The 144,179-nt window shown below is 43.3% G+C and overlaps 4 protein-coding genes across 61 annotated transcripts in view; 2 read left to right on the top strand and 2 right to left on the bottom strand.

Moving 5' to 3' along the window:
* LOC132447561 (protein unc-13 homolog B-like) overlaps positions 1–16,477 on the top strand; it is an 85,732-nt gene extending 69,255 nt beyond the window's left edge. For 3 of the 7 annotated variants that reach the window (XM_060038395.1, XM_060038394.1, XM_060038393.1), the window contains 22 exons: positions 496–581; positions 974–1,103; positions 1,480–1,576; positions 2,181–2,324; positions 2,879–2,956; positions 3,409–3,486; positions 3,771–3,791; positions 4,158–4,196; positions 4,956–5,012; positions 6,084–6,110; positions 6,252–6,278; positions 6,772–6,792; positions 7,103–7,191; positions 7,973–8,113; positions 8,213–8,336; positions 8,951–9,004; positions 10,015–10,092; positions 10,590–10,737; positions 11,123–11,179; positions 11,695–11,787; positions 12,342–12,501; positions 13,474–16,477. In XM_060038395.1, the coding sequence (XP_059894378.1) occupies positions 496–581; positions 974–1,103; positions 1,480–1,576; positions 2,181–2,324; positions 2,879–2,956; positions 3,409–3,486; positions 3,771–3,791; positions 4,158–4,196; positions 4,956–5,012; positions 6,084–6,110; positions 6,252–6,278; positions 6,772–6,792; positions 7,103–7,191; positions 7,973–8,113; positions 8,213–8,336; positions 8,951–9,004; positions 10,015–10,092; positions 10,590–10,737; positions 11,123–11,179; positions 11,695–11,787; positions 12,342–12,501; positions 13,474–13,759 (2,035 nt within the window). In that variant the 3' untranslated portion in view covers positions 13,760–16,477. The remainder of the gene's footprint in view (positions 1–495; positions 582–973; positions 1,104–1,479; positions 1,577–2,180; positions 2,325–2,878; positions 2,957–3,408; positions 3,487–3,770; positions 3,792–4,157; positions 4,197–4,955; positions 5,013–6,083; positions 6,111–6,251; positions 6,279–6,771; positions 6,793–7,102; positions 7,192–7,972; positions 8,114–8,212; positions 8,337–8,950; positions 9,005–10,014; positions 10,093–10,589; positions 10,738–11,122; positions 11,180–11,694; positions 11,788–12,341; positions 12,502–13,473) is intronic. The other 4 variants (XM_060038391.1, XM_060038396.1, XM_060038397.1 and 1 more) reach the window with 2 other exon arrangements.
* A 1,240-nt stretch (positions 16,478–17,717) lies between these two features.
* Positions 17,718–41,447, top strand: atp8b5b (ATPase phospholipid transporting 8B5b). Its single transcript, XM_060038070.1, has 28 exons — positions 17,718–18,097; positions 20,397–20,478; positions 20,719–20,777; positions 21,278–21,391; positions 21,557–21,655; positions 21,984–22,045; positions 22,251–22,323; positions 22,759–22,829; positions 23,781–23,863; positions 24,038–24,196; positions 24,857–24,945; positions 25,338–25,531; positions 28,178–28,386; positions 28,899–28,942; positions 29,077–29,242; positions 29,927–30,115; positions 30,712–30,827; positions 31,497–31,661; positions 31,995–32,106; positions 32,307–32,412; positions 32,516–32,666; positions 33,246–33,429; positions 33,935–34,158; positions 34,560–34,643; positions 34,765–35,010; positions 36,110–36,248; positions 36,627–36,757; positions 38,322–41,447. Exons 2-28 carry the CDS (start codon positions 20,424–20,426, stop codon positions 38,607–38,609), a joined length of 3,612 nt encoding a protein of 1,203 aa, XP_059894053.1. The 5' UTR covers positions 17,718–18,097; positions 20,397–20,423; the 3' UTR covers positions 38,610–41,447.
* An 879-nt stretch (positions 41,448–42,326) lies between these two features.
* LOC132447372 (uncharacterized) lies at positions 42,327–48,039 on the bottom strand. 3 transcript variants are annotated; one of them, XM_060038069.1, is made up of 4 exons: positions 47,651–48,039; positions 47,359–47,459; positions 43,507–46,557; positions 42,327–43,038 (listed from the first exon to the last, which is right to left on the bottom strand). In XM_060038069.1, exons 1-4 carry the CDS (start codon positions 47,883–47,885, stop codon positions 42,784–42,786), a joined length of 3,642 nt encoding a protein of 1,213 aa, XP_059894052.1. In that variant the 5' UTR covers positions 47,886–48,039; the 3' UTR covers positions 42,327–42,783. The 3 variants fall into 3 exon arrangements, with proteins under 3 accessions (XP_059894052.1, XP_059894050.1, XP_059894051.1); XM_060038067.1 differs by having other exon boundaries at positions 42,327–46,557; XM_060038068.1 differs by lacking the exon at positions 47,359–47,459 and having other exon boundaries at positions 42,327–46,557; positions 47,651–47,791.
* Positions 48,040–61,186: 13,147 nt separating this feature from the next.
* LOC132447368 (NACHT, LRR and PYD domains-containing protein 3-like) lies at positions 61,187–121,386 on the bottom strand. 50 transcript variants are annotated; one of them, XM_060038019.1, is made up of 24 exons: positions 121,283–121,386; positions 119,401–119,500; positions 112,771–112,887; positions 112,652–112,696; positions 111,708–111,824; positions 111,517–111,633; positions 111,326–111,442; positions 111,207–111,251; positions 79,748–79,864; positions 77,668–77,784; positions 77,549–77,593; positions 76,579–76,695; positions 76,460–76,504; positions 75,298–75,370; positions 69,939–71,728; positions 69,486–69,659; positions 68,897–69,070; positions 67,636–67,809; positions 67,376–67,549; positions 67,145–67,191; positions 65,273–66,107; positions 63,576–63,687; positions 63,113–63,144; positions 61,187–63,080 (listed from the first exon to the last, which is right to left on the bottom strand). In XM_060038019.1, the coding sequence occupies exons 2-21, from the start codon at positions 119,484–119,486 to the stop codon at positions 65,584–65,586; spliced, it is 4,215 nt and encodes a 1,404-aa protein (XP_059894002.1). In that variant the 5' UTR covers positions 119,487–119,500; positions 121,283–121,386; the 3' UTR covers positions 61,187–63,080; positions 63,113–63,144; positions 63,576–63,687; positions 65,273–65,583. The 50 variants fall into 50 exon arrangements, with proteins under 50 accessions (XP_059894002.1, XP_059894003.1, XP_059894004.1 ...); XM_060038020.1 differs by having other exon boundaries at positions 63,608–63,687; XM_060038021.1 differs by having other exon boundaries at positions 61,187–62,221; positions 62,253–63,687.
* Positions 121,387–144,179: the final 22,793 nt, after the last annotated feature.

Here is a 144,179-nt window from a genome sequence, read left to right as displayed (position 1 = left end):
CCCAATAACCAAAACCAGTATCTAGCTCTTTATACATTAAAATTCCACCAGTATGTACCACTTTATCCCATTGAAGACTTACCAGTATGTAGCTCTTTAATCCCAGTAAACCAACCAGTATGTAGCTGCTGGTAACAAATGCTTTGTTACCTTAGAAACCTTATGTACAGATTTTGTAATGTTTATTGTATTCACTGAATGACTGACCCTAAGAAATTTCGCCTTGTTCTCCACACTGAAAACAAGATGTATAGAACATTACAGAAGTGTGGTTGAGTGTATGTGTGTTTTAAAGCATAGACTACTAAAAATGGAGAGATTTACAATTCGTCCTTGGAATATCTTGATTCCAAGAATCCAACCAACCCATATTCTAACTCTGTCTCAGTTTCCCCAGGATCTGAGCATGGTTATGATTAGATGTTAGGGGTAAGGGTTAAACAGGGGTTAGGAATTGGGTGTTGGGTGTTGACTCTGATCACTGGGGGCTTCTAGGTTCCCCCAGGAGCTCAACGTGGGGAAGGTCTCCGCTGAGGTCATGTGGACGCTGTTCGCACAGGACATGAAGTACGGCATGGAAGGTAGGGCCACCCTAAGTTTGTATTCTTTATTGAGTGTGTGGGCGTGTGTTAACGTGCACGTGATCCGCCCCCTCCAACCCCTTAAATAAAGTAATTAGTTGTTTAGCATCTTATCCGAGCTATCTTTTTTGTTCACGGGGATGGGTTAACCTAGCACTTATTGGCGCTTGCCACTTGGTTCTATTTCTATGAACATCCTTACCGTACCGACAGCGATATATTGTTTCTTCTTCTTCAGTACTTATTGTAAGTTGCTTTGGATAAAAGCGTCTGCTAAAGGCCCTAAATGTATGACGAAACATAATTTTCTGGAAAAGATTGAGTTAGTTTGTTGTACACCTCGTGTCCACACACCGTACCCGCCCCCCAACTCGTTATGTGTTCCTCCCCAGACCATGAGAAGCACCGTCTGTGTAAGAGCGCAGACTACATGAACCTGCACTTCAAGGTCAAGTGGCTGTACAACGAGTACGTGAAGGAGCTGCCCAGCGCCGTGCCGGCGGACGTGCCCGAGTACCCATCGTAAGGCCCCCCCCCCCCCCCCCCCCCCCCCCCGGCCACTGAAACCACCGCGCTTCCCTTATGAGTCACCCATTGTCAAAAGGTTTCAGAATTTCCAAGTGACACCGAAACCACACTTTGCTCACACCACCAGCTCTGGTGAAACACTGCTCTCTGATTGGTTCCTGTACCAGTTTGGTCGGTTGATGTTCTGACCCAGTCTTCTGATACTTCTAAATCAGTCGTTCTACTTCCGAAAAGACAAATAACACAATAAACATACAACTTAATCTCTTTTTCTTCTGCTTTATCTAGTTAGTGTCCAGCTTCCTTTTGGATTTTTTTGGAGAAACTGTCCAAGAAAGGTCCTGAGCTGTGCGTGTCCTCCCCTGTGCAGGTGGTTCCTGCAGTTTGTGTTGCAGTGGCTGGAGGAGAATGAAGACGTGTCCATGGAGTTCATGCACGGAGCGCTCGAGAGAGACAAGAAGGACGGAGTGAGTTCCCCTCCCTGTTCCTCTCCTCCTGTTTCCTCTCCTCCTCCTGTTCCTCTCCTTCTGTTTCCTCTCCTGTTTCCTCTCCTCCTTCTGTTTCCTCTCCTCCTCTTCTTCTGTTTCCTCATCTTCTTCCGTCTCCTCTCCTCCTTCTATTCCCTCTCCTTGTGTTTCCTCTTCTCCTTCTGTTTCCTCTTCTCCTCTTCTTCTGTTTCCTCATCTTCTTCTGTTTCCTCATCTTCTTCTGTTTCCTCACCTTCTGTCTCCTCTCCTCCTTCTGTTTCCTCTTCTCCTTCTGTTTCCTCTTCTCCTCTTCTTCTGTTTCCTCATCTTCTTCTGCTTCCTGTCCTTCAGTTTCCTCTTCTCCTGTTTCCTCTCCTCCTTCTGTTTCCTCTCCTTCTGTTTCCTCTCCTTCAGTTTCTTCACCTCCTTCTGTTTCCTTACCACCTTGTTTGTTGTTTGGTATTTAATTTGCGAACGGGCCCCGAGCAGCAAACAATACGGCATTGACGGGACGGCGATGGCGACGTGATGGGGCCTTCTCCCTGGACCCCTAGTGCTCCATTGGAGCTGCTCCTAACCTCCTCCTCCTCCTTCTCCTCCTCAGTTCCAGCAGACTTCGGAGCACGCGCTCTTCTCCTGCTCCGTGGTGGACATCTTTACGCAGCTCAACCAGAGCTTCGAGATCATCAAGAAGCTGGAGTGTCCGGACCCCGGCGTCATGGCCCAGTACAGCCTGCGCTTCTCCAAGGTAGCGCATCCCCGCCGCAAACTGCCACTCGCTTCCGCGTATCTTAAGGCATCCATTCACAACCCCTGGTCCCAGGACCAGAACCGGTCCGTGGACCCCTTAGTACCGGGCCTTGAAATGTTTCCAGAAAAAGCTTAATTTTTAACTTAGGCTATACGAGTCGTGTTATTTCCTCCAACACATAGACATAAAATCGATCATTATGAAACTAAACCACTGTAAATGCACTGTGCAGTGCTTCTGTCTTTATTGAAGTCCTGGGTGACTTTTCTTGTGTTTCTCTTATAAATTGTAATTTTTATAGTATTGCATTGTTGACGGGAGCCTGAGGCTCAATCATTTCATTGCTGTTGCTTTAATTGTTGTGAATATGAAAAATAATCAATAAATAAGCGGTCCTCAGAACCTTTCATCTAGGAGCCCCTACATTATCCCGCCCGATATTTTAGGGATTTAACCCGTGGCACGGAAAACATTTCATGCTTTTTCATAATGCTATGTATTCTGCTTGAATTTGTAACACGGTTGTTGCTGTTTTTTTCCAACGTACACAGACGATTGCCAAAGTTCTCCTGCAGTACAGTGCCATTCTGACCAAGAGCTTCCCCTCATACATAGACCAAGAGAAGATAGTAAGTTGTTCATATGTCATATTTTATTTATACATCCATTTATTTACACTCTAGTTTACACATAATCTGAATGTCTTCCTTTCTCCTACCTCAGTAGTATTTAAATGGTAAATGGGCTCTATTTAGAGAGCACTTTTCTAACCAGTGGCCAGACAAAGAGCTTTACAACATTGCCAATAAGGCCAGCTCGACTGGAACAGTGAGGATCAGGTGTCTTGCTCAGGGACACCTCGACACTCAGCTAGGAGGAGCCGGGGATCGAACTAGCTCAGGGACACCTCGACACTCAGCTAGGAGGAGCCGGGGATCGAACTAGCAACCTTCTGGTTACCAGCCAACCCGCTCTACCTCCTGAGCCACATGCCGCTCTGAGCCATATGTAACGCCGCTGCATTCAGGACGATGTGAGCCTTGCTTTTGAGGGCCTGATGAGGATGTTGTTGTGTGTGCAGCCCTGCGTCCTCCTGAACAACGTTCAGCAGCTGAGGATCCTGCTGGAGAGGATGTTTGAGTCCATGGGCGCCAAACAGGTGTGTAGAAGCTACTGGTACTACCAGACACATCTACCAGTTCTACCAGTACAGGCTACCAGGGGAACCCGACTCAGGATCTTTACCTGGTGATCGGATACATGATGTAATTGAATGGATACTTTTATCAGCTTGAGCACAGACATGAACTGTTTGAACATCGAGGTAGTGCACGTGACAATATTGCTGAAAGTGTGTTTCATCCGGTCTCAAACGTGAGACGTTGACTCTGAGGATGTTATGTTCTTGTTGTGTTGATGATGATGTTGTGTTCCCTGTGGCAGAATGCTAACGCGGAAGCCCTGGTACGTAGCTGCTCTGGTTGTTCAAATGATACCTGTGTTAGAATAGGCCTATTCTATTCCCATCCATCCACCACATGGTGATGTCATGCTTAAACATTAGCATGTGGCTAACCTCCTGGGCCTCATTGAGATTAGCAATAGTTACCTCATTGCTATCAATGGCTGCTGTATAGTAACATGAGTCAAGTCATAATCAAAACACCCTAGCACAATTGACATATGCATTATGCATTTAGAGTTTTCTTTGCTTGTCCCTTCAACATCACTTTGGTTAAATATAGAAATGGATAATCTAGATCAGTTTTAGAGTTGTAGAGATGAGTGTTGCTCCAGGCGTAACCGATGTGTTTACTTCATGGTCAAAAGTGCAATGCCCACGTGGAGGAGGAGGAGGTGGAAGAGGAGGTGGAAGAGGAGGTGGGTTCTCCACGGTCATACCCTTATTCCCAGAATTAGATGTAGACTTTTAGATTTAAAAGTCATTTTCCCTATCCTTTGACTAGACTAGAACCCTGGTAGCCTCACACATACAACGTGTTTGGTGAACAGGTTGGGACGTGTTTGACTGTATTGATCGCTTCGGGAGCTGGATCTGGAAGGAGATCTCCCTCCAGATCCAGCTCCCAGATCCGGAGCGATCTCCCAGATCCAGACGGAGCTCGCTCCATATCCGGAAGGAGCTCGCTCTGGATCAGGATCTCGCTACCCGGTCCTGGTTTGCAGCGGCTGGAGTCACGTTGTGTGGCTTGGGTGTCATGTGTTTTGGTCGGATAACAAAGTGTGTTGTGTTGTTGGAGTGTACAGATGGTTTCTAGCTGGTTTCTAGAAGTAACCAGGTAAGTTATTCAAAAAAGTGTTTGTATTTCATTATTTTTTAGGAATATATAGTACCTTCACAAAGAAACACAGTATCACTATCATATTTGATCAAAATGGCAGCTAAATATAACAAAGAATGAAAGTGTGGAAAGGAACTGGGTACTGGGTACTACTCAAAGTTATTTTAGCACTCCCATTTATTTATAGATGATGAATAACGTTTTCCTGTTATATCATGTTTTAATAACTTCCGGCCGTGGGAAGTAGGGAATCATGCATGAGCTGGAATTCCCGTCTTATATTTAAGCTTGTGTGTGTGTGTGTGTTTTCCCACTCACTCCTTAGCTTGGGGAATTGAAGGAAGAGGAGGATGAAAATGTAGGAGAGGAAGTAGAGGTTGAGGTTTGTCATCTCAGAGTTCTTTATTACCCTCGGCCCCCCAAGAACTTTCCCTGGTCCACTTCCCTCTGGGTCGCCCCCCCGTATACCACAGTGTAGAACCCTGCGTCTGGTGGATGTTGTTCTTTGGTTCCCCTCCCAGCCATGTTCCTTGTGGAGGTTCTGGCCCGGTCTATCCCGTGTGGTTATTTATGGGTTAAACGGTTGATCCCTGTCTCAGTCCTACTGGTTTGCCCTGCCTGTCCTCAAAACCATACCTATCTCTCATTTAACACGCCAACAATCCTTTTATTTCCTCCATTTCTATTACTTTGTGCCTTTTTCCCTTTTCTAAAGTTGTTGTTTGCCTCTAACATATATTTTTTTCATTTTGCTGGTTTAGCTTTTTCTGCATACGGTATATTTTGGAATTTGCCTTTTCTATCCGGAATTAAATAAACATTTATTTATTGTAGTTTAGATTCCTAACCTACGGAAGAGGATTAGGGCCACTCATAAAAACAAATTAAGCAGTAGGAGGAAGAAGAAGAAGAAGCAATTTTGTTCATGGAAGACCAAAGGTTGAGTGAAACTGGAACATGTGTTGTTTTGGTGCCAGTTTCGCTACCTTTTGGTCTTCCATTAACGAATTGGCTTCTTCTTCTTCCTCCTACTGCATAAAGCAAAGTATCTCTCCCACGGAGGTTGGTCCTTACAGGTACTCGTAGTTCTGACTTTAAAGTCGGAATTCTGACTTTTTGTGTGTCCCTAATCCTCTTCCGTACTAGCCTTATTGTCTTTCTGATAAATGTAGTTTATAATAAAGGTATTGCAAAAGGTAGTTCAATTTGCAATGAAGTTAGTCTATTCTTTTTTCCCCCTTAAAGAAGTTCAGTTTTGTTCATGATAAAGGTTGTTCCATCTTATTTCCAATGCAGGTATACAGCTCTCTTGTTTATTCTGGAAGTATATCAGTTACGTTGTTCTGTTCGCTCATGATAAAGGCCTGTCCATCTTGTTGATGTAAAGGTTGTTCGGTCTTGATTAACAAGTGTACAATCTCATATTTCCTCCTTTAAAAACCAAAACCTAAAGATGGACACACCAGTGCCAGTAGAAACGGTAGGTGATGTAGTCAGTTTCACTTGACCAAAGAGTACCATATTCATGACACATCTGTTGTATAAGAACACAACATGAATGGAGGACAGCTTGTTATGCTGCCATTCTAACTTATTGTGTGACCTTGTCTCCAAAACTCAGCCTGAGGTTGATTGTGAGGTTAAAAAGGTGAGTGAAGGGGATTAGACATAAACCAACACTCACACACACACACACACTGACACACCGGCATGCACGCACACACACACACACACACACACACACACACACAGATAGATGTACAGACTGATACACATGAACAGAAACGCAGACAAAAAAACACATGTAAACATGCACGCAAATACAGACTAAGCAATATTTTGAGGAAGTCCAAGTTCTGTCCGTCTGTGTCCCAGTCTGTGCCTCGAAGCTTTCCATTCCCAGTCATTCCTAAATCTTCCTGGGCTTTATCCATACCTCTGTGATGTTAGCATCCCAGTGGATTCCAAACCTAATGACCGTAAACCATCCCAACCTTCCCTGGCAGTGAAACCTTCTCTCTCCCTCTGGTCCTGTCCCTCGCCCCCGCCTGGCCCTGTACGACTCACTCAACACTGAGAAGCCAAGCCTGTGTCCGTATTTAACGCCTGTTGTTTCTGTTCACCATCCACCCACTCACAAGGTGGAGGTCTCTGAGAGGAAGGTGGGTGGGTCTGACAAACTGTGTGTTGTTGCGTTGTCAACAACTCAGCAGTTTATATTGTCAGTATTCATACTTGTTTTAATGCTTTGCCCTGAAAAGTAGTGTTGATTATTTCTCCTTGGACTATTTTCTTATGATGAAACGGCAACACTGTTGACCGTTCTCTTACACTATATATCCTCTGTTGATAATGAAACGATGAGGGATTAGTCGATTCTGAACGGTGTATGTTGAAGCTCATGAGAAGCTTGTGTGTGTGTTTAAGCTCATGAGATGTGTGTGTGTGTGTGTGGCTGTGTTTGTCCTGCAGATGGACTCAGAGGCCAGCGCCCTCCTAAACGAACTGCAGGTGAAGCTCAACAATGTCCTGGATGAACTCAGCACTACATTTGGAAACAGGTACACACACACACACACACACACACACACACACACACACACACACACACACACACACACACACACACACACACACACACACACACACACACACACACACACACACACACTCTCTCTCTTAAGAGGAAAAATAAGAAGATGGAAGAACAAAAACACAGAAAAACAGTAGGGTGCTTGCAGTTCAGGGAAAGTATGGAATTATGAATGACGTATGGACATTTGGGTTAAAGTCTTCAAAAGGTCTTGAAAATCTGCTGATAGTAATATCCATCCATAACGAAACATAAAATCTGAAAGGAATTTTTGTTTGTTTGTTGGGATAACTGCTTGGATGTCTGCTTCCAATCTGGGCTACAGTTCTCAGTCAAATAAAGAGCTCCACATTATAAATATTTAATTTAGTGAATTTATGCAGTAGTTCGATTCAGGGATGTTGACCGTTAATCGATGATCGAGTCATTCATGGTTGTGAAGAATTTGATCGATCCATCTGACGTTGGAATCAGATAAAAAGATGTCACAACTGTAGGGACGTCTTGAATTGTATCAATTAGAGCCAATATGAACTGTGATATAAAACACAGCATTATGTTTAACACACACATACATATGATGATATGAGCCCACAAATATTGTAAGGCACCTGACACACGCACACACGCACGCACACACACACACAAAAATACACATCGAGAGTCATACTGAATTGAACTTGTTACAATATGTGTATGAGATATAAGTCTATATAAACAAAAAGATAACCCCAACCTATCCCACACAGTTTCCAGGTGCGCATCAACGACTGCATGCGTCAGATGGCGACCCTGCTGTACCAGATCAAGGGCCCGGTCAGCAGTAAGAACCAGGCGGAGGCCGACCTGGACAACATGCTCAGACCCCTCATGGACTTCCTGGACGGAAAGTGAGTGGACTCACCGCGGGGGGGGCAGCCTGGGGACTTGTGGGCACTTCTGTGGATACGTATATGTACTTACTAGTTTGTGTTTGTGTGTGTCTCCAGGCTGACCCTGTTTGCCACGGTGTGTGAGAAGACGGTGCTGAAGCGCGTGCTAAAGGAGCTCTGGAGGATCGTGATGAGCAGCCTGGAGAAGACCATCGTCCTTCCCAAGGGCCACGACACCTTCGTAAGAACCAGGAACACACTGGAGAACACACTATAGAATCAGGAGAGAACATACTGTAGAACCATGAGAACACACTGTAGAACCAGGAGATCACACTGTAGAACACACTGTAGCACCAGGAGATCACACTGTAGAACACACTGTAGAACACACTGTAGAACCAGGAGAACACACTGTAGAACCAGGAACACACTGGAGAACTCACTGTAGAACCAGGAGAACACACTGTAGAACACACTGTAGAACACACTGTAGAACACACTGTAGAACCAGGAGAACACACTGTAGAACCAGGAACACACTGGAGAACTCACTGTAGAACCAGGAGAACACACTGTAGAACCAGGAGAACACACTGTAGAACCAGGAGAACACACTGTAGAACCAGGAGAACACACTGTAGAACCAGGAGAACACACTGTAGAACCAGGAGAACACACTGTAGAACCAGAGGAGAACACACTGTGGAACCAGGAGAACACACTGTAGAACCAAGAGAACACACTCTGGAACCAGCAGTTCTCAGTTTGAATCTATATTCATATCCACCATTCAATTAACTCTTTATGCGTCCACGATTTGATGAAATGTCGTTCATCTTTAAATATCCGCAGGGAGCACAGATCCTGTTTGCGGCCAAGGAGCTGGGTACCCTGTCCAAACTGAAGGTACAGTGATGTCAGGAGTAGACCACACCTTGGTGTACTGTCATGTCTGGAACAGACTTAGGCCCAATCCCATTTCTACCCCTTACCCCTTCCCCTTACCCCTTCAAAACAAGGGGAAGGGGTAAGGGGAAGGGGTAAGGGGTAGAAATGGGATTGGGCCTTAACCTTAACTCACAGTAATGTCTGGAACAGACTTAACCGTAACTTACTGTATAGACAGAAAATACTTAAAGTCAACTATAATAATAACGTATGACATTGAAATAACTTTGTATTACTTCCTGGAACTTATTGTGTGTTGTAAGTCCTGTCACTTAGCATTCAGCAAACAGTACTTTGTGTATTGTGTAGCGTCTTATCTTAGCTATCTTTGTTGTGTAAGTGCTTGGCACTTGGTTCTATGAATACATTTACTTTACCGACAGCGATATATTGTTGTTTCTCTTTCTTCTGACAAATGTATTTATTGCAAGTCTCTTTGGAAAAAGCGTCTGCTAAATGCCCTAAATGTATTACCTCAACATAATTTCGAGAAAACATTGTTCCTTAACGTACTGAGATATCCTGACTTCACCTTAACTGCCCCTTCATTCGGTCATCGGTTAGACTTTTGTCGCTTTAGTCTGACCAATACATCACTCATCCATCTTATACCAGAACTCATTAGTACTCACGGGTCAGTGAATGCTCGGCGAGTACTAGAGTCGTGGGTTGCTTGAGTCTCTACTCCTGAGCTATTGTCTCCCGGTCGGTCTCTCCTAGAGACCGACCGGGAGACAATAGCTCAGGAGTAGAGCGGGTCGACTGGTTCAAACCCCGGCTTCTCCTAGCTGAGTGTCGAGGTGTCCCTGAGCAAGGCACCTAACCCTGACCGCTCCTGACGAGCTGGCTGTCGCCCTGCGTGGTTTACTCCGCCGTCGGTGTGGGAATGTGTGAAAGAATGGTTGTAAGTCGCTTTGGTTAAAAGTGTCAGCAAAATTCCCTGAATGTAAATGTGAATGCCTCTGCAGGACCACATGGCCGGAGAGGCCAAGAGCCTGTCTCCCAAGCAGTGCGCCGTCATGGACATGGCCCTGGACACCATAAAGGTCAGTTGGTGTGGGGCTGCGGTGTCATGTGGACCTGTCTGGGGGGGGAGGTTCAAGTTCAGTTTCATTCACTATTCATCGAGGTGTCGCAGACAAGACAGATTGGAGCAGCAGCAGTGGAAGACTGTTGTTCTTTAGAACCAAACCAAAATGTAATATGTAATAATCCATACGCTTCAAAATGGCGTTTACAAGTTTGTAATGTGACGGAAATACTTCCACTTGCCTAAACCATAATGTAATGTGTAGGAAACACTTCACCTTTTGCTGCAAATACTATTGCCTGAAATTGGTATCAATATGTTGCTGTCCATCTCACGATTAGGAAGTAGGGGCCAGGAATTTTAAGAAGTTTTCCTAATTAAGAGTTCACAGGCCAAATAAAGGTCAAACACCACTCTTTCCGTTAACAAGTTGAAGACTGAACTTTAAAGTGTCAAATGAGAAGTTGGGGCCGACAGAAATGGTCAGATGACGTTAGCCTTGCTTCTCCTCAGCAATACTTCCATGCGGGCGGTAACGGGCTGAAGAAGGCCTTCCTGGAGAAGAGTGCCGAGCTCTCGTCGCTACGCCACGCCCTGTCGCTCTACACTCAGTCCACGGACACGCTCATCCAGACCTTTGTCACAAGCCAACGCGTTCAAGGTAGGCTAGGTCAGCTATTTTAGCAGTCAGATAGCAAATATGCCGACGACAGGTTAGCTTAGCATTGGGATAGCCAACATGCCCAAGGAACACTAGGTATGCTTAGCATACCTATGATGGGTAGGGATGAGGTAAAAGGTTAAAGAGGAACCTCAACACTGACCTCAAACCTAAGAATTACCTCACACATGGTTACTGCAATAGGCTGAAATTGTGTGATGTTACTTCAAAACATGTCTTTCTTCTCTTGACCAATAGAATTCCCTTTGGGAGCTTTTTAATGCATTGAGGAAATCTGATAATAATCATATGTTGTGTGTTTCAATGTCAGATTGTGTTGATTTGACTCTGTGTGTTCTGTGTTGTCTCTTGTGCCGGCCGCCAGTACACAATGGAAAGGGTATTAGGTTAACTCCCAACGAAAAAATACAGCCGAGCAGGGGTACGTTACCACCGAGGGCGGCGCCCGGACGGACGTTTTCTGGCACTCGTTACCCATGATGCATTAGCAATGAATAGACTAAGTGAGCCCTGAGGTTATACAGGTCCAACGTTAAAGGTTGGGCTTCATGTATTCGGCTCGGTTTAGGTTAAGATCAGTGTACGGTTTGTGGGGGAAAGAAATGCATCATGGGATATGCTTGCCAGAAAATACTGTTGCGTTTGCGCCCGAAACTGAAGTGATCTGCTAGCTACCCTACCTTGTCTCCCCCCTCTTTGCCCTCCCCCACCTCCCTCACAACCCATTCTCAACACTGTATATGCTACATATTCAGAGGTGGACATACCATGGTACACGTCACAATATAAACTTAGAAGTAATATATTGAAAAGAACAAACATATTACTAATCCTATCCCTCGTTTCTTTTTCGTGGTGAATCAAACAAACCTATTCTAGTCCCTGGACCTTTATCCTTCCTGACGAAGTATTTTTCGGTTTGTGTGCGTGGTTTAGGGTCCGGCGTGGACAAGCCCATCGGGGAGGTCTCGGCCCAGATCGAGCTCCACACCCACCCGGGCAACGGGGAGCGCAAGATCACCGTCAAAGGTCAGTAGGGGTCCAAACATTCAGTATTCAAGCATCTGGGTACTGTGGCTTGACAGAGAGAGATGTTGCAGAAAATATGCAACTGTGAACCCTGGTGTTAAAGGGGACTTATTATACCACCAGGTGTGAGTGTGATTAGCCTTACAAGCCGTTTCGAAAATCTGCCTAATATGACATCACTAGTGGGTGTGTCCACCTAGATCTGTGCTGGATAGATCTATCTACCAGCCTACCCAGTGGACTGAAGTAAACATTGCTCATCTATCCAGCACAGATCTAGGTGGACACACCCACTAGGGATGTCATATTAGGCCGATTTTCGAAACGGCTTGTAAGGCTAATCACACTCACACCTGGTGGTATAATAAGTCCCCTTTAACTTTATGATGGGTAACACAGCACGGTGTAACACCGTGTTCACAGGACCGGTCCATGGCGTAAGAAAGGTTGGGGACCGAGACAATCCTGCCTCCTTGTTCTTTAGTGCATGACTTATTATATAACGTGTGTGGGTGTGGGTGTGCGTGTGTGTGTGTGTGTGTGTGATCCTTTAGTCTTGGGAGCCAATGATCTCAAGTGGCAGACTCCTGGGATGTTCCGGCCCTTTGTGGAGGTGTCTCTCATAGGTCCTCATCTCAGCGACAAGAAACGCAAGTTCCAGACCAAGTCCAAGAACAACTGCTGGTCGCCCAAGTTCAACGAGACCTTTAACTTGTAAGTAAAACAACTCGGTCTTATTCAATATAGACTGTCGTTATGTTATTCAAATTCTGTTCTTTTCGATGTTACTATTTTAAATATATGTTACTATATAGTCTGTAGATGAGGAATAGCTTTCCATACTTTATTTCTGACTGACTTTACTGAAGTTCTTAGTTCTTCTTTCTTTAGTTTACCTTATACTTTCCTTACATTCTTATTGTATGTTATACTTCCTGGCACTTAAAAATAGTATGCAACATTGGGTTTAGCTTATTCTACCTATCTTTGTTGGATACGGGTAATGTGTTAACCTAGCGATTGTAAGTGCTTGGCCCCTGTTTCTATGAACATGCTTACTGTACTGACAGCGATATATTGCTTCTCCTTCTTCTGACAAATGTACTTTTGTAAATGTATTCGAAGTTGCTCTGCATAAAAGCGTCTGCTAAATTCGTCTGCTAAATGCCCTAAATGTAAATGTCCTTAGACACAGTGAGGGCCTGTTCCCGCTGTATCATCCATGGCTGAGCAGCTCTAGCCCACTTCATTAGTGGCGTCTTACAGTGAACTCAGTGACGGGGCGGCATGTGGCTCGGGTTGGCTGGTAACCGGAAGGTTGCTAGATCGATCCCCAGCTCCTCCTAGCTGAGTGTCGAGGTCTTCCTGAGCAAGACACCTCACCATGACAGTCAGGGTGAGGTGTGTTGCTCAGGAAGCCGGTAGGGCCTAACGGCTCCCGACAAGCTGATGTCGGTGTGTGAACGTGTGCATGAATGGGTGATTGTTAGGCGATATTGTAAAGCACTTTGAGTGCTGAGTCCATTTACCATTTAACTCGGATCCAAACCCTAAACAAGCGGGAAGGGAAACGGGGAGCCTGGCGCATAGCGCACTGGGCTCCCTCAAAGGTCGGAGACCACAGACATCGGGGGGTCCAGTCCCACCTAACCACCACTGTCCCCCCCCCCCCCCCTCTCCCCCTAGCGTGCTGGGCGGCAAGGAGGGCTGGGAGAGCTACGAGCTGCAGTTGTGCGTGAAGGACTACTGCTTCGGCCGGGCGGACCGCGTGGTGGGCCTGGCGGTGATGCAGCTCCGGGACCTCGGCGAGAAGACGGGCGGCGCCTGCTGGCTGCCGCTGGGCCAGGGCGTGCGCATGGACGACACGGGGCAGACCGCCATGCGCATCCTGTCCCAGCGCGCCGGCGACGAGGTCGCCAAGGAGTTTGTGCGCCTCAAGTCGGAGACTCGCTCGGCCGAGGAGGGCCGGTGAGGAGGAAGGGGAAGGGAAAGGATGGAAGGGAATGACGAAGGAAAGGAAATGACAGCCAGAGAGGTAGACTCGACGGAGGAGGACGGAGGGGAAAGCGAATGCTCCCCTTCCACGCCGGTAAAGATGGCTGACGCAAACCGACTCTGGAGCAGGAGAGGGTCGACTAGGTGAAACGAGTGGTCCGTCTCCAAGACGCTTTGGTTTGAATCATGGCTAACACACTCGTAACCTTGGTTTCCCTCGACGCCGGTTGGTCCGCACCTCCACACGCTCCATCCCTCTCCTCACTTCTCACAGACACAACACACCTGAGCCCCCATCCTAGAGCGACCTCAGCCTTTCCAGTCGTTCACAGACTCTTCCTCACCCTTCTTTGGCTTTGGATTCGGTTGTGGGCGCCTCCTGTCCTGTGTTTGCCACGCCCTAATCACAAGTTCTGCAATACCCCCCCCCACCCTCGTCCCATCATCCCCTCCCCCCACCAACCTCACTCCCCCCACTGTTTACCTGACCTCAGACCTCGTCACCCTCCATCACCTCTAACCCAATCCCTTGATCATCTGGTCACCTCCACGCACGCCACCATCACCTTAATCTTCCCCTGATAAATGCCTCCATCAGTTTCACCCACACCCATTCAATTCCACCGTGATACCCGGGATCGTCTCCATCTCTACAAACCATGCCCGTCACCTTCACCCCAGGACCGTGACTCTCCCCCCAATCATCATAGCCTCCATCCCCACTCCCACTCCAAACTCCTGTGTTTGATGCCTTACATGCTAGAAACTGTGAAAGAGAATTAGACACGCTCTTGTGTTTGAAACTCTATCCACTCTATTTAGCTCCACCGGTTTAGAGGGAGGTTGATTTTTGATTTATTTTTTCCAAGATTAACTAATTGTGAATACTGCTTCATAAACAGGGGAATGCTGAAGGGGGACCGGCCGCTTGTCTCAGTATGATTGCATGGAGAGCAGGCGGCCCTAGTTTCTGTAGCGTTGAGTTCTAAAATCGGTCAATCACACTGTCTCTAAGCAACCGAAGGGGTGCCACTGAAGAAGACATAGATAGTTATTCACCAGCTATTTGGGTTGGTACGAAAGCAAACTGTTGAATCAAAGTAATAATCAAAGAGTGATAATGTGTGCCTTGATGTGTGAGGTTTCTATTTCCACTCAGAGAACCGTCATTCCAGTTTCCCGTTGCCCTGATGTTAACTAGCAAGGACAATCACAGTGCTGATGTCGTAGTTTCCATGGTGACCACAAACCTTAGCCTCTTATCCATGTCGGTAAAACCAAATCCTATAGAGACCACGAATCTAGACATTGTTTATATGGATTTATTAATAGCCGTACTCTTAACTTCGCTCATTGATTCTTATTTATTTATTTTATATGTGTATATTTATTTTGTCTGCAGTCGTCTAAATATGTTTAATGCCGGATTTGCCATGTTTACTTTTCCGATTGGTGTATTTATATGTTGGCCAAGTTGAACCTGCAGGATTCTAGAATTCTGCAACCAGAGTTCTAGAGCTGAGCTGAGTTCTTTGAACAAGCTGAGTTCCGGGTTCCACTGAAGTGTTCTCTCCTCTGACAAGCTTCCCTTCATTTAGAAAATCAAAATCAAAAGAACTAAAACATTCAGGGAAATGTTCAGTCACACTTAACACAAATTCACATCAAGTACCGTAATGTCCCTGAATGACGAAAGTGCTAACATATTAATAAAATATCGGCCTCTTTATATATTTTTTGTAAGATAAGTAACATTTTAATGTAACATTTCTGTTTTGTTTCACCCACATGTAAAAGTGGTGTGTGGGAGATTAGTATGTGTGTAGAAGGCTTGAAATTGCGGTTTACACAGCATTCTACTGCTGTCCTCTCCCTCTCAGTGGCCTTATTTTGGTAAGAGAGAAAATGTTGGCATCTTGTTAACCCTTTTTAATCTAGTATTCCTTTTCCGTCCCCGAAACTATGATGATAACATCCGCACATGATTATGAATCAATCATTCCCCCAAGTGATGCTCTTTGCCGTTATTTCATACTTGTTTTTTATTTTTATCATTGACTCGATTCTCTTTTTGAAGTCGGTTGATTCTTGTCGGGTCTTTTTCTTTCGGTTTCATTTTCTGAATGTTTTGATCCCTCGACCCTCGTGAGGACCTCACGACGTCCTCCACTGTGTTTGGAAGTGTGCGAGTGGTTGGTTTTGTGGACAGCTGATGATATACTGTGATACAAATGCTGGATGAACTCTTATCAATCAAAAAACTGGACAACCACTGAAACTGACACTGCTGTAACAAAAAACAACTGTTTCCGCACATTTGAGAATTTGTTTTTGCACCAAATGACAACTGCCAAAACACTACACATGACTTTTGTTTGTTATGTTACACTTATGGTTTATGAATGTTTGGAGCGGTTGTGTTTCTGGTATAAAGCCACTCTTTGTATTACATGTCCCTTGTGCCAAGTTGTACCAAGTTGTCGATTTACAGCCGATTTGTTGTTCTTACCTCTTTAGCCCCTCACACTTCCACTACGTTACTTCAGTAGTTTATCTGTCAAAGTATCTTCTTATTGTTAGCTTTCTTCTTGTTATTATTGTGACTTTGTTTTTCATCACTGTTATGAGGATGGTGGTGTTCATTAAAAAGTTAACATTCCTATTATTGAATTTTGTATAAAGTGTCGGAGAAGCATTTTTATTGTTTTGTCGTTTTTTTTAATCCAGGTTTTTTTTTTTAAGTTTTGATGTATTTTGTTGGATTGTTGGAATACTATTCAGCCCCAGGATCTCCTCAACACTAAGAAAAATACATAACATCTGGCTGTGAAGCGAATTTGGTTCTTAGAGTTTTTGTAACACAGATTTTAAAGGTCATCATAATTATTTTGCTAAGGGATAATCAATTATGACACTTTATTAGCAAGATTGTGGCAGAATTAAAGCTAGGGAAGGCAATTTGGAGACACTAGCCAGAGTAAGCTAGATTTTGAAAGAATCTAGCTGAAACAAATTCCACCCCTCCTTTCAGACCTGCCTCCAAAGCCACTCCCCAAAAACATGTGCCAACCAATAATTTCATTGGGGGCCGAATTAAACCATTTGAATTAATTATAGGCATGCCGCCTATAATTAAAATATTTTTTTTCTTTTTATTCTCAAAGCATTGGATTTATTGAATGCTTTCGGGTGTAAAGAGATTTTCCACGATTATGATAAATATATATATTTATGACGCATGCTTATAAATAAATTGCTAATTGCTTTGAAGGAGGTAACACACACACACACCTACACACACACACACACACACACACACACACACGGGTTTATGCGGACAATAAGTCATTCACCTGCTGGGTCAGCTGGAGGCCTGCCTCCTGAATCACACTGGGGCTCTTTGTGCTCGGGACAGCGTATTAAATTCCATTTCTGAAAGGTTGGGGATGTACATAAGCATCCACCCCGTCGACACCCAGAAGAGCTGGGAAATGATTGATGAATTATTGATTTGTGAAACATGTGACCAAAGGAGTAGAGTAAGTGTAGGATCGAACCTGTGGTCGAGAGGACCTGGTGACCTGGCTCCAGGTATTTCCTGGTGCTGGACACGCCCTTGGCATTGGTGTGTGTGTGTGTGTGTGTGCGCACACACACACACACACACACACACACACACACACACACACACACACACACACACGGCCAGGCTCTCTGGTTGGCTGGAGTCCTTCACCTTCCTCCTCCCCCTATCGTATTGTTGTTAAACTGCCCCCCCTCTCTCCAACCATCCAGTTGGAGAGTCCAAAGATCGCTTGTTCTGTTTGCTCAGGCGCTGATTGGATGCATGAGGAGAAATAGCCCGCGCTCCACCGGTGGTACGGTGGTGGACACGCACACACACACACACACACACACACACTCCTCTCTGTCTCTGTCTTTCTCATTCAGTCTCTCACTCTCTATATATACTCCCCCCTCCCCTTTCGTTCTCTCTCTCTCTCTGTAACCCACCTGTGGATCCCCTACCTGGGCGAGGGGGCGGGGTCAGTGTGTGAGCACCTGTTGTTGTAAAGAGAGAGAGAGAAAGACGTGCCTTCGCGCTCCTCGATCGCCCCTTATCCAAGAGGGAGGGAGGGAGCGGTTGTGCTTTACTTCCGTCGGTTCCTGCTTTTATGACGTTTGTGTGTGTGTGTGTTGGTGAGTGCGTCCGACTGGTGTGTTTGTAATTCCCCTTCCCTTGTGTCCTAAGCCTCCGTCCCAACGCTCCTCCACGGCTCCTGAAGGACTCCGGGAAACCAGAATTCCTCCCCAGGTACGTGTCTCGTCATTTACCCGACCGCACACCTCCACCTCCACTGGGGCACCTGACTGGAGGGACCGGGCACAGGGGTGGGATCACAGCACCACCAGGGTCTGGTCACTAGGTCGACTCCTACTGGACACATGAACTTGGAGCTGATCTGATGAGATAAGGAAGAGAGGGAAACCTGTGACTTGACTTGAGGAAATATGGCCATGGCTGTGGTTATGGTGGACCTCTGCAGTGATGTGATGTGGCTTGAGGATATGAATGGGTTTGTGGTGGAAACTGAATCGTTATTAAACTATAAATAACCTATTCATATCACTGGGCCAGGCATCATATGTGTGTGTGTGTGTGTGTGTGTGTGTGTGTGTATGTATATATATATATATATATATATATAGAATACATATATATATAGAATACAGCATTTAAGTGCAGATGTTTGGATACATTATAAGTTTCTCTCTGTTGTATTAGGAGCATCAATTTTTCACAGATAGTTCACTGAAACTTCAGCCTCAATCATTTAAGCTAAATTGTTTTCATATATAAAGTTCTGGAGGCTTTCAATCTTGTGGTTGTTTAAATAAGATGTGACCAACATGGGGGTGTCTTTCATGTATTTGGACATTCGGTGTGAACGATGAAGTGATTCCATCGAATGATTCTACCGATCCAGATTAAACTGACGTGAATGGCAGCATTTATCAAATGTTTACGTATATTATAAAATCTATACATTTTTGTGTTCAACCCAGTGAGAAAGAGTATGCAGACTGAAGTTTAGATCCGGTCAGATGATAGCTGTGACTCTGAGTTAGTAAAGAGTATGTAGACTGAAGTATATATCAGATCAGATCAGATGATAGCCGTGACTTTGAGTGTATGAAGCCATAGGAGCAGCTCTATGATTCTGGACGGATTCTTTCTCACCTTGGACGGCTGGCTTATCAACAGGCAGGTGCTCTGAAGGTAGTAAAGGTCGAAGAAGAGAGGGAGTGGCCGCCATCTCATGATAACCAAGCCATATAAGCTCTATATATTTATAAATGTACGAGGAAGTCATGGGTTCATTACGATTCAAACGTCGTTTAGATTCAACTTTTCTGGGATAGGTAGTACGAAGTTCTTCACTAAATATCTCTCTACTGATTCACATACTTCTATATTGAACCACCTACCTATCGATCTACCTACCTCACTATGTCTATATCTATCTATCATTCTATCTACCTACCTAGCTACCTCTATATCTATCTAACGATCTATCTACCTACCTAGCTACATCTATATCTATCGATCTATCTACCTACCTTGCTGTATGTCTCTCTGCAGCTCTTTATCTGTCTGTGTGTCAATCTATCTCGCTATTCATGCCTACCTACCCGCCATTTTGGTCCACCCATCTGTTGAAGTGAGGTGACATCTTGACGTCCCTGCTCTCTTGCCGCTTTCAAAACAGCTCGGAGGTTCGGAAGCTCTTGCGCGTCTTTACGTACACCTTCACTTCCGAAACAAAGTGTTCAGGAAACGCCTCTCAGAAGTTCTTAGGCTATGACATAAAACCGGTTTGTGAGTGAGACTAGACTTCATAGCAACAAGTATGGATGCCCGCAGGAACCTCTTTGCGCTTCTTTGCCGATTCAGATGAACAGTTATTAGAACTGCTTGCGATGGTTGAACATGAGCGAAAAATGTATCAGGTGATGTTTATAATTGTAAGCTATATCGTAACGCAAACGTTAGAATGGATGTTAAGTTCGCCTCTTAGTGCTTGCTGCAAGTTCACTTTAGTCTATCAATGAAATGGGCAGCAATTGTTGTGACGTGATCTCGGAGGATTTGGGTTGCTTTATTTCCACACAAAACTTTGAACTCAGACCCAACAGAGTGTTCAAAGCACTTTCCTCCGAGCTTATGCTCCGAACCTCCGAACCTCCCGGACATCACTGTTCTCTGTGTATGTGTAGTATGACATCACTGTTCTCTGTGTACGTGTAGTATGACATCACTTTTCTCTGTCTAGGTGTAGTATGACATCACTTTTCTCTGTCTAGGTGTAGTACGACATCACTTCTCTCTGTCTAGGTGTAGTATGACATCACTTCTCTCTGTCTAGGTGTAGTATGACATCACTTCTCTCTGTCTAGGTGTAGTAGGACATCACTGCTCTCTGTCTAAGTGTGGTATGACATCACTGCTCTCTGTCTAGGTGTAGTAGGACATCACTGCTCTCTGTCTAGGTGTAGTATGACATCACTGTTCTTTCTTTATGTGTAGTATGACATCACTGTTCACTTTATAGGTGTAGCATGACATCACTGATCTGACCATGGGTTCGTTGTTGACATACTTTGAGTCCCTGTGTGGGAAAAAAAGGGAAAAAGGTAAGAAGCTCCCTCCGTGTGTGTGTGTGTTTGTGTGTATATTATTAGCATAGTAGAATTATAGCATGTGATTATACTATTGCTGTTAATATATTTATTGTATTATTGGCCTAAGTATTAGTAGTAAAGTGTTCCTATTATTAACTGTATTATTATTATAATTAGAAGTATTAGCAGCTGTAGTCATTGATTTGTATCCTCACATTGTTTCCTTATTCATGATATCACTTCCTGTTCAAGAGGAAGAGCGGTACATCCATGCCAACAACCGACCTCTGAACCTCCCCTATCAGTACGCTGTGAGTGGACAATCTCTAACCAACCATAACCAATATAAACTTTTCTTTCTGAGATGAACCAACTGTCGCCTCCTCCCCCATCTCGCCTCCCCTCACTGGCCACTATCTCTACTTCCTGGTCCGTATTGCAATGATTCTTTATTAGTTGGCGCGATCAGCAAACCCTCATGGCACCACCGTGTGTCTTCAGTTATTGAACATTGTGTTGTGTATGCTCAGCTCATTCAGCTAAGGGTCTACATATACGGTTCATTTAGCCATCTTTCTCTCCGTCTGTTTATCTGGCCCATGTATATAGTTTGCTTGATACCAAACAGAAACATGAATCACTGCGCTGAATTGAATGGCCCATGTTCCATGTAGCACACATGTACGTGCACTACAGCGCGTGTACATGTATGTTTGTGCGTGCACTACAGCGCGTTCGCATGTATGTTTGTACGTGCACTACAGTGCATGCACATGTCTCTTTAAACATGCACTCTGTTCTTCTTTCCCAGGACAATGCCATCAGGACCTCTAAGTACAATGTCTTCAGCTTCCTACCGCTCAACCTCTTCGAACAGTTCCAGAGGCTGGCCAACGCCTACTTCCTGGTCTTGTTGATACTGCAGGTATGTTTCCACACCACCTAGCTACCTACCTAGAGACCTATCCATCAACCTGCCTGCCTACCTACGTGTGTGTGTGTGTGTGTGTGTGTGTGTGTGTGTGTGTGTGTGTGTGTGTGTGTGTGTGTGTGTGTGTGTGTGTGTGTGTGTGTGTGTATTGGTCCCCAGTTAATCCCTGAGATCTCGTCCCTCTCCTGGTTCACCACGGTGGTTCCTCTCCTTCTGGTTCTCACCATGACTGCCGTCAAAGACGCCAGCGATGACATCGTGAGAGACGGCAGATACTATTTATTATCGCCATCATGATGATCACGATGATAATAAACACTTGTTATGTTACTTGATGTATTCATAAATTGATGTATAAAATGTATCTTTTACTATTATTATTATTATGGTGATCCTATTCAATTAAGGTACAGATAAGGTAGATAACAGAAAGTACTGCTTGTATTTGTACTTGTAATTTCATTGACACCATCGCTTAGAGGCAAACTTCCGCTTTATTGATCAAAGCGAATAGTCTTTGGTTTATGGTTGAATTGGGTGAACGATGAATTCATGACTTCACCTGGTAATTTTCCCGACAAATCAGAACCGGCACAGAAGCGACAAGCAGGTGAACAACCGTTGTGTGGACGTCCTCATCGATGGAGAGTGAGTCCCCACTTTCAAAGTCTCCAAATCCCTGGAAGTCTAAAGTTCACTGGAGTGAAAATATTCAAAACATGCTGCTTGCGCATGTGTCTCTATGCGGTTGTTTGTGTGTGTGTGTGTGTGTGTGCGTGTGTGTGTGTGTGTGTGTGTGTGTGTTGTCTTTCTTCCTTTTTAAACATGCTTCTTGCATGTCTTCTCCTCCCAGACTACGGAGTGAGAAGTGGATGAATGTTCAGGTTGGAGACGTCATCAAACTGGAGAACAACCAGTTTGTTACGGTGAGTACGGATCTCTCTGTCTGTCTGTATGTCCGTGTGTCCATGTATTTGTCACTCTAAGTCTGTCTGTTTATCTGTCTGTCACTGTGCATCTGTCTGGCCGTCTGTGTGTCTATCTGGCCGTCTGTCTGGCCGTCTGTCTGTCTGTGTTTGTGTGTTTGTGTGTCTGTCTGTCTGTCTGTCTGTCTGTCTGTCTGTCTGTCTGTCTGTCTGTCTGTCTGTCTGTCTGTCTGTCTGTCTGTCTGTCTGTCTGTCTGTCGCTTTATGGCTGTCTGTCTGTCTTTCTGGGTCCATCTGTCTGGCTGTCTTTCGGGGTCCGTCCGTCTGGCTGTCTTTCGGGGTCCGTCCGTCTGGCTGTCGTTCTGGGTCTGTCTGTCTGTGGCTGTCTGTCTGTGGTTCTGTCTGACCATCAGTCTCTCTGACTGTCTATCCCAGGCTGATCTGCTGCTGTTGACCTCCAGCGAGCCTCTGAACCTGGTCTACATAGAAACGGCTGAGCTGGATGGGTATGGCATCACTTTTTATTCTACTTGATTATTCTAGTGGTTTTTGGGATGCTGGAGGACTTAAATGTGCAGTGGAAGGTCTACTCGTTTTGATATGGATGTATGACCCCCAGACATGTCGTCCCTGGTACTAAAATAAGACCATCCTTTAAAGCAGGGATACCCACACTTTTTGGGCTTGCAAGCTACTTTCAAAATGATCTACCTACATAAAGAAATGCTCAACATCTATTTATTTATATAAACTGAGTCCATACTCTGATGACTTGCGGTGAATGGAGTCAGCCAGGGTTGCATAGTCCGGACAGTAGCTGCTGGTAGTTGTTCTCAAGAAGGCTTTCAAATTACCATCAGTCATAGTTGAATGGTATTTGCACTTAGTCAAGTCAAGTCAAGTTTATTTGTATTGCACATTTCATATGGTATACACTGACTCACAGACTTAATAATCTTCATGTGGGAAAAGGCTGACTGGCATAAATAAGTGGAGCCAATAATGCTGTCAAGGAGGTAGCATTTGTCCTCATGGTTGGACACTTTTCCTTTGTGGTTAAGTTCCAAAATTATCCATGAGCCCTGCACTTAAGCTCAACATCAGCTTGCAAAAGCAAGTTTTTGTCAATCCAGTGGTAAATGCCTAACGGATGATACTTCATTTATATATACAAATTAAATTAAAAGAAGTATCACAATGCTTTTTTTTAAATCTCATAGTGTTCGAATTGGGGCTAAAACAGTGGGTTCAGTTACACTTTTATAGCAGGTAATATAATGCCGGGATCTGAACATTCTGTCTTGTGTCGTGTGTGGTGTGTGTGTGTGTGTGTGTGTGTGTGTGTGTGTGTGTGTGTGTGTGTGTGTGTGTGTGTGTGTGTGTGTGTGTGTGTGTGTGTGTGTGTGTGTGTGTGTGTGTGTGTGTGTGTGTGTGTGTGTGTGTGTGTGTGTGTCTAGGGAGACCAACCTGAAGGTGAAACAGGCCCTTACGGTGACAGGAGATATCGGCGACAGCATCCCCGGGCTTGGAAGCTTCAAAGGTGACACACACACACCAACTGTAAAGGGTCATTAAATAAAGTTTAAATAAAGTTGTTGCTACTAAGTGGTGTGTAATAAAGTGTGTACCATTTCCCTGCTTTAATATGAATAGATTTGTCAGTCAAATTTACTTTTTTGGAGGACTTTTAATTTGAAATGTGTGTTCCCCACAGGGGAGGTGCGCTGTGAGCCCCCCAACAACCGCCTGGACAAGTTCAAGGGCACGCTGACTGTGAACGAGCAGACGTACGCGCTGGACAACGACAAGGTGCTGCTGAGAGGCTGCACACTCAGGAACACCGAATGGTGCTTCGGCCTCGTCGTCTTCGGAGGTAAAACACTGACCCCTGCAGGGCGCTGATGGTACTGCGTATAAAATAACTGCTACTGATAACGGTAGGATAAGTAACATCTAAAAAGGATTATGTTTTGTATTTTGTTGAGTTGTGTACTTATAGTATTCCAAATGTTTCCGACAATGTTCAAACCCAGAGAAATCAGTAAATCTGTAGATTGAAGTTAGCGGTCTGTTATGTTTGAAGTGGTTGCATGTCAAAGGCTTACTCACTCACTAAACACGATCTCTACTGGTAAACATGCCAGTAGAGATCAAACTTATCGATATGATAATTAAATATCAGTCTATTTTACGTCAGTTTAACCTGACAGATCGCTAGCGGGAGAAATTACATATCATACATTTAACAAACTGTCACAGTTCTTATAAAATGTTATTATAACATCTTAGGTACTTTTAAAGGGGATCCCCCACACTGGCACACCCCTCAAATGAGAGAGTAGCTTCTGAACGTACGTGGGTTGTGAAAATACCCAGCATGCAACATCCCATCGGTTACTGCAAAACAATGGGAAACAGTTTGACCGATCTTTAACGACGTCAATGGTCCAACTTTTCCGGGATTTTGAACCCATAAATAATCCATTAAAATATCGAGAAGACTTCATTTTCTGTCCATGTTTCCTGTCCTCAGGTCCGGATACCAAGCTGATGCAGAACTCTGGGAAGACGGTGTTCAAACGGACCAGCATCGACGGCCTCATGAACGTGCTGGTTCTGTGTGTAGGTCACACACACACACACACACACACACACACACACACACACACACACACACACACACACACACACACACACACACACACACCCGCTGTTGTTACAGGCCGGCATGTGGCTCAGGAGGTAGAGCCGGTTGGCTGGTAACTGGAAGGGTTGCTAGTTCGAGCCGAGACACCTCACCCCGACTGCTCCTGATGAGCTGGCTGTTGCATGGTGGACTCCACCGTCTGTGCATGAATGGATGAATGTTAGGCAATGATTGTAAGGCGCTTTGATTGGCCACTGGTTAGCAAAGCGCTGTATAAATGCAGTCCATTGACAATTATCTTTTATTAAATAATGCACTGAGGGCTTTTGATGCATCAATAAAGTTGGAGTGCCCTTCTCCTCTCCAGATCTTTGGCTTTCTGGCCGTGATGTGCAGCATCCTGGCGGTGGGTAACGCTATCTGGGAGGTGAGAGAGGGCTCTGTGTTCACCGCCTTCCTCCCGCGCCCGAAAGGCGTCAACGCCGGATTCTCCGCCTTCCTGACCTTCTGGTCCTACGTCATCATCCTGAACACCGTGGTGCCCATCTCGCTCTACGTCAGGTTGGTTCAGAAGCCCCCTAGTGGTGGACAATATAATTACTTTATACTAATTAGTGTTTAACTTCGAGGAGGATTCCAATTTGAGTTCTTTCATGTTAATCTTGTCATTTGTGTGGTTCTTAGAATTGTAACTGGTCGTGAAATTTTCCATTAAACCGTTGATCGAAGGTTGAAAATATTTCACTCTGTGCTCATTAACAAGGTTGGGGTTGGACGCTCTCTACTTCATTTCTATCTTTCTTTTAATTTTGTATTTTTCTTTTCTCTATTTCTACTATCCGCTTAACAAAGTATTGGTTTGCAACAACCAGCATTGTTTTAGCTGAGGTTTTAGTTATTTTTTAGGGCAAAAACGATCACTGAGATAGCGTGTGACACGGACAACGATGGCAAAAGTCATGCCTCCTCACAAAGTTGCCTCTATTAGATGCTGGATCTGTGATCACTTTTACAGAAGATAACTTCTTGAAATCAGGTTTCTTCTATGGAGTTTAAAAGAGATGCTTTGGATGACACGACACTCTGGACTACACAGGAGTCCATTCATGCTAGTTAAATATTTGGTTCAGAGAGTATATTGTTGGACCTAAGTGTAGCACTAGACCCTGCCAACCACACCCAATAAGTGGCTTTGCTGGGCTCCTCTGACATGCAGAACAAAGGTAGACGTTGTAACACCAGTTGATTGCAAGTTGGCAAAAGGTAACCCGCAGAGCAGGGGGAACATGCTACATGCTGACATGACACAGATGAGAGGAGAACTCTCCTCTCATGTGTGTGTGCGTCTGTGTCTTGATTATCCAATGCACCACAGGTGTGCAGCCTCACTCAGCCCCAGAGTCTAATCAGCCTGACTCAGGCCAGGTGAGGCGGCTTCAACCCGTCAACGAACACACATCTGGGTCCCAAACGATTAAAATGCTGCCTGAATAGGCTGCATTGGGGAGAGGTTGACTCATGGCTCACTCTAATGTTTACAACATACGCTGCCTGCCGAGGTTCCTCCAACGAGGCAGGTTTTGAGGCAGAGTGAACATATCCTTGGTTTGTCAAGATGTCCCACAATCCCCTGCACTTGCTCAAACTAAGAAGAAAAAAAAAAAATCTAAGTTATATCAAATAAGAAGCTTGCTACGGCTTTTGCTACAATTGATTTTGACAGGACTTTCTGTATTTTTGCGACACCATGATGTAGTGACTCATTATGTTGCCTTTGAAGGCTGTCTCAATCCAGACTACTTTACTGCTAACTTCATACAAAAATACAGCCTCCACAAGAGGCTGTCTCGATAGACGGCATGGCAGCAGACAGACCGATGCTTCATTGAGACTGGGGAAGTGAGAGTGGAAGTAGACTTTGGGGAGGTGTCTGGAGAGTGGAAGTAGACCTTGGGGAGGTGTCTGGAGAGTGGAAGTAGACCCTGCCACACGCCATCTAATTGGCTTTGCTGGGCTCTTCCGACACAAAGCACAACAGGGAGATGATGTAACGCCATTATTGGCTAGTTGGCAAAAGGTAACCAGCAGAGCAGGTGGTCCGTGCTAACGTGTGTGTGGGTGTGTGTATTAGCCAATGCACCACAGGTGTGCAGCCTCACCCTGATTCTAATCAGCCTGACTTAGGTCAAGTGAGGCGGCCTCAACCAGCCAATCACCACAATCCGCACATGGCTTTGAATTGATTTAGAATTTTCAGTGAATTTTCTGACATAAAAAAATCACTGCATTTGTAATTGGTCACAGATAAAAATGTAACTTCACTTACTGCTCTTTGTGACGGCAGACTAAACCCTGACACTAATAAGGTCTGGTTCTGGTTCTCTTGGAGTTAAGTGCAGCATAAGACAGATTTATCACAAGTTCCTCATCGTCTTCCACTTTGAGTTGGTCTGTCTGACTGCGTCCTAAGGAATCATAATGTAATATATGTCCTTTAAATATATTACAGGGAGAACTTTCTCAGTCTGGAGAGCCTCATATATGTTTTGGTGTTGCACAAGGAAGTTGTCTTAGTCCTTTACTATTCTCAGTGAATAAGCTACTGCTTGGTTACATTATCACCACTGTAAACTAAAATAGCTATTGGGGTGATAATCCAAACATACATCTCTGTTTAACCAAATTATACTAATGCTACTGTCAATAAATGGATGAGCAATAACTTCATAAAGCTTAATGAGGATAACATTGAAATCATTGAAAACATTAAGTTGGGCCTCAAAACAATAGGGACTCCCTTGATTTCTTGGACTCAGATTTGATTTGGGTCCCACATTAGCAAGGTGACCAAAACAACCTCTTTTCATTTCGGTAAGATCGCCAAGGGACAGCCAGTTTTAACTCAGTTGTAGGCTCATGCTGAAGAACTGATCAAGCCTCCCTAACTGACTAACTGACAAACAGTACACCCTAAAGAGAACTATTACTATACTATTACCCGTTGCTGAATTTATGCATTGATCAACGTCTCGAGTCTACGGGTTTGTAGAGCACTTTCATGCTGATGAATGCAGCGGCATCCTCTGTATGAAAGATGCTACATAAAAAAGCTGATCTAAAGATATCATCCTCATTATTTTCCTTATTAATAATCATTTAATATAACGATTGATTTGTGTGTGTGTGTGTGTGGGTGTCCCACCTCAGTGTGGAGATCATCCGTCTGGGCAACAGCTTCTACATCGACTGGGACAGGAAGATGTACTACCCCAAGAGCGACACCCCGGCACAGGCCCGGACCACCACACTGAACGAGGAGCTGGGCCAGATCAAGTACATCTTCAGTGACAAGACCGGGACCCTCACCCAGAACATCATGACCTTCAACAAGTGCTCTATCAACGGGAAGTCCTACGGTAGGAGCATCGGGGAAGTCTCCCGCCTCATGCGGGAATAGGTCGGCAGTAGCTCAGGAGGTGGAGCGCGTTCACTTCTAACCGGAAGGTTGCAAGTTCGATCCCCAGCTCCTACTAGCTCAGTGTCGAGGGGACGCCTCACCCTGACTGCTCCCGACGAGCTGGCTGTCGCCCTGCGTGGTTGACTCTACCGTCGATGTGTGAATGAATCGTTGTAAGATGCTTTGGATAAAAGCATCAGCAATATCCCTAAAATGTAGATATAAATCAATATTGGGTTTTAAGGTAACCATTCAATCATATCAATATTTATAATTTTTTTGGGAGAATATACCAAAAATATTGTCCAATTTAGTTGAAAACACACATTTGGAGGTATAGGTAGAAACTTTATTAATTTTGTTGAAGATACAGCATATTTTGCACTTTTTTTTAAATTAGAAAGAAATATATACTTTTGGGTTGAAACTTAATGAATTGATGTTTAAATCGTTTTTTTTCTATTTCCCCAGGGGAAGTGGTTGACTTTACGGGACAACGAGTTGAAATTACGGACGTAAGCTGTACAATTCTTCGCCATTCATTCCAACATCGTGAACTGCAGTTGCAGTGTTAGTGTTAAAGTATAGTTAAAACTTGCGGGAAAAATAAAGTACTGAACTGAACTGAGTTGTCTTCTGGTGACTACAGAAAACCCAGACGGTGGACTTCACCTGGAACGAGCTGGCCGACCCCAAGTTTGTGTTCCACGACCCCAGCCTGGTGGAGCTGGTGAGGGAGGGGGACCTCGCCGGCCAGCACTTCTTCCGCCTGCTGGCGCTCTGCCACACCGTCATGCCCGAGGAGAAGACCGAGGGTGAGGACCCTCTCTGGTGCCCCCCCCCCCCCCCCCCCGGGATTGCTCCAGAGAGGGCTGCCGTTAGCATTAGCATTGTATATACAGTCTGCTGCTGTTTGGTCTGCTGTGTTGATCATTAGCGTGTTTCAAGAATGAAAAGGAGAAAACTTTATTGATTTGATGGGTCCTGAGACCAAAGTAAATCAGATGCCCTCATCAACATACGTGCACGAGGTGACCGTGCCAGGGCTTTCTCCTAAAGGTGCAAAGTGCCATGTCAATTAATTAATAATTACATTTGACATGATGGACATGATATCCTATACAATTAAAACATAATACAGGTGCATCTCAATGAATTAGAATACTGTGGAAAAGCTTCATTTCAATATTTCAATTTAAAAAAAGTAATGCTGATATATTATATAGATTTATTACACCAAAAGTGATATATTTCAAGCCTTTATCGTTATTAAACTTGATGATTAATCAGCTCATGAAAACGGTTTTCATGAATGAATATACAGTATGAGTTTCACTTTTTAAATGGAGTTATTGAAATGAATGAACTTTTCTACAATACTCTAATTCATTGAGATGCACCTGTATATACCAGGATGCCCCCGTCTCTCCCCGACCACCAACAGCAGGAGGAGGAGGTTGTTGTCCCCCCTCCTCACCCACGGTGCGTGTGTGTTCCAGGGGAGCTGTACTACCAGGCCCAGTCCCCAGACGAGGGCGCCCTGGTCACGGCCGCCAGGAACTTCGGCTTCGTGTTCCGATCCCGAACCCCCGAGTCCATCCGCATCATGGAGATGGGCCAGGAGGTGACCTACGACCTCCTGGCCGTGCTGGACTTCAACAACGTCCGCAAGAGGATGTCCGTGATAGGTGAGACAGGACCACATGTTAGACAGGAGGAGGAGGGAGACAGGTGAGACAGAACCACATGTAAGACAGTACATACAATAGGTGAGACAGGACCACATGTAAGACAAGGACGAGGAGGGTCTATAGACCCTAGAGTCTAGGGTCTATAACATATAACCGCGTTGCCTGATTACAGTTTAATTCATTTTTCCCAATTTACGAGCTCTCCTTTTGAAGAATAATCACCACTCCATTCGTTTCAATGGGAATCGCGACGCTATGCTTTCAACATAAAGTGTACATATTTATAATTTGAAATTTGTCCCAGCCTTTATACCACAGACACTATAGGGTCTATAGCATATAACCGCGTTTTCTGATTACAGTTTAATGTAACAGTAAGCTGACAAAATCGCTAATTAACACCGCAACTGCAAATTTACCACACGGAGATAACCATGGCAACCGGTGAAACAAATTTTCCTTTTGCCATCATTCTGCTTGCGCATCCGCCGTGTTGATAAACAAATAATCCCCCTATACAGCTGATAGCATTATTATGAATGCTGTTCTAACCTCTATGTGTGTGTGTGTGTGTGTGTGTGTGTGGTCACCAGTGCGTAGCCCCAAGGGGAAGCTCATCCTGTTCTGTAAGGGGGCTGACACCATCGTGTACGAGAGGCTCCACCCTTCGTGTTTGAAGCTGAAGGACACCACCACCAGCCATCTCAATGTGAGTATGAGTACCATAGGATCGGTGAATTGGGCATTATTATGTACTGAGAGAATCCAAAGAAGGACTGCATGTGGGAGGACTTGTTCTCTACTTTGTCATTGCTTATCATTCAAATATTATAAGTAAAGTACAGTATGTTGTAGAAGTTCACGCTAAATAAAGCATTCTTATGTATATACTAAATATATAGAGAACTATATATCGATATATACATCTCTACATATATATTATAGATAATATTCTATTCCCTTCTGTGAATTAAAAAAATAATTATACACGCTTTAACATTATCAGAATCAATATTTACTGTGAATATTTACAGGTGCATCTCAATAAATTAGAATATTGGGGAAAGTTAATTAATTCAATAATTCAATTTAAAAAGTGAAACTCATATGTTGAACAGATTCTCAAAACCCAAAGTTTAATATTTCAGGCCTTTCATTGCATCAATCTTGTTGATTGTGGCTTACAGCTCATGAACACACAAAAAACACTTGGGAGTTTCACTTTTTAAATTTAATTATTGAAATTATCAACTTTTCCACAATATCCTAATCCATTGAGATGCACCTGTATACTGAATAACCAGCCTATTTACTGTGGAGGTACAAGATCTTCCCTGGGTTCAATGTCTCCTGAACACTGTCTTGTTTGTGTGTCCAGGAGTATGCGGGGGACGGCCTCCGCACACTGGCCCTGGCCTACAAGGACCTGGACGACGACTACATGGAGGACTGGAGGCGGCGCCACCATGAGGCCAACATCGCCATGGATGGCAAGGAGGAGCGGCTGGACGAGCTGTACGAGGAGATAGAGAAAGACCTCATGGTCCGCTCACTCACTTTGTTTTACTTCTGTTTGATTTCATCGTTATTAAGCAGGATAGCCTCGCCGTCGGTTAATGTATTTTGAAGCTGAAATGTTCTGGGTTCGAAACATAATTTTTTAAAACGTAATCTGGCAGAGAAGAAGAAAGACGGCTACTTTGTCCTGCAACCGTTTTGATTACAGCTTTAAGTTTAAAATGTATTCATAAAAAATATCTTTTTTTTGGGGGGTTTTGTGGAGCAATTGTACTGTGAAGTGGGTACACAGGCTTTAACAGTGTACACTTAAAGGTAGAGCAGTTGTTTCTGACTCCAGTGTGTGTTGTGGTTCCAGCTACTTGGAGCGACCGCGGTGGAGGACAAGCTCCAAGATGGCGTCCCACAGACCATCGAGCAGCTGGCTAAAGCCGACATCAAGATATGGGTGCTGACAGGGGACAAACAAGGTGGGGAAAAGAGAATGGCGATAATTCATTATGTACATTATTGGAATGTTTTAATCGCCAAACATGCCAACAGTCGCAGTTCCCAAGCAAACCCCGGCAAACTCCCTCAAACAGAAGGAGGCACCGGGCCATCTGGTAGGATTGAGGTTCTGAGAGGTTCCGGAAGGCTCTGGTCTCAGCATGTGTGTGTGTTGCCACAGAGACGGCGGAAAACATCGGCTACGCCTGCAACATGCTGCGGGAGGACATGACGGAGGTGTTCATCGTCGCGGCCAACACGGCGGAGGGTGTGCGAGAAGAGCTGGAGTAAGTAGGACCGAGGAGAGGAACCAGGATGGCAACCCAACAGGACTCCCTATGCTACTCGGCATGACTGACTGACTGACTCCCCTGTCCTCCTGTGTTGCAGGAAGGCCCGGAGGACGATGTGCCCAGACGCTCCTGATAAGCCCGTGGTGGTTGAGTCCCGGGCCGGCCTGTTCTGGCGCCAGAAGACCAGGAAGGTGGAGGATGAGGCTGTGAACGGAGAGTACGCGCTGGTCATCAACGGACACAGCCTGGTACGGGAGGCAACTGCTAGGAAGCTAAATTAACTATTCATGTGTTGTGTTCTACAATCTTTTGGCTAATCCTCTTTTGATCTTGGCATCTTTCTCTCATTCTTTTACACTCATCTTTAAACATCTGCCTATGCATCTCATCAAAGGCAATGCCATTTATTTTCTTAGGTCCATTTCAAAGAGTAACCCCATAGTGCACTAAAGCGAAAAGAAAATCCCTAAAGCAAAGCTATAAACTTTAACATAAAACACAATTGCGAACATAATGCTCTCAGTAGTCAGCCAACATGTCTAAATCAACCATTAAACTCTGGGAGAGGGAGTCCCTCAAACGGTTCCTGTAGTTGGTTTGTTCCCGGGTGTGTTGAGGTGAGGTGTCCCCTGACTTCAACTGCTCCTGGCATTTGGTTGTTGCCTCACACGGCTGACACCACTGTCGGTGTGAATGGGAGCATAAACGGGTGAATGTGGGGCACTAGTTGTAAACTGTTTCAGTGGGTGTAAATTCACTCAAAGCGCGACGTGACCACATTCCATTTCCTGTTTGCAAACTTCATTACCCACAATTCCCCTCCCAAGGCGTACGCCCTGGAGAAGGACCTGGAGCTGGAGCTGCTGCGGACGGCGTGCATGTGCCAGACGGTGATCTGCTGCCGGGTCACGCCGCTGCAGAAGGCCCAGGTGGTGGAGCTGGTGAAGCACTACAAGCAGGCCGTCACGCTGGCCATCGGCGACGGAGCCAACGACGTCAGCATGATCAAGGGTGAGACTGGGGGGAAGCCCGCCGCCTTATGTGATAGCATGAGGGAGGGTGTGGATACATTCTCCCAATGGAGGAGCCTTTTTATTTACATGTCGACCAAATTATGATAATTTCTTGTGCACCTTTTTTTAAAGTAAGAAAAAGTGTACGTTAAACATGTTAAATTCTAAACAAACCTTACTCTCCCTGACTCCGCCCCCAGCCCTCTTGTTTCCCCATCCTCTCTCTCTCCTCGCCCCACCCTCCTCTCTGTGCCATGTCCTCTCTCTTTAAATGCCCCGCCCCTACCTACACAACTGCCTGAGGACAGCTGAGGACATCACAATCTGTGACCTTTAAAGGAAACCCTCAAACATACCTATTTAATACAGTTTTTTCTGAATCCCTTTTATTAAAAAAAAATTATTTGCATTCTATTGTAAAGCACCTTGGATTGCAATTTTGTATGAAAGGCGCTATATAAATAGTTTGATTTGATTTGATACATATGCTCCGCCCCCTCTAGCGGCCCACATCGGGGTGGGGATCTCCGGCCAGGAGGGCATGCAGGCCGTGCTGTCCAGCGACTACTCCTTCGCCCAGTTCCGCTACCTGCAGCGCCTCCTGCTGGTGCACGGCCGCTGGTCCTACTTGCGCATGTGCAAGTTCCTCCGCTACTTCTTCTACAAGAACTTCACCTTCACCTTCGTCCACTTCTGGTACGCCTTCTTCTGCGGCTTCTCGGCACAGGTGAGTGTGAAGCGTGACGGAGTGGATTCAAAGGGGTTATCTGGTTGTGGTCCGACGTTTTTATTACCTGCTGTCATTCACACTTTGTCCAGTAGGTGGCAGCAGAGAACAGTCGGTTTTCCTGTGTAGCTAGCTTTAGCAGTAACTTGTGGAGGAGGAGGAGCCTACTTTGTGGCCTGCGCCTCTAATGATGAAGGATGACTTATTGAAACGAAGGACACGTTAAACAGTTAAATTCCCAATGAAGGCCCTTGTGAACCTGAACAAACATTCAGCCAATGAAATTAAGCCTTGCGTGTGTGTGTGTGTGTGTGTGTGTGTGTGTGTGTGTGTGTGTGTGTGTGTGTGTGTGTGTGTGTGTGTGTGTGTGTGTGTGTGTGGTTGTGTGTCCTCCCCTGCAGACTGTGTACGACGAGTGGTTCATCACTCTGTACAACCTGGTCTACACGGCTCTGCCAGTCCTCGGAATGAGCCTCTTCGACCAGGTACGTACGTCTTGTTGCTGCTATGTGTCTGTTGAGGAACCAAGCCAAATAATTGTAATCTTGTGTACAATAATGTAATAAATGTAATTCGGATTGTGATTGCGGTTCACGGTGCGTGCAGGACGTGAACGACCGCTGGAGCTCCCAGCACCCCCAGCTCTTCTCCCCGGGGCAGCTGAACCTCTACTTCAGCAAGAAGGCCTTCGTACGCTGCATGATGCACAGCTGCTACAGCTCCCTCATCCTCTTCTTCATCCCCTGGGCCGCCATGTACGACACGGTGCGCGACGACGGCAAGGACATCGTGGACTACCAGTCCTTCGCCCTGCTGGCGCAGACATGCCTGCTCATCGCCGTCACTATACAGGTGAGGGTTGGTTCATTTCAATAGTTGTTCCTATACAACTTGTTGAATCTGTTTATTTCAAGCCCTCCACATCATAACATTGCAGCATCGCCACCACCGCGGGGAAACTCCCGCCACACACAAAGAACTTTCTAAAACAGATAAATGGCTACCGTAAATAATAGAATAGAGGCACCACAAATGTAACTTAACAATGGTGAGAATGCACAGGGAGGTAAAGGCATAGGTGAGGTCGTACCAAGGTCATGTCATATTTGGGGGAGGTAATGAACAGTAAGGTCATATACAGGGGAGGTAATGAACAGTGAGGTCATATACAGGGGAGGTAATGAACAGTGAGGTTACATACAGGGGAGGTAATGAACAGTAAGGTCATATACAGGGGAGGTAATGAACAGTGAGGTTACATACAGGGGAGGTAATGAACAGTGAGGTTACATACAGGGGAGGTAATGAACAGGTTAGGTCAAATACAGGGGAGGTTATGAACAGGTTTGGTCAAATGCAGGGGAGGTAATGAGCAGGTGAGGTAATATACAGTGGAGGTAATGGGCAGGTGAGGTCATATACAGGGGAGGTAATGGGCAGGTGAGGTCATATACAGGGGAGATAATGGGCAGGTGGGGTCATATACAGGGGAGATAATGGGCAGGTGAGGTCATATACAGGGGAGATAATGGGCAGGTGAGGTCATATACAGGGGAGGTGATGTACAGGTGAGGTCATATACAGGGGAGGTGATGTACAGGTGAGGTCATATACAGGGGAGGTGAGGTCATATACAGGGGAGGTAATCGGCAGGTGTGGTCATATACAGGGGAGGTAATCGGCAGGTGTGGTCATATACAGGGGAGGTGATGTACAGGTGAGGTCATATACAGGGGAGGTAATGAACAGTGAGGTCTTATACAGGGTAGGTAAGCAACAGTGAGTTAATTTACAGGTTGATTTAATGAGCCGGTAGGGAATGTAAAGGGCAGATAATGTACAGGTGAGGTCTCATACAGGTTAGATCATATATTTGATGTGCTGGAATAGAAAGAGAAATGCGTGAAAGGTGTGAGCTGAGAGTGACCTGTTATCTGTGTGTTTGTCCAAGCTGTGTCTGGACACCCACTATTGGACAGCGGTGAATCAGTTCTTTGTGTGGGGCAGTCTGTCTGCCTACTTTGCCATCACCTTCACCATGTACAGCAACGGCATGTTTCTCATCTTCACCTCCACCTTTCCCTTCATTGGTGAGTGATGTGCCCTCTGCTGGTAACGGCCCTGAACAGCATCTCACAACCGCAAATACTATCATGTACCATATGAGCGGAGGAAAGGGGTGGTAATGTCAGCTAGTGTATGATGGAGATGATGTCAGAGCATGTGGGAGGAGTTGAGATGATGTCAGAGCATATGGGTGGAGTTGAGATGATGTCAGAGCATATGGGTGGAGTTGAGATGATGTCAGAGCATATGTGAGGAGTTTAAATGATGTCAGAGCATGTGGGAGGAGTTGAGATGATGTCAGAGCATGTGGGAGGGGTGGAGATGATGTCAGAGCATGTGGGAGGAGTTGAGATGATGTCAGAGCATGTGAGACGTGTTGGGATGACGCGGTTCCTCGACAGGCACGGCGAGGAACTCCCTGAACCAGCCCAACGTGTGGCTGACCATCCTGCTCACCTCCATCCTCTGTGCTCTGCCCGTGGTCGCATACCGCTTCACACTCATCCAGCTGTGGCCCACCATCAACGACAAGGTACAGGCTACAGAACCATACGATATGCAGTATGTGAACTATACTCTAGATATGTACTGTGTAATATACACTGGATATATACTAAACATACTATACTCTAGATATGTACTGTATGTACTATACACTAGTGATGTACCATGCTCTAGATTTATACTATATGTACTACTCTAGATATGTATGTACTATATACTAGATATGTACTGTATGTACTATACTCTAGATATGTACTATGCAATATACACAAGATAAATACTATTTTCTATACCGTAAATATGTTCTACGTTTATTATATACTTTAGATATGTGCTGTATGTCTATACACTAGCTATGTATGCAGCAAATGTCCATGCCACCCTCCATTTAGGTGACTTATTTTGGGCTCCTTCAGACAAAGGACGCAGGGTGGGGGTCTTAAAAATGGGTGTATTGCAAAGGTGTGATAATGAACATGGAAAGGATGATCCGCAGCCATCCGAGTGTGTGTGTGTGTGTGTGTGTGGTGTCTGGTTTAACCTGTGCACACTGATGCTCAATGTGCAACTGGTGTGCAGCCTCACCCAGCCCCAGAGTCCAATCAGACTCCGCCCGGTGAGGCTGCATAAACCAGCCATCATCCCCACAAACACTTGCACAATGTACTTTATATAAGATATGAATGCATGTACAATACAGGAGACCATACACTAGATAAGATGCTGGTAGGTGAACAAATGGCTGGGTTTATGTTTTAGCTGACTATAACAAAAGTGTGTAAAGACCCATCTGTTTTTATTATTTTCCTTCTCATCTTCTCCCACCTCCCTCTCTTTCCCTCCTCCCTCTCCCTCCTCCTCCTCTCTCGTCCCCTCCCTCTCCCTCCTCCTCTCTCCTCCCCTCCCTCTCCCTCCTCCTCCTCTCTCCTCCCCTCCGTCTCCCTCCTCCTCCTCCCCTCCCTCCTCCTTCTCTCTCCTCCCCTCCCTCTCCCTCCTCCTCCTCCCTCCTCCCCTCCGTCTCCCTCCTCCTCCTCTCTCCTCCCCTCCCTCTCCCTCCTCCTCCTCTCTCCTCCCCTCCCTCTCTCCTCCCCTCCCTCCTCCTCCTCTCTCCTCCCCTCCCTCCTCCCTCCTCCTCCTCTCTCGTCTCCTCCCTCTCCCTCCTCCTCCTCTCTCCTCCCCTCCCTCTCCCTCCTCCTCCCTCCTCCCCTCCGTCTCCCTCCTCCTCTCTCCTCCCCTTCCTCTCCCTCCTCCTCCTCTCTCCTCCCCTTCCTCTCCCTCCTCCTCCTCCCTCCTCCCCTCCGTCTCCCTCCTCCTCCTCCCTCCTCCCCTCCCTCTCCCTCCTCCTCCTCCCTCCTCCCCTCCGTCTCCCTCCTCCTCCTCCCTCCTCCCCTCCGTCTCCCTCCTCCTCCTCCCTCCTCCTCCCCCCTCCTCCCCTCCGTCTCCCTCCTCCTCCCCCCTCCTCCCCTCCGTCTCCCTCCTCCTCCTCCCTCCTCCCCTCCGTCTCCCTCCTCCTCCTCCCTCCTCCTCCCCCCTCCTCCCCTCCGTCTCCCTCCTCCTCCCCCCTCCTCCCCTCCCTCTCCCTCCTCCTCCAGGTGAGACACAAGGTGCGTAAGGAGGCGCTGCCGGCTCCTGCTCCTCGCCGGCCCCCGGCCCGACGTATCAGCACCCGGCGCTCCGGCTACGCCTTCTCCCACGCCCAGGGCTACGGCGAGCTGGTCACCTCCGGCCGCTTCCTCCTGAGGCGCCCGCAGAAGATCCGCACGGCCCTCCTCTTCCCCCAGTCCGACTCCCCCCTCTCCCAGGGCCAGCCCCAGCTGTACCGCCCCATCACAGCCCTCAACAGGGTCCCGGAGGAGGAGCAGCCCGCCCAGCACTCCTAGGGGACAGAGGAGGAGGTGGCACAGTGCTCCTAGGGGACAGAGGAGGAGGTGGCACAGTGCTCCTAGGGGACAGAGGAGGAGGTGGCACAGTGCTCCTAGGGGACAGAGGAGGAGGTGGCACAGTGCTCCTAGGGCATAGAGGAGGAGGTGGCACAGTGCTCCTAGGGGACAGAGGAGGAGGTGGCACAGTGCTCCTAGGGGACAGAGGAGGAGGTGGCACAGTGCTCCTAGGGGACAGAGGAGGAGGTGGCACAGTGCTCCTAGGGGACAGAGGAGGAGGTGGCACAGTGCTCCTAGGGCATAGAGGAGGAGGTGGCACAGTGCTCCTAGGGGACAGAGGAGGAGGTGGCACAGTGCTCCTAGGGGACAGAGGAGGAGGTGGCACAGTGCTCCTAGAGGACAGAGGAGGAGGTGGCACAGTGCTCCTAGGGGACAGAGGAGGAGGTGGCACAGTGCTCCTAGGGGACAGAGGAGGAGGTGGCACAGTGCTCCTAGGGGACAGAGGAGGAGGTGGCACAGTGCTCCTAGGGGACAGAGGAGGAGGTGGCACAGTGCTCCTAGGGGACAGAGGAGGAGGTGGCACAGTGCTCCTAGAGGACAGAGGAGGAGGTGGCACAGTGCTCCTAGGGGACAGAGTAGGAGGTGGCACAGTGCTCCTAGGGGACAGAGGAGGAGGTGGCACAGTGCTCCTAGGGGACAGAGGAGGAGGTGGAACAGTGCTCCTAGAGGACAGAGGAGGAGGTGGCACAGTGCTCCTAGAGGACAGAGGAGGAGGTGGCACAGTGCTCCTAGGGGACAGAGGAAGAGGAGGAGGAGAAGTAAGGAGGAAGCAGTCTGCTCCTAAAGTATGGATGAGAAGTAGGTGAATCTGGAGGTGGAGGTGGATGAGGAAATGGACTAGAAATCTTCCCTTATGGGGTCAGGGTTGTCTTTGCGGTTAATGTGTTTGTAAACTACGTCATTTCAATGGAAAAGGGGTATAGAAGACACATTCACAAAGGGTAGGATAGTGTATTAGTTAGGACGTTTGACTCCCAGCTGAAAAGGTTCTGGGTTCAAACCCCAATGTCTGCTGACTAAGTAGTCATCGTAGAGCTACCTGCTCCTTATTGGCGTCTTGAAAGAATTGGTTGGTGGGTTTCGCTCAAAGCAACTTTCTGCTTTTATGACCAAATAGATTTGAATGACTAACGCAAGAACATGTCTCCAGTGTGTCTCTTTGTTGACACCCCCCCTGTCCACAAATCCTTGTTTTAATTTCCTTGGCAGTATTGACTGATTGACGGCAGAGGAAAGATTTGACAGAGAATTTAGCTCAGAAAATGTGTGAGTTTAGGGGGGACCATTAACCAAATGATTACATTTCTTGTGCCTTTGTAACGTTAAACAGAAAGTATTTAAAAATTACTCTAAGCACCAGTAAGGTATCACATTCAAAATGACCTCACAGGATATTCTAGTGTGTCATGGTACTGGATTGATTTAATTCCAGCTAAACGGTATTGGGTTCCAACCCCGACCACACCAGCACCCCTTACCCCTAACCACTGACCCATCATCCTAGTGACAAGAATTTAACCATGTCACACTCAATTGACACCAATCCAGCCCAGAAAAAGTCCGGCCCAGCATTAGGGTTTCTGATTCCGTGTCAACTTCTGTTATTCGTGTGTCGTATGGAAGTACCGTCTTTTTGGAATAATTTCATATGTTTTTTAATGAGTGTTTGTGGTAAGTTTACAGTGAGTGCAAGGGGAGTGTAGGTTAAGCGGTAAGCTGCCTCGCTCAATGCAGTCACACAATCCAGCCTGACATTCCCAGATCAGTTAGCAAATGCCTAGTCCAGAACCCCTGAGACTTTTTTTTCTTCCATTGGTGTTATCAAGGCAGACGTAAAACCCTCTGGACACAATTGGATAGACAATCAGAGCAACCACACACCAGAAGCAGCCATCTTGGTTTTTATAAAAAATGCTCACATAGGGAACTCCTCTGTACTGTTATCGTATAAAGGCTGCACCATAATCTACCGACCCCGGACGTTGACTGGTGGAAATATGTCTGAGTGGGGAGGGAGGCAGACGCATACGCCAGGGCAAATGAAACATGAGCTTGCAGTTTGCTCTGGTTCCCAGGCTACTACAGATGGCCTGCGGAGGTCAGAGCTTGGCGTAACTCAAGCAATTGCTGGTCACTCTTTTCAATCTATTTCAATCAATCCTTTTTATCCCTGGTTTGGGAACCCCACGCGCAAGCTAGATGGTTACCGAGCCAGTTAGCTAGCCGGTTAGCTCCTCTGTCTCCCAATCTGTTAATATGGTTGGTGGGACTGGGAAGCTAAGCTAGTCCCACTCTCCCAAACTACGGAGAAGAGAATCTATAGCCAGGACCTCCATGGTACACTAGGGGGCAAGAGCCGTAGTTGGACTGACTCTGGATCCCTGAAGAACGTCATCATCGCTGACTCTAAGGGCTGCAGCGCTCGGGATTAGGAACTGACCTCTGCCCCAAGGGTTCGTGGGTAAAATGCAACCATGAGTGGAAGAAGATGTTGAGAGCCCAAACAATATTCCTTGTTCACGGTGTCTTCTACCTTCTATTTTCTTGTTCATATCCAATGTTTGTGGCAAATGTTTCTCAGAATTACCACAAAGTAATATTTGGCTGATTTTCTTGGTATTGTTAGAGATATTGTAAATTGAGGATGTTTAATTGCATTTTGCTAATTTGAATTTTTACGTTTTGCCTTGTTTCTATCTTTCAACAACTATTTTGTAATTCTTACTTGAAATGCCATTCTGCTGTGTCATGATGTCAAAGAATAAAAATACAAACATAGTTAAGGAAATCATTAACTTCAACTGTTCTTTGGTTTCTCATAGCTATAAGTGTGCACACATCAAATTCATTCTTATAAATAATACATATACATTATTAAATACATCTGTTCTTTATTACAAATTCATTTGACAAACAAAACAATGTTGCCCAAATACAAAAATAAACGACGATTACAGATTCTGGAGAATCTGAGTTGAACTGAGTCATCCAATATAAATAATACTAATCAGTATCTAAAATACATAAATAACACTGTTGGCTCCTGTAGGTCTCTATTTTAAACTGTGCATGCTTCTCATTTTACAGGCCTGTGCACTGACAGTGAAGGTCACACCATGAAGAATGGGGAGAGGCAGGCTTTATAAATAGTCTGGCTGCCTACAGGCCGGTCTGGCTGCCGTACCTCGGATCACATACATTAACATAAACGTCACATACACTCTACCTGCTGAGAGCCATGGCAACATGTCAACGTGTTAGACACATTTCTAAAACACTGGGACATCCATGAATGATCGCTTCTGGGGTTGTGTGTGCGTGTGTGTGTGTCTTCTCTTCTCCCAGTGGTTTGTTATATCCATCTAACTTTTGAGATTAGCAGATGGATGATACATCACAATATACAAGCCAGGCAAGTGAGAAAAAATGAAAACAAATGAAAACATCCTAAACAATTATTGATGAGACTTAAGTTTGCCCTATATATTGTCCAATTAGATCACTGTGTGGTGGCATTCCCTGTTGGAAGGCTACGCCAGAGGTCAAATCACTGCTTGGCGCTCATGTCTTCACAGCGATCCAACGTGAGCCCCTGTTGGGATTATCAGTCAGCGTGTCTAAGAGTTCCATGCCTGATGAACAGGAAGCATGTGGACGTGTGTGTGTGTGTGTGTGTGTGTGTGTGTGTGTGTGTGTGTGTGTGTGTGTGTGTGTGTGTGTGTGTGTGTGTGTGTGTGTGTGTGTGTGTGTGTGTGTGTGTGTGTGTGTGTGTGTGTGACTGACTGTGGTGTCATCTGTAAGCCCTGGATCTATATTAGGGCTTACCTCTAACCTTCCAAAGTCAGCTCACTTCACATCACGTTAGCATGTTAGCCTTAGCACCCTGCACTCAAAGCAAAGCTCTGAGATGTAACCGGAGCTTTGTACTCAAAAGTGCTTTTAACTCATCTACTGACTTAGAACCTGGAGAGAAGTTGTACTGAAAAAATGGTTTAGTAATATATTAACTGATGTTTGAGAGCAGAGAGAGGAACAGAATGCCCTCTACTGCGCATAAAGGCACCCTTTTGTAGAATGGTGTTCCCAAATTGAAAGGTGTTAACACCAGCCAGGGTTATGGGTTCAAGTCCCCAACCTCGTGCCTCACCCGGGTGGTGTCCGGGTTTTCATCTTCAAAAGTCTGGCTGCTTTCTGTCACTATATTAGGAGGAGTGGTCGTGTCTGTAGTTATGATTGGTATTTCATCTGGTTCCTCATCAAAGTCTATCTTATCTGTGACGTAAATCTCGTCATTGACCGGAGGTGGTTGGTTGACTTTATCTATTGCAGGAGCTACAGCACTATTAACCTCAGAGGAATCAGTTGTATACTCAACAACATCAGCAGACTGTACAGTTTTGTGGCCATTGATGTAATCATCTTCATCAGGCGTTTTATCTGTTACCTCAGCAGTATGCGTGTTGGTGTCTGGATGTTCTTCATCTTTAGTGATGAAACATTCGTCATAAGGTTCTGTAGGGGCCAGCGTCTCAGGGGGACTTTGGCTCTCGATACATACCGGCCCAGAAAGATTTTTCATGGTCGCCGCCATATCCAGCTCAATCTTCTTCCCACACTCTCCCATCTCCTCAGCTTGGATCTCAACGTTGTCCAAACCGCGTTCCTCCAAATTTCCCTCAGACAATCCAGTTCTACGTTCCACGGTTGGCTCCTCATCAAACATAGTCATTTCTGTAATGGGAATCTCCTCATTTTTCTTGGGTTGTTGCTGGAGTGTATCTGTATCAACTGCAGAAGCTACAGTACTATTACCATCAAAGGAATCAGTTTTGCATACGACAACATCAGCAGACTCTACAGTATTCTGGTCCATAATGGCATCGTTTTCAAGAACCTCTGGTACATCTTCAGAAGGACTGGCTATGTCTGAATCAATGGAACTGTCTCGATAATGTTCTTTAGATAGGTGCTGCTCAGGGGGACCTTGGTTATGCTCAATGTTTTCCATAGTCACCCCCCTATCTATCTCCCTCTTCTTAAAACCTTCCCCCATCTCCTCAGCCTTGGTCTCAACGTCGTCCAAACACACGTCTTCCACATTCCCCACAGCCAATCCAGTTTGAAGTTCCACAGTTGGATCCTCATGTGGTTCTGAATCAACGTTAATATTGTCAGTGATGTGAATCTCATCTCTGATTGAGGGTTGCTGTTTAACTGGTGCAATATCACTTGTGTAAATCCCAGTTCCATATCTGATAGCTTCAGAAATGTCACCGAGCTGGTTCTGAGTTTCTGTTGGGTTTAAAAGTTGGTGGACCGAATCAGAACCAGGAATCACGTTGGATTCTGCAGGACCAGAATCCTCCTGAGATGGACCAGGGGGCACAGGGCATCCAGGCAGGCTTTGAGTAGCAGACCCAACACTGGTGGTGCTTACTGATAGATTCCTGCTTTCTTCAAAACTCAGGCCTGGCCTGCTGTTGTTAGATGCAGACACAACCTGGTCGACAGTCTGTGGTAAATGACCACTGAGCAAGGGAGGTGTATCTGTATCCATGGCAACTGCTAGAGTACTACCGACATCAGACGAATCGGTTTTATACTCAAGGACATCAGCAGACTCTATACTGTTGTGGACATTGATGGAATCATCTTCATTATGTGTTTTATTTGCAACCTCAGCAGTATGAGTGTTGGTGTCTGGATGTTCTTCATCTTTAGTGATGAAACATTCGTCATAAGGTTCTGTAGGGGCCAGTGTCTCAGGGGGACTTTGGCTCTCGATACATACCGGCCCAGAAAGATTTTCAATGGTCTCTGCCGTATCCAGCTCCATCTTCATCCCCCACTTTCGCATCTCCTCAGCTTGGGACTCAACGTTGTCCAAACACAGTTCTTCCACATGCCCCTCAGACAATCCAGTTCTACGTTTCACGGTTGGCTCCTCATCAAACATGGTCGTTTCTGTAATTGGAATCTCCTCATTTATCTTGGGTTGTTGCTGGAGTGTGTCCGTATCAACTGCAGAAGCTACAGTACTATTACCATCAGAGGAATCTGTTTTGCATACGACAACATCAGCAGACTCTACAGTATTCTGGTCCATAATGGCATCGTTTTCAAGAACCTCTGGTACATCCTCAGAAGGACTGGCTATGTCTGAATCAATGGAACTGTCTTGATAATGTTCTTTAGATAGGTGCTGCTCAGGGGGACCTTGGTTATGCTCAATGTTTTCCATAGTCACCCCCCTATCTATCTCCCTCTTCTTAAAACCTTCCGCCATCTCCCCAGCCTTGGTCTCAACGTCGTCCAAACACACGTCTTCCACATTCCCCACAGCCAATCCAGTTTGAAGTTCCACAGTTGGATCCTCATGTGGTTCCGAATCAACGTTAATATTGTCAGTGATGTGAATTTCATCTCTGATTGAGGGTTGCTTGCTAACTGGTGCAATATCACTTGCGTAAATCCCAGTTCCATATCTGATAGCTTCAGAAATGTCACCGAGCTGGTTCTGAGTTTCTGTTGGGTTTAAAAGTTGGTGGACCGAATCAGAACCAGGAATCACGTTGGATTCTGCAGGACCAGAATCCTCCTGAGATGGACCAGGGGGCACAGGGCTTCCAGGCAGGCTTTGAGTAGCAGACCCCTCTCCAATGCTTCTTATGGATGGGTCCCAGCTGTCTTCTAAACCCAGGCCTGACCCGCTGTTTTCAGATGCTGACACAACTTCTTCTCTTTGGCCGACAGTCTGTGGTAGATCACCACTGAACAAGGGAGGTGAATCTGTATCCATGGCAACTGCGAGAGTACTACTGACATCAGAGGAATCTGTTTTATTCTCAACGACATCAGCAGACTCTACAGTGTTGTGGACATTGATTGAATCACCTTCATTCGTTTTTAGAACTGTTACCTCAGCAGTATGGTGTTGGTGGGGTAGGGTGTTGGTGTCTGGATTTGCTGCCTCTTTCGTGATGAAACATTCGTCATCAGGTTCTGTAGGGGCCAGCGTCTCAGGCAGACTTTTGCTCTCGACACACACTGGCCCAGAAAGGTTTTCCATGGTCACCATATCCAGCTCCATCTTCTTCTCACACTGTCCCATTTCTTCAGCTTGGATCTCAACGTTGCCAAAACTTAGTTTTCCCACATCCCCCTCAGGCAATCCAGTTGTACGTTCCACCGTTGATTCCTCATTTGGTTCCTCATCGAACTTAGCATTGTCTGTGATGTGAATCTCCTCATTTATCTTGGGTGGTTGATGGACTGGACCTGTATCCATGGCAGAAGCTACAGTAAAATACAAATCAGAGGAATCCATTTTGCATACGACGACATCTGCAGATACCATGTTCTGGTTTCTGCAGAGATAATCTTCAGGACCCTCTGGTACCTCCCGAGATGGACTGGTTATATCTGATGTGATTAAACAGTCTTGATCATGTTCTTGAGATGGGTTCTGCTCAGGGGGACTTTGATTCTGAAAACATGACAGAACAGAATGGTCTGTCCATTGAGGACATTTGTTATGCTCAAAGTTGTCCATAGCCAACCCCCTATATATCTCCCTCTTTTCACAACCTTCCCCCATCTCCTCATCTTGGGCCTCACCATTGTCCAAACACACTTCTTCCACGTTCCCCACAAACAGTCCCGTTGTAAGTTCCACAGTTGGTCCCTCATTTGGATCCCTGTCCAAGCTACTATTGTCTGTGATGTGAATCTCATTGACCTGTGGTTGTTGATGGAGTGTATATATTTCCCTGGCAGATGCGACAGCACTATGAACGTGCGAGGAATCAGTCTGGCACTCGACCAAACCAAGTGAGGCCACAGTGCTGTGGTCCCTAGCATCTTCATTGTGTGTTTTTTGGCTGAAGACCTGTGGGTTCAAATATACAAATGAGATTATTGGGTTAACTCAGTAGTAAAAACATTAATAAAAGGTTGTATGTGTTTTTGTTATGTCCCAGCCAACACCCTAGAAATGGGCAGAATTAGCCAATAGCATATTCCGGTAACATTTTATGTATACAACATGTCTGGCATCAGAAAAAAAAAAAATATATATATATATTCAATAGAAAATATGCTGTGGTAGTTAGGAAGTACATGGTTTCAATAAAACTGCCAACAAAATAAGCGTACAACATAACTCCCTGCACACCCATGGCAAGGGATGTGCAGGGAGTTATGGAATATATTCCTATTTTCTTTATTCAATGTAATTGTTTGTTTTGTGCTCATACTGTATAATAAGCACATGGTGGGGGATAAATGTGGAGACAATATATCTCTCAATGATGAAGCCTACTTGAGGTTGTTAATATGTTGTTAATGTATTGTTACTGTGGCAGAAATCCTGGATTGATGAATAGGCCTACTTGGTGTTGTTAATGTGTTGTTAATGTATTGTTACTGAGGCAGAAATCCTGCATTGGTGAATAGGCCTACTTTGGGTTGTTAATGTATTGTTAATGTACTGTCACTGGTGCAGAAACGTTACATTACTGAATAGGCCCACTTGGGGCTGTTTAAAGGTCAGAATCATTCTGAAAAGACATTACTGCACCTATCTTTATCTCGTGTGCCTCAAAGTCTGGGGTTCATATTATGTTTGACATTTTGACCCTCTTTTTATTTTGAGAACATAGTTCTCAAGACATTGCTGTTTACTACTCACTTCAATGCTGCTGTTAGGAATATAACCAGCCCTCTTCTCCGGCCCAGTGTCCCAAACAGGGTAAAACACCCGTGGGACCTGCGTGTCACTCTTGGGTAATTCTAAAGAACATGACATTTCGTTAGTAACTTAATCCTTTTTTGTTTCTTAACCAACATCTTTATTATAACAGGCTTGTCCTCTCGTGCTTCTGTACCACACAGGGACTGGCCTTCCATAAGGATGTTAGAAAAACGTGCATGAAAGGGACATTAAGGATGAATTAATGAACGTTACGGCGTTTACTCTGTACCTGTTTTCTCCACGACTGCATCCTTTTTCACCTGTTTACGATGCGCTTTTCTCCTTAAGTATCTGGTGAGGGCCAGCACCTTCTGGGAAACACTGAATAATCCCATCAGGAACAGAAGCAGGGCTATGAGAAGGGCCACGGCGGGGCCATGTCTCCCAAACATGCAGAACAAAAACGGCAGGTCATATCGGCCATCGTGCGCAACAATCTCCCCATTTTGCAGCAACGTCATCATGGTAGCCTTTATACTTCAACACACAGTCTATACTTTCACCAAGCAGGAGTCTGAGGAGACAAGGAACTCTCTCTCTTTCTCTGTTGGTTCCTCTCTCTCTCTCTCTCTCTCTCTCTCTCTCTCTCTCTCTCTCTCTCTCTCTCTCTCGTGTGTGCGTGCTTGTATTTGTGCATTTGTGACTTTGGCGGTGGCCAGAGACAGGTGCAGGGTTAGCCCCCCCCTCCCCCCACACTAAAGTTACAACCATCGACCAATAGGAAGTTATTGCATCTTCAGCTTGCTATGCCATGTGCACATTTCCATAACATCTGGACCCCAATGAAGAAGAATCGAATAAACTGTATAATAATTGCATTGGCACATGAAACAAATGTCGTACGAAATGTAGTTGATCTAAGATATTTGAATTGCAGATTGTAAATTTCTACTAATAAATTCAAAAAGGTTCAAACTTATCTCTAAGCATTCCTAGTGGTGATGTGCTCTTTGAAGACACGCTCGATGGTGTCCACTTGCTGCTCCACAGTGACACCTGCTGGAGAGACGACTGCGGCGCACTTCAGCTCGCCCAATCTGGCACCACTGTCCACCAGAGGAGGGGTTAGAGCTAGAAAAGAAAAAGAAAACCCTAATCGCATTCTTTACTTGTTTGGCTCATCGAGTTAAAACTTTATTTCTTATAGCAACTGACCAAGTGACATAACAAGTGACCTTAACAGTGCGTGCTGAAGATCTGACGACATCTGAGCCTTCTGAAGTCTTTCTCCCACAGTAAATTTGTTGTAGTAGTTACGACCTAGGATTATCCAAACCGGTATCACGCGATTGCGTGCTCCTGCGCACGAACGTTAATCTATTGAAGTGTGTTCCAGAGCACGATAGTCCGACTTTTTGCGTGTTACACAGAACGAAATGTAAACCAATGCATTCTGAATGGTAGTGTTCCAAGACAATTAACTAAACTGTACGAGAGAGAGAGAAAGAGAGAGAGGGAGGGACAGAGAGAGAGAGAGAGAGAGAGAGAGAGAGAGAGAGAGAGAGCGAGAGAGAGAGAGGCTTCAGAAAGGGTGTGCGCAGATAGTACAGTGCACCCGTTATGTTTATGCCAAAACCACAAATGCTATATGTATATATATATATATATATATATATATATATATATATATATATATAGCCTAATTATATATATTGCCTATATATATGTATAGGCTATATATAATTAGGCTATAATTATATTATTTAGCGTGTAATGAGACAATCTATAGCCAAATCGGCGAATCAGACCCATGAACCTATAAAGAAAGACGTAAACTCAAGCGGGAGAGAACGTTTGCGGTGCTGGTTTGTGTCACGTAAGTACAGGGCTCTCATGTCTCATGCATTCGGCGTGAGACACACGCAATTCAACCCATGCACACGCTCGAACCTGTGCCGTGTTCCAATACCCGTACTGTCCGTACTTACTAGCCAAAATTTGAGTACGCAGTACGTTCCAATTCAGATCCGGCGAAAAGGAGTATACTTCAAGGACCCGGATGCAGGCGCGGCGCCAGGATTTCAATTTCGGATGGGCCAGAGTAATTTAGGATGGGCCACTATTTGTATCAATGTTATTCACGATCAAATATAAACAGCAACAACATCCGGAACGTCTAGTTTTTCAGTTCACAAGATCATAATCATGAAACGTGTTCGCACTTTGGTTAAATAATTTATAATTTAACTTAAACTACATGTAAATCCTGATGGCATGCTTACACTGTATTCTAAAAATCTGTACCAGTGTGATGAGAAGCTCCTGTCCTTGTGCCCAAAAACTGTGATGGGGTACTTCTTTAGTTTCGGCTGTGCAGCCGGTTCGTCTATTGCCGACAGGTCCACTGGAGCCAATGAACCAGCGGAGCTTGACTGGCTGGCTGCTCCTTCTTGCCCGCCAATAGGCCCCTCTTCCCACGCTAATCCCACAGCTTGCCTAGCTGGTGCAGGTGCTGTCGCCGGTCCGGCAGCATCTGGTGACTCCGTTCTAACTCTCTTGATATAGTTGGAAAGTGATGTCTGTCGAGCCATGCTGTAGGCCTATGCTAATAATCTGTATCTGTATGCTAATAATTACGGATGAGCTCCATTGTGGATTTCGATAATGCCAAACGTAAACTGTACAGGACGTAAAAAGGCGGCAAGTTTACTATGACAACCACAAAACAATACTGGCGCAGACTTCACACATGTTAATAACATAATAAATATGATCTTTCCTTTTTAGCTGGATGTTTTTTTAGTCTTTATTATTAATGTAGATGTTAATTTGAATTATGAAAAATAATTAAATAATCACGCTGTCATTTAGGGCGGGCCAGTTGTACAAGTGGGTGGGCCCAGGCCCGTCAGGCCCACCCATGACGCCGCGCCTGCCCGGATGCCGTACTCAAAACGGGCTAATCCTGAAGTGTGGATCGAAGGACACGTCCATGGACACTCCCCGTACTCAACGGCAGCCATCTTAGCTACGTAGCGGAAGAGGCGGAGCCAGGCTGAGCCAAAGTCGGCGCATTTTCCACATGCATTAATAGAGTAGTTTTTATAGTTTTTGGAACAGCACTCACATCTGAAAAAATAACGTAGTAGATAGTGCGGATAGCATACTTCCTTTAAGTATACTCATGGAAGTACGGGTATGCTCTCACGGAAATACGTGACACTGTCACGTTATTTAATCTATTGAAACGTGATCAGGGACACGTAGGCCTATTTTCTAAATTTTGTATTTCAATTGGAAGTAGGCTATTTGTCGTGTCACTAAGCATGACTTCCAAACTAAGGTTCTGTCCGGGAGCATTCTCCCTAATGTCCCTTATGGAGCTCCGTACAGATATAATTGTCTTAGAACACTCCCATTCAGAATGCATTGGTTTACATTTCGTTCTGTGTAACACGCAAAAAGTCGGACTATTGTGCTCTGGAACACGCTTCAATAGATTAACGTTCGTGCGCAGGAGCACGCAATCGCACACACACACATACACACACACACACACACACACACACACACACACACACACACACACAACCTCTTGCAGGCAGACTCAGAATCTTGAGCCCATTTATTAGGGCACAGGTGTTATCAGGATTCCATCACTGCATTCCCAGAATCCTGCATTGTGAAAGTCTTTCCTTTTTTTTTTTTTTTATGTACAATGGCATTTTATTCTACATACAAAACAAGCATAGTATTTTTCAGCAGTCCACGACCACCCTGCCCGTTTTGACACACAAAAGTAATTTGACACTTCTGGGATGAGCAAATGATTCATCTGTTTGGAAGGTTTTGTTGGAGACAAACAAAGAATCTTCAGGCAACAGATGTGACAGCTGTGACTGCTCTCTCTCTCCTTCGTCTGCTGGGTCCTCTGTGTTTGCCTACCTGCTACAGGTAGCCATTGGGCGGGGCTGAGAGGCTTGTCAGCTGATGAGGTGCACCTGTGCAGGTCTGCCACGCAGGCTTTAGCCAGTCTCTCTTTCTTTCCACAGAGGCAGGTGGGCTTGGGTTCTGTTTAGGGTGGTTCCTTAAGGTTTTGGACCTTTGGATTGGTTCCATGTTTTGTTTTATGTTAACACTATTCAACATCCCCACAGCACACTTTCCACTGCCCATATACATAGGCTAGTCGAAAGAATTGTGTGTTTGGTCAGTAGTTCAGTTGGTTGGTCACATATGTTGGTTTGCTGTTCAGGTTTGGTTTGTTGCATTTTGTTTGGGTATTTCCAACATGGTAAAGATGGTTTGTTGTTCCCAGTATTTGTTTTGTCTGTCTGGGTAAGTTTCCTCCGTTCTGGCTCGGTCGGTCCTTGTGATTTTGGTACTGGTTTTCTGTCCAAACCATATAATCGCACATTTTCTAATCTTCCATACACTAGACTAATCCCTTTACAGATTTCATGATACTTACTTTATTCTAATAAATAACTTTATCCCTTATCATGTGTGGATCCCGATCTTTGCTCTGACCCGAGCCTCGTCTTAATGCAGCCAAGGAGATGGAAGAGCGTTATGAATAATTATTAGATGATTGTGTTGTACAATGAAAGACAGTAAAGATTCAATATGAATGGCAAAATAAGGATGGGATTTTATTTGAACAATAAAATATGTGTTGGGCAAATTATAGAGAGGCTGAGATTATACATTTCATATTCAAAAGGCGAAGGGGTGAAAAAATTTAAGAAATATATTTAAGAAATATAGGCCTACTCAAAGCCCAAATCATTGATATCATACCCTATCCAATAATAAAGAAATTTGAATTTGAATGGTAACAATTCCGTCTGGTGTTAAATCCTCGTTCTCATTTTGAACGTCTCACTCATGGCCGATCACAGTGTGTTCTTTCTGATTAGCTCTAATTGAGATCACCTGTCACGCACCCATTAAAGGTGAACACAATAGTTTTGGTTTACTTTGCATCGGCCTGTGTCAATCGTGGTTGAGTTTAGGGAGTGTTGGAAGTTTTCGATCTATATTGCAGATCACAATTGTCACTTTATACAAACTGGAAGCATGCGTTGTTGCGTGTTTGTTTTTGTGGGCATTTGACTGAGCAGCCCAGACCAATATTGCTACCAGCATGGCACTTCGAAACAAACCACCGCAGTGAGTAAAAGTTATTTTCCTTTATTAAATGTTGAAGTTTTTGGGCTGTCTCCTCGGACACAAGCCATCAGTAACCCTGCTCTTTGCACCTTGACATGCATGTTGCCGCTGTTTGTTAACCTAGCTTTGCTGATTTGTATCTTGTGATGTGTGTGTGTTTTTCTTAACAGGTGTTAGATGACTGACTGACAAGATCTATGGGGGGGCCCCCTTTGGGCCCCCCCATACCCACTTAGTCTTCAAAGGAATCTAGTGCCATGGGACTCCAGTGTCTTCAAAACATCCTCGGAATACATGTGTATGAATGGTCCACCGAAGGGTTGATCTGGAAGCCACCACGGTCCACGCAGTAATATGCTGCGTGGGCCGTAGTGGCTTCCAGAGCCATCTTTGGGTCTTGGTCAGGATTTGTTACAGTTGCCCTTCAATGTAGAAGGCTACGGGTTTCTGAAGAAGCCTGCTGTGCGTTGCATTGGAGTACAAATATTGTGCAAAATGCTCATGTAATTGCACTAGCACTAGTAACCTGTAGATTAGCTTAGTTTAACGTCATTCCGTGCTGTCTCTGTCAAATGTGTGGCTTACTTTAAGTTCACAAGGCCCTCTGGTAAACCACGTTGGAACACCCCTGGACAAGGTGATTAGTCACTGGGTGTGTGCTAAAGTTTTGTTCCATTTTTCACTAGTTGGTTAAGGTTTGGTAGAATTGTTTGGATGCTAGCGACGTGATGGCGTATGTACAAGAGCCTACCGTGGCCAGGCCACAGTTACGACGGTCACGGCCAGATGGCCTAGTGTGAGTGCAACCTTGATTGCATTTGTATACTGTTTACCATTGGATGTTTATGCAATTTGGCTTAATTCATCCGCAGTAAAGCTGCATTTGACTATTCCAGGGTCGTTTTGTACAGGCTTTCAATTGACCATGTTGACTAGTTTGTGGGAATTTTTTTTTTTACCTCTGCTTACAATCCAACGGTTGTGACCACTTATGCAACTGGGCTGTGAACCTTGCAATTCTAGTTGCATATTTGTACACGCAAGCTTGTCCATTTCTATCGCCATCACTAACACTAGCTTCAGCATTTCCTTGTAGGCCATTGGCTGACTTGTGTATTGGAGCGATGATTTGGGTATTTTAAGATGCTTGAAAACCTAAAATAAAGCAAAATGCGTGTCTGGTGTGCGAGAGCCAATTTGTTGGCTTGCAGTAGTCGAGGAGTTGCCGTAGGTCGTAAGCCATCTGGAGGTTGTGGCAATGGAGGCTTGTGGTAGATCTGCCATCCAAGAATGGTTAATTCTTCTGAAGCATGATTAATAGTTTAGTAAATTGAATCTATTCATATAGAACTATAAAATCCAAGACTGCGGCCAGTAACTTGGATCGCAATATGTGGAAAGTATTAGTCTTCATTTGTAACAACAGAATAATTAACATGACTAACTGGGTTTTTTCCATTTTCTAACTAGGGGGACTTGACTGGTGAGTCTACTGGATTAATCAGTAGCGGTACTTTGCCCAACAGATTTGATGGCATGACTACAGGGTGACAAAGACAATTATTCCCTGCCTATCAAAAGAGACTTCTAAAACATATCTGCTAGAACAGTTCCTATGCTTTTTGTATAATTTGGTCATGCTGCAAATTTACTTTTTGTAGTTGCTCCATATTTAGTTCTTTGACAGCCTCACCTGCTAGAAAAGTCTATTCAAATCGGCTAAATATAACAAACTAAATTAATAGCCATGAAATGTTGTCACTCATACTAATGGAAAATACCCTCTTTCAGTTGGTGGTTCAACACTGAAGTCTCTCAAGGCTTGAGGGAGAGCTCACAAGTAAATTACACGAATGTCCTGGAGCAATTGGGAATACACTTTTATTTAGTCTACCTGACCAGGGACATCTTTGAACTATAGGTCACCTAACCCAAACTTTTCACTCTTGTTAGGTTGTCCTTTTCTCTTGTTTTAACCCGAAAGGGCTGAAATATCAACATTTCAGGTATTCTGTTTGGATAATGTGCAAAACTTGTGGCTTCACTATTAAAAAAAATTAACAAATGTATTTTTCTTAATGTGGTTAAACTATTTAAAGATTTGTATGCAAAATATTTCTGCTCAATTTGTGGTCAATGAAACTGTCATTTTTTAATTTGATCAAACACAACTATGGGTTAAAGGTATTTGCTTTGGGCATCTTTTGATATTTTTAGAATCTAGCTCCATTGCCGTTAGAAATGGTGTCTCCCAGTACTGCAAAGTGCTTCCACAAGTTTAAAAAAGAATGGGCAGAAAAGGAACTGCCAACTAAATCTAATTAACATGGGTAGAAAGTTTCCATGGAAGCTCTTGGCTGCTGGTTCCCAACACAGCTCCACTGTTAGACTGTGACCTTGCGTTTAACTTTTTTTGACTTTTGGTGACTTTCACAAAAGAGAAACGAACTGGTTAATACAATAAACAAGACATTTCATGATACCATTTTGAACTGTTTGTGGATATTGCATTAAATCCATATGCTTGAAACTTTTCAATAATGCATATCAACGAAACAATGGAATGAAATAAATAGTTCACGCAATTTGTGGGACTTGGCTGCTTTTACATTATTACTCAATTTGGGGGTTATTTCAGTCTCTCCAACCTGCAGGTCGTGCGAAGAATCATGTGAATGGGAATATTCTATAAATGTCTTTATCATCTTTCGTCTCAACACTTCTGCTACAGCCGCTGTTGAAGCGTATGAGTCCTTTGAGACCCCTTTTATCAAAGGGGTTCTCAAATGTTGACCCTCAGTCACCTATTGCATCACTTCCTTTAGGGCTTCGGCCTCCTAATTGATCATTATAGTATAATTGAATGCCCTCTTTCATATATATTATACCTCCACCACTGGGACGTGGCAACAATTCTCCAAATCCATATGGGGGGGATGCTTGTGGACAGTAGGGGTGTATACTCGACATAAATAGGAAGCAAACTCATCTCACAAATGAGTAATGACATCTCACAAATACTTATTTAATAAATTGTTTCAATTTATAATAATCCAAAATCCAATGGCAAAACCCGTTGGCTTTTTGTCGAGGGAATCCAGGGCGACGCTCACTTCCGGGTTGGCCAACATACGTCATCCCTCCACCACTCTACTGTAAAAACACATGTTCAAGTTGAATGAGAATAATAATAATAATAATTCTGCCATAGTATTTATTTAAGGGGGGGGGGGGGATACAAGTCTTTTGGCCATTTGTAGTGTTGATCAGCAGAGAAATAATTTGTCCGCAAAGACGGTGACGTCGCTTAGCAACGGTAGACGCTGGGGTAGACAAGTCACCGGACTACTACCCATGCAAGTGAACGGAGCGTTACACGGCATTGAGAAGACCCGTGTAATAAAGGCCTATAATATTTCTGTTTATGGCATAGATTTCTCCTCAGATTAGGCCAATAAACCAATGGTAAAATAAAAATAAAAACGCTCGATCAAAGGCCCGGCCCGAGTATAGTGGTGGGAAATATCGGCCCGACCCGGCCCGAGAATCTAAACACTGACTGGAACTATTTAGCAGGTGTCTGTAGGGCTATATCAGGAGTTAATTCACGCACTGCAGCCAATCAGAATCAGAGTATTCCCCCAGACCGTGGTCTAAACAATATTATTCACGAGTTATAAACAACCCCTACACATCAATATTAATGATAACCCTGTGGAAATTGCCATAAGTGAGAGACACAATTTCGCACGTTGAGCACACAGTTGTGTGACTCGTTTATTTAGTAAGAGAGAAACAGGAAATCAAAACGTGCTGAAGGTAAACAAATCCCGCATGGGCTCTGACGTCATGAGACGCTCGTAATCCTTAAAAGGGACATCGATCCCTGAACCACCAAGACAGTAAACGACATGCCTAACACAATTGAAAGAACAACACATAACAAAATACTGTAAAATAAAATAAACATCAAGACATACAATTCTAAAAAGAACAGATGAAGCAGCTACCCTTTTTTCCTTTGCGGTTTGCCTACAGAGCAGCGCACCTGCATTTAATATAGGCCTATCCGTGTATTGTCACAATTTCTCAGTATCAAAGGTGAAAGTAGAAACGGGTGGCCAAAATCTGTCATATTGTTAGTTATCACAGACAATTTTAAGTAGAAACGGGTGGCCAAAAGCTGTCATTTGTTAGTTATCACAGACAATTTTCAACAATGAATGATCTGTACGGAGCTCCATAAGGGACATTAGGGAGAACACTCCCGGACAGAACCTTAGTTTGGAAGTCATGCTTGGTGACACGACAAATAGCCTACTTCCAATTGAAATACAAAATTTAGAAAATAGGCCTACGTGTCCCTGATCACGTTTCAATAGATTAAATAACGTGACAGTGTCACGTATTTTCGTGAGACCATACCCGTACTTCCATGAGTATACTTAAAGGAAGTATACTATCCGCACTATCTACTACGTTATTTTTTCAGATGTGAGTGCTGTTCCAAATCGAGTACTCCGTGGTGCACTAACCGGAAATTACGATCACGACTGCCGCCGTGGCTACTCCCCCGCAATAAACATCCCGCTTTGAACGGTGAACTCTTTACGCCTAGCAGCTATAAAAACTATAAAAACTACAAAATGACTCTATTAATGCAGGCTATGTGGAAAATGCGCCGACTTTGTATCAGCCTGGCTCCGCCTCTTCCGCTACGTAGCTAAGATGGCTGCCGTTGAGTACGGGGAGTGTCCTTCGATCCACACTTCAGGATTAGCCCGTTTTGAGTACGGCATCCGGGTCCTTGAAGTATACTTCTTTTCACCGGATCTTACTCAAATTTTGGCTAGTAAGTACGGACAGTACGGGTATTGGAACACGGCACAGGTTCGAGCGTGTGCATGGGTTGAATTGCGTGTGTCTCACGCCGAATGCATGAGACATGAGAGCCCTGTATTTACGTGACACAAACCAGCACCGCAAACGTTCTCTCCCGCTTGAGATGACGTCTTTCTTTATAGGTTCATGGGTCTGATTCGCAGATTTCCCATGCTTATATCCCCGAAGATTCTCGGGCATCTTCGACAATTTGGCTATAGATTGTCTCATTACACGCTAAATAATATAATTATAGCCTAATTATATATATAGCCTATACATATATATAGGCAATATATATAATTAGGCAATATATATATATATATACATATAGCATTTGTGGTTTTGGCATAAGAATAACTAGGGTGCACTGTACTATCTGCGCACACCCTTTCTGAAGCCTCTCTCTCGCTCTCTCTCTCTCTCTCTGTCCCTCCCTCTCTCTTTTTCTCTCTCTCTCGTACCGTTTTGTGGAGCACGTTAATTGTCTTAGAACGCTCCCATTCAGAATGCATTGATTTACATTTCGTTCTGTGTAACACGCAAAAAGTCGGACTATCGTGCTCTGGAACATGCTTCAATAGATTAATGTTTGTGTGCGGATCACGGCACGTGCAAAGTGGCTTTAGTTAACTTTATGCAAACGAGCGCGTCTTGCAGTGGCGAGGCCACTGCTGTTTGTGGGCGTCACAACGGGGTAGATTAGCAGAGATGTGCAAATTTGGTGTGCTGTACGGCAGTTAAGAGTCGTTTATCTCTGGAGAATAGATAGCTAGTAGGCTTGAGTGTAAATAGTGTTCAGCAACCCTGGTTACCCATGGCGGATGAAAGGGAGGTATAACTTTGCTAAAAACAACCTGTGGCATTCGTCTAACGTAAGTGTGATTGTTCACTGATGCTTTGGAAATAGCCTACGCCCGTGCTATATATATAGTAAAATGCTCTGTAAATGGTGATGTAGAAGCATTACTTGTGTAGTGTGTCATGTTCTTGAGGTAAAGAGCCATGGATGAAAGTGATGTAGTAATGGAGAAAAGTGGCTGCTTTGGGTCTGAGTGCGAGTTAAGCTGCCCACTGCTGCTCAGTTTTACGAGGCCCAAGCTAGGTTGACTGGGGCGGGTGGCATTGAGGTGCCCTCCTCTATGATGATGGTCAAAGAGCTGTTCTGTTTATGGGATCAGTTTAGGTTGGAGAAGGAAGAGAGAGAGTGTTGGGAGCGACACGAAAGAGAGAAATTAGAGCTTGAGAAGGAGGAGAGAGCAGAACTTCAAGTTGGAGAAGCTGAGATTGGAGGTAGAGATGGTAGCTAGGGAGAAAAGTCTGCAGTCTGAACCCCCCTTTAATCTGAACTCTGCCAAGGGTTGTCGGTTCTATCAGGAGGACGTTGACGTGTTCTTTGAACGAGTGGCAATATAATTATTCTGGCTATGTCCCTGTTTGGCACTGATGATGCAGCGTGACCTCGTAATTAGGGCATTTTGCAGACGCTTTTATCCAAAGCGTCTTACATCGGTTAATAGACGCGTCGACACACCGACGCGACGGCAGAGTCAACCTTGCAAGGAAACAGCCAGCTCGTCAGGAGCAGTTAGGGTTAAGTATCTTGCTCAGGGACACATCAACGCTAGCTAGGAAGAGCTGGGGATCGAACTAGCAACCTTTCGGTTACAAGACAATCTACCTCCTGAGCTAAGCCGACTGGTAGGTAAAGCTCAGCATGCATTTGCTTTGCTAGACATCTCCCTTGCTCTGGGCTTTGATTCTGTAAAGGAGGCAGTGTTAGCAGCATATGGGGGGATTTCCTGACGAATATCGTAGGAAGTTTAGGTCGTATAGGCGAAAGGTGGGAGCATCTCACCTCGACCTGTACCGTAGGCAACAGATTCTCATGACATGTTGGTTACAACAACTTCGGTGAGGTAGCCCTCTATTCTTGAATCGTCCGAATTCCTTGTCTGCAGTATACATTCTACGAGATCGACAACTTCTAGACCTTCTGTAAACTCGTTAATCATCATGGAGGCTGCATCTAATACAATGGCCATTCTTTTCTCCATTTGTTTGTTTAATTTGATTACAGTTTAAAATAAACTTTTAGAACGTTGTCTAAAAATCGTTAAAATTGTATTGCTTAAGTCAACGCGCTCGCTGCGAATGTTCGCAGATTCTGAACAAACCTCTGATGTCCTCCCAAATTGAGGATGTTGTGGGTCTAGTTTTAGGACTGTTTAATGTCCTACCCAGGGCTGTTAAAGACGACCCTGGGTTGAAACAGTTCCCAGTACATGTGTTAGAGTTAGCGGGTGACAGGCAGGCAGGTAGGACCCAATAGCAGACAGTTCAGGTAAAAGAAAATGTATTAGCTCCAAAAAGGCAAAAAGGCAAGAAACACCGAGAACACCCAGGACACAACTCACCACAATGATACGACAAGGAACAAAGGAAAAACAAGGGTTTAAATACAAAACACAGGGCACTCAACGAGGAACAGCTGAAACACATTAGGGGAGCAGAAATCCCACAGGAGGGAAACACGACGTTGACACTGGAACAGCTGCACCAAATGAAACAACAATCTTACAGTTTGTCTCCTCAGTATCGTGTCGTCGTACAGCAATAATTGGACCATTTGCTGGAGATCGGTGCTATTGAGCCCACTGTAAATGAGTGGAGCTCCCCAGTTGTCTTTTTGGAGAAAGGAAGCGGGTACTTGCTGTTTTGACTACAGATATGTCAATGCTATGACAGGCACCGATGCATGCCGTGGGTCTTATCACTCCCCTCACCCCCTTCTTCCTAGAACGCTAAGCCCATAACACTTAAAATAAAAAAATCTCATAGATGTCTTTTGGATATTTTTTCAGAAATTCTATTTAATATAGTATTTATATTTAGGAAATATCAATATATTATCTGGATATTGTACCTTTTTTGTTTACTGGCCACAATACTGGAGATTTCTGAAACAGTGGCAGAAAGGTAACCTAGTACACTTTACTTTTTAGATTTTGAAGTCAGTTATTTTGTTTATCTCTCTGTCTAATATTCAATTGAGTTGTTTCAACCGCAGGTAGAATACTATGCACCAATCCTTGTATCGTGAACTCAAGTCGTTATTCCTATTATTTTAGCTTGATCATGACACATGGATGTATTTTAATGGACAGGAAGGTCAGCCGGTCAACGCCCTGTTTGGCTTTTTTTCTCTGGATACATTCAGTGATATGGAAACTTTCCTATTATGCAGGGTGTCCATGGTATGCTGGTTGTGTCAACATTAGTTGCAGTTCAAGTGTCCTAAACGTTTATGAGGATATTGTCCGGCTGCTCTTTGAACGTGTCAGAAGCATCAGTTCAGCCGCAGGAGTTTCATCACCTTTCAGGGTTTCACCTCCAATAAACCCATTTAATTAATCCCACTTCCACTGTCGTCTGCGCTTGCCTCCAGCTTTCTGATGTCTGCAGATTCTTATGTCTCAACACAGGAGTGACAGCCAAACTTTTTCCATCCTTTATTCAAAGTATTTACCAACTTTTATTTCTATCTTTCTATATATATATATATATATATATATATAATTTGATTAAATCAAATAAAGTTATTAGAAGGTTGTCTTAGGACAGCATTGGTATTTAAGTGCATGGATACAATATGAATGATACAACTTGAATGATCTAACAGTACAACATTTCATCATACAACGGAAAGAAAAGAGGAAACTGGAAACACTGACTTCAAGTTGTGACTTCTTGTTTAAACACTACACACACATTTTCCCATGCCAACCTTTTATTAGATTAAACATTGATACACAATATGAGACAGATATATAAATGTTTTCAAGCTGGTCTTGTTAAACCAGGGCCATTATTCCCTGAAAGGGGCGAGGAAGGTGCATGATGCAGCATAACATGGTGGAGTGACAAAGGCAGAGTACACAGGCGGGAAAAAACAGCTCCTAAACAATGATAAACTAGTAAGATAATCAGTCCTGATATTAGACCCAATATTAGACTGAAACAAATACATTTCATTAAAAAAGTATAATCAAAAAGGGTGTTCAGTGTGGATGACTGAAGCAGCCTCACCTGGCACAACAAACTTCTACAATAAATTGTCTTTCAACATTTTTCCTTTACATTTAGCGCATTTAGAAGATATTTTCATCCAATGTGGCCTTCAGTGGTTCAATCACACATTCATCATCACGCACTGACGAGGGGGTCAACAATGCAAGGCGACCACTAGCTCGTCGGGAGGTGTTAGGGTTGGGGCTCATGAGACCTGCACACTGCACTGTCTTCAGGAGCATTCTTTCTTACTGTCAACCTATATTGGTATTTAAAAAGAGGATAGGCCTATATATTGGTTAAGAGAAACAGCAATGGGGAATATAGTGAAAATGGTAATATAGTGAAAATCGTTATCTTGTAAGCAACTCAGTCGTCAGACATTCTGAATACCTTTATTACGTAGTTATTACACTACTGTGTAATAGGATGATTATAATGATTATACTGAAAAGGGAATTTCCCAATCTACCTCACATTGTCTTCAACCACCCTGCCAGCGTTCCCTAACCTAAATATGATAATCTAGGACTAGGAACCCAGTGAAAATACTCACTCTGGGATGATGTGTAGTCGCTGTCCCAGGCAGCAGGGCTCAAGACTAACATTTATACTAACTTTTTAATTTGTTGGCACCAAATGTCACGTACCATCCATCTGTGTGATACATTTTAAAAGAATCACTCACTTCAAACAAAATGTCAATGTTTTTATCGCATAGGTGGTCTTTTTTTTTCTACCGCCAACGCTAAGACATCTTTCCTCACAGAAGACCTATTAAGGCTCCTCCTCCTATATCAAAAAGTTCTACCTGTAATAACAGGCTGCTAAGGTGAAGCATGCATGCAAACAATCTGTGACACTCATTAGATACATTATATTTGAACACAAACATTTGATAGAACTTAAAAACAACATAAACATAAAATATTAATACAATAATCAACAAGCAACCATGTTTATTGAACATGTTGTCCTGCACATTTAAACTGGATTATTTGGTCATTATATCCTCATTTATATTGATGTGAAGGGACAGGTAGGGAAGGCTTTTATAGCTTTATATAGTGTCTAGAACTTTACAGACAGCATTTAAACTGAATACAGTGTTCTGCAGTGTAACTTGTAATGCAGTGCACTGAAAACATTGATCATGCGGTCTAAATTATCATGGAGGTGATTAGCAGATTACCAGTCACGGCTTTTTGGGAATCAGGTATTCAAGTTATAATTTCATGTTACCTGTTTTTCGTGAGTTTAATATGGTTTTCTCTTCACCCCAGGATCTCCAACCACTTACCTACCTGCCTACCTTCTTCTGGTTCATCTGCCCGTCTACCTGCCTGTAACGCTGCCGGCGTTCCCGTCTACCTGCCTGTAACGCTGCCGGCGTTCCCGCCTACCTGCCTGTAACGCTGCCGGCGTTCCCGCCTACCTGCCTGTAACGCTGCCGGCGTTCCCGTCTACCTGCCTGTAACGCTGCCGGCGTTCCCGCCTACCTGCCTGTAACACTGCCGGCGTTCCCGCCTACCTTCCTGTAACACTGCCGGCGTTCCCGTCTACCTGCCTGTAACGCTGCCGGCGTTCTTGTCTACCTGCCTGTAACACTGCCGGCGTTCCCGCCTACCTGCCTGTAACGCTGCCGGCGTTCCTGTCTACCTGCCTGTAGTCTCGCAAAGCCAGACCAAACTACAGCAAGTAGAATGGTCTGGAGCCACGCTACCTCGAGCCGTCTATCCGTGGGGAAACTGGGCGGGCCTGTTTTTATTTCTTTAAACCAATCACAATCGTCTAGGGCGGGGCTAAGCCCGGGAAGCAGCAGCGGTGTCCATGCAAAATAGAACATCTTTCTTCCTCAGCAAATGCTGTTAGCAAATCTTTTGCAGTTCTTTGCAATTTTCGACGGAAAGAGCCAAACATGCCAACTTTACAGCGCCGTCAAAGTCCTCTTCAAAACTCGCCATGCTGCCTAGTTTCAGAGTTTGAGGGGGAGCACAATACGGGAACGCCAGCAACCGGAAGGGGAGGAGTCGCGGCCAAATCCGACGCTAGGCAATAGACGCTGTCCACTTCCGTTCAGCCAGACTAACCTGCCTGTAACACTGCCGGCGTTCTCATCTACCTGCCTGTAACACTGCCGGCGTTCCCGCCTACCTGCCTGTAACGCTGCCGGCGTTCCTGTCTACCTGCCTGTAATTCTGCCTGTGTTCCCGTCTATCTGCCTGTAACACTGCCGGCCTTCCTGTCTATCTGCCTGTAACCAGTGTTGTGCCTGAACGCGTTCATTGAACGATAGTTCATGAACTCGTTCATATTTTCGGCGAATGTGAACTGAACGTACTGTATTACTGCCTGATGACCGTTGCTGTGAACTCGTTCATTCTGGTGTCTGTGAACGGAATGCTCACTCGGTTTAACTTCGTTCAATAGGGGGGTTATTTGTTTATCAACAGGGCGGATGCGTGCGCAGAATGAGAACATTTGTTTGACCGGTTGCCATGGTTATCTGTGTGGTTAATTTGCAGTTGCGGTGTTGTCAGCTTACTGTTACATTAAACTGTAATCAGAAAATGGGGTTATATGCTATAGACCTATAGTATCTGTGGTATGAAGGCTGGGACGAATTTAAAATTATAAATATGTACAATTTATGTTGAAAGTATAGACCGTCCCGATTCCCATTGAAACGAATGACGCAGTGATTATTCTTCAAAACGAGAGCTGTTGAATTGTGAAAAAGGAATTAAACTGTAATCAGACAACGCGGTTATATGCTGTAGAGTAGACCCTATTATCTGTGGTATAAAGGCTGAGACGAATTTCGAATCATAATTATGTACAATCCATAACGTTAGCTCTCAAGCTCATAGCTCAGCGGACTAAAATACCTCCTAGAATCATTGCTTGTTGGCCGTAAACGGAAAGGGGGGCTGTTTGTCGTCAATTCGCTCGGTTCTCCGACTCAACAGTGGGGCTAGAACCGAGCGAAAAGACTACAACCAAATGTGAAGACCCCCCTTTTCCGTTTCAGGCCAACGAACAATGTGTCAACCAACAGAAATCAATGGGGTTTACAAAATGCGATAGAAACTGTATTTCGCTACGATGCTTGATTCAACCACTCTATTTCATCCTAAACAAAACACAAAGTGGGCTCAATGTTCAAAATACCGGAAAAAAATAATGTCTCACAGCAACATATTGAAAGAAAGAACTATGAACTAGTTAATTTTTTGGAACTATGAACTAGTTAATTTTTTGGAACTGTGAACTTAGTTTAAAATGTTGAATTATGAACGTTCAACTGAACTAGTTCATTTTAAAATTTGTGAACTGAACTTTGAACTTTGAACTAGTCCACGCAGAAGGTGAACTTTCCCAACACTGCCTGCAATGCTGCCGGCGTTCCTGTCTCTATTATGTCCTCAGTAAAGAATTTAAACTAATGCCTTCAGGGCGGCGCTACTGTTCAATCAGGACAAGAACAATGAGGTACTCCCACTCTTTTATCCCTGCAACCGTCAGGTTACTAAATGATGACAAAAGTCAGGAGTAGGTGGAGAGCACACCAGTGTTGCTGGGTGTTTCCGGGGGCAGGGTGGTTGTTACTGACAGGCTGAAATGAATTGTGAGTTAAATGTGTGTGTTGGACTGCCTTTGATATATGTTTTTGTCTACCTCCTATTGCTATTTATTGTATTTATTAAGTAATTTATTATGTGAGACTGGAAACTGTGAACGAAATTGCCCATTTTGGGATTAATAAAGTTTTTCTAATCTAATCTACCTGCCTTCCTGCCTTTCCATCTCCCTCAGCTTTCCTACCGTCCTCATTCCCCATTTCCCCTACAATAAACCCCTGGTACCCCCGCGTTTTGGAATGAACAGCTGAACCTCACATCTAACCCTCTGTTAGCTGTGCCTTGTCGATAGCCAATATAATCTAAGAAAGAAAGACAAAGTCCTACAGAATAGCTGTAACGCTGCCTGCCTTCCTGTCTACCTGCCTGCAACGGTAATAGCTTTTATCCAAAGTTAGCAGCTAGGGTTCAGTGCTCAGGGTCACTTCAACGCAGCTAGGAGGATCTGTGTGTGTTACTACAGCTTACATAGGGTCGCTGAGGAACCAGTGCACAATAAATCAAACCCAGGGTAGAGGTCCTGGGTGAATGTGGACTCGAAGGTGTGGATGTGTGTCAGTGTGTCTTTAGCTACACCTGGGGAAACTCTGTAGAAGGACAGAGTGCCAGCAGGCCGGTCCAGATACACTCCTACTCTCTTAGAGCCAGCGGGGGGGAGACGTATGTCTGTTTGTCTACCGTTGTACCAGGCACAGTAACGATCACCATGAAATTCAAGACTCCAGGACTTCGATCCAAGCCTGTTGTCATAGCCCTTTCGGCTCCTGGTGATTCTTACTTTGTGGGTCACAACTATCAAAACCACTCCTTTGCAAAGTACCTCCCAGTAACTGCGGCCAGTCAGAACCTCTCTACACAACACCTTCCTAAAGGTTTGCTTTGTGTGATCAGGATACTCTTCAACAAGCGTCACCTCTCTGTCCCCAGACAGAGAGAGTCTTCTGTTGGCCGTGTTTGGGTCCAGTGTGAGATCACAGGCATCTGAAAAGAGAACAAGACACTATTAGGGGGCTGAAATTAGACAACTATCCAACCAGCAAAGTGTCAGCCATATCATGGAGTCTGATTTTTTAAGCAAATAATTATTCAGTTATTCAAATAATGTGAATAACATTATTATTAATATGAACTAAACCACTACATGAATATAATATTATTATTAATATTAATATTAATAATAATGATACAAATAACCAAATGCTAATAATTGTGCACTACTACTACCAATAATAATTATAATATACTCAAAATAATTAATTATATCACTTAAAAATGGATAGATGATTAACGTTTATTTTTTATTAAATTTGCTCTTGTAGTATTAATATTATTGTTAATATTATTAATAACATTCAAATTAGCTTCAGCAACAGGTTTGGTTGCATGATGCTGGAAACATCAACAGATATTTGAGAGTTTTTTATTAACAGTTCAATGAAGATCCATGATGTCAACCATCATCTTCATCCCCAGCAGTGGCGTCACTAGGCTGTTTCATTATTTATTTAGCCCCGAATCTCATTTAGTCTAGTCTAGTCCATCTAGATAGTCCTTCTGGCAAGAGAATAAACGATTTAAAAACATAACCAGACTGTTTACCTCAAGTAAATTAACCTATCCTATCTCCAGTCATATATATATATATATATATATATATATATATAAATATATATATATACATATATATATGTAAGGTCTGTCTCACTTGTATTCATTTGACTCTGAAATAACTTGAATGGAACTTTGGATTTCTGGGGACAAGCAGCACAGCAGTCAGGAAGCTATAATAAACGTATTTTGTGTATTTCTGTAAAGCATTATGAAAAAATGTGCATGCGCAATAAAGCAAACAAATTTTTGCCGCACGCGCATTCCCTCTGGGCTAAGCCCCGGATATTTCAGAAACCTAGAAACGCCCCTGATTCCCAGTAGTATTTGAACCAATGTCACTTAATGCTTTGTGGATGGACTGAATAGTTAGTGTATGGTGAGAATAATCAAACTAATGTGACTCTTACACTTCATTAGGGCTGGTTTCAGTACTCGCTCTTCACAGTGCATCATTCTGGGGGGTAAACAGATGGAGAGCAGCAAACTGAAATATTGACACTATGACCTGATGTATTCATTGGTTTGCAAGCAAAATGTATACAATATTATCATTATTATTAACAGCATAATAGGGAGAACATGGCAGTCCATTCTAATCCTAGGAGGAGATATTGGCACTGAGCTGTCCTCTCCTATACCTGAGAGTTTCAAGTTTCCACGATGGATCCTCCAGTCCAGCAGAGAGCAGGGTGAATCCTGAGTCTCCTGGATGATTGTAGCTCAGGTCTAGCGCTTTCAGGTGCGAGGGGTTAGAGCTCAGAGCTGTGGCCAGAGAATCACAGCCTCCCTGTGTGACCAAGCAGCCAGACAACCTACACACACACAAACACACAGTCATGAATCTGTTTCATGAATAATGATTTACTATTTCATAATCACCTGTTCGGGTAAAACTGACCAGAGAGTTTCCAGTGTACACTGTGGACTCCTCAGTCCAGCAGAGAGCAGCTTCACTCCTGAATCCTTCAGATCATTGGTACTCAGGTCCAGTTCTCTCAGACTGGAGGAGTTGGATCTGAGAACTGAGGCTAGAGCTCTGCAGCATTTCTCTGACAGATTACAGCCAGTCAGCCTAAAATCAACATGAAGGTATTATCAACCCTTAATGGCTATTTTGGCCATTTAGCTATAATTCATATTCCACATAAAAAAAGATTAACCATATTAACGCAATGTATTCTTTTATTCAGCACAACCTCATCTATATTGCCGGACCAATTAATCCTTCCCTTTGAGATACCGATTCAATGCACAGGGCATTTAAGCAAATATTTTGAAAAAAAGATAAATAGATATGACTTCAAAATTTAAATTATATCATTTGGAACAAACGGTTTGGAATCAATTAAATCTATGTCTAAGGCAAAAACATCATGATATAAAAGTTTGTTTGAGAATGGAATGGATTTGGGACTGTAGTCTTATGGAAGGACGGGTTGGACTTGCCGATCGATTGTGTTTGGATTGGTTGTCCAAAATCCTGTGCTATAGAACAACACAATCTATCGCCCCTAGCAAATGTGTGTAGAACCCGAAGCATCTAAACGTCTGCGACACCGCCATATTGGAGAGCCCAAGACTAGCCTGTAAAGAAATACAAGTGAACGGGGGAGCTAAGCATGTTTGTTTTCTCACTCCCAAACACATGAACCTTGAATAAAATGACTCATTGAATTGGGTTGACAGATGTAAACGTTATAGTGCTTTCTATCCAGAATGACCGGAGACACCTTTACTGTTTACGGGCCAGTCTCTGACTCTCCAATATAGCGGCAACGTTGATGTACGGCAAGGCCAATGCAGAGTCTATGTATATATGTCTACGTATATCCATAACGTTACTTTTTTACAATTATTTTCAGTCATAGACATGACAAAGTAATACCGACGGATGGATAGACAGGGATGGGTTAACCGCCGTCACCGACACGCCAGACCCAAATGATGCAACCCTCTCTTCCACCTGAGCCACTGCTGTTACACCACAATAAAAAATTCACAATCATGGCCCCATTCTGCTCTTTTTAAAGAAAAGGTTACATCAAGGATGTTTCTCATCTAAATAAGCATCTTATAGTATTAGTTATTATATTGAACATATTAAATGCTACTGATTTCATCAAACTAGCATATTTAACCGCACATTAAATATAACTGACCTTAGACTTTCCAGTCTACAGTGTGGACTCCCCAGTCCAGCAGAGAGCAGCTTCACTCCTGAATCCTGCAGATCATTGGTACTCAGGTCCAGCTCTATCAGACTGGAGGAGCTGGAGCTGAGAACTGAGGCCAGAGCTTCACAGCATCTCCCGGACAGATTACAGCCTTTCAGTCTTGTGAATATAAATACATATTTCATATTTAAAAGGATGACAGACTCTGAAAAATCCAGCGACTATTAACTTTTTTTTAGGACACAACTCAGATCCTTCCGCCATAAACACTGCAAAAACTTTCTCCGTCCTGACCTCTCCTCTCTGCCAATCACATGTTTCCCTGTTCATCAAACAACAGAGAATCAAAATAAAATTCTCAAAGAAGCCTATAACAAATACGTTTTATGTGTTGAGTTGTTGCTATACAAACTATGTAGCAACAACTAAACGTTGTATTATTGCAGAATTATTTAGTCTTGTAAATATTGATTTTTTTTTTTACTTTGACTATATTTTAGATTGCTACTGTTTTATACCTATGTCAAATCTTCAGATATAATATGTTGTACACAACAAGTACAATAAAACTGACCTGAGAGTTTCCAGTCTACAGTGTGGACTCCCCAGTCCAGCAGAGAGCAGCTTCACTCCTGAATCCTGCAGATCATTGGAACTCAGGTCCAGTTCTCTCAGACTGGAGGAGCTGAAGCTGAGAGCTGAAGACAGGGCTTCACAGAATCTCTCGGACATATGACAGCCATTCAGCCTGAACAATAGATAAGAACATGTTAGATCCCTCAATCTTTTATATTAAATAAATGCTTGTTCTGTAACCTGGATATTGATTTGAATGTCCAGTAAACAGTGCTACATTGGTAAGGGATAATCCAAGACAAGGTGTGCTGTCATCAAAAAAGAATGAACTACAGGGTTATAAATTAGTGGATTATCTTGCTAATATCACAGGCATTTTCAAATCTCTAAAATAAATGATAGTTAATATGATAGATGATAGTTAATATATGTATGTGGTCAGTGCACCTACAGAGATGTTTTGGAGGCTTTGATCACTGGCAGCAGCCTGAGAAGACCCTCCTCTGAAGCAGAGTAGTTCTTCAGGTCAAACACGTCCACTTCTGATGACAGTAGGATGAAGGCCAGAGCTGACCACTGAGAAGGGGAGAGAGATTTTCTGGAGAGACTTCCTGATGTCAGGTACTGCTGGATCTCTTTCACTAGAGAATGGTCGCCCAGCTCATTCAGACAGTGGAACAGATTAATGCTTCTCTCTGGAGAAAGATCTCCACTTATCTTCTCCTTGATGTAACTGACGATTCCATGATTGGTCTCTGGGATGCTTCCTGTCGGTCCAAGCAGGCCTTGTACGAGAATCTGATTGGTCTCCAGAGAGAGGCCCAGGAGGAAGCGGAGGAACAAGTCCAGGTGTCCGTTTTCACTCTGTAAGGCCTGGTCCACAGCACTCTGGCAGAGGAGCAGGAGATCCTTTGCCTCAGAGGCTGGTGGTTTTTCTGAGAGCAGATTGACACCAGTTTTGATGAAGGACAGAAAGACATGAAGGGCAGCCAGAAACTCCTGGATGCTCAGATGGACAAAGGAGAACACCTTGTCATGGTTCAGCTCATAATCCTCTTTAAAGATCTGGGTGAACACTCCTGAGTACACTGAGGCTGCTTTGACAGGAATGTTACACTCGGCCAGGTCTGCCTCGTAGAAGATCAAGTTGCCTTTCTTCAGCTGGGAAAAAGCCAGTTCTCCCAGAATAACAATGATCGCTCTAGTACTCTCTAAATGCAGATCTTTTCTCCAATGATACTTCCTGTCCCCTTTTATGTATTGCACCCTCAGGAGGTGGATATACATCTGAGTTAGGGTATTGGGTATCCTTTCTCCTCTCCTGGATGATCTGAAGAAGTCCTCCACAACTGTAGCAGTGACCCAACAGAAGAGTGGGATGTGACACATGATGTGGAGGCTTCGTGATTTCTTGACGTGGGAGATGATTGTGCTGGCCAGCTTCTCCTCTCTGAATCTCTTCCTGAAGTACTCCTCCTTCTGTGGGTCGGTGAACCCTCTCACCTCTGTCACCATGTCAACACAGTTAGCAGGGATCTGATTGGCTGCCGCCGGGCGTGTGGTTATCCAGATACGAGCGGAGGGAAGCAGGTCGCCCCTGATGAGGTTTGTCAGCAGCACGTCCACCGAGGTGGACTTTGTGACATCAGTCAAGATCTCGTTGTTCTTGAAGTCCAGAGGAAGTCGACACTCATCCAGAGCATGAAAAATGAAGACAACTTGGTGCTGGTCGTTTTGGCAGATTCCTGCTTGTTTGGTGTCAATAAAGAAGTAATGAAGTAGTTCCACCAAGCTGAACTTTCTATTTTTTAATAAATTCAGCTCTCTGAATGGTAAGGGAAATGTGAAGTGTATGTCGTGGTTGGATTTGCCTTCAGCCCAGTCCAGAGTGAACTTTTGTGTCAAGATGGTTTTACCAATGCCTGCAACTCCAATTGTCAATATTGTTCTGATCTTCAGTTTTTTTTGTCCATGTTTGAGTTTAAAGAGGTCTTCACATTTGATTGTTTTTTCCTCTTTGGCTGGTCTCCTGTAATTTTTTTCAGTCAGTCTGACCTCATGCTCCTGGTTGACCTCTCCACTGCCACCCTCTATGATAAAGAGCTCTGTGTAGATCTCGTTCAGAGGTGTTTGCTTTCCTGGTTGAACTAATCCCTCAAACACAGGCTGGGTCTTTATCTTCAAAGTATTCTTGAATCTAGCCAGAGCAGGATGTTCTGCAGGTTCTGCAGGAAGAACACTCTGGAAAAGAACAAACATTGATGAGAACATCACTCTGAACTAACTGAGGACATCAGATCCCTAATGTCCTATGGCTAGAACAGACATCCTGCCTGATTACGACCTTACTACAGTGTCACTTGTTTTCTATAGGAGTGTTTCCCCTATATGCATTGAGCAGCGGCGCACCGCCGCTACTAGATTGTAAGCGGCACTGCAAAATAAATAATTGCCTAAATAATTTCAAAAAAAGGGCTGCCAAGGGATCCTGACTGTGACCAAATGGTCACATTTTGCGACCAAAATGTGAGAGTATGCGACAGAATTAGTAATTTTTAAACTTTAAACGGGGAAGGGGCGCGTCAACGAATCTGGAATCTGTAGCAGACCACTGAGTGTGAGAAGGATAGGGAATGGCCACTGTTTGTGGCTAATGTGTGGAGGGGGAGGGTCCTAGAGATTAAATATCTAGCATCCGTAAACGTCTTTGTGAGAAGGAGAAAGAGTTCACAACCTGCTACGTGTGTTTGAACAATTCGCAAAATATTGACTCGTTCTTCCGACCTGCAGCTAGTTTACCAGTGCCAGAGTCCTGCACGGTTCTTATTTTGCAAACCCGCACCCGCCCGTACCCCTAATGCTTAAACCCGCATTCGACCCGTGTTCCGACAGTAGCGCGAATTACATTCCGCACCCGACCCGACCCGCTATAAATTTATATTGACGCCTGGCCTGCACTCTAAGGAAAATTTGACACATTAGATGGAACACCGGGGAATTAAACCATCTGGTGTTTGGCCTGGTGCCATAGATTGCAGTGCAAAAAGTGAAAAAAGTTAGTCTGGAGCCCTGAAGTTCAAGGCACATTTGCACAATGATCTGGGGACTCATTTATAACCGTTGCGTACGCACAAAACGGGGCTGAAAGTGGCGTACGTGACTTTCCACGCCACGGGTTTGTGATCTATAAAAAAACTAACTTGACGGGAGAATGTGTGCAGCCCTAAGCAAACTCTGACCCATGCGTACCCATGGTTTGGAGGAAAAGGAAAATTTGGCGACACAGGCGGAGTGGTGGTGAACTGAAGTCAGACAGAAGAAATGTAGACAGAGAAGAACGATTATGTTTTATCATCGCCCTTCATAAATTTAATTTCAACCCGTATCATGCATTAAATCGATGGAATCAGAATAATTGGAGTCAACTGCGTTATAACTCCAGAAACATCTCCTTAGAATAGAAATGAAAATTCAAAATCTAAATTCTCTATATTTAATCCCGTCACTCCATACTGTCCACTGACGGTGCGACTGCATGGAATAAAGCATCTGTCCAACATGTGTCAATGACATAATATTTTTATTCGACACTGTAAACACATAATCAAATGTCAATTAAATCCCAAGTGTGGAAATCCAAGCCACATACTCCTCATCACAATCGTTATATTATTGTCCATTCCTCTTGATGCTTTTCATGACAAATCAGACATTAAAAAGGGGTTATGTTCAAGAACATTTTACGTGGGTGATTACAAACTGTTTATCCAAGGTGTTCTCGTCGGTCTTATTACCGTAACCCTATAAATACAGCGGTGAGCCCCGTGCGTCATGCTGCACCATGGCACTGCTGGCACTTTTGGAGGACAATGCAAATGGCAGGATTCGGAGGGAGATGGTCTTCAGGGACCATAACAATTTATTGGTACATAAAAATATGTACCTTTATGTCAGACCACTTCTTTTTTAATTCTGGGACTGTGCGCTCCGTGCCACTGACAGAGTTCACTGCTGCAGCAACATGTTGCCACTCTGCTTTTTGTTGTTAGTGATCCCAATCCCGTGACCGCCGAACAAAACTACTTTTCGGGCCTCCACCTCACCCACAAGTGTCTTCAACCTCCGTGAAATTTCGCTTTTTTGCTTTTCTCAGTCCTTCTGCCATTGTTTCCGACAAGACATAATACTTGCATCTGAGTCTGTTTTATATGCAGATCGCATTCATGAGGTTGTTTGCATTGACCATTTATGGTTAACAAGGCGGAACGTGAAGCTGATTCAGCTGCGCACACTTGTCAGTTCCTACAGAAAAATGCGTTGTTTTTTTTGTGATTGTTGCGGCCAAAAATCCTTAATTATGCGGCACATTTTCTTAAAAGATGCGATGAAATATGCAGCACATTTATTCAATTTTATGCGATGAAATTGCGGGAACTTGCAAAAATTGCAGGAACTTGCGAAAAATGCAGCTTTTCGATGACGTTCACGTCGCGTAATTCCGTCACTTCATAATGTACCCATGGCAACAGGGGGAAATGCCTGCTGTTGTGTGAAGGAAACGCAACATTTTTTTACTTTCTGCTAAAATATATCAGACTTTTTTGCAACGAAAATGCGGGGATTATGAAATCATGCAAGCCTCGCATATTTTGAGCGGAAATCTGCAATTTATGTGGTGAAAGTGCGGCATATTTGAAAAAATACAGCCCCCGCATGAATATGCGGGCTTCGGCTGATTTTTTTTGGCTCGGATTTCTGGAGGGACTGACTTGTAGGCACTATGTGATTTATAAAGCAAAGATTGCTTAGAGGTGTGCGTACGCAGGGTTTTATAAGTCTGAATATTTTTTGGCGCACGCAAAACTTGGCTTTTGGGCGTACGTACACATTTAGTAACGATCCCAGGCACAGCTTTATAAATGAGACCCCTGGTCTTAGCAGATACCTTGACTCTGTTAGTTGTTATGTCATATGGACGCTCAATCTGTACATTTTTCCCCAGAAATCTCACCAGAAGTAACCATTTAAAGGGTTATTTTTCACATTTTTCTTCGGGGGGAGCATGCCCCCGGACCCCCCTAGTGTTACTAGGTTACCAACTCACAGCACCACTGCTACCAAAAAATCTAGGGGAAACACTGTATAGATTCAGCTTTCCAACCAGTATCAAGAATACAACTTCTGAAACAGGTTACCAAACTATCTATGGATAAACCACACAGGTTACCAAACTTTATATATATATATATATATATATATATATATATATATATATATATATATATATATATATATATATAAATATATATGATGGATTTCAGTTCCATTAGTTGCATTAGATTAACATGTGAATAGCTGTTCATGCCGATAGCCATCTCCCCGTATCTATTCTATATTTTTAGCTGTAAACAAAGTGTAGATGTTAACTGTAGTTCTGCATTTATTTCGAAATGTTTTGATTACCATTGCATTGGAAAGACACCTGAGTGACTTTCCTTACATGACTCAACGTGATGTTGAGTTGACATATCCAATTAATATTTCCCCATAGCAATTAAATATTTTAAGGCTGTTAAAGTTGCTTTCTGTAACAATTAATTTTGCATTTTTATCAGAAATTGATTATCAATACATCCTCTTTACACAGAAGTACACAAGTTACATAGTCGTGCATCAAGAGTAGTGTGTGGGGTTTTGGGCACAATTCCAGGACTAATTCTGAATTGCGCCGACTTCATTTCATGGGCCCACAAATTAAGTGGTTTGTTAATTTACAGCTCATTAAAAGGTCTTGTTGTTCATTTACACACCTTGGAGGTCTGCTCTGTTTGATCATGCTGTTCAGAATGACCACTGGTAACCTTTGACCTCTTCTGGTGTTGTCTGTTGACAAAAAAACACACAGTAAAACACACACACACACACACAAACCCAATACCCTTTTCCAACTGTTTGTTAACTTGTTTCCATTTATTAATATGATAGTCCAATATCAGTATAGCTTAATATTATGTGTTACTTTGACAAATGGCTCTTGCCCGTCAAAAAGACAACGCAGTGTTTTCCACACAGACGATTCCCATACATTGAGTATTTCTTAAGGATCGATTCATGACTCAGTATTTGGGATGTGGAAAAAAAACGAAAGAAATACCAAATACTCAGAGACATCTCTGGTTTAATTGCGCTTCAGTTAGGCTGTTGTTTAGGGAAGGGTCTTGACCAAGGAATGGCTCTATAGAGAGGAGTGCTGCTGCCCGAGCGCCTCCCGAGCAGGTAAACACAGCTAGACACACGGGACAGATACTGCTGATCGCGTGGTTATTACCCCGCCTAACATCGCTGTGATTCAGATTGTGAATCTCTGTTGAAAGTCCAATATTGTAGTATTGAAAACGTTCAACCCCCCACCGTCAGCTTCCAACACAAGTAGAATCAAATTCTTTGGGAAAAACGAATGTACAGTAGAGTACGATAACGTCATGAGGCTACGAAAACGTTCAAAATGCTGTAAAGATTATTTGTAGCATGAGTTAACATAACATTATCTACAGCTGTTTGGGTAGTCCACTCACAAAAGTTGGCCAATTAGGGAACTTCCTTCACATGAAATTACATAATGTGACTAAACATGACCAAAGGTAATGTAGATACATTGCATTAACTCCGTGGTAAATAAGACCACTGGCAACATTTGACCACTCCTGGTGTTGTCCGTGGAGAAAACATACACACACACACACACACACACACACACACACACACACACACACACAGAATCACAAAAACACACACCCTCGCCCGCCTGTGCACATAAACACTTAAGGAGGATGATCATGTTTTTCAAGACTATTGAACATCAGTATCAGTAGGATCTGATCATAGTCAACTGGTATCTTTTCAATATCTGTTTGAAACTCAGATTCAGAAAACGTTATTGATCCCAAGAAGGGTAATTAATTTGCAGCTTACCCAGTCCTGGGTCCGGGGCTGTCTGCTCTCTCCTGCTGGACACTTCTGGATGAACAAGAACCAGGATTTATGGATGTTTGATAGAAGCTGTATCTTTATAATATCTGGTAAAGCCTTACCTCTTCTCAATAGACTGATTTCCATCTTTAAAGTTAAGAGGTTTATCCATAGACGAGTCACTCTTCATGGAGACACAGCTTGGTCCAGGGGAGTCTGCTCTCTCCTGCTGGACTCTTCTAGAAAAACAAGAACCAGGATTTATGGACGTTTGTAATTCTCTTTATTAAAGTTATTTGAAGCATGATTGTTTTGACCATGGATACAAGCGCTGGGCTAACCCACATAACATTATCAAGCTGTTTGGTTAATCGGCTCATCTAATGGCAAGTTAGCAAGTTAAGCAATTTAATTTATATACCTTTAGTCACGTGACTAAACATGACTAAAGGTAACATAGATAAAACTTAAAGACATTAACTCCATTGCGAACACTACTGGTGTTGTCCGTGGAGAAATCACACACATACTGTACACACACAAACACACACACACACACACACACACACACACACACACACACACACACACACACACACACACACACACACACACACACACACACACAAGCACACACACACACACACACACACACACACACACACACACACACACACACACACACACACGTGCACACACACAGACTATTGAACATCAGTATCAGTGGGATCTGATAATAACCAACTGGTATCTTTTCATTGTCTGTTTGAAACCAAGATTCAGATTCTGTCTACTTTTTTGATCCCAAGAAGGGTAATTCATATGCAGCTTACCCAGTCCTAACACGCAACTTAAAATACTTGTAAGACTCACAGACAAGTCAAGATAGTTACATGTCAGAGGCTACAGATCAACATACATAGGTCAGTACAAGGAGACAAAGAGACTAACACCTGTTATGGTTCATAGAAATAACCAAGTTTAAAGGGTTGTAAGAGTTGTTTTAAATTACTTCTGTCTGTTTACAGTTTTTCAGATTCAGATTCAGAAAACTTTATTGATCCCAAGAAGGGCGATTCATTTGCAGCTTACCCAGTCCTGGGTTCAGGGCTGTCTGCTCTCTCCTGCTGGACACTTCTGGATGAACAAGAACCAGGATTTATGGATGTTTGATAGAAGCTGTATCTTTATAATATCTGGTAAAGCCTTACCTCTTCTCAATGGACTGATTTCCATCTTTAAAGTTAAGAGGTTTATCCATAGAAGAGTCACTCTTCATGGAGACACAGCTTGGTCCAGGGGAGTCTGCTCTCTCCTGCTGGACTCTTCTAGAAAAACAAGAACCAGGATTTATGGACGTTTGTAATTCTCTTTATTAAAGTTATTTGAAGCATGATTGTTTTGACCATGGATACAAGCGCTGGGCTAACCCACATAACATTATCTATATCTGTTTGGGTAATCGGCTCATCTAATTGGCAAGTTAACAATTTAAGCATTTTAAGTTATATACCTTTTAGTCACGTGACTAAACGTGACTAAAGGTAACATCGATAAAACTTAAAGGCATTAACTCCATCGTGAACACTACTGGTGTTGTCCGTGGAGAAATCACACACATACTGATCACACACAAACACAAAAGCACACACACACACACACACACACACACACACACACGCACACACACACGTGCACACACATAGACTATTGAACATCAGTATCAGTGGGATCTGATAATAACCAACTGTTATCTTTTCATTGTCTGTTTGAAACCAAGATTCAGATTCTGTCGACTTTATTGATCTCAAGAATGGCAATTCATATGCAGCTTACCCAGTCCTAACACGCAACTTAAAATACTTGTAAGACTCACAGACAAGTCAAGATAGTTACATGTCAGAGGCTACAGATCAACATACATAGGTCAGTACAAGGAGACAAAGAGACTAACACCTGGTTCATAGAAATAACCAAGTTTAAAGGGTTGTAAGAGTTGTTTTAAATTACTTCTGTCTGTGTTTACAGTTTTTCTCAATCGTTTAAACACGTTTTCTGAAACTACAGCTCAATTTCTCAAATCTCTAAACACTCACCTGAGAAGAGTTAATCATTTTGTCAAAACTACACAAATTCTTCTCAAAACAGTTTTTTTTCCACCAAACAGTAAACACAGCTATCAAATGAATATCTCTTAGAGAGCATCAATTAAACAATGGTGTGATCAATTCAAAACACTTCCATCAAAATGCTATTTACATATGTTTTTGCCTTTATGAGGCCATGTTACATATTCAAATGTATACAATTGTTTAGAAATAGCTTTATTTTTTAAAGTTGCAATCAGGTGGTACATATAGTATAAAAACTGTTGCCATATTGTAATACAATACTGTGAATATATCATAAATATTGCATTGACACAATCGTATCAGAATAGGATACAATGCATATTTGTCCATCCAATAAGCTCCAATGGGCTAAACTCACAATCCCAGCTTCCCAGAGTCATACTGTACACCTATAGTTGATGCTGCAACATTGTTCTGACAATACACCCATGTTACCTATTTTGGTAAATTACAGTACAGTACTGTAATTGCACTGATAAGTAAAATGAAAAACACTAGTTAGAAAATGTTTAGACTCTTTCGGGGCAAATATACATTCTTTACTGTAATACAGTCAAATGTTCAGCTGCACTGACTGCATAAAAAACTTTTCGTAGGCTACCAAAAAATAAAAATAAGAATATAAATGAGGTGAAGCAGATCTACATGTAAATCTGTATGTATCCCACCTCCAATCCTGATCAGGCCAAAGGACCATATCTACAACACAGCAGAGCTCACCGAGTCCTCTTTAATGCTCTGACACATGATTGATGTGTTTAGCCAGTTGAGTTTGAACAGGTGAGAAGTGAGTTAGACTTATTGGCAATAAGTTGTTGCGTTTTGAAGGCCAGTGTGATCCAGGTGAACCAAGTGTGCTAAATGATGAGGTTTGTTCTTAGAGTTTAGCAAAAATGTGAAAAGAGTGGAATTGTACTTAGAGTTTAGCAGTCTGGAGTCTTGTAGTTGATACATGACCTTCAAGTTTTCAGAATTGTGTGCATTGTTCCATTTTTTGTGTGTATACAATCGAGAAAAACTGTAATAGCCTGATAGTGGAAGCAGTGAAGGACTTAGTGTAGCGGTTTGCCCTGCTTAGGGGCACCTTGTAACGCCAGCATGAGGGCATTACAGTGAATTCACTGGAAAGAACATGGTCCGATTGGCTCATCATTCCTACCTCTTCTTTCTGGAGGGGCGTCCATCTGTATTATCAGGAGGATTATCCATACAGCCTTCACTCTTCAGGGAGACACAGCTGGGTCCAGGGGAGTCTGTTCTCTTCCGCAGGACTCTTCTAGAAAAACAAGAAGCAGGATTTATGGATGTTATGCGCTGCTGCACACATATGTAAACAGGAGGTGTTAAAAAAAGATTGCCTAGGTCTAGCTGCTACAAAAATTTTTTACATAGGGCAAACGTTAAAAATTAGGAGTGATATTTAAAGGAACAAACCTATAGACTAGGACCAACAAATTACCAAAAATAAACAGCTACCATTAAAAGAACCATACCCAAATTTTCCAAATCATAAAAAGACCATTGTTACGCGCCTCCCCTTTTTCTTCTTGTTCCACCCGCTCTATTCTCCTCTGTCCTCGCAGGTGTTCCCGATTCCTGGGGGTGGAGCTACGGCTACTTAAGGCGTGGCCTGTGCTCCCGATGGGGTCTCTCATTCTGGCGTCTTCACGCTGACCCGAGCTGCCTTTTGAATCCTACTTGGAGGACTGCTATTTGTTTTCGTATTTGTTTTATATAGCGGAGGATGGGAACTGTAGGGAGGAAGTGCTGGCTTCGACGGCCCAATGCGTGGCTGGCCCAGGCTTCGTCCAACCTTTTTGTTTCTTTAATGAGTGTCCTTTTTTTGGAAGTTCTGTGAAATAAACGTCACCACTATTGTGATCGGGAACTTTGGTCTATGTATTCTTAATACGTTGCGGGCCGCCGGATCGCGAGCCGTGTTGTAAGGGTGGCCGTAACAACCATCATATGTCATCAGAGGTTAGGAAAACCTGGCAGGTGAAAATACTGGCTTCTCTGACAACAACGTTACAGCCAGTATGTTCTCCTTTTAAATATCAATTCCCAGTGCAAGAAACTTTTTTATTCTGCACCGTTCATCGAATTGTCTAAACTTAATTGGTAACAGTGGCGGTTCCTTAGAGGAGGCAACGGAGGCAACGCCTCCTTGTGATTTTCCCCCCAATTATTATTATTTTTTTATGTATTTTTTTCAAAATGATCTATGTGCAATGTGTGTTTATTACTGAATAATTACATGAAAATGTTAAAAAAAAACTGTGAAGTGCCTTTGCAAGGCCAGAGGCTGGCCGACGGTACTCTCAGTATGTTGTGTCCAGGGCTAGCCACTGAAGGGAGGCAAAGAGGCCAAAACTCACTTTTGCCGCCTTTGAGAATAAAAAATAACACATATCACAATTCAGTTTCACTGTTGTGAGGTAAATCATCTATACCATGTTAAACATAGGAAGGGAGGCCAGCCATATCTACTCCTTGCAACCAATCACAAATCAGCATTTTTTAATAAACTTTACTTTATGAAGTTGAACTTTGTCTGCACGTTTGATTAAAAGTTTAGAAGCATTGCATTCTGCTGATACACTGTTTAGTTTATTTTAGTTATTATCCTCTCTAACGGCGCCTCCAAACGACGCGTCACGCGAGTATGTTGGGTTGTTGCATTGTCCTGCATACTACGGTGACGGTTTCGGGGCGCCCTGGCGATTGCTCCCAAGCCCAGAGATAACTCTCTCAGTGGTTGGAGTTGGACTGCAGTGCCCATTCTAAACTATCTTTGTCAATTGTAAAGACAATGCTGTTAACATTTCCCATAATGTTTTCATGTGAAGATATAACATGTATTCAGTAGGGCTAGTAGGGCTGTAAAAATAATGAATCACAATTAATCGCGTGATTTATAGTTAATCGCGTGATGGTTAATCGCAAATTAATAACGTTTATTCTACTTCATTTAAGAATGCTCGATTCTGATTGGCTGGGAGGGGTGAATTAATCCGGCATATTGCCCGCTGACTTGTCGGTTCTACTTGCTGCTGACTGAGCACAGTAGATCAATACGCCGCTTGTATCGTTTTCTATCACATACATTTCAAACATGAGGTCCGTTGTAAAAATAAACCAAGGAGTGCATGTTTGATCGATCGTCATTAAAGCTGACTTGATACGAATGTAACAACTACGTTGTTAAACTAGTGATCAGTTGCAACCTTGTGTGGTTGCTATAGAAACACGTTACCTACAGCTGAGCTAACGTTATTCACCGTAGTTCTAAAGGGAACTACTTTTCGAGGGAGATGAACTTAAACAGAGCATACATTTAATAAGCATGCAATACGAATAAGAAAAAGGCTAATTATTAAAGTATTTGAATTGTTTTATTATGTTGGCCGGCGCGAAGTAGAATAAACGGAATAATCACCTCAAGGCAGGGCAATAAACAGTTTGATATGCCCGGCTCGTGGACGGCTTACCTTCCGCGAGCCGGGCATATCAAACTGTTTATTGCCCGGCCTCTCGGTGATTATTCCTTACATATATCTGTTAATAACAGATACTTATCTGTTTATCTGTTATCTGTAATTAAACGATGATAAAGAGACATTTGATGAGTTAAAGATCCTCGGCTGCAGTCTCTCTTTTTTCCATACTGTCTGCAGTGCCTCCTAGTGGAGTTATAACAAACTCCACCATCATAGTTCAAAACGTCTGTGTAACCTGCACGTTTTTCAACCTGGGGGCATGAGCAATTTTTTTTTGGAAAATATATAAAACTGTATAAAAAATCTGCAATTGAGAAAAACAAAACTGAAACTGCAACAACAACAAAAAAGTTGGGCAGTGTTTCATTGGGACAAATAAATGGATCTAAAACGACAATTCCAGTATTAAACAACACCGTCTTCTTTTCGATGGCTTTTTATTACAGCCGATGAGTTTGATCGTTAAAGAGAGCAATGTTTTATATAACATTCACCACGCACTGTGTCTTTACACAATAAGGGTAGTCTGCCGCTGCCCAGACAGAGGTTTACACGGGCACAGGACTCCACACACACCCTGCCACTGGTGTGTCTTGAAAACAACGCCACTTGCAATTGGAGAAGAGTGGAATGTTCGGTGGAGGCTGGCAAAAATGTCTGATTTCACTCCATTTTAGGTACAGTGAGAAAATGGGAAAGTTTACTACTAAGTGTTCTATTTCATTCCTACTGACTGCCAGAGGCGGTGCTTCAGCACTGGATGTTCCATCTCGCACATGCGCAGGTCGAGTAATTATAACAACAAAGTCACCTGTGAAACCTGGGTGACCCGAGAATGTCTATATATTCCACAAGATGGTCAGGGTTTCTGGGCAGTGCCTTCGGGTCCTCAGACCCTGAAGAGAGAGGGCATATCTGATTGTGGGGTCCCCCTTAGGGAGGATAGCTTCCTGGCGGGAGGTTCTAGAGACAGGCGCCTCCCTTTTCGAATTGGATGCAGTATGGCAGTGCAGGACTGCCATACTGCATCCTGCATATTTTCTAAGCCTGAGGGCTGTCCTTATTCCTGGTGTCCGGAACACAGCGGCAGACCATCTCTCTCGCCAAGGGCCAACCCCCCGGAGAGTGGAGAATCCATCCAGAGGTGGTGGGCATGATTTGGGATAGGTATGGCAGGTTAGTGGCAGATCTCTTTGCTTCCGAAGAGACGACCCACTGTCCCCTTTGGTTCTCCCTGACGGAGAGGACCAGTCCCCTAGGACAGGACGCTCTGGCTCATGCTTGGCCAGACAGCCTGCTTTATGCATTTCCTCCAATTCCCCTTTTACTGACAACGCTGGACAGGGTCCAGTGTGGCAGTCACAGCCTACTTCTGGTGGCTCCACATTGGCCAGGAAGGCCATGGTTCCCAGCGTTACTCAAACTCCTCAACGGAGAGCCTTGGTGCCTCCCAGAGAGACAGGACCTTCTGCCTCAGGTAGGCGGACGCATATGGCACACAAATCCAGGGTGCCTGCGGCTGTGCGTGTGGCCCCTGAGAGTCAGGACCCACTGCTGACGTCTTGCGACCAGTCAGTGGTCCGTACCATTTTTAGTTCAAGGGCACTCTCCACTACGTTGCTCTATGCAAACAAGTGGAAGTTGTTTTCACAGTGGTGCGTGGCACGGGGTGAAGTCCCAGAGACTTGCTCAGTGGTAGTGATACTACACTTTCTGCAGTATGTGTTGGACAACAGGAGAGCTGCTTCTGCCCTGCGCATTTCTATGGCCGTGATCTCGGCCACACATGCAAGGGTGGATAACCAGACCGTAGGATCCCACTACCTAGTCAGGCAGTTTCTTAAGGGAGCCCAGAGGCTTCAACCACCACGATCCCTGAGGGCACCATCATGGGACTTGCAAGTAGCTCTGAGGTCCTTATGTCTACCCCAATTTGAGCCTCTAAGTCAGGCAGACCTGACGCGGCTGTCCATGAAGACGACATTCCTCCTTTCCATTGCGACTTCAAAACGGGTTGGTGAACTCCATGCCTTGTCAGTGAGCCAGGCGTGTTTGCGCTGGCACGCAGATGGGTCAGGAGCGGTGCCGAATCCATCCTTCCTACCCAAACGATTGTCTCCCCAGTAAACCAATCAATCGAGTTGGCTGCTTGAGGTCTTGAATGCATATAGAGCACAGGGGCTCCCTGTGCCCTTGGCCGTTAAGTGCCGCTCTACCAGGAGTATGGCTACATCATGGGCTGCCTTGAAGTGGGTTCGACTTCAGGACATTTGCTCCGCAGCTACATGGTCCTCATCATGTACGTTTGCCCGATTCGACAGGGTTAATTAATGTTGCTGCTCCTCATCCTGTGGCGACGGCTGTCTTGTCGACGGCTTCGAGCCCATAATTAGTGAGCACTTTTCGTGACCTTTTTGGTATTAGTCATCATCCAGTGCTAAAGCGCCGTCAGTAGGAGTGAAATAGAACGATAGTTACATATGTAACTACAGTTCTATGAATTCCGGATGACCGCCAGAATTCTCTGTCACTCAGACTTCTCAGATTCCGCGAGAAGATCCAGTTTGAACAGATCCTCGGGTGATTTACGGAATATATATATATTCTTGGGTCACCCAGGTGTCACAGGTGACTTTGTTGGTATAATTACTCGACCTGCACATGCGCGCGATGGAACATCCAGTGCTAAAGCACCGCCTCTGGCTCTGGCGGTCATCTGGAATTCATCGAACCGTGTACTAGTGACATACGTAACTATCATTTTTTCTTTTACTAACACATTGGCTACAAAAGAGTCCCAGTAGCCGATCTTATTGGCAGAGCATAGTCTACGTTACGTTAGCTTGAAGTCTGTGTATTGCTGTATAGGCTACTAAAGGCATAATTTATCTTGCTTTGCTAATGTTGTTCTCTTTCTTCCTTAGACAGCATCGACATTTCATGGAGTGGATACTGCAAGGCGAGAGACTTTGGAGTGGCAATCGCCTTGTTTTGCGAGCTTGTGTTGTCTAGGCCATCAGAGCTAATTACCCAGCACAAGATGGTCAGTACCGTGGCTACCAGGGGACAGTAGATCCTCAAGATGAGATTTGACCATTTTGACTCTAGCAAACGCATTTTATTTTTGTAAATAATTCATATTTTTTCATGAATAAAACTTAAAATGCATGTTGGTTGTTGTGATTTCTTTACTAACACAAATGCTGTTATACTAAAGTAGGCCTACTGTATAAGATAAACACTTATTTCAACTGGGGAGAAAAGGTTGACTACAAATACTTGATATGCTGAGCTACTGTAATTAGCAAATGTTTTTATGCTGCACAGTAATATACAAACAAAGTCTAAACTAGTCAACGTATCACGGGGATATGTTTACACAAAGTTTGCTCCTGCTACCACTCACGCTAATAGGGCCTGTAAACAGGCGGGCAGGGCGAGCGCAATGCATTGTGGTAGTTGGAGGATTTCTGAGCCAGAGGGACCATAAAAACACTCTTTCTACCTTTTCTCAGGCTAGGATGAACCAATTTTGAAATGTTTGTAAATGCATAATACATTGAATTTTTTAATGCATAATTCCAGCGGTAAAGTAGCTCTTTAAGGAGTTAGATATCTGTAAAAATCAACGAGAACTTCAGTTTCACAATTGCTTATTTTCTTACATTGGAAAAGTTAATGCATTTGAAAATTGTCACCTTTTTTTAATTCAAACGTGTGCCCCTCCACAAGCCCTCTTGTCGTGGGGCTTGAATGTTAAAAATGCAAATTGACACATGAACTCGAGGAGAGCATTAGGTTTTACAGATCTCCGTCTCACCTCATAGCCGTTCTCTGGGGGTCATGATCCTCAGACTGAGTGGTTTCGGAGGTAGGAGGTCCCCCCTCTCCTCTCTCCTCGTTCATAGTAGACTGGCGACCTGAACACAAGCCCAACAGCAATGAGAGTAGCGCAACATTTCTCTGTGTCCAAGCAGTTTCATTATCTACATCCAGGAAAGCCATTAAAAAATGAAAGGGAAAGTGGTTCTATACTCATTACGATACTGATCGTAATGATTTGCAGGATAACACAGCATTACCTGTTTTGATGTGGATGTAAACTCTTTCTGAGTAGCCTCTACAACTCTTAATGTACTATATATTGCTGAACATATTGGTGTAATCAGCTGGAGAATGGAACCTTTCTATACAACAGAATATGTAGCATATCCATTCTGTGTGGAAACGTTTTGTGAAATCTGACTGTGATGCTACTTAAAGGGAAATAAGTGCAATGAGTTAAAAGGAGAACAAAGAAAATATTGTTGTGTTCGCAAGCAAGTTAATTATGAAAAGGTGTCCAAACTGAGAGAGTTTATGTTATTCTCCTCTTTAAAGGTGGTTGGTTACATTCGCATTTACATTTACTTCTTTATAGATGGAAAAGTACCCTGCCAGCCCCATAGGGCAAACTCAATATTGTCCTTTTTGACAGTTGGACAATGAAGCCAAATATCTTTTGGACGCATTAAGTACTCTTTGCTTCTCCTTTTTCACATTTGTAGGCGTGCACACACCTCAACTTACCAGTACCTATTTTGGTCAAACAACATACAGCTACATTTTGATAATTAAAAAAAGCCCAGCTATATTTACATTGACAACTTTTTCATTTGTGTCCAAGAATTCTAAATAAATACAGTTTCTTGCCTGTTTCTGTTTTAAGCCTGCAGACACACAAAGCTTATTTTAATAGCATATTAAATAGATGAGAAACAAATGAAAGTCAGAATGAAATACGATAGCGGGGGTATTCAACTCGAATAGAAAGTTTTATTTTCCTTTGTTTGTTCAAACCTTTATGTTTTGACACATAATTTCGTTTCACATTAGCACTTTTTTATTATCCTCGTCTCTGTGTCACTCGTCTGTACCTCTATCTCTCGCTATCTTTCTTTTTCCTTCTGCCTTCTTTTCCTGCGTCACTTGCCTCTAACTCGCTGAGAAGTATCACGTGGGATGGCGGAAAAGAACCCCGAACCTCAACAGACTCAGGTCAACGAGCTCGCCAGACTGTCCAACGACCAATAATCTGGTTGGTGCGTCAGGGCCTCATTGAACTCTGGTTGAAGTCGGCGTTATTTATAACTAACTAACTGCGCCACTCCTCCGGAGCGCGCTTTCACGCGCGCTACCAGGCGCGCTTTCACGCGCGCTAACACGCACCAAACGCACACGCACCGAACGCACACACTCTCTCTCACACACACACACACACACACACACACACACACACACACACACACACACACACACACACACACACACACACACACACACACACACACACACACACGCACAGACACACACACACAGACACAGACACAGACACAGACACGCACACGCACACGCACACATAAACACGACAGAAATTACTTTGGGCCATTACGCAACCATATTAACGGAACAAGTGTCCACGTTTTATCAAATACTTCTTTTGAAATCCTCAAAATAGTTAAAAGCAGGCCAAATATTATAGTTTTACGCGATCCACAAGGGACACGTAAGCCTAAGAGGAAGTCCTTCGATCCTATTCCCTCGTTCTTTTAGTGGTTTAAGAAAGATAGGGCCGGTATCACATCGATATTTTAGTACTTTGGATAATTCTGAGCCTCTAAGTGCCAAGATAGCGATACTGTATGAAGAATAATAAACAGCAAAGTGTATACATTTAGATTCTCGAATATAGCACACCTACCTTAATTTCGTGCTAGAAGAAAATGCGCACGCCTCGATTTGAAAGTGAAAGTAAAATGCGAGGGAAAGAGAGATTTTGTAGATATGTTGTTGTTTTTGGTGGCAGAATGATAAGAGTACTGGAGGCGGAGCCCATCCATATACTAATATTTACAGATTGAAGCTAAGCATTTATTTCAAGACAGTATTATGCTTATGCCATAATGGTAAGATGCCATGTTATGCCATCATTTATAACGTAGTCCTTCATCGCTATATATCCTGACTAATTGTTTTCTTTTGCCCACCAGATATGATTATAATCAATAAATGGAAATATTTTTGTATAGAAAAAAAGTCATGTTCCAAAGTCATCCAATCAGAATCCACCATGTGAGGCTAGTGGATTCTCCACACACACTCCCACAGTAATGTTAACATAAATACTTTGAACTATTTTTCTATAAATGTTTGACGATAGCAGTTGGGAAGATTCTGCTTCAACTCAATACTACAATTAACAACTACTAATATTAAAATTCGTCAATAATCTCGAAAGTATACCACAGTTATTACAAATTTAATTAATCAAAATTTGTAAAGGATTAAGACTGTCCTTTACAAATTAAGACTGGTATTTTGAATGTCAATTGTAATGGTGCCAGTGTGTAAAGAAACAATATTGAGCTTTTATATCATGACTAAATCCATGAGAATTAATAATAATAATAATAATAATAATAATAATTTAATTTAGAGGCGCCTTTCAAGACAAGGTCACCTAATTGCCCTGGACCCCCCTGCAGAGCGACTCCCCTGATATCCACGATGATAAGATGATCTTCAATAACCAATTTTAGAGACATATTAATTTTAAATACTATGTGAGGATACATAATATATACAGACAAAACACACATTTAAGTTTCACTTTTGCCGCTTTTCCACTGCATGGTACCAGCTCGACACGACTCGACTCGACTCAGCTCGCATTTTTTGCGTTTCCACCGCGAAAACATGGTATCTGGTACCTGAAGTGGCTGCTTTTTCTAGTACCGCCTCGCTCTAGGTTCCAAGCGAGCTGAGCCCATGCTAAAAGGTGACGTCGGCAGACGGCCGGCCACTGATTGGCCAGAGAGTGTGATGAAGTCACGAGAGCGACATGGCAACCATGCTGGTAACAGCCATAGCAGCGCCGCAGCCAACATATTCCACTTCTTCAACTTCTTCAACATGCCAGCTAATAATACGAACACGAATACCATCGCATCGATGTCCTCCATTGTTGTTATGTGGGTTCTGTCCATGTGTGGGTTGCGTAGGTGTTGTTTGCGTCACGTACAAAAATACGTCACGGCCCTTTCGCGCAGCCGACCCCGCCCACGTCCAGGATGTACTATTTGCGGTGGAAAAGGACCCGTGCTGCTACCGTGTCGAGTCGTGTCGTGTCGTGTCGTGTTGTGTCGAGTCGTGTCGAGTCGAGCTACATGTGCGGTGGAAAAGCGGCATTTGTAGCCATCATGACTGATCTCCTTCGCATCCAGCGAAGCGCTTCCACTTGGCGAAGCTGGGTTTCGATGACAGTTTTGCAAAGTAAAGATCACATCAGAGGTCCTACAACTCATCCAATATAGATCACATTCTAAAAGTATTACAACTCATCCAATACAGATCACACTCTAAAAGTGCTACAACTCATCCAATACAGATCACACAGCCCTGTGCATGCACTCATGGACCTCGAATATCTGTTCTGCCGCCCACACTGGCTTCCGAGAGACTACACACACACACACACACACACACACACACACACACACACACACACACACACACGACTCTCTCCGACCACATGTCACAAGATCGGTCATACTGCAGGCTCTCATTTGCAAATGCAAATGCAAAACTGGTTGTGTGCCCGTCTCCGATATGCTATATACCTGGCATTTATTCTGTTCATGTTCATGTTATGTAATGTTATGGCCTAGCTGGCTACTGCATATCGAGAACAATCTGGGGATGAGGACATCCCCGATTATTGTCGGGTATTTTGCACACTGCCATCTCAATATATAGCCTAACATATACAAATATATCACTGTACTAGACACAAATGTATTTTCCACTAGCTAATGGTGGTCATTACATTGTAGTGAAACTAGTAAAGACAACACAGCTTTATGTTACAGCGAAACATCGAGGCACTGCAGCTCTGATTGGTTAGACAGCCTTCAAACTTAGTGGTCAAGCAAAGAAGAGGGAGGGGCTCGTTCTGCATACCTAATAGCCGGAGTGAATAACTAATAGCCTGAGTGAATGACTAATAGCCGGAGTGAATGATTAATAGCCGCGGCTATTAGTCATTCAAAACCGTACGGAATCCGTATGGAAACCGTACGGAATTCTTGCCAAACCGTACGGAATCCGTACGGAGTCCGTACGGTTTCCGTACGGTTTCCGTATGGATTCCGTGCGGTTTTGCACTTTTACCGCGCCATTCTAGGGCCGGATTGTGGCCTTCTTGGCTTTCCATATTCTAGGGCCGGATTGTGGCCTTCTTGGCTTTCCATAGAGGCTGACTGTTGACCAGCCAGCCGACATTTCGAGAACAACAGTCAAGCCAGCCGACCCAGTGTTTTGCTGTAAATGTATGTAGGCCTACACTAGTATATCCATTACGGTAATAGCGTCTTTTGAAACCAGTTCTGGTTTAAAAAAAAAGCATTCGACGTGTCCATACCAGAGAATGTTGGCGAGTCCAGAATGAATGGGAGCCTATGGGGTTTTATCCTCAGAATCCACTTTCCTCACAACGTAATTTTTTGTCAAGTAATTTGAAAGTCGCGTTCAAAAGGTGGGGCTAAAATAATAAACTCAGCTGAATATTGCATTTTTTAAGGTCACGTATCTGTTCTAAAAAGGTGTTAAAAAAATACGATGACGTCACACATTGTCATACTGTCAGAGGTACTGCTTTACGGCAGTTTCTGAAGCACTTCCCGCAACGATAATACCAGCTGTTGGTGGTAAGGCTTTTTCTTGCTTACTAGTTACAGAGTTTTAGTGAGCTAATGTAAAAAAAGAAATGCGCGAATGTTTTACGTACGTATGTAACTTACAGAGTGTTTTTTTTAATCCTCACTAGTGCCGATGATAAAGCTTTTTTTTTAGTAACGATTATGAGCCATTTCTTTCTCCTGAAATAGAAACCTGGATTAGAATCATAATTTTAAGACTGCATCAACTAAGTTTAGATCAGTAAACAATTTCCTAGAGAGCAGTGTTCTGTTGTACTCCTCCTCATGCCTCTTCCTTTCTTGATCTCTACAGTTGGACATTGATGCTGTGACAACGGAAAAGTCTTCTTCCTCTGTCCTTTTTCCCTGCCTCTGTTCTGTATGTTCAGTGTTGTTAAATCATTTATCATTTTTTTAATTATTTACTATTAGTTACTGTTCTTATTGTGTTCTTGTTATTGTGATGTTTGAATAAACTTGCCTGTTGCAATGTTGGTATAATGTTTGTATAATTACTGTTATACAACTGTTACTGACCCAGACCATATTTCTCATTTAACAAACATGCGTAGCTTATAATGTGTTGCAGGGCAGAGCAATTATATTCAATGGCTTAAAACAAACCCACCTGTAAAGGATCAGTGAATGCATAGCAATCAATGACCAGTGGTGTAGATGGTTTTCGCTCTGTGCAAGGTCATTAGCCCATTGGTCCTACAAAAAAGGAACTACAGTAATAGCAGATGTTGAAGTTGTTAAATCGTTAACAAACAATTTGTATGGAACAATCGGTTGAGGAAAGTTAGGTGCTTGAGTCTCGACACTCGACACTCGCGATTTTACCTGGGCTCCAGCGCAACTTTCCCTACCAGGTGCAGCCTCAGGTAGCCTAGGACCATTCATACAGGAGCAAGCAAGAACGTTACCCTTTTCCGTCCTTGGGAAACGAAAAGACGGACAATCCGTTTCCACTGTTAGAGCAGTTTATCATTGCACATTTACGAGGCATTTCTTTTTTAAACTATCTTTATTTTCGAAAAATAGACAATGACAGATGAAATGATATTGAGCGGGACATTGACTGTATTATTTAAGGTGGTCATACCGTGCCTACCATGCATATAACACATTGAACATTGAACACAAGAAATGGAGGAAAATCCATTATGCCCATGTACTTTCACCATACATAACTATATAAAAAATAAAAGGGCCTGCAGGAAAATATAAATATAGTACGCAAAAAATTAACTTCGGAATGTTTCTGATCGTGCTCAGCATCAGATGCCGTCAAGAGGGGTCTCTGGTCGTAATCAGTCGCAAGTCCGTCCCTGACCAATCAGCATTCATTAGCAGAATGCTAGAGTGTACGGCCAACAACGGCCCAAACTGTAAGAAATCGAAAGGACATAAGTACTCATTCATTCGACTTTTGAACTATAATCTATATTGAACTTGCGGAATCTACAATAAAATTTGCGATATTTCAACGACAAGCAGGTGAAAGAGACATATTTAGCCGTCTAGCCCCATAGACTCCCATTCAATCTGGACTCGCCCGCGATCACACCCAGTGGATGTCTGATGGAACTATATGGAGGTAGATTTGTGTCTTTATTATGCAATCAAAAATAATAGGTTTGAGAGCAAAACTTTCCACACTGCAATCAAAAAATTGATTTTAGAGCAAAACTATCGACACTGCAATCAAAAAAAGTTTTATTGCAAGATAAATTAATGTGATAAAAAAAATATTAATGGGAATCCAAAAGTTTTGTTTGCAAACCCAAAAGTTTTGTTTGCAAATCCAAAAGTTTTGTTTGCGAATCCAAAAGTTTTGTTTGCGAATCAAAAAGCTTTGTTTGCGAATCCTAAAGTTTTGCTTGCGAATCCAAAAGCTTTGCTTGCTGTTGAGCTGAATCTCGTGGGCGGGACCTACGCCGAAAGATGTAAGACACGTCTCTATTGGCCAGACTCGATCGGAGTGACAGCTTGGCAACATCCGAAAAGCCGCTGCCCCCCGACCGCCTCCAGAAGCAGATTGTCGGCCTGATGGACAGGGTGTTCATTTGTGCCTCTCAATCCGCGGCGGCGGTCAACAACATCGCCCTGCTCTCCTCTGCCATGGTCTCTTTGTCGGCTGACAGGGAGGCCTACGGAATATTCAGGGCGCGCAAGCGCGTGCACGGGACAAGCCCATAAGGCGAAGCCTAGACGGCGTAGCCTACATGAAATAGAACTCCCTCTCTCGTTACTAACTGTGGATTTTGCCAAGCTGTCACTCCGATCGAGTCTGGCCCACGAGATTCAACTCAACAGCAAGCAAAGCTTTTGGATTCGCAAGCAAAACTTTAGGATTCGCAAACAAAGCTTTTTGATTCGCAAACAAAACTTTTGGATTCGCAAACAAAACTTTTGGATTTGCAAACAAAACTTTTGGGTTTGCAAACAAAACTTTTGGATTCCCATTAATATTTTTTTTATCACATTAATTTATCTTGCAATAAAACTTTTTTTGATTGCAGTGTCGATAGTTTCGCTCTCAAATCTATTTTTTGATTGCAGTGTGGAAAGTTTTGCTCTCAAACCTATTTTTTGATTGAAGTGTGGAAAGTTTTGCTCTCAAACCTATTATTTTTGATTGCATAATAAAGACACAAATCTACCTCCATAGAACTACAACCAAGATCGGTACAATGGGGCGTATAGGAAGTGCCCAGGCTCTTCGTAGACGGGCTCTGTCCATACCAAAAGACAGTCAATAAAAGCAAATACTGTCAAAGGAAATGTAAAGACTTTGTGATGTGTACTTTCAAAGTAAAAGTAAGCTTAAATAAAATAAATGTAAGCTAAAGACAATCATTTTTTTATTGGAATTTTGAACAATGGCTTGTTTTCCAAACACTAATTTCACTTCAGGGTAATACACATACACCGCCTCATATTGCCACCCAGGAAGTTTCAAGTCATTCTGGTGTGTAGTTTCAAATTAGAAGCCCACCAAAAATTCACATATGAGACATTAAATATGATTTGGGATTCAATTTCAAATGAAACACCCTGTTATCATACACTAATTCCAAATCCGAGGTACACAACCCGATAGTGTGACCCACGACATTCTGTTGTTTCAAATTAAAAGCCGACCAACAATTTAAATATGAGACATTAAATATGATTTGGGATTACATTTCAAAGGAAACGTCATGTTATCATATAATTTAACTTCAGAGTAATATCCCACCTGTGAAGTATTGGTGGGCTTTTAATTTGAAACTATACATGATCAGAATGTCTTTACATTTACTGGGTCACACTATGGGGTCGTTTAATATTACACTGAAGTGGAATTAGTCTAGTCTATGATAACAGGCCGTTTCATTTAAATGTAATCCAAAATCATGTTTAATAAGTCTCATACTTGAATTTTCGGTGGGCTTTTAATTTGTAACTACACACAAGAATGACTTGAAACTTCCCTGGGGAGTTTATGAGGCGGTGTAGGCCTACGTGTGCCATTACCCTGAAGCGAAATTAGTGCGTGGAAAACATATTGTTCAGAATCCCGCTTTACCAGACGAGGCGACGGGTTTCTACACCGGCTTTGAGCTGAGCCCCACCAACCTAAGAGAGGACCCTTTTTAACAGATGACACTGCCAGCGGTCATTGCAGAGGAGGATGTGCGTGTGGTATTCAAAGACTGTGTCCTGCCAATGTATGCTCCTTTGTCAGAATCTATCGAATCGTGCTATCAAAAAATTATACCTTATGTGTTTGGTAGCATATTTCAACTTGAAATCTATTCAAGTTACAATATATGAGTCTAGGACTTAATTCAATTGAACTAAGCCTAATCTATTTGGTAGTACCTAGAAAAAGCTGTTACCTCCAGCGGTATCCCCTACTGTTCTGATGGGGATTAGTATAGCTCACAGTGATGGCTTTTACATCTGTAAGCATCCCCTAGACCTGGGGGATGGGGGAGCTTCTCACGCTTGTAAAACTGCAGGAAATGGAAAAACTATGTAAATTCCCGGCAGTTCCTGGTAGTTTTCTGTGCTACTCATGAACAGTTGTGGGCCTGATGATCCACGGGAAATAGAGCTTTCTAAATGGGTGTAGCTATGAATAATAACTAAGAAATAGTATTTTATTGGAAAGCACTATGCTAATTTCTAGATAGTACATCATTAAATTTGGGCTGTTACCAACATAAACCTTGGATAATAGGTCTTTATAAGAATTGGTTGCCTAATTTCCTAGGAAGTACACAATATCGGAGTTATTACCAACCTAAATCAGTTACAACTACACGCTACTTAGTTGAGTTGATGGGTAATAGTGGAGGTTTTACTTAGTACTTCAGCTGTAATTCCTCTGTATTTACCTTCTTATTACCAGTGGTAATTACACAGTAATACACTATAATTTACCGGATAATTCCTCTGTATTTACCTTCTTATTACCAGTGGTAATTACCCAGTAATACACTATGATTTACCATGTATTTACCGGGTAACTACCTCTGTATTTACCTTCTTATTACCAGTGGCAATTACCCAGTAATACACTATGATTTACCATGTATGTACCGGGTAAATACCTAGTAATTAGGGGACTGTAAAAGGAAGGGTTACCAACTCGTTAATTATCATGGAGGCTGCAGCTAATACAATGGCCATTATTTTCTCCATTTGTTTGTTTAATTTGATGACAGTTTAAAACAAACGTTGAGAACGTTGTCTAAAAATCGTTAAAATTGTATTGCTTAAAGTCAACGCGCTCGCTGCGAATGTTCGCAGATTCTGAACATACCTCTGATGTCCTCCCAAATTGAGGATGTCGTGGGTCTAGTTTTAGGACTGTTTAATGTCTTACCCAGGGCTGTTAAAGACACCCCCTGGGTTGACACAGTTCCCAGTACATGTGTTAGAGTTAGCGGGTGACAGGCAGGCAGGTAAGACCCAATAGCAGACAGTTCAGGTAAAGGACAATTTATTAGCTCCAAAAAGGCAAAAAGGCAAGGAACACCGAGAACACATAGGACACAACTCACCACAATGATACGACGAGGAACAAAGGAAAGACAAGGGTTTAAATACACAACACAGGGCCCGCAACGAGAAACAGCTGAAACACATTAGGGGAGTGAGAAGAAATCCCACAGGAGGGAAACTTGACAGGACATGGGGAGAAACAAGACAGAGATACCAAAGTAAAACAGGAAACACAGGGGAACACACCAAAACAAAACAAGGAAACAGACATACCATGACAACACGACGTTGACACTGGAACAACTGCGCCAAATAAAACAACAATCTTACAGTTTGACTACTCAGTATCGTGTCGTGGAGATCGGTGCTATTGAGCCCACTGTAAATGAGTGGAGCTCACCAGTTGTCTTTGTGGAGAAAGGAAGCGGGTACTTGCTGTTTTGACTACAGAAATGTCAATGCTATGACAGGCACCGATGCATGCCGTGGGTCTTATCACTCCCCTCACCCCCTTCTTCCTCGAACGCTAAGCCCAAAACACTTAAAATGAAAAAAGTGTTTTGGATAATTTTCAGAAATTCTATTTAATATAGTATTTATATTTAGGAAATATCAATATATTATCTGCATATTGTACCTTTTTTGTTTACTGGCTACAATACTGGAGATTTCTGAAACAGTGGCAGAAAGGTAACCTAGTACACTTTACTTTTTTGATTTTGAAGTCAGTTATTTTGTTTATCTCTCTGTCTATTATTCAATTGAGTTGTTTCAACCGCAGGTAGAATACTATGCACCAATCCTTGTATCATGAACTCATGAACACAGGAGTGACAGCCAAACTTTTTCCATCCTTTATTCAAAGTATTTACCAACTTTTATTTCTATCTTTCTATCTATCTTTCTATATCTACATGTATTTATGCATATATATTTATATATATATAATTTGATTAAATCAAATAAAGTTATTAGAAGGTTGTCTTAGGACAGCATTGGTATTAAAGTTCATGGATACAATATGAATGATACAACTTCAGTGGTTCAATCACACATTCATCATCTCGCACTGACGAGGGGGTCAACAATGCAAGGCGACCACTAGCTCGTCGGGAGGTCTTAGGGTTGGGGCTCATGAGACCTGCACACTGCACTGTCTTCAGGAGCATTCTTTCTTACTGTCAATGCATATTGGTATTTAAAAAGAGGATAGGCCTATATATTGGTTAAGAGAAACAGCAATGGGGACACTGGTAATATAGTGAAAATCGTTATCTTGTAAGCAACTCAGTCGTCAGACATTCTGAATACCTTTATTACGTAGTTATTACACTACTGTGTAATAGGATGATTATACTGATTATACTGAAAAGGGAATTATTTCCCAATCTACCTCACATTGTCTTCAACCACCCTGCCAGCGTTCCCTAACCTAAATATGATAATCTAGGACTAGGAACCCAGTGAAAATACTCACTCTGGGATGATGTGTAGTCGCTGTCCCAGGCAGCAGGGCTCAAGACTAACATTTATACTAACTTTTTAATTTGTTGGCACCAAATGTCACGTACCATCCATCTGTGTGATACATTTTAAAAGAATCACTCACTTCAAACAAAATGTCAAATGTTTTTATCGCATAGGTGGTCTTTTTTTTTCTACCGCCAACGCAGAAGACCTATTAACGCTCCTCCTCCTATATCAAAAAGTTCTACCTGTAATAACAGGCTGCTAAGGTGAAGCATGCATGCAAACAATCTGTGACACTCATTGGATACATTATATTTGAACACAAGCTTTTGATAGAACTTAAAAACAACATAAACATAAAATATTAATACAATAATCAACAAGCAACCATGTTTATTGAACATGTTGTCCTGCACATTTAAACTGGATTATTTGGTCATTATATCCTCATTTATATCGATGTGAAGGGACAGGTAGGGAAGGCTTTTATAGCTTTATATAGTGTCTAGAACTTTACAGACAGCACTTAAACTAAATACAGTGTTCTGCTGTGTAACTAGTAATGCAGTGCACTGAAAACATTGATCATGAGGTCTAAATGATCATGGAGGTGATTAGCAGATTACCAGTCACGGCTTTTTGGGAATCAGGTATTCAAATTATAATTTCATGTTACCTGTTTTTCGTGAGTTTAATATGGTTTTCTCTTCACCCCAGGATCTCCAACCACTTACCTACCTGCCTACCTTCTTCTGGTTCATCTGCCCATCTACCTGCCTGTAACACTGTCGGCGTTCCCGCCTACCTGCCTGTAACGCTGCCGGCGTTCCTGTCAGTTTTTCCGCTAGAAGAAATTTGTGCCGGTCATGTGACCGGGAAGGTTTCATTTTACCGGTCAAATTGGAAAAAAATCGGTCGGATATTGTCTGTGTTTATTGCACTTAAAAAAATTGATAGGCAGGCTATATCAAGAAGAAGAAGAAGAAGTGTTTGATCATATTTTGATTCGCCATGGTTGTTAAATACCGGTACTCCGCAAAGCTTGCCGCCGGCTTTCGCTAGCTTGCCGCCGTTTAGTTCATAAACCTACGGTAGTCTATAGCGATCAATTTGAGCGAGTGCACGAAATGTAACAACTTATTTATTTTATCACAGGCTACGCTACAATCAAAACCCTCATTGTTTTACATGAATTGGCTAAACAAATTACCACTGTAGCATATTTAAACACAATTCAAATGAACACATTCATGCTGCTCAATTTAAAAGGTTGAATCTCCTCGTGACTGAATGTTTGTATACAGCGCGCATGCTGTATGCGCGCAGGGTTGATCCGCTCCACTTTTTTCTGTGGAGAACCAGTGCCTTGAATATTCCGCATGAACCCGGATCGTTTTCGCCCGTTTCGGCTCCATGTGGACGGGGCCTTATTTCCAATCGGTCATTCTGACCGGAGACACTTACAATTTTCGGTCCTCCTCATTTTTTTTCTGTCAAAGACCGGTAATTAACGGACAACGGGAACTCTGGTTCCTGTCTACCTGCCTGTAATTCTGCCAGCGTTCCTGTCTACCTGCCTGTAAAGCTGCCGGCCTTCCTGTCTACCTGCCTGTAACCAGTGTTGTGCCTAAATGCGTTAGATAGAACGATAGTTCATGAACTCGTTCATATTTTCGGCGAACGTGAACTGAAAGTACTGTATTACTGCCTGATGAACGTTTCTGTGAACTCGTTCATTCTGGTGTCTGTGAACGGCACGCTCACTCGGTTTAACTTCGTTCAATAGGGGGGTTATTTGTTTGTCAACACGGCGGATGCGCGCACAGATGAGAACGTTTGTTTGACTGGTTGACATGGTTATCTCCGTGTGGTTAATTTGCAGTTGCGGTGTTGTCAGCTTACTGTTACATTAAACTGTAATCAGAAAATGTGGTTGTATGCTATAGACCCTATAGCAGGGGTGGGCAATTGATTTTCCCAAAGGGCCACATGAGAAACACAGACTGTTGTGGTGGGCCGGACCAATAGGCTAAATTCAATTCAGCTCAATATTAATTTGATCTCTTTATAAAAAGAAGTAAAATGTAGGGTATTTGATAAGCTGTGACTGGTAAGAGTAAATGTTATGATAAGAATATGAAAATAATAAAGCAGACATGGTACAAATTAGTTAGTATTGAACTAACATCCACAAAAGCAATTGTGAAAAAATGTGCATGTTTTTACAATTTTTCAAAGAATAGCATTGAATGAACTTTATAAAGTGCTATCACTATTTCATTTGCTTTGTGCTTGGCTTGAACAAGTGCACTGAAATCAGGTTGAATGTTTGAGGGGGATATGCGCAGGACAGCTGACGGGTGATCATCAGTGAAAGAACATCCTGATTTGTTTGTTCACATTTCACCAGAGAAAGGTAGGTCGATCCTTTTTGGATCGACCTACCTTTCTCTGGGCATATTAGCGCAGCAGAATCCACCAAACACTCTTTCCCCTTCAGAAAATGGCTTACTTGCTACTTTTGTGGGATTTTGTGGGACATGACAAAGCGGGTCTTGGCTGCTGCATCCCTGGATATACAACACTTGGTAAAATGGCCTTGTTGCTTTTGCAGCTTAGCTAGCAAAGCTTCAGATGTCCGTGCCCGATCTGCATCTGTCAAGTTGCCGTATTTCTCAGCATGTTTAGTATTGTAGTGGCGATTCAAATTATAATCCTTTAACACAGCGACCTGTTCTCCATAATCTAACCACACGGATTTACATTTGACTTCAGTGAAACACTACTTAGAAGTCCATGTTTGTTTAAAAACTCGGCACTCTGTATCAACCTTTCTTTTTTCGCATGAGCTGACATTTTTCAGCAATAACAGCCATTCACGTCAGCGCTAAAGTCTCCTGTGAGTTCAGTTTGTGGCCAGCTCGTGGACGGGGTTCTTCTTCTACTTATTTTTAGTTGCGACTTGCAACCAGAGAATAAGAAGCTGCATACGTGCGCACAAAAAAAGCAACAAAAGTCGCCTCCATAATAAAAGCAGTTGAATTTATTTTTTTTATACAATTATTTACATTTGATTGTGAACGCCACACAGACCTCACGCGGGCTTGTTAGAAACGGCCAAGGGGCCGGATGTGTCTGCCCTATAGTATCTGTGGTATAAAGGCTGGGACGAATTTCAAATTATAAATATGTACACTTTATGTTGAAAGTACGGACCGTCCTGATTCCCATTGAAACAAATGGTGCGGTGATTATTCTTCAAAACGAGAGCTGTTAATTGTGAAAAATGAATTAAACTGTAATCAGACAACGCGGTTATATGCTATATACCCTAAAGTATCTGTGGTATAAAGGCTGAGACGAATTTGGAATTATAATTATGTACAATCCATTACGTTAGCTCTCTGGCTCATAGCTCAGTGGACTAGAATGCCTCCTAGAATCATTGCTTGTTGGCCAGAAACGGAAAGGGGGGCTGTTTACGTTTGGTTGTAGTCTTTTCGCTCGGTTCTCCGACTCAACAGTAGGGCTAGAACCGAGCGAAAAGACTAACACCAAATGTGAACACCCCCCCTTTCCGTTTCCGGCCAACAAACAATGAGTCTCCCAACAGAAATCAATGGGGTTTACAAAATGCGCTAAATGTGCAATAAAACACGATAGAAAATGTATTTCGCTACGATTCAACAACTCTATTTCATCCTATACAAACCACAAAGTGATCAAAATACCGGAAAAAAATAATATCTCACAGCAACATATTGAAAGAAAGAACTATGAACTACTTCATTTTTTGGAACTGTGAACTTAGTTCAAAATGTTGAATTATGAACGTTCAACTGAACTAGTTCATTTTAAAATTTGTGAACTGAACTTTGAACTTTGAACTAGTTCACGTAGAAAGTGAAATTTCCCAACACTGCCTGTAATGCTGCCGGCGTTCCTTCTACCTGCCTGTAACGCCACCTGCCTTCCTGCCTCTCCATCTCCCTCAACTCAGCTCAGCTGTGTCATCCGTCCTTGATTGTCCATCTCAGGTCTTCCCACCTCCGGTCTTTCCTACCGTCCTCATTCCCCATTTCCCCTACAATAAACCCCTGGCTAATCCTCTTCCCCCCATGGTCTGCTTCTGTGTTTGGGTCCCCCCGCGTTTGGGAAAGAACAGCTGAACCGCACATCTAACCCTCTGTTAGCTGTGGCTTGTCGATAGCCAATATAATCTAAGAAAGAAAGACAAAGTCCTACAGAATAGCTATAATGCTGCCTGCCTTCCTGTCTACCTCCCTAACGGTAATAGCTTTTATCCAAAGTTAGCAGTTAGGGTTAAGTGCTCAGGGACACTTTAACACAGCTAGGAGAATCTGTGTGTGTTACTACAGCTTACATAGGGTCACTGAGGAACCAGTGCACAATAAATCAAACCCAGCGTAGAGGTCCTGGGTGAATGTGGACTCGAAGGTGTGGATGTGTGTCAGTGTGTCTTTAGACCCATCAACACCTGGGGACACTCTGTAGAAGGACAGAGTGCCAGCAGGCCGGTTCAGATACACTCCTACTTTCTTAGAGCCAGCGGGCAGGAGACGTTTGTCTGTTTTTCTACCGTTGTAATAGGCACAGTAACGATCACCATGACATTCAAGACTCCAGGACTTGTTGTTGGATCCAAGCCTGTTGTCATAGCCCTCTCGGCTCCTGGTGATTCTTCCTCTGTGGGTCACAACTATCGAAACACCTCCTTTGCAAACTACCTCCCAGTAACTGCGGCCAGTCAGAACCTCTCTACACAACACCTGTCTCAAGGTATCAGATCTCTTTGGGTGATCAGGATACTCTTCAACAAGCGTCGCCTCTCTGTGCCCAGACAGAGAAAGTCGGCTGTTGGCCGTGTTTGGGTCCAGTGTGAGATCACAGGCATCTGACAAGAGAACAAGACACTATTAGGGGGCTGAAATTTGACTGTCAGCCATTTCATGGAGTCTGATTTTTTAAGAAAATAATTATTCAGTTATTCAAATAATGGGAATAACATTATTATTAATATGACCTAAACCACTAATAATAATTATAATAGTATTATTAATAATAATAATACAAATAATACAAATAACCAAATGCTAATAATTGTGCACTACTACAACTACCAATAATAATTATAATATACTCAAAATAATTAATTATAGCACTTAAAAATGGATTGATGATTAATGTTTATTTTTATTAAATGTACTTGAGTAGTATTAATATTATTGTTAATATTATTAATAACATTCAAATTAGATTCAGCAACAGGTTTGATTCACTGTTTGGTTGATTGATTGTGGAAACATCCACAGATACTTTTATCAAGTTTTTTATCAACAGTTCAATGAAGATCCATGATTTCAACCATCGATCTTGAATAATCAAACTAATGTGACTCTTACACTTCTGTAGGGCTGGTTTCAGTACTCCCTCTTCACAGTTCATCTTTCTGGGGGGTAAACAGATGGAGAGCAGCAAACTGAAACATTGACACTATGACCTGATGTATTCATTGGTTTGCAAGCAAAATGTACACAATATTATAATTATTATTAACAGCATAATAGGGAGAACATGGGTGTCCATTCTAATCCAAGGAGGAGACATTGGCACTGAGCTCTCCTCTCCATACCTGAGAATGTCAAGTTTCCAGGATTGATCCTCCCGGCCAGCAGAGAGCAGCGAGAATCCTGATTCTCCTGGAAAATTGTAGCTCAGGTCTAGCGCTTTCAGGTGGGAGGGGTTAGAGCTCAGAGCCCTGGCCAGAGAATCACAGCCTCCCTGTGTGACCAAGCAGCCAGACAACCTACACACACACAAACACACAGTCATGAATCTGTTTCATGAATAATGATTTACTATTTCATAATCACCTGTTCGAGTAAAACTGACCCGAGAGTTTCCAGTGTACACTGTGGACTCCTCAGTCCAGCAGAGAGCAGCTTCACTCCTGAATCCTTCAGATCATTGGTACTCAGGTCCAGCTCTCTCAGACTGGAGGAGTTGGATCTGAGAACTGAGGCTAGAGCTCTGCAGCATTTCTCTGACAGATTACAGCCAGTCAGCCTAAAATCAACATGAAGGTATTATCAACCCTTAAGGGCTATTTTGGCCATTTAGCTATAATTCATATTCCACGTAAAAAAAGATTAACCATATCAACGCAATGCATTCTTAAATTCAGCACAACCTCATCTATATTGCCGGACCAATTCATCCATCCCTTTGAGATACCGATTCAATGCACAGGGCATATTTTTAAGCAAACATTGAAAAAAAGATAAATAGATTTGACTTCAAAATTAAAATTATATCATTCGGAACAAACGGTTTGGAATCAATTAAATCTATGTCTAAGGCAAAAACATTATCATATAAAAGTTTGTTTGAGAATGGAATGGATTTGGGACTGTAGTCTTATGGAAGGACAGGTTGGACTTGCCGATCGATTGTGTTTGGATTGGTTGTCCAAAATCCTGTGCTATATAACAAGACAATCTATCGCCACTAGCAAATGTGTGTAGAACCCGAAGCATCTTAACGTATGTGACACCGCTATATTGGAGAGCCCAAGACTAGCCTGTAAAGAAATACAAGTGAACGGGGGAGCTGTGCTTGTTTATTTTCTCACTCCCAAACACATAAACCTATATTAAAATGACTCATTGAATTGGGTCGACAAATGTAAAAGTTATAGTGCTTTCTATCCAGAATGACCGGAGACGCCTTTACTGTTTACGGGCCAGTCTCTGCCTCTCCAATATGGCGGCAACGTTGATGTACGGTAAGGCCAATGCAGAGTCTATGTATATACAGTATGTCTACGTATATCCATAACGTTACTTTTTTACAATTATTCTTAGTCATAGACATGACAAAGTTATACCGACGGATGGAAAGACAGGGATGGGTTAACCACCTACACCAACACGCCAGGCCCAAATGATGTAACTCTCTCTTCCACCTGAGCCACTGCTGTTACACCACAATAGAAAATTCACAATCATGGCCCCATTCTGCTTTTTTTAAAGAAAAGGTTACATCGAGGATGTTTCTCATCTAAATAAGCATCTTATAGTATTAGTTATTATATTGAACACATTAAATGCTACTGATTTCATCAAACTAGCATGTTTAACCGCACATTAAATATAACTGACCTTAGACTTTCCAGTCTACAGTGTGGACTCCCCAGTCCATCAGAGAGCAGCTTCACTCCTGAATCCTGCAGATCATTGTTACTCAGGTCCAGCTCTATCAGACTGGAGGAGCTGGAGCTGAGAACTGAGGCCAGAGCTTCACAGCATCTCCCGGACAGATGACAGCCTTTCAGTCTTGTGAATATAAATACATATTTCATATTTAAAAGGATGACAGACTCTGAAAAATCCAGCGACTATTAACTTTTTTTTAGGACACAACTCAGATCCTTCCGTCATAAACACTGCAAAAACTTTCTCCGTCCTGACCTCTCCTCTCTGCCAATCACATATTTCCCTGTTCATCAAACAACAGAATCAAATTAAAATTCTCAAAGATGCCTATAACAAATACATTTTATGTGTTGAGTTGTTGCTATACAAACTATGTAGCAACAACTAAACGTTGTAGTATTATTGCAGGATTATTTAGGCTTGTAAATATTTATATATTTTTTTACTTTGACTATATTTTAGATTGCTGCTGTTTTATACCTATGTCAAATCTTCAGATATAATATGTTGTACACAACAAGTACAATAAAACTGACCTGAGAGTTTCCAGTCTACAGTGTGGACTCCCCAGTCCAGCAGAGAGCAGCTTCACTCCTGAATCCTGCAGATCATTGGAACTCAGGTCCAGTTCTCTCAGACTGGAGGAGCTGGAGCTGAGAGCTGAAGCCAGAGCTTCACAGAATCTTTCGGACATATGATAGCCATTCAGCCTGAACAATAGATAAGAACATGTTAGATCCCTCAATCTTGTATATGAAATAAATGCTTGTTCTGTAACCTGAATATTGATTTGAATGTCCAGTAAACAGTGCTACATTAGTAAGGGATAATCCAAGACAAGGTGTGCTGTCATCAATAAAGAATGAACTACAGGGTTATAAATTAGTGGATTATCTTGCTAATATCACAGGCATTTTCAAATCTCTAAAATAAATGATAGTTAATATGATAGATGATAGTTAATATATGTATGTGGTCAGTGCACCTACAGAGATGTTTTGGAGGCTTTGATCACTGGCAGCAGCCTGAGAAGACCCTCCTCTGAAGCAGAGTAGTCCTTCAGGTCAAACACGTCCACCTCTGATGACAGTAGGATGAAGGCCAGAGCTGACCACTGAGAAGGGGAGAGAGATTTTCCGGAGAGACTTCCTGATCTCAGGTACTGCTGGATCTCCTCCACTAGAGAACAGTCCCCCAGCTCATTTAGACAGTAGAACAGATTAATGCTTCTCTCTGGAGAAAGATCTCCACTTATCTTCTCCTTAATGTAACTGACAATTCCCTGATTGGTCTCTGGGATGCTTCCTGTCGGTCCAAGCAGGCCTTGTACGAGAATCTGATTGGTCTCCAGAGAGAGGCCCAGGAGGAAGCGGAGGAACAAGTCCAAGTGTCCGTTCTCACTCCGTAAGGCCTGGTCCACAGCACTCTGGCAGAGGAGCAGGAGATCATTTGCCTCAGAGGCTGGTGGTTTTTCTGAGAGCAGATTGACACCAGTTTTGATATAGGACAGAAAGACATGAAGGGCAGCCAGAAACTCCTGGATGCTCAGATGGACAAAGGAGAACACCTTGTCATGGTTCAGCTCATAATCCTCTTTAAAGATCTGGGTGAACACTCCTGAGTACACTGAGGCTGCTTTGACAGCAATGCTACACTCGGCCAGGTCTGCCTCGTTGAAGATCAGGTTGCCTTTCTTCAGCTGGGAAAAAGCCAGTTTTCCCAGAATAACAATGATCTCTCTAGTACTCTTTAAATGCAGATCTTTTCTCCAATGATACTTCCTGTCCCCTTTTATGGATTGCACCCTCAGGAGGTGGATATACATCTTAGTCAGGGTATTGGGTATCCTTTCTCCTCTCCTGGATGATCTGAAGAAGTCCTCCACAACTGTAGCAGTGACCCAACAGAAGAGTGGGATGTGACACATGATGTGGAGGCTTCGTGATTTCTTGATGTGGGAGATGATTGTGCTGGCCAGCTTCTCCTCTCTGAATCTCTTCCTGAAGTAATCCTCCTTCTGTGGGTCGGTGAACCCTCTCACCTCTGTCACCATGTCAACACAGTTAGCAGGGATCTGATTGGCTGCCGCCGGGCGTGTGGTTATCCAGATACGAGCGGAGGGAAGCAGGTCGCCCCTGATGAGGTTTGTCAGCAGCACGTCCACCGAGGTTGACTTTGTGACATCAGTCAAGATCTCGTTGTTCTTGAAGTCCAGAGGAAGTCGACACTCATCCAGAGCATGAAAAATGAAGACAACTTGGTGCTGGTCGTTTTGGCAGATTCCTGCTTGTTTGGTGTCATTAAAGAGGTGATGAAGTAGTTCCACCAAGCTGAACTTTCTATTTTTTAATAAATTCAGCTCTCTGAATGGTAAGGGAAATGTGAAGTGTATGTCGTGGTTGGATTTGCCTTCAGCCCAGTCCAGAGTGAACTTTTGTGTCAAGATGGTTTTACCAATCCCTGCAACTCCAATTGTCAATATTGTTCTGATCTTCTGTTTTTTTTGTTCATGTATGAGTTTAAAGAGGTCTTCACATTTGATTGTTTTTTCCTCTTTGGCTGGTTTCCTGTACGTTTTTTCAATCAGTCTGACCTCATGCTCCTTGTTGACCTCTCCACTGCCTCCCTCTATGATAAAGAGCTCTGTGTAGATCTTGTTCAGAGGTGTTGGCTTTCCTGGTTGAACTAATCCCTCAAACACAGGCTGGGTCTTTATCTTCAAAGTATTCTTGAATCTAGCCAGAGCAGGATGTTCTGCAGGTTCTGCAGGAAGAACACTCTGGAAAAGAACAAACATTGATGAGAACATCACTCTGAACTAACTGAGGACATCAGATCCCTAATGTCCTCTGGCTAGAACAGACATCCTGCCTGATTACGACCTTACTACAGTGTCACTTGTTTTCTATAGGAGTGTTTCCCCTATATGCATTGAGCAGCGGCGCACCGCCGCTACTAGATTGTAAGCGGCACTGCAAAATAAATAATTGCCTAAATAATTTCAAAAAAATAAATAAAACTACAACTGCAAGCAGTTATCCAGGGGTCCAAGCGATGTGCATTTCGCCGGCACAACGTGAAGCATGTATTCAAAACGCTACCGTGAACCTGTGGATATAAAGGTTTTGACTGTGAGAGGTTCGGTGTGGGAGTTTCGGCGCCAAACGCATTTTCCGCCATCGTTTCGTCATCGACGGTTGGATCAAAATAGTTTTTACTGATTTGCAATGCGAAACATATATTCAAAACGCTACCGTTTCGTCAACGATGGTCGGATCAAAATAGTTTTGCTGATTTCTTGTCATGTGCGTCTGCAAAGTTTGGTGTCAATTGGGCAAGAAATGTGTGAGGAGTAACGAAAAGTCAGTTAAGCTGTTTTCGCTTTTTTGCGAAAAAGATCTCAGACGCAAATGGGCGTGGCATATGCCAAAAGATGCAGCTGACTCCAGTGAATCTTTGCGTATAACGTTTTTGGCCAATTCCATTGGCCAATTTGGAGATATACAATGTCGTCGTTTTTGGCGCCGCCTTGTGGCGTAATTTTCCGAAGAGAATTTTCCTTTTCCAAATAACTCCCGCCCACATTAATAATTCTTAGCCATATTTTCAATATTGACTCGGGTTTGCCCCCCCTTTGCCTTAGCAGTTATTTAACTTTTATTTTGTTAAAAATAAGCCCCAGAATTCAACTCATTGTACATCTCATGCATTAATGATGCACAAAGTCCATAGAAGAAGATCAAACTTGAGATTGATGCAATATTGAAGGAGGAGAGTTCTGTCATGACGTTAAGAATAAAATTCATGTTGTGTTACAACCGTTAAATCTGTGTCTGTATTGCATATTCAAACCTTTATACCATTACATTAAAAAAAAAACTTTAGTCGACTAAGTCCACTGTAGATTTAGTCAACGAAAATCTGCTAATATTTAGTCGACTAAAACTAGACTAAGACTAAAAGATTTCAGATGACTAAAATAGGACTAAAACTAAATGGTGTGTTATTCAAAAGACTAAGACAAAGACTAAATCAGAATTTGCTGCCAAAATTAACACTGGCGTGTACCAGGCGGAACGTGAAGCTGATTCAGCTGCGCACACTTGTCAGTTCCTCCAGAAAAATGTGGTGTTTTTTTGTGATTGTTGCGGCCAAAAATCCTTGATTATGCGGCACGTTTTCTTAAAAAATGCGATGAAATATGAGGGACATTTATGCAATTTTTATGCGATGAAATTGCGGGAACTTGCAAAAATTGCAGGAACTTGCGGAAAATGCAGCTTTCCGATGACGTTCACGTCGCGTAATTCCGTCACTTCACAACGTACCCATGGCAACAGGGGGAAATGGCTGCTGTTGTGTGAAGTAAACACAGAATTTTTTTACTTTCTGCTAAAATATATCAGACTTTTTTGCAACGAAAATGCGGGGATTATGAAATCATGCAAGCCTCGAATATTTTGCGCGGAAATCGGCAATTTATGTGGTGAAAGTGCGGCATATTTGAAAAAACACAGCCTTCGGCTGATTTTTAAAAGCAAAGATTTATAAAGCAAAGATTGCTTAGAGGTGTGCGTACGCAGGGTCTGAATATTTTTGGGCGCACGCAAAACTTGGCTTTTGGGCGTACGTACACTTTTAGTAACGATCCCACGCACAGCTTTATGAATGAGACCCCTGGTCTTAGCAGATACCTTGACTCTGTTAGTTGTTATGTCATATGGAAGCTCAATCTGTACATTTTTCGCCAGAAATCTCACCAGAAGTAACCATTTAAAGGGTTATTTTTCCCATTTTTCTTCCGGGGGAGCATGCCCCCGGACCCCCCTAGTGTTACTAGGTTACCAACTCACAGCACCACTGCTACCAAAAAATCTAGGGGATAGATTCAGATATAGATTCAGCTTTCCAACCAGTATCAAGAATAAAACTTCTGAAACAGGTTAACAAACTATCTATGGATAAACCACACAGGTTACCAAACTTTGTATATATATATGTATATATATAATGGATTTCAGTTGCATTAGTTGCATTAGATTTACATGTGAATAGCTGTTCATGCCGATAGCCATCTCCCCGTATCTATTCTATATTTTTAGCTGTAAACAAAGTGTAGATGTTAACCGTAGATCTGCGTTTATTTAAAAATGTTTTGATTATTAAGGAAAGTCACTCAGGTGTCTTTCCTTACATGACTCAACGTGATGTTGAGTTGACATATCCAACTAATATTTCCCCATAGCAATTTAATATTTTAAGGCTAGTTGCTTTCTGTAACATTTAATTTTGCATTTTTATCAGAAATTGATTATCATATCATCCTCTTTACACAGAAGTACACAAGTTACATAGTCGTGCATCAAGAGTAGTGAGTGGGGTTTTGGGCGCAATTCCAGGACTAATTCTGAATTGCGTCATTTCATGGGCCCACAAATTAAGTGGTTTGTTAATTTACAGCTCATTAAAAGGTCTTGGTGTTCATTTACACACCTTGGAGGTCTGCTCTGTTTCATCATGCTGTTCAGAAGGACCACTGGTAACCTTTGACCTCTTCTGGTGTTGTCTGTTGACAAAAAAACACACAGTGAAACACACACACACACACACACATAAACCCAATACCCTTTTCCAACTGTTTGTTAACTTTTTTCCATTTATTAATATGATAGTTCAATATCAGTCTAGCTTAATATTATGTGTTACTTTGACAAATGGCTCATGCCCGTCAAAAATATAACGCAGTGTTTTCCACACAGACGATTCCCATACATTGAGTATTTCTAAATGATCGATTCGTGACTCAGTATTTGGGATGTGGAAAAAAAACTAAAGAAATACCAAATACTCAGAGACATCTCTGGTTTAATTGCGCTTCAGTTAGGCTGTTGTTTAGGGAAGGGTCTTGACCAAGGAATGGCTCTATAGACAGGAGTGCTGCTGCCCGAGCGCCTCCCGAGCAGGTAAACACAGCTCGACACACGGGACAGATACTGCTGATCGCGTGGTTATTACCCCGCCTAACATCGCTGTGATTCAGATTGTGAATCTCTGTTGAAAGTCCAAAATTGTAGTATTGTAAAACGTTCAACCCCCCACGAGTAGAATCAAATTCTTTGGGAAAAACTAATGTACAGTAGAGTACGATAACGTCATGAGGCTACAAAAACGTTCAAAATGCTGTAAAGATTATTTGTAGCATGAGTTAACATAACATTATCTATAGCTGTTTGGGTAGTCCACTCACAAAAGTTGGCCAATTAAGGAATTTCCTTCACATGAAATTACATAATATGACTAAACATGACCAAAGGTAATGTAGATACATTGCATTAACTCTGTGGTGAATAAGACCACTGGCAACATTTGACCACTCCTGGTGTTGTCCGTGGAGAAAACATACATACACACACACACACACACACACACACACACACACACACACACACACACACACACACACCCACACACACACACACCCACAGAATCACAAAAACACACACCCTCGCCCGCATGTGCACATAAACACTTAAGGATGATGATCATATTTTTCAAGACTATTGAACATCAGTATCAGTAGGATCTGATCATAGTCAACTGGTATCTTTTCAACATCTGTTTGAAACTCAGATTCAGAAAACGTTATTGATCCCAAGAAGGGTAATTAATTTGCAGCTTACCCAGTCCTGGGTCCGGGGCTGTCTGCTCTCTCCTGCTGGACACTTCTGGAAGAACAAGAACCAGGATTTATGGATGTTTGATAGAAGCTGTATCTTTATAATATCTGGTAAAGCCTTACCTCTTCTCAATAGACTGATTTCCATCTTTAAAGTTAGGAGGTTTATCCATGGACAAGTCACTCTTCATGGAGACACAGCTTGGTCCAGGGGAGTCTGCTCTCTCCTGCTGGACACTTCTGGAAGAACAAGAACCAGGATTTATGGATGTTTGATAGAAGCTGTATCTTTATAATATCTGGTAAAGCCTTACCTCTTCTCAATAGACTGATTTCCATCTTTAAAGTTAAGAGGTTTATCCATGGACAAGTCACTCTTCATGGAGACACAGCTTGGTCCAGGGGAGTCTGCTCTCTCCTGCTGGACTCTTCTAGAAAAACAAGAACCAGGATTTATGGATGTTTGATAGAAGCTGTATCTTTATAATACCTGGTAAATCCTTACCTCTTCTCAATAGACTGATTTCCATCTTTAAAGTTAAGAGGTTTATCCATGGACAAGTCACTCTTCATGGAGACACAGCTTGGTCCAGGGGAGTCTGCTCTCTCCTGCTGGACTCTTCTAGAAAAACAAGAACCAGGATTTATGAACGTTTGTAATTCTCTTTGTTAAAGTTATTTGAAGCATGATTTTGACCATGGATACGAGCGCTGGGCTAACCCACATAACATTATCTATAGCTGTTTGGGTAATCGGCTCATCTAATGGCAAGTTAAGCAATTTAATTTATGTACCTTTAGTCACGTGACTAAACATGACTAAAGGTAACATAGATAAAACTTAAAGACATTAACTCCATCGCGAACACTACTGGTGTTGTGCGTGGAGAAATCACACACATACTGAACACACACAAACACACACACACACACACACACACAAACACACACACACACAGACACACACACACAGACACAGACAAACACACACACACACACACACGCACACACACACACACACACACACACACACACACACACACACGTGCGCACACACAGACTATTGAACATCAGTATCGGTGGGATCTGATAATAACCAACTGGTATCTTTCATTGTCTGTTTGAAACCAAGATTCAGATTCTGTCGACTTTATTGATCCCAAGAAGGGTAATTCATATGCAGCTTACCCAGTCCTAACACACAACTTAAAATACTTGTAAGACTCACAGACAAGTCAAGATAGTTATATGTCAGAGGCTACAGATCAACATACATAGGTCGGTACAAGGAGACAAAGAGACTAACACCTGTTATGGTTCATAGAAATAACCAAAATTAAAGGGTTGTAAGAGTTGTTTTAAATAACTTCTGTCTGTGTTTACAGTTTTTCAGATTCAGATTCAGAAAACTTTATTGATCCCAAGAAGGGCGATTAATTTGCAGCTTACCCAGTCCTGGGTTCAGGGCTGCCTGCTCTCTCATGCTGGACACTTCTGGAAGATCAAGACCCAGGATTTATGGATGTTTGATAGAAGCTGTATCTTTATAATATCTGGTAAAGCCTTACCTCTTCTCAATAGACTGATTTCCATCTTTAAAGTTAAGAGGTTTATCCATGGACAAGTCACTCTTCATGGAGACACAGCTTGGTCCAGGGGAGTCTGCTCTCTCCTGCTGGACTCTTCTAGAAAAACAAGAACCAGGATTTATGGACGTTTGTAATTCTCTTTATTAAAGTTATTTGAAGCATGATTGTTTTGACCATGGATACAAGCGCTGGGCTAACCCACATAACATTATCTATAGCTGTTTGGGTAATCGGCTCATCTAATTGGCAAGTTAGCAAGTTAAGCAATTTAATTTATATACCTTTTAGTCACGTGACTAAACGTGACTAAAGGTAACATAGATAAAACTTAAAGGCATTAACTCCATCGTGAAGACTACTGGTGTTGTCCGTGGAGAAATCACACACATACTGATCACACACCAACACAAAAGCACACACACACACACACACACACACACACACACACACACACACACACACACACACACACACACACACACACACACACACACACGCACACACACACGTGCACACACACACAGACTATTGAACATCAGTATCAGTGGGATCTGATAATAACCAACTGGTATCTTTTCATTGTCTGTTTGAAACCAAGATTCAGATTCTGTCTACTTTATTGATCCCAAGAAGGGTAATTCATATGCAGCTTACCCAGTCCTAACACGCAACTTAAAATACTTGTAAGACTCACAGACAAGTCAAGATAATTATATGTCAGAGGCTACAGATCAACATACATAGGTCGGTACAAGGAGACAAAGAGACTAACACCTGTTATGGTTCATAGAAATAACCAAGTTTAAAGGGTTGTAAGAGTTGTTTTAAATTACTTCTGTCTGTGTTTACAGTTTTTCTCAATCGTTTAAACACGTTTTCTGAAACTACAGCTCAATTTCTCAAATCTCTAAACACTCACCTGAGAAGAGTTAATCATTTTGTCAAAACTACACAAATTCTTCTCAAAACAGTTTTTTTTCCACCAAACACTAAACACAGCTATCAAATGAATATCTCTTAGAGAGCATCAATTAAACAATGGTGTGATCAATTCAAAACACTTCCATCAAAATGCTATTTACATTTTTGCCTTTATGAGGCCATGTTACATATTCGAATGTATACAATTGTTTAGAAATAGCTTTATTTTTTAAAGTTGCAATCAGGTGGTACATATAGTATAAAAACTGTTGCCATATTGTAATACAATACTGTGAATAAATCATATAAATATTGCATTGACACAATCGTATCAGAATAGGATACAATGCATATTTGTCCATCCAATAAGCTCCAATGGGCTAAACTCACAATCCCAGCTTCCCAGAGTCATACTGTACACCTATAGTTGATGCTGCAACATTGTTCTGACAATACACCCATGTTACCTATTTTGGTAAATTACAGTACAGTACTGTAATTGCACTGATAATTAAAATGAAAAACACTAGTTAGAAAATGTTTAGACTGTCTTTCGGGGCAAATATATATTTTTTACTGTAATACAGTCAAATGTTCAGCTGTACTGACTGCATAAAAAACTTTTCGTAGGCTACCAAAAAATAAAAATAAGAATATAAATTAGGTGAAGCAGATCTACATGTAAATCTGTATGTATCCCACCTCCAATCCTGATCAGGCCTAATGACCATATCTACAACACAGTAGTGCTCACCGAGTCCTCTTTAATGCTCTGACACATGATTCAAGTGTTTAGCCAGTTGAGTTTGAACAGGTGAGAAGTGAGTTAGACTTATTGTCAATAAGTTGTTGCGTTTTGAAGGCCAGTGTGATCCAGGTGAACCAAGTGTGCTAAATGATGAGGTTTGTTCTTAGAGTTTAGCAAAAATGCTTAGAGTTTAGCATTCTGGAGTCTTGTAGTTGATATATGACCTTCACGTTTTCAGAATTGTTTGCATGGTTCCATTTTATGTGTGTATACAATCGAGAAAAACGATAGCCTGATTGTGGAAGGAGTGAAGGACTTAGTGTAGCGGTTTGTCTTGCTTAGAGGAACCTTGTAACGCCAGCATGAGGGAAATGTATAAAACTGTATAAAAAATCTGCAATTGAGAAAAACAAAACTGAAACTACAACAACAACAAAAAAGTTTCATTTTTCATTGGGACAAATAAATGGACCTAAAACGACAATTCCAGTATTAAACAACGCCGTCTTCTTTTCGATGGCTTTTTATTACAGCCGATGAGTTTGATCGTTAAAGAGAGCAATGTTTTATATGACATTCACCACGCACTGTGTCTTTATACAATAAGGGTAGTCTGCCGCTGCCCAGACAGAGGTTTACACGGGCACAGGACTCCACACACACCCTGCCACTGGTGTGTCTTGAAAACAACGCCACTTGCAATTGGAGAAGAGTGGAACGTTCGGCGGAGGCTGGCAAAAATGTCTGATTTCACTCCATTTTAGGTACAGTGAGAAAATGGGAAAGTTGACTACTAAGTGTTCTATTTCATTCCTACTGACTGCCAGAGGCGGTGCTTCAGCACTGGATGTTCCATCTCGCGCATGCGCAGGTCGAGTAATTATAACAACAAAGTCACCTGTGAAACCTGGGTGACCCGAGAATGTCTATATATTCCACAAGATGGTCAGGGTTTCTGGGCAGTGCCTTCGGGTCCTCAGACCCTGGAGAGAGAGGGCCAACAAGGGCCAACCCCCCGGAGAGTGGAGACTCCATCCAGAGGTGGTGGGCATGATTTGGGATAGGTATGGCAGGTTAGTGGCAGATCTCTTTGCTTCCGAAGAGACGACCCACTGTCCCCTTTGGTTCTCCCTGACGGAGAGGACCAGTCACCTAGGACAGGACGCTCTGGCTCATGCTTGGCCAGACAGCCTGCTTTATGCATTTCCTCCAATTCCCCTTTTACTGACAACGCTGGACAGGGTCCAGTGTGGCACTCACAGCCTACTTCTGGTGGCTCCACATTGGCCAGGAAGGCCATGGTTCCCAGCGTTACTAAAACCCCTCAACGGAGAGCCTTGGTGCCTCCCAGAGAGACAGGACCTTCTGCCTCAGGTAGGCGGACGCATATGGCACACAAATCCAGGGTGCCTGCGGCTGTGCGTGTGGCCCCTGAGAGTCAGGACCCACTGCTGACGTCTTGCGACCAGTCAGTGGTCCGTACCATTTTTAGTTCAAGGGCACTCTCCACTACGTTGCTCTATGCAAACAAGTGGAAGTTGTTTTCACAGTGGTGCGTGGCACGGGGTGAAGTACCAGAGACTTGCTCAGTGGTAGTGATACTACACTTTCTGCAGTATGTGTTGGACAACAGGAGAGCTGCTTCTGCCCTCCGCATTTCTATGGCCGTGATCTCGGCCACACATGCAAGGGTGGATAACCAGACCGTAGGATCCCACTACCTAGTCAGGCAGTTTCTTAAGGGAGCCCAGAGGCTTCAACCACCACGATCCCTGAGGGCACCATCATGGGACTTGCAAGTAGCTCTGAGGTCCTTATGTCTACCCCCATTTGAGCCTCTAAGTCAGGCAGACCTGACGCGGCTGTCCATGAAGACGACATTCCTCCTTTCCATTGCGACTGCAAAACGGGTCGGTGAACTCCATGCCTTGTCAGTGAGCCAGGCGTGTTTGCGCTGGCACGCAGATGGGTCAGGAGCGGTGCCGAATCCATCCTTCCTTCCCAAACGATTGTCTCCCCATCATGTAAACCAGGCATGGCCAACTGGCGGCCTCACTCAGTCAGGCCCGCACATAATATAAAAAAAAAAAAAAGAATAATAATAATTGATCGAGTTACAGAAAACTCGGTCAAGAAAGATGAGAAGAATTCATAGAATTCGAAGGCAAACCCATGCGTCTAGTTTGCTTAGAAGCGTCATCAGTCATTAAAGATATCCAATTAAGTCGCCACTACAACTACTACAACTGCTTGTTGGGTTTGAGTTCATTGAGTTGTTGCACTTAATGTTGGGCCACTGTTTTTCAGTTTTTTGACTCAGTTTTTTGATTTTTGAATGATGATGTATGTGAGTCCTTTGCACTGATAAAAATACTGAATACATTCATGTGGCTGTTTGAGCATGGAAAACATGAAATTAATGTATGTTGGTTCAATTAACATACCGTACATAGGTTATGATTCTGGATGATTTTTTAGGTAGTGGCCATCCCCAAAATGCACCAGAATACAGGAAATCATATCTACCAAATTCAAAATTGTGTAGCTTCTCTCAGCTCACGTTTAGTTGAAGTGTGCAGTCATGTTGCCCTCCGATGGTTATGATGAAAAATGTGGCCCTCTTTATCATGAAAGTTGCCCATCCCTGATGTAAACCAATCAATCGAGTTGGCTGCTTGAGGTCTTGAATGCATATAGAGCACAGGGGCTCCCTGTGCCCTTGGCCGTTAAGTGCCGCTCTACCAGGAGTATGGCTACATCATGGGCTGCCTTGAAGTGGGTTCGACTTCAGGACATTTGCTCCGCGGCTACATGGTCCTCATCATGTACGTTTGCCCGATTCGACAGGGTTAATTAATGTTGCTGCTCCTCATCCTGTGGCGATGGCTGTCTTGTCGACGGCTTCGAGCCCATAATTAGTGAGCACTTTTCGTGACCTTTTTGGTATTAGTCATCCAGTGCTAAAGCGCCGTCAGTAGGAATGAAATAGAACGATAGTTACATATGTAACTACGGTTCTATGAATTCCGGATGACCGCCAGAGTTCTCTGTCACTCAGACTTCTCAGATTCCGCGAGAAGATCCAGTTTGAACAGATCCTCGGGTGATTTACGGAATATATATATATATTCTCCTGGTGTGGTTCTCCAGCTGCACCAGGGCCGAAAAGGAGGCCCTCCACAGAGTGGTCAAGGCTGCGGGGAGGATCATTGGGAAGAGCCTCCCAGAGATCTCCACAGTCTTCACCTCCCGCTGCCTACGCCGGGTGAACAACATCCTAAAGGACCAGGTCCACCCAGCGCACCATCTCTTCCAGCGACTGCCCTCCGGACGGAGATACCGTTCCATCCGCTCCAGGTCCAGCAGATTGACCAATAGCCTCTATCCAAAGGCTGTCAGACTGCTGAACGAACAACCTGGCCCCCGCACCCCCCACCCCACCCCCTCGGTCATATAACTCATATAACACTATTTTCCATCTATTGCAGGACTGCAGCCCCCCAACCCCCCTCACTCTCACACATCACAACTATGGACTGGACTTGGCTGCATTCTTATTCAAGTTATTATTGTTATTTATTTATTTACTTATCTATTTATCTTTTTTTATTTTTATTTTTTTATTTATTAATATATTTATATTTATATACTATGCCAGTGGTGATGCTCTAAACTTAATTTCGTTGATTAACTCTGTTAAACAAGGACAATAAAGAATCTGAATCTGATTCTTGGGTCACCCAGGTGTCACAGGTGGCTTTGTTGGTATAATTACTCGACCTGCACATGCGCACGATGGAACATCCAGTGCTAAAGCACCGCCTCTGGCTCTGGCGGTCATCTGGAATTCATCGAACTGTAGTGACATACGTAACTATCATTTTTTCTTTTACGAACACATTGGCTACAAAAGAGTCCCAGTAGCCGATCTTATTGGCAGAGCATAGTCTACGTTACGTTAGCTTGAAGTCTCTGTATTGCTGTATAGGCTACTAAAGGCATAATTTATCTTGCTTTGCTAATGTTGTTCTCTTTCTTCCTTAGACAGCATCGACATTTCATGGAGTGGATACTGCAAGGCGAGAGACTTTGGAGTGGCAATCGCCTTGTTTTGCGAGCTTGTGTTGTCTAGGCCATCAGAGCTAATTACCCAGCACAAGATGGTCAGTACCGTGGCTACCAGGGGACAGTAGATGCTCAAGATGAGATTTGACTATTTTGACTCTAGCAAACACATTTTATTTTTGTAAATAATTCATATTTTTTCATGAATAAAACTTAAAATGCATGTTGGTTGTTGTGATTTCTTTACTAACACAAGTGCTGTTATACTAAAGTAGGCCTACTGTATAAGATAAACACTTATTTCAACTGGGGAGAAAAGGTTGAGTACAAATACTTGATATGCTGAGCTACTGTAATTAGCAAATGTTTTTATGCTGTACAGTAATATACAAACAAAGTCTAAATTAGTCAACGTATCAAGGGGATATGTTTACCCAAAGTTTGCTCCTGCTACCACTCGCGCCAATAGGGCCTGTAAACAGGCGGGCAGGGCGAGCGCAATGCATTGTGGTAGTTGGAGGATTTCTGAGCCAGAGGGACCATAAAAACACTCTTTCTACCTTTTCTCAGGCTAGGATGAACCAATTTTGAAATGTTTGTAAATGCATAATACATAGAATTTTTTAATGCATAATTCCAGCGGTAAAGTAGCTCTTTAAGGAGTTAGATATCTGCAAAAATCAACGAGAAATTCAGTTTCACAATTGCTTATTTTCTTACATTGGAAAAGTTAATGCATTTGAAAATGTTCACCTTTTTTTAATTCAAACGTGTGCCCCTCCACAAGCCCTCTTGTCGTTGGGCTTGAATGTTAAAAATGCAAATTAACACATGAACTCGAGGAGAGCATTAGGTTTTACAGATCTCCGTCTCACCTCTTAGCCGTTCTCCGGTGGTCATGATCCTCAGACTGAGTGGTTTCGGAGGTAGGAGGTCCCCCCTCTCCTCTCTCCTCGTTCATAGTAGACTGGCGACCTGAACACAAGCCCAACAGCAATGAGAGTAGCGCAACATTTCTCTGTGTCCAAGCAGTTTCATTATCTACATCCAGGAAAGCCATTAAAAAGTGAAAGGGAAAGTGGTTCTATACTCATTACGATACTGATCGTAATGATTTGCAGGATAACACAGCATTACCTGTTTTGACGTGGTGGATGTAAACTCTTTCTGAGTAGCCTCTACAACTCTTAATGTACTATATATTGCTGAACATATTGGTGTAATCAGCTGGAGAATGGAACCTTTCTATACAACAGAATATGTAGCATATCCATTCTGTGTGGAAACGTTTTGTGAAATCTGACTGTGATGCTACTTAAAGGGAAATAAGTGCAATGAGTTAAAAAGGAGAACAAAGAAAATATTGTTGTGTTCGCAAGCAAGTTAATTATGAAAAGGTGTCCAAACTGAGAGAGTTTATGTTATTCTCCTCTTTAAGGTGGTTGGTTACATTCTCATTTACATTTACTTCTTTATAGATGGAAAAGTACCCTGCCAGCCCCATAGGGCAAACTCAATATTGTCCTTTTTGACAGTTGGACAATGAAGCCAAATATCTTTTGGACGCATTAAGTACTCATTGCTTCTCCTTTTTCACATTTGTAGGCATGCACACACCTCAACTTACCAGTACCTATTTTGGTCAAACAACATACGGCTACATTTTGATAATTAAAAAAAGCCCAGCTAGATTTACATTGACAACTTTTTCATTTGTGTCCACTTTTAAGATGGACAAGAATTCTAAATAAATAGTTTCTTGCCTGTTTCTGTTTTAAGCCTGCAGACACACAAAGCTTATTTTAATAGCATATTAAATAGATGAGAAACATATGATAGTCACAATGAAATAAGATAGCGGGGGTATTCAACTCGAATAGAAAGTTTTATTTTCCTTTGTTTGTTCAAACCTTTATGTTTTGACACATAATTTCGTTTCACATTAGCACTTTTTATTATCCTCGTCTCTGTGTCACTCGTCTGTACCTCTATCTCTCGCTATCTTTCTTTTTCCTTCTGCCTTCTTTTCCTGCGTCACTTGCCTCTAACTCGCTGAGAAGTATCACGTGGGATGGCGGAAAAGAACCCCGAACCTCAACAGACTCAGGTCAACGAGCTCGCCAGACTGTCCAACGACCAATAATCTGGTTGGTGTGGCAGGGCCTCATTGAACTCTGGTTGAAGTCGGCGTTATTTATAACTAACTAACTAACTGCGCCACTCCTCCGGAGCGCGCAAACACGCGCGCTAACACACACACACACTCACACACACACACACACACACACACACACACACACACACACACACGCACACACGCACGCACGCACGCACGCACGCACACACACACACACACACACACACACACACACACACACACACACACACACACACACACACACACACACACACACACACACACACACGATAGAAATTACTTTGGGCCATTACGCAACCATATTAACGGAACAAGTGTCCACGTTTTATCAGCTTCTTTTGAAATCCTCAAAATAGTTAAAAGCAGGCCAAATATTATCGTTTTACGTGATCCACAAGGGACACGTAAGCCTAAGAGGAAATCCTTCGATCCTATTCCCTCGTTATTTTCGTGGTTTAAGAAAGATAGGGCCTGTATCACATCGATATTTTAGTACTTTGGATAATTCTGAGCCTCTAAGTGCCAAGATAGCGATACTGTATGAAGAATAATAAACAGCAAAGTGTATACATTTAGATTCTCGAATATAGCACACCTACCTTAATTTCGTGCTAGAAGAAAATGCGCACGCCTCGATTTGAAAGTGAAAGTAAAATGCGAGGGGAAAGAGATTTTGTAGATATGATATATATATGATATATATATTGTTGTTTTTGGTGGCAGAATGTTTTAACTGATAGGAGTACTGGAGGCGGAGCCCATCCATATACTAATATTTACAGATTGAAGCTAAGTATTTATTTCAAGACAGTATTATGCTTATGCCATAATGGTATAAATGATGCCATGTTATGCCATCATTTATAACGTAGTCCTTCATCGCTATCCTGACTAATTGTTTTCTTTTGCCCACCAGATATGATTAGAATCAATAAATGGAAATATTTTTGTATAGAAAAAAAGTCATGTTCCAAAGTCATCCAATCAGAATCCACCATGTGAGGCTGGTGGATTCTCCACACACACTCCCACAGTAATGTTAACATAAATACTTTGAACTATTTTTCTATAAATGTTTGACGATAGCAGTTGGGAAGATTCTGCTTCAACTCAATACTACAATTAACAACTACTAATATTAAAATTCGTCAATAATCTCGAAAGTATACCACAGTTATTACAAATTTAATTAATCAAAATTTGTAAAGGATTAAGACTGTCCTTTACAAATTAAGAGGTATTTTGAATGTCAATTGTAATGGTGCCAGTGTGTAAAGAAACAATATTGAGCTTTTATATCATGACTAAATCCATGAGAATTAATAATAATAATAATAATAATAATAATACATTTAATTTAGAGGCGCCTTTCAAGACAAGGTCACCTAATTGCCCTGGACCCCCCTGCAGAGCGACTCCCCTGATATCCACGATGATAAGATGATCTTCAATAACCAATTTTAGAGACATATTAATTTTAAATACTATGAGAGGATACATAATATATACAGACAAAACACACATTTAAGTTTCACTTTGTAGCCATCATGACTGATCTCCTTCGCATCCAGCGAAGCGCTTCCACTTGGCGAAGATGGGTTTCGATGGCAGTTTTGCAAAGTAAAGATCACATCAGAGGTCCTACAACTCATCCAATATAGATCACATTCTAAAAGTATTACAACTCATCCAATACAGATCACACTCTAAAAGTGCTACAACTCATCCAATACAGATCACACAGCCCTGTGCATGCACTCATGGACCTCGAATATCTGTTCTGCCGCCCACCCTGGCTTCCGAGAGACTTTTTTGCCATCGCATTCATAGCTGTTCATAAGCCGACACAAACGTCACAATCAGGGAACTATCAGACAAACAGAGAACAGACAGAGGCAGACTGTTGACCAGCCAGCCGACACTTCGAGAACAACAGTCAAGCCAGCCGACCCAGTGTTTTGCTGTAAATGTATGTAGGCCTACTAGTATATCCATTACGGTAATAGCGTCTTTTGAAACCAGTTCTGGTTTCAAAATAAAAGCATTCGACGTGTCCATGCTGGAGAATGTTGGCGAGTCCAGAATGAATGGGAGCCTATGGGGTTTTATCCTCAGAATCCACTTTTCTCACGATGTAATTATTTGTCAAGTAATTTGAAAGTTGCGTTCAAAAGGTGGGGCTAAAATAATAAACTCAGCTGAATATTGCATTTTTTAAGGTCACGTATCTGTTCTAAAAAGGTGTTAAAAAAATACGATGACGTCACACATTGTCATACTGTCAGAGGTACTGCTTTACGGCAGTTTCTGAAGCACTTCCCGCAACGATAATACCAGCTGTTGGAGGTAAGGCTTTTTCTTGCTTACTAGTTACAGAGTTTTAGTGAGCTAATGTAAAAAAAGAAATGCGCGAATGTTTTACATATGTATGTAACTTACAGAGTGTTTTTTTTAATCCTCACTAGTGCCGATGATAAAGCTTTTTTTTTTGTAACGATTATGAGCCATTTCTTTCTCCTGAAATAGAAACCTGGATTAGAATCATAATTTTAAGACTGCATCAACTAAGTTTAGATCAGTAAACAATTTCCTAGAGAGCAGTGTTCTGTTGTACTCCTCCTCATGCCTCTTCCTTTCTAGATCTCTACAGTTGGACATTGATGCTGTGACAACGGAAAAGTCTTCTTCCTCTGCCCTTTTTCCCTGCCTCTGTTCTGTATGTTCAGTGTTGTTAAATCATTTATCATTTTTTTTATTATTTACTATTAGTTACTCTTCTTATTGTGTTCTTGTTATTGTGATGTTTGAATAAACTTGCCTGTTGCAATGTTGGTATAATGTTTGTATAATTACTGTTATACAACTGTTACCGTTTCAATGTGACCCAGACCATATTTCTAATTTAACAAACATGCGTAGCTTATAATGTGTTGCAGGGCAGAGCAATTATATTCAATGGCTTAAAACAAACCCATCTGTAAAGGATCAGTGAATGCATAGCAATCAATGACCAGTGGTGTAGATGGTTTTCCCTCTGTGCAAGGTCATTAGCCCATTGGTCCTACAAAAAAGGAACTACAGTAATAGCAGATGTTGAAGTTGTTAAATCGTTAACAAACAATTTGTATGGAACAATCGGTTGAGGTAAGTTAGGTGCTTGAGTCTCGACACTCGACACTCGCGATTTTACCCGGGCTCCAGCGCAACTTTCCCTACCAGGTGCAGCCTCAGGTAGCCTAGGACCATTCATACAGGAGCAAGCAAGAACGTTACCCTTTTCTGTCCTTGGGAAACGAAAAGACAGACAATCCGTTTCCACTGTTAGAGCAGTTTATCATTGCACATTTACGAGGCATTTATTTTTTAAACTATCTTTATTTTCGAAAAATAGACAATGACAGATGAAATGATATTGAGCGGGACATTGACTGTATTATTTAAGGTGGTCATACCGTGCCTACCATGCATATAACACATTGAACATTGAACACAAGTAATGGAGGAAAATCCATTATGCCCATGTACTTTCACCATACATAACTATATAAAAAATAAAAGGGCCTGCAGGAAAATATAAATATAGTACGCAAAAAATTAACTTCGGAATGTTTCTGATAATGCTTCAGCATCAGATGCCGTCAAGAGGGGTCTCTGGTCGTAATCAGTCGCAAGTCCTTCCCTGACCAATCAGCATTCATTAGCAGAATGCTAGCGTGTACGGCCAACAACGGCCCAAACTGTAATAAATCGAAAGGACATAAGTACTCATTCATTCGACTTTTGAACTATAATCTATATTGAACTTGCGGAATCTACAATAAAATTTGCGATATTTCAACGACAAGCAGGTGAAAGAGACATATTTAGCCGTCTAGCCCCATAGACTCCCATTCATTCTGGACTCGCCCGCGATCACACCCAGTGGATGTCTGATGGAACTACAACCAAGATCGGTACAATGGGGCGTATAGGAAGTGCCCAGGCTCTTCGTAGACGGGCTCTGTCCATGCCAAAAGACAGTCAATAAAAGCAAATACTGTCAAAGGAAATGTAAAGACTTTGTGATGTGTACTTTCAAAGTAAAAGTAAGCTTAAATAAAATAAATGTAAGCTAAAGACAATCATTTTTTTATTGGAATTTTGAACAATGGCTTGTTTTCCAAACACTAATTTCACTTCAGGGTAATACACATACACCGCCTCATATTGCCACCGAGGGAGTTTCAAGTCATTCTGGTGTGTAGTTTCAAATTAGAAGCCCACCAAAAATTCACATATGAGACATTAAATATGATTTGGGATTCAATTTAAAATGAAACACCCTGTTATCATACACTAATTCCAAATCCGAGGTACACAACCCGATAGTGTGACCCACGACATTCTGTATTTTCAATTTAAAAGCCGACCAACAATTTACATATGAGACATTAAATATGATTTGGGATTACATTTCAAAGGAAACGTCATGTCATCATATAATTTAACTTCGGTGTACTCCGGGAGCTGACCTGCAGCCGAAGCTGGCAGGTCCGGTGGGGGTCGGTCTCGGTGGCAGCAGTGTTGGGAACGTTACTTTAAAAAAGTAATTAGTTATAGTTACTCAATACTTGTTCCAAAAAGTAACTGAGTTAGTAACTGAATTACGCTATTATAAAAGTAACAAGTTACCAGTGAAAGTAACTATTTGCGTTACTGTAAAAAAAAGAAAGTTGCTATATTCCAACTGAGGCCCCGTCCACACTAACCCAGGTAAATCTACAAACGCATAAATATAAATGTGAAAACGCTGGGTTCGCGTTGTAGTGTGGACAGGGTAGACGGAGAGAAACGGCTTTCAGAAACGATGACATTCGGTTGCCATGACACTGACATGACACTGCCATGACCATGGCAGGTGAAATGCAAATGATGATCTCTCTGTACAATGTACTAATTAATCTCCAGAAACCCATCGACATATTGCCTCAAACATATCCGTTGCTCCAATGCCGGAGGCGAGCACTGTACTTTATTTTCTTCAGTGATGGTAAAAAACCCAAAAGACGACATTTCAAACCGTGCTTGGAGTGGCGTTTCTGGACAAGACCGGGTCAAAAATGATAAACCAGCTGATCAACTGTAAATATCAGCTGATCGTGCACCTGTTATCTAAACATAGAGGCGTGGCAGAGTTACGTAACCATGACAACAACTGTTTATCAAAATAATTTCAGTGTGGAACGTGGATGCAAAACATTCCGAAAACGATATGAAAACGATAGTCTGGACGGAGATCATTTTCATTGCGGCTGTGCATTTTTACATTTACCCGGGTTAGTGTGGATGGGGCCTGAGTTTCAATTTGCTTGGTTGCAAAGGCTGTGGAACATCTGCCGAACACTACAGAAAATGCAAATTTTTCATCGGATTGCTCCGGACTCAGCATTTCTGCTGCTTCGTCAAATCTGTATTTGGAGCCAGGTTTATTCAATCAATTCATAGTAACGCACTGCATTTTTCGTACGGTAACGGTAACGGCGTTGTAACGACGGAAATAGTGATTACGGTAGTTAAGTTACCCCCTTTCTGAAAAAATAACGGCGTTACCTAACGCCGTTCATTTAAACTGCGTTATTACCAACACTGGGCGCAGTCCGGCAGCTCCAGCGCAGGGAGCACGGCGGCAAGTCCGGCAGCTCAGCTCCCGGAGTACAATCCCTTTCTCCTCCATGTCGCGGTTCATGGACTTCAGAGAGACAAGGCCAAAGTTCCTTTACCCCAATTCCTCTCAACCATGGCAGAGATTTCCCCCACTACGAGTCTTTACTTGTTGTGGAAGTGCCAGAGACACTTTTTACACAGACTTTATGATTCTTAATATCATCCGAGGCGCACATAGCTTTGGGCCGTGATATTAGATATAATGTTAAATAAATAGTACCCATAAATATTATTATTATATTATATGTTATAGATATAGAGCTCCAGGAGTCCGCAAACGGCCACAATCCCTTCTCCTCTGTGCAGTGGTTTTGTCTGACAGCTCATTGGTCAATGGGCAGCAGCTAATTTGCATTAAAGCTACAGACACCAGAAACAGTGCATTCTGAAGGGACTGAAACAGAGGGGAATAGCGGTAGGCGTGATTTTTTTTCCTAAAAGCTATTTCCAGCAAACAGCTTCAAAAACGATCCGACCCGAATATATGCCCACTTAATTAGACTAACAATCGAATAATCTAGGTGTCTTAATTCGATTATGAGTAACTCGATTCGATTCGATTATAGTTTGACTAAGGTGTATACATGCATCTTAATAATCCAATCATAGTTGGACTAACACAATAATTCGATTTTTTTGAGGGTCATGTAAACGCACTTACTGTTGAGCTCTATAGTTTAAGCTCCACCAATAGGAGGAGCTTTTGTTACTGTTACCTGCAGATAGAAGCGGGCAGGGTGCTGGTTTCAAGTTGTGTTTAAACCAGAAGTCACCACTAGAGGTCAGTGGTTCCAGGTTCCTCTTGTCTTTCCGTTCTATGATAAACTGTTAGATCATTCATATCATATCCATCAACTTTAATACAAATGCTGTCCTAAGATAACCTTCTATTAATTTTTTTGATTCAATGTAATTATATATAGATAAAGAGATAGATGGGTGGATACACAGATATATATATATATATATATAGTCGATTAATAGATAGATAGATAGATAGATGGATAGAAATAAAGGTTGGTAAATACTTTAAATAAAGGATGGAAAAATTGAGCAGTTACCCTAACTGCAACCCTGACTGCTCCCGACGAGCTGGCTGTCGCCTTGCATAGTCGACCCCGCCGTCGGTTTGTGATGAACGTGAGAATGAACCGTTTTAAGCCAGTTTGGATAGAAGCATAAACGCGCTAAATAAAGCAAATGTAAACGCACAATGTTGGAAGACAATTTATAATAGAAGTGGATGGAGAATGTTACATGAGATGTTGACCCATGTTGCCATGCAGGAGAGTCCAGTCAGTCAGACTCAGCCAGGCGAGGCTGCTACAATCCACCACACACACATTATTATTTTTATGAAATGTATTAGTTTCAGTCTAATATTGGGCCTAATATCAGGACTGATTATCTTACTAGTTTATCAATCTTTAGGAGCTGTTTTTTCCCGCCTGTGTACTCTGCCTTTGTTCCTTATGTAATGTTTCATCACATACCTTCCTCGAACCTATCAGGGAATAAAGGCCCTGGTTTAACCAGACCAGGTTGCTTAATTGGATGGTTTGAACATGCAAATACATTTTTATATCTGTCTCTGTTAGGGTAGATGGTGGTGCGAGCAGGCAAGTAGGACCCAAACGCAGACGGTTTCAGGAAACGGCACTTTATTCAGGCCTAAAGGCTAAGGCACAGGAATCAGGGAACTCGGGAGACAACTCGGAACTCGGGAGACTACAGGGAACTCGGGAGACGACAGGGAACACGGAACACGCAGGACTAGCCACCACAAACAACCACAGCAAACCACAACTAACAACCACAATGACAGCACAAGGAACAAAGGAAAGACGAGGGCTTAAATAACAAACACAACGAGGAACAGCTGAGACACATTAGGGGAGGGAACAGTAATCAACACAGGAGGGAAACACAGGGAAACACACACACCCTGACAGTACCCCCCCCTTAAGGGTCGACTCCCAGGCGACCCATGACAAGCAAAAAAAAAACAAAGAAAGTCAAACCCAAAACGGGTGGGTGGAGGGGCGCCAGGAGGGGGGAATCAAAAAAAAATAAATGGACTGGGGCAGAGCCGAGGGACGTCAGGCGGGCGGCCAGAAAACTGCCCCAGGGCATGGCAGGGAGCCTCTGGCGGACGGCCTGGGGGGCAAGCAGAGGCAGAGTGAAGGCGGAACCCTTCAGGAGGCCGGCGGCAAGGACGATGAGGGCTCAGTCCCTCAGGAGGCCTGCAGTGGCAAAGAACCCCCTCAGAAGGCCGGCAGTGGTGAAGGCGGAACCCTTCAGGAGGCCGGCGAAGGCGAGGTAGAGGGCGGGTCCCCTCAGGAGGCAGGCCAGGTAGAGGGCGGGTCCCCTCAGGAGGAAGGCCAGGTAGAGGGCGGGTCCCCACTGGAAGGCAAGGTAGAGGGCGGGTACCCTCAGGAGGAAGGCCAGGTAGAGGGCGGACCCCCTCAGGAGGAAGGCCAGGTAGAGGGCGGGTCCCCTCAGGAGGAAGGCCAGGTAGAGGGCGGGTCCCCTCAGGAGGAAGGCCAGGTAGAGGGCGGGTCCCCTCAGGAGGAAGGCCAGGTAGAGGGCGGGTCCCCTCAGGAGGAAGGCCAGGTAGAGGGCGGGTCCCCTCAGGAGGCAGGCCAGGTAGAGGGCGGGTCCCCTCAGGAGGCAGGCCAGGTAGAGGGCGGGTCCCCTCAGGAGGCAGGCCAGGTAGAGGGCGGGTCCCCTCAGGAGGCAGGCCAGGTAGAGGGCGGATCCCCTCAGGAGGAAGGCCTTGAAGGGGAACCCCCCTCGGGAAGGAGTGGAGGAGGGCCCCCACAGGCAGGAGCGGAGGGCGTGCCTCCCCTGGACGGTCTGGAGGGCGGGCCACCTCCGGCAGGAGCAGAGGGCGGACCTCCACAGGCAGGGGAAGAGGCTGGTAGCTAGGAACCGGGGGCAGAGGCTGGTAGCTAGGGACCAGGGGCAGAGGCTGGTAGCTAGGGACCGGGGGCAGAGGCTGGTAGCTAGGGACCGGGGGCAGAGGCTGGTAGCTAGGGACCGGGGGCAGAGGCTGGTAGCTAGGGACCGGGGGCAGAGGCTGGTAGCTAGGGACCGGGGGCAGAGGCTGGTAGCTAGGGACCGGGGGCAGAGGCTGGTAGCTAGGGACCGGGGGCAGAGGCTGGTAGCTAGGGACCGGGGGCAGAGGCTGGTAGCTAGGGATCAGAGGCTGAGAGCAGGGAACCGGGGGCAGAGGCTGGTAGCGGGGAACCGGAGGCAGAGGCTGGTAGCGGGGAACCGGGGGCAGAGGCTGAGAGTAGGAGCGTGGAGGCTTAGGCCGGTCACCAAAGTCCGGTGGCAGTGGCATGTAGCTCTCCGGCCAAAAGGTTGTGGGGTTGAGCAGCTCGACTGCCCACTCGGGTAAGGCGTCCTCCAACTCTGGCCTTGACGCAACAGCCCTGCACATACGCCCCAACACAGCCTCCTGCTCCTTCCTGCTGGGAATGTTCTCCCAGCCATCCATAGACAGGATTATCGTCACCAACAAATCCTCCAACTCACGGAAAAACAGAGCGTCCGCTGGGTCCAAACTTGGTGCTGTCATTCTGTTAGGGTAGATGGTGGTGCGAGCAGGCAAGTAGGACCCAAACGCAGACGGTTTCAGGAAACGGCACTTTATTCAGGCCTAAAGGCTAAGGCACAGGAATCAGGGAACTCGGGAGACAACTCGGAACTCGGGAGACTACAGGGAACTCGGGAGACGACAGGGAACACGGAACACGGAACACGCAGGACTAGCCACCACAAACAACCACAGCAAACCACAACTAACAACCACAATGACAGCACAAGGAACAAAGGAAAGACGAGGGCTTAAATAACAAACACAACGAGGAACAGCTGAGACACATTAGGGGAGGGAACAGTAATCAACACAGGAGGGAAACACAGGGAAACACACACACCCTGACAGTCTCACATTGTGTATCAATGTTTAACAAAATTAAAGGTTGGCATGGTACAATTTGTATGTTGTGTTTAAACCAGAAGTCAGCACTAGAGGTGGTTCTATGACGTAATGTTAAACTGTTAGATCAATCATGTTGTATCGTTCATATTGTATCCATCAAATTTAATACACATGCTGTCCTAAGACAACCTTCTAGTAATTTTTAGGCAAGGCTTGTTTTAAAAGTGGTCAGGGTTGGGGCAAGTCTTGAATCCTCAGGGAGTTTATTCCAGTTATATTTGTTGCTAAATCCTGCTTTCCCATGTTTTGTTTTTACTCTGGGGATAATTAAAAATGGCAATCCTGTATTTGAGACTAAAGAAACCGGAATCTGCAGATATCAGAAAGCTGGAGACAAGCTCAGACAACGACAGTGGAAGTGGAATGAATAAAAGGGGTGAATTGGAGGTCAAAGCCTGGCAGGTGATGAAACTCCTGCGGCTGAACTGATGCTTCTTGCACATTCAAATAGTAGCCTGACAATATTTGCATAAACGTTTAGTACACTTCAATTGCAACTGATGTTGACACCACAAGGCTATCATGGACACTCTTGTAGGCGAGTTTCCATATCGCTGAATGTATCCAGAGAAAACATGTCAAAGATGGCGTTGAAACGGGCTGACCTTCCTGTCCACGTTAAAATACATCCATGTGTCACGATTAAACTCGCGAAAATAGGAAGAAAATACGACTTGAGTTCAAAATTCAAGGAGTGGTGCATAGCAGTGGCGAAGCTAGACCTTTTTGGGTGGGCTCAAGCCCACCCAAAACTTGCCTTAGCCCACCCTATCGTTTCGTCCTCAAATCTAATATTCTACCGTTTTTTTTTACACAAGCAATGAGAGGATGGATGCTGTACACAAATGAACAGGCTCAAATGGGCTAGTGAAATCGAGCCCAACCTTCCTGCAGGAATCTCTAACCTCTGATTGGTGGGTGGGCGTCTCCTGTTTGACAAAACCAAAAATGCAGCACGAGCACACATAGTTTCTGCTGTTTTGTCTGTCAAAGAGGCTTGCTAGTCTTTATCAGAAAATCCACCATTTCCAGCTGTGTTATAACATGACCTGGTAATAATAATAATAATAATTTTAAAACCTTGACATAATCTGTCAGATGTCTGTTAAATGACAGTTGACCACAAGACAATTCTATCTATGCCTCTTCTTGAATTGCTTCATGTTTTAGTCGGCAGAGCCTTGTAATGCTGCGCAGCATGATAAGCATGATAAGGTGCAAGGAGCAGAAAAAGTTGACATGGGTGCTAATTTTCAGTTGAAAAAAAACGCTGGCATTAGTTTATCAGCTGAGGGCGTATTCATTGCCATAACAACATGTTGTACTTGCTAATCAACAAGTACAACATGTTCTAATACTATGAGACTCAGGCAAACGCCCTCAGTTGATTAAAGGTGTCATGGGGCGCGTGAGCGGCAGAGGGGACTTGTGTCTTATGTATTTATTTATTTATTTTAATAAGTTACTTATTTTATTTTATTTTAAATAAACATAATACCAAGGGTCAGAAGTTTAACAAGAATTTTGATCTTACAAAGTCATGACAGAGGGACTTGGTGTCTTTATTCATGCTTGAAAGATGAACATATATTATTTTTTTTTAAAGGGAATAAGCTGATGAAGCTGACAAATGACCAATGTTTACTGTTTAAAAATATTTTAATTAAATGCAAACCCCAGTGAATCATTTTCTCTTGTTTCTCTGTTTTGAGATTCACACAGACTTAGCAGTCTTTTTTAAATGTTACAAACTGAGGTTGGATATAGTTTAAGTTGTTGCAGATGTGATCTCCGCTAATTTTATTAATCTAAATAAATAAATATTAGCAGGTTCTCAATAGCAGGCTAGTCAGAGCCAAGGTGGAAGCAAGAAACTGCCTCATTCACCGTCTCTGCGGAACCTCGTGGGGAGCAAGTTTCCCTGTACTCCGGACTGCTACTCTAGCACTGGCCTACTCAACAGCAGAATACGGTGCACCTATTTGGTGCAAATCCACTCACACCTCCAAGCTTGACACAGCCCTCAAACACAGCATGCGGATAGTTTCAGGATGCATAAAATCGACACCAACCTCATGCTTACCAATCCTCAGCGGAATCCCACCACCAGCAATCCGTCGTGAAGCAGCCTGCCTTAACCTTGCACAGAGAGCTCCACGCAGAGCCAGCCACCTACTCCACCACGACATCAACTCAAACGACCCACCACCACGCCTACCGTCGAGGGAACCAATCTCTGCAAGACTCCGGGGCCTGCTGCATGAGGCGAATGGCCAGCCACCTGGGTCCTGGACCATCACACAATGGACCAAACAGTGGGGCCAAGCCAACACCAAGCTACATGGCTACATCGAAACACCGTCCACAAGGCCTGCAGGACACAACCTCAACCGAAAATCCTGGGTACGACTTAACAGATGCCGGACAGGACATGGACGCTTCAGAGCCAACATGCACAGGATGAACATTTGTGATGCCCCTGACTGCCCCTGTGGAGTCCCAGAGCAAACGGCTGATCACATCATAAACGACTGCACCAAGTACCAGTGCCCTGGTCTCCAGGCACTGTCTACCCTGAACAGCGAAGCACTGGCATGGCTAGAGGACACAAGCTTAGTCATTTAACAGTATTGAGATGTACTTTGTGACATACAAATATATATAATAGCAGGCTATTTCAATTCAGGGCGGGCGTGATAAAATGTCTGTCTCCTAGAACATGTTGTACTTGTTGATTAGCTCACGTTGTTATGGCAATGAAAACGCCCTCAGCTGATAAAATAATGCCAGCGGTTATTTTTAAACTGAAAATTAGCACCCTTTTTTTTGCATCAGAACAACAAGATTTTTTGGCATCAGAAGATTTATAAAAATATATGGGTCCCTGAAGGTGACAACATAGTTAAGAGCTCCCGAAATAGTGGTCTGTTTCTAATAGTATTCGACTAGTACATGTTGTAATTGTTGATTTTTTTGCATCAGAAGTTTTATAAAAATGTATGTTGATACAATTCAAAAAATTGTATGGGTCCATGAAAGTGAGGCGACATCATTTAGTGCTCCCGAAATAGTGGTATGTTTCTCATATTATTAATCTAGTACATGTTGTACCAATATGTTTCAGTAACATATTCAGGAAAATATGGTCATTTTTGAGTGTAACTAACACAAAGGATATTCCTCAAATTTGGTATTCGAGTTCACAACCATTGATTATTCCTTCATCCAAACAGTCTTTTTCATTCCATCACTTTAGTGGTTCAGAACTGCATTATTTAGCTGACACTGCCAGCTATCGGCCTAGGCATACAACAGCATAGTAACTAAGAAAATAAAGGTATCTTGGACAGGACTTTATATACTTCATATACCCCTGTGGCTTCCTGGGGTTGAGCCCCCCCAAAAGTCAGAACCTACACTCGCCCCTGGTGCATAGTATTATACCTGCGGTTGAAACAACTAAATTGAATATTTGACATAGAAATAAACAAAATCAGTATATGATTGCAAAACATAAAAAGTAAAGCGTTCTCCGTTACCTTTCTACCCCTGTTTCAGATAACTCCAGCATGAGCATTTGAGCATTCTAGGAATAAGGGTGGGGGGGGGGGGTTAAGACCCACAGCCACCTTGTGCACCCAGGGAAGCCCCCCTGATTGACCACTTACTGCAAAAGGTTAGTGAGTGAAGAAGGATTCGGCACAAAATTCAGATAAAACCAACACATCCCCGGAATTCTCATAAACTGCCGGCGATTCCCAGGGTAATGGAAATCCACTATGGCTTTAACCTTCACTGAGCGCGGGAGCACCCCTCCACATTGCAAAAATCTGTAAAATCTGATGCTTGTTTGACATATCTGTATACTTCGCGATTCTCTCCCGATTCAAATGCATTGGTTTAAGTGTCATTCTGTTCACCACAAAAAAGTCTGGAAAACGCTCCTATTCAAAATGCATGGGTTTAGACATCGTTCGATGTATTACAAAAAAGTCTGACAATCTGGGACATGATTCACCTTCGTGAGCATGAGCACGAAATCGCCTGATACCGGGTTGCCAGCATGTTGGGGCTAGAGTAGTATTTTGATCTAGTCATAGGCATTTGCGTCCAGAAGATTTGCTGTTACTCCTCAGTCAACGAGAACATCTATGGGTCAGCCAGCATGAAGAACCTCTTTCACTGATGGTTTCAAGACATCAGGCGTTTGAGTGACATAGACATAATAATAATCTGAGCTGGAGCCAGCCATCGCCGCTTGACATACTGCAGCAGCCTGATATTCCTCCAGTTCAATATTTCTCACTCCTTGCTTTTCATTTTCTCTCTTGTATTGTGGTCTTACCAATGTGTTGGATATATTGAGTTTTGTTTCATTGTTTTGACAGGCAGCAACGTGCAAAACGATAGAGATTATCACAGTTTTTACGCGTCTGAAACTCGTCTCGAAATGTTGCTGACTACCTTGATGGGGAAATGTACCCCCACAGTTTGTGCATGAGGATTTTGTCTGTTGCATTTGTTTTGTCTGTTGTAAACGTTTGTGTGTCCAGTTCTTGTTCTTGAAGCTCGGTATAGCAACTTACTATATATTTCCTGTTTATTTAAAATGCCTGAGGCCTGTACTTGTATCTCAAGACTCCAGCCAGTGTCCAGAAGATCTTTGAGAGCAAAGCCTGAGAATCTCAGTGCTTTTCCTCCGAAGTGTTGATGTGCAGTGTTTATTTATTTTTACACAGCAAATTCACAGTTCTGGGCCCCGTTTCCCGATAACGATGGATCTTCGCTCGTACGATCATTCTCCCGATGGATCTTGCGATCCATCGATAATTTCTTTGTCGCGTTTCCCGAAACTCCTCTTAACGTGAACGCGCATTCGCTGCACTCACGACGTCGTAGGATTGTAACTGTCTACTGACACGGTGCTGAAATGGGCTCCGTAGGAGGGGGAGACGCAGGAATGTCGCAGGAAAATTGTGTTAAAAAGGGTTAAAATATATCCCCATCAAGGACAACAGCAGAGTAGCCTACGAAAAAAATAGACTGCAATTATATGAATGCTAAAGACATTAAAACACAATTGATTAGGCTTAAACCGACATATATCAGTCCTAATCCTGAATGCACTGTGCGTTTCACGGCATTTTCCCCCCTGAAATAATTCCTCTTCACACCTGTGAATAACCCGGGACCGGGAGACGTCCATTATGAGGAATACAACGAAGCCCACCGTCTGGCCCGGTGCATCATTGAGCGCACGATCGGAAGGTGGAAGTTGCGCTTTAGATGCCTTCACAAGTCAGGCGGAGGGCTCCAGTTTTCGCCGGCCAAGTCATGCGCCGTGATATGTGTGACGGCTATGTTGCACAACATTGCACCTAGGCTGGGGTGGCATTGCTTGAACCGGAGGACGCTGAGGACGATGACGACGAGGAAGATCGGTGTGAGGACGGCCTCCCTCATAACTACGCGGCTGGTTTTCATGCGCGTCGAAGAGTGATTGAGACTTTTTTTTAACCCCCTCCACCCTCCCACATGTCACTAAACATTCCCGTCAACGTGACCAATCCCCACCATATCCCAGCCTTTTGCCTGCTCCTTTGCTTGTTTTTTATAATTTATTTTATTTCTTTATTTATTTCTTTATTTTTATTTTTATTTTTTTACATTATTTTATGCTACGTTTTATGAGTAGCCTATGTCAGTCTGCACAAATCCCGTTTTATTTTGGCAATTTTAACATCTTTATTAATAAATAAATTAATAATCTTTATTAATTACCAAACTGAACATAAAGGCGCAATGCGTTTTAATAAAACGCATCCAATAGACGGAATGTCCGATGGTGACGCCACTGAGGCTATAGCTGACGATGCTCTTAGCGTCCTACGAGTACCTACGAGCACCCCTGGAGTACTCGTTAGCTACGAGCGTTTTCAAGACGTTCGTTCCCAACGATGCTTTCGGGAAACGCGGTGAAAACTCTACGATGCCCTTTCGACGCACTTCACGATCCACTTAGGCTAACGACGCTTTCGGGAAACGGGGCCCTGGGCTTGCCTTCTCAGCCTCGAGTGATATTCATCAACAGTCTCTCCTGGGTATTGCTTTGCCTGATGGAACATGAGGATGTCTTACTCTATATTTGTCTGGCGTTAAAATAGTCTGTGAGCAGTTTTATTGCTGTATCGTAGACATATAATAATTGACCTTTGTTTTTGAATCTCTCAAATATATCTTGCAAAGAACAACGGTGTCTCATTAACTTAAGTGTGTGTCCAAACTATTGTTGTTAACAGTATTACCGATGCAGTATTTATCTTTATTTTTTGTACCTGATGGAAGTATGTTTTCTTTCCCTATGAGAGTTTTGTACTTTGTTAATGCATAATAATTAAAAAATCTGTGTTTAAAAATAGGTATCTATACATTGTTATTTAAGGCGGGGCACTATTGTCGTTAAGGCTGCCACCTTAACCATACAGTGCAGTGTTTCCCCTAGGATGGAGTTGCAGCAGCGGAGGTGAAATGTTATGTTTTTTTGTGTGCCCGCAAAGTGCACCTTGCCGGGAGGTTCCTATGTGTCTACTGGCAACATACATACAGTACATTTGTGCACATTAATGAGCAGGGGAAATAAGGAGAGATTGAACATATTACAAGTATAATCTTTAAAAACATTATTTACATTTATTTAACAAAAAATATTTATATCAACAACCACCCCATACATTAAAATCCCATAACCCAAATACTTCAACAATCGAAACGAAACAAAACAAAATATTTATATCCCGCCCATATGCAACGATAGACTTACTATAAAATAGACAGAATATTGCCCATGTCAGGGCGGCTCTACACTCCTAACTTTAACAAAAACATATGGTAGAAGCAAATATATAGCACTCCATGGAAGACAGATAAACTGTTTCAAGTAGGAAACATGAAAGTACGCCTACAGATGTTCAAAAATAAAAAATTTCAATTGGCCCTTGAAAATGCTGATATTATCAATCTTTCTCAATCTAGATGGAAGTGAGTTCCAGGCTTCTGGTGCATAGTTACTGAAGCGCCTGTTTGTTGCTTTCAGCTTGGAGATCTTTGGTAGCTTCATCTGAACGACATCAGCCGGACAAAGTCTTGACTCCCTCAAGGTCGGATCATTACTACTCATTGTGACAAGCTCCTGGAGATACACTGGGGCAACCCCATTCACTACTTTAAAGCAGAGAAGACATACTTTGAAAAATATCCGTTGTTCAATTGGGAGGATGTGAGCCTTCTTGAAGTAAGGAGTGAGGTCAACGTTCATATCTGTGATGTCATAGATGAAACGTACACCTGTGTTCAACGCTGATTTGAGTTTCCTAAGCCTTGTCTTCGTGAGATTCATGTACAGAGCGTTACAGTAATCAAGCTTAGAGATGATTAGCTGCTTGATCAGCATGAGTTTCACCTTCTCATCAAGGTACCGTCTGATGGTTCTGAGGTTTGTCATATCCCAGCTGCACTTCTGCTTGACATTGTTGACTTGTCTCTCCATGTTCAGTGATGCATCCAAGAGAACACCCAGGCTTTTCCAGCTGTCTCCTTTACAGATAGTTGGTGTGATGGTAGTGTCACCAAACTGTATCTTTACTTCAAGGTTGTGTTTCTTGAGAACAAGCGGCTTACCCATCACGAGCAGCTCCGTCTTGCTTTCATTGAGTTTCATGAAGTCCTCAATCATCCAGCTTTTTATCTCTGACAGACAGTTGTTGATCCTTGCTGTAATATCACAGAGTTCAGTAGGTCTCATTGGGTGGAATGATATATACAACTGGGAATCATCTGCATGGAGTTGTATACTGAGACCGTATTTCTGCTATCTTCTGTAACTGTTTGATGTATAGAATGAACAGGATGGGTCCTAGAAGTGAGCCTTGGGGAACTCCAAATAGTAGACACAGCAGGTTAGAGATGGATACATCAATCTTCACACCAAAGGACCTGTCCTTGAGATATGACTTGAACCACTTCAGGGCAGAACCTGTTATACCGAAATCATTCTCCAGCTTCTTTAGAAGTCTCTTATGATCAATGGTATCAAAGGCCGCTGATAAATCCAGCAGGACAACAATAACAATATTATCTGCATGAATTTCCCTGAAGATATCATCAGTCATCTTCACAAGCAGCGTCTCACAGCTGTGATGTGGTCTGTACCCAGACTGAACTGGGCAGTGGAGGTTGTTGGTCTGCAGGTGGCTGTTCAGCTGGTCTAGGACTATCCGCTCAAGAAGCTTAAAGACAACAGGAAGGTTTGAGACTGGTCTATAGTTCTTCAAGCAGTCTGGATCTGCATCCTTCTTCTTTAGGGTCAGTTTTACAACCGCCTTCTTCAACTCACTAGGAAACTCACCCTGCATCATCGAGATGTTAACAATGTGCAGTAGAATGGGCACAAGCTCGTTTGAGCACTTCTTCAGGAGGAATGTTGGTATAGGGTCTAAGCAGCAGAACTTGCTGGACAGTTTAGAGATGTACTTCAACAGAGAATCTTTGCTGATGCGATCAAATGCTTCACACTTTATTCCCACAGGGTACTTTAAATCATCATCTGCTGGTTTCCTCTGGTTTTCTTCTTCAGCTTCAGCTTCAATACTGGATCTGATGGTATTCACATTATCTGCAAATAACTCCTTAAAGTCTTCAGCAAGTTTCTTTGTATCTTTACTAGAAGGCAGGACTTGGGATTGTTTACCAGTCAGCTTGTAAACTTTCTTATACAAAGATTTTGTGTCACTTGCAGAAGCTAATAGAGACTTTCTGGTAAAGGCGATCCTCTTCTTCTTCTCTAAACCACAGAAACCGTTCCTGAGCCTGACGTAATCATCGTGTGTTCCTTTTCCCTTCCTCCATGCTGTCTCTGCAGCCCTTCTTTTCCTCTGCAATACACGTAGCTCCTCATCCATCCAGGGGCGATATTTTCCCTTGAAAGTCTTGTTGATAACCGGACAGTGCTTGTCCATGAGTTCCAGCAGTACTTTGTTGTAGAGAGAGACAGATTCCTCAAGGCTCTCAGAGCACCACTTGCTCCAGCGACACAGATCCGATAGTAGGATATCCTCCCTGAAATCATCAATAACAATCTTGTTAAAGTCCCTGTAACTGATTTTCCTAGCATCATCAACAAGTAGTGAGACACTAGCTGAAACTTCTGCTCTCACCAAAGAATGGTCCGATGATGTTCCCGAGTCTACAACACTAATAGAGTGCACACAGTCTCTAAACCCATCTGTTGTGATAATAAGGTCAAGTGTCCCTCCAAGATTGTGCGTTGGCACCAGTGGCACACACTGTTGAAGTCCATGTTGGCTAAGTAGTGTCAAAAACTTCTCAGGGTAGTGGTCACCAGGTCGCTCAACGTGTATGTTGAAGTCGCCGGCCATAACTGGAGTTCCTGGCTTATTGGAGAGGTCAGAGAGGTAATCACTAAATTCCTCAAGGAAAAAACAGCCTTCTTCGTGTACGGTGGCCTGTAGATATTTACCAGACGCAGCATCGCACTCTCGGTCTCGATAACAGTCTCCATTACTTGATAGGATTTGTATTTCTTAACATTAGTATTGGACTTCAGCTTGAGGTTTTTGTTGTAGATAACAGCAATACCCCCTCCAGAACGGTGCTTCCGTGGGTCAGAAACTATTCCCCAGCCATAGTCTTTGATCTCTTGTAGCTTTGCAGTATCTGCATGCCGGATGAAAGTCTCCTGAACAAAGCATATATCAATCTCCTGGTCTGCAAGATGCTCAAGAACACCAACTGTTTTGTTCACAATGGAGTGTGCGTTGAAACTTGCCAGAATTAGTTTATCCCAAGTTCTTTTTGAAGATCCCTTGACCTCTGAACATAGTAGTTTTTTGCCTCATCACTCCCGAAGGTCCTCCCCATGATCTGAGCTCTCTCTTTGACGTGGAAGGGACAGAGCCTATCAGCTGCTGTGTGTGTCCTACACTTATCCTTCTCTCTCTTGTTGTTGCTGTGGCTGCAGTTACTACACTTTTGCGTCTTTGGCAGTCTTTAGAAGTGTGTGAACCAGCGCAATACGAGCAGACAGGTGTACTTTTCTTCTTACAGTATGGAGAGCCACTCATGTGTCCGTATTCCTGGCAGTCGAAGCACTGTACCACATGGTACCTATCTCTGACTCTATGCTGTCGGAGGTCTACATGGACCCAGTCACCGGACTCCCTCAAACACTGTCTGATTCTAGGTGAAACCTGGAGTACTGCAAAATCCTTGGTCTTTTTGTCAAGGAAAACAACCTTGAACAATTCTCCTTCTTCTTTCAGCCGCTGAATACCCTGATTCTTTTCTAGGATCTTCTTCTCTAGGTCCTCACCACAGCTGTACTCAGCCTCCAGATCAAACATTGTCAGCTTAGGATCCAGCTTCTTTCTCTCTGTGGTCTTTGAGGTAGCCTTGTACTTCAATTCCAGAGCTTCTTTTGCACTGTCCCGGTGCTCCTTGGTCGAGAAAGTCATGTTAACAGCTCCTTTAAAGGTTGGGTACGGAATATGCTTTTTTGGCCATTTTTGCAAAATTACTTGAAATCCTTATCATAACCCGCTTACAGCCACTGAGTTAGAAGTACTGACATGAAAATTAAACAAGTCAATCATCTGTGGAACGGGCAGGGCTCGAAAAACTCCAGCCAATCATTTGGATTGCCACCTCGTTGCATTGGACAGTAAGTACGTCAATCAAACGGTCGTACTGCACTCCCCCTCCCCCGCGCCCCGCGCGCGACCCCTTCGTGCAGTACTCGTGACCCAGAGCTCGTGACCCAGAGCAAGCTCCTGTTTGTTGTTATCCTGCGGTAGCTACTGGAACTAGTTAATCCACATTTGGACCTAGCAGTAGAAGACAATTTCCATGGCAGACAAGACGCCACCATCCCCACCACCACCACCACCACCACCACCACCAGCAAAGAGAAGGAAAACTCTTTTCCAGAGAGTAATTGATAATAAAAACGCTGAAAGAGAAAAACTGAAATCAAGAATAATTCTAGGCGCTGCTTTCGAACGTTGGCGGCAACTGAAGGACGAGAAGGGTCTAAAAACCGATGCTTGTGTGGCGGTTGACATAGTTTCAAAGTTTATACCGTTTATACTCGGTAATACCGGTGTTGAGACGAGTGTATTACTCGTTGTGAAAATGTCCACACCGCAGCAACCCTAGTGAAAACCAGGACTTCCAATACAATTATATGAAACAAACATACATTTTCTAAAAATAGTAATGATTTATGTGACCGTTTAATGTTTATAACATCTGGTGCAACCATAGCCGCGAGAACGTATTCTCAGCAGGGGGTGCTGGAAAAAAAAAAACTCAGCCTGCACTAGACTCGCAACTCGTTACATTGATAAAAAAGATATATAGCAGCGCAGCTCAATTACACCAGTGCATGTGCGCACAGTTGAAAATCGATCGTTGTGTTCACTTTCTTCACACCATGGTTCACATCCAGCTGCTCACAGAACAAGTTTAGCGCACCACCGCTACCCTCACACTTTTTCATATAACCTTTTTTCAGCACTAGGTCATATGAGCATTAAATAAATGCTGCGTCTCAAAATGCCTTGGACAGCACAGCAGCGAGGATGACTCGCTTTGCCACGGGCCGAAACAGTTCGGAGCGACCACAGCCAGAGCGAACACAGCGGGGCAGAGGAGTGTCAGGAATAGTCTTTGGTGTACACATCAGTACGGCCTATTTGCACTACTGTTTAGTGGCAATGCAGTGTTTTACTCTATGCCTTTTTATTTTCGTATATTATTTCAATGAATACAATTTATTTATTCATAAAAACAAGATCTGGTCTTCAAATCTTTTTTCCAAATATAGGTCGTCTTACAATGGGGTTTGTGTTTATATTCGGACCAATACGGTACAGCGGGCGCTCACATGACGTTAAGCATTTCCTGGTGCATAATGTGACGCTTCAGAACCTAAAATCCTGTTTCTCCCCGTTGACACGACAACACATAACCGGCGTTTTCAGAAATCTCCACTTTGGCCGGAGTTTTTAGAAATGATCGTTTTCTGTGATAAGACAGGGCCTCGGACAGGGGGTGTTGCAGCACCCCCAGCACCCCTACTTCCCGCGGTACTGGGTGCAACTTACAGCTGAATGTAGTGCCATGTTGTTAAACGAAAACCTACGCTAGCCTGGCTCGCTCTCGCGCATCTCTGTTCGCGCTCGTGCATGATTGCGCGTCCAGGTACTTGGAATGGGTGGAGTCAGAGTCAGCGTTGAAGGAGAGGGGGTAGGACCATTTGAGTTGTGTATTTTCAAAATCTGCTGGCGTTTCGCAAATCGCATACCCAACCTTTAACTTCATGGTGTTGAGTCTTGAGAATAGGGATCGTGGGTACAGAGGTCTTAAGATCTCGCTTCACTACGTCCACATATTCCTGGTGAGATATCTTCTTAGGTTCTTCATCTCCTACCACTTGCCTCTCGAGGAAAAGGCTGTAGGTCTCACTCGGCTGGTCGCTAGTCTCCGTGACGTTGGGGGCACTCACTGGTGCAGTTCTGAGATCACTCAGAGCCTCTTTCAATAGGCCAGGGAGTAGGTCTGTTATCTCTTTCCTAACAAGTGCAGGAACATCAGAGTCACAGCTGGAGTCGGCCGACACCTTCTTCAGCTCATCTAAGGCCTTCAATGAGAACTTGTAGAAATCCTTTGCGAGGATAAAAAGAGATGTCTTTGAGTTCTTGGGATCCATATCCCCGTACTCCATATTAATATCCATCTTCCGATTACCTACTAGACTGTTCTTTAGTTCATCTAGTTCTGCGGCAAGCTTTGCCGCATTATCATCACTCATGGTGACGCTACTTTGCCTTTTCCACACACACAAACACACAGACACACACACACACACGCGACCACGCACGCACACACACACACGCACGCACACACACACGACGATATGCGAGACCACGTTTCAATTCACCTTGCGTTGGTACAGTCATTGTAGAGTACCTCGAAGTCCTTGATGGAAATGAGTTTACAGCGGTTCACCCATGGCTGGATCGCCCCGAGCCCGCAGAGCACACGGACCTGCTCCACGTTGCACACCACCGGGGTTATGTCCAGTCGCTTGAGCTTGGTGTACACCGTGTGGAGCCCCCCGACCAGGTGCTTGAGGATCCTCGCGGGTCTGCCGCTGTTGATTAGCTCGCTACGAAGCAGCTAGCCGCTAAGCTACGAGCTAGGCTAGCTCCACCTCCGCTGATTTGCTCCGAGTTTAGCCTGCTACATGCTAGCGGGCTCGTCCCCTTGTTGTTGTCGTCTATTGTTATCGAAAATGTCTGTGTAGTAGGCTGAATATATTTTGATTTTTATAATAATATTGATTGACGGTTTACAAGCTATTATTTTGAGTCAAAGGTATTTATTTAATGTGTTTATTTTGGTTATAAGCCATTCTCATTATTTCCCTATTTTGTGTATCAATGTGACTTTGTTTTCTAACAGTTTACAGGACTCTATGGTCTAAAACAGTACATGATTAATCTATCGTCCAGTGAAGTGTATTTTGGTGAGCCGGCGATCAATTGTTCTGGTCTGCATCAGGTCTGTAGGGGGCGCAGTGTGTTTGCTCTTCAGATCAATTCATGTCATGAAGAAGAGACACAGCGTCGGCTGATAATTCATTTAATGATAATTTCAACCCTTTTACAGGGGTGCTACATTTTGGGGGCTCGTCCGGGATGTGTGCA

The sequence above is a fragment of the Gadus macrocephalus genome, chromosome 19, assembly GCF_031168955.1.
Source record: "Gadus macrocephalus chromosome 19, ASM3116895v1".
Classification (NCBI taxonomy): domain Eukaryota; kingdom Metazoa; phylum Chordata; class Actinopteri; order Gadiformes; family Gadidae; genus Gadus; species Gadus macrocephalus.
The sequence above is the reverse complement of the archived record's forward strand: the minus strand, read 5'-3'. Positions and strand labels throughout refer to the sequence as shown.

What these genes read in the sequence shown, in the direction of transcription:
- atp8b5b (XM_060038070.1), top strand. Translation starts at nt 20,424, where the DNA reads ATGGGTTCGTTGTTGACATACTTTGAGTCCCTGTGTGGGAAAAAAAGG. An exon ending in CGGCCTCGTCGTCTTCGGAG is followed by an intron (nt 24,197 to 24,856) that starts GTAAAACACTGA and finishes TCCTGTCCTCAG; the next exon opens with GTCCGGATACCAAGCTGATG. An exon ending in GCTGACAGGGGACAAACAAG is followed by an intron (nt 32,107 to 32,306) that starts GTGGGGAAAAGA and finishes GTGTTGCCACAG; the next exon opens with AGACGGCGGAAAACATCGGC.
- LOC132447372 (XM_060038067.1), bottom strand. Translation starts at nt 47,885, where the DNA reads ATGATGACGTTGCTGCAAAATGGGGAGATTGTTGCGCACGATGGCCGA. An exon ending in TGCAGTCGTGGAGAAAACAG is followed by an intron (nt 47,460 to 47,650) that starts GTACAGAGTAAA and finishes CATGTTCTTTAG; the next exon opens with AATTACCCAAGAGTGACACG. An exon ending in TTCCTAACAGCAGCATTGAA is followed by an intron (nt 46,558 to 47,358) that starts GTGAGTAGTAAA and finishes TTGAACCCACAG; the next exon opens with GTCTTCAGCCAAAAAACACA.
- LOC132447368 (XM_060038013.1), bottom strand. Translation starts at nt 119,486, where the DNA reads ATGAACGAGGAGAGAGGAGAGGGGGGACCTCCTACCTCCGAAACCACT. An exon ending in TGTAGACTGGAAAGTCTAAG is followed by an intron (nt 67,810 to 68,896) that starts GTCAGTTATATT and finishes TGTTGATTTTAG; the next exon opens with GCTGACTGGCTGTAATCTGT. An exon ending in TGGAAACTTGAAACTCTCAG is followed by an intron (nt 67,192 to 67,375) that starts GTATAGGAGAGG and finishes TTTACCCCCCAG; the next exon opens with AATGATGCACTGTGAAGAGC.